The sequence below is a fragment of the Eublepharis macularius genome, chromosome 10 (genome assembly GCF_028583425.1).
Source record: "Eublepharis macularius isolate TG4126 chromosome 10, MPM_Emac_v1.0, whole genome shotgun sequence".
Taxonomy (NCBI): domain Eukaryota; kingdom Metazoa; phylum Chordata; class Lepidosauria; order Squamata; family Eublepharidae; genus Eublepharis; species Eublepharis macularius.
Window position 1 is genome coordinate 87,597,785 of NC_072799.1, and position 144,179 is coordinate 87,741,963.

A 144,179-nucleotide genomic window follows, 5' to 3' on the forward strand; every position below is an offset into this window, starting at 1 on the left:
TATTGCCTGCCCCTGCGACCCTGGCCTTCCTTGGAGGTCTCCCATGCAATCACTAACCAAGGCCGACCCTGCTTAGCTTCTGAGATCTGATCAGGCTCACCTGGGCTTCCAAACCAAGGCTTGCAAAGACTGGGCGTGTGAGGCGAAATCTGGGCCAGAGGCGGGGCCTTCGGGGTTAGCCAGGCCTTCGGGCGGGCAACGGCTCAGCAGCCCGGAGGGCCTCCCCGGCCAGAGGAATCCCAGGGGCGGGCCCGGCGTCCCCAGCCCCTCCTCCCGCCCGAAGAAGAGGCGCTGCGCCGGGGGATTGGTCTGCGTTGAGCGTCCACAGTGCGCCCGACGGAGCGGGCTCTGCTCTGCGCTTGGTGGCGCTTGCAAGGGCGTCGGGCGCCGTTGTCCGGCCGGGCGCTCCCTCCGCTGGCCGGCTGCGACGCGTTGGCGGCGGCGTTGGCCCGTCTGGGTGCTCGTCGCGACCGCGTTTTGCCCGCTGGGCGCGTCTGGAATTGTTGCGCTCGCCGCGAGGAGCGATGGCGCTGGCGGCCGGCCTGAGCCTCCTCTTCTGGTTCGCTGCGGAGCCGCGGCTGGTCTTTTCGGGTAAGGGAGCGCGCGCGCGCGGCTCCGTCGCCGGGGGCTTCGTTCTTCAGCCCCCCGGGAATGCGTCGCAGGAACGTCGAGAGGAATCCTTGTTAGTTGCCGCGGCAGATCGCCTAACGCAGCGACTGTCGCCTTTGGGCGCTGCCTTGGAGCCGAATCGCATCCCGCTGTCAGGCGGGCGAGCCGCGTGGAGGGAAGCGCTTAGGCGGAGGGCGCTTCTCTTCGGGGAAGGGGGAAAGGCTCGACCCCGCGTCCCGTGCAGCGCCTGGCTGGGGTGGAGGAGGAGCGCGGGGGGGATGGGTGCGTCTCGCTTCAGAGGCTGATCCCAAGGGGAGGCAGGGCCCCAGGAGCCCGCGGAGAGGGTTTGAACCCAGAGTTTTCCGGCTTCAAGCCTGGTACTGCCATTATGCGACTCTGGGCTTAAGAGTTCAACCCTTGGGGGCTGCTGCTGTCTCTCCTTCTTGAGTGGGCATGAGACAGAGAAAAATGTTTCTTTTACTTTTTGTTACTTAAAAAAAAAGTAACTTTTTTGCTCGATCTTGGGAATTCCCAACTTTACTCCAGCCCGTATCCCATGTGCCTTTTGTCCATACATGCCCCCTGGCTCCCAGTAGAGTCTTTTTGGTGGCCCAAGGGGACATAAGAAGAGCCCCAGTGAATCAGACCAGTGGTCCACCTAGTCCACCATTCTGGCCCACACAGCGGCCAACCAGTCTCTACGGAAGGCCAGCAATCAAGGCGTTGAGGTTGAAGCCTTCCCTCATTGTTACCGCCTGACCCTGGTATTCAGAGGTTGACTGCCTCTGAATGTGGAGGTTCCCTTTAGTCACCATAGCCACCTCTTCTACCCTTTTTTCATGGCTCAAAAAGCTGGCTGATCCAACCCTAATACATATATAATCCCACCGATGTATATGGGATGCTTCATAAGCCTTATGTACATGGTTTCTGATGGCTGTTATCCATGTAGGACCCGTGTCTTGCCTAAAGTGGCTTTAGAAGTTTGACTCCAGTCATCAGAACGCCCCAGGATTGTTGCTTTATTGATACCAAAACTAGGGCTATATCATAAGGTCATCAAGTCAACACAAAGGGGGAAAATGAGGCCACTGTTTATTTGTGTGCCCAATATTTAGCAGCAATGCACATTTAAAATGGATTGAGGTTATGTGAGCTATAAAAGAAAAAAAGACAAAAACCCTCTTAACCCAACTGAACAAAAACTGATCAGATCTCAACTCTACAACCTTCCAAGTTGCCTGAAGGAAGGAGGTTGTAGGTTCTTATGGCCTTTAATTAATTGTGATGAGATTTGCTCCAATGCCAGAGGGAATCAAGTAGATCCCTGGGACACAGTATATCCATGCTAATGAGGTAGTAGCAGTTGTATGAAAATGACAAATCACTTGAGTTGTCAAGTGTCTGTCTACCGGGGTAGGTAACTCGTTTATAGTTGCTCAGTCGTTACTGTGGAGTTAATGCTGTCTTAAGAGTTGCATCACTGGTAATAATGTCTTGTAAACTGCATGTATGAAATGCAAAATTTCTCATTTCCATGAGGAGAGGATCAAGATATTTTATTTTATTTACTTCATTTATGCCCTGTCTTTCTTTCCAGTGGCAGCCCAAAGCATTGTTCCCTTTCTCTTCATTTTATATTGCCCTTAAATTTCCCATATGCAAGGAAACGCGATCATATGGGAAGAAATTAGGTCCCTTGGTTATTTCATTTCTGATTTTGTGAAATACAGTTTTTCATTTATTATTTACTTTTCTGTATATAGTAGTTTATGTTCCTTTCCTGTAATATTGCTTGTCTAACTCTAACCCTTACTTAGATTATGAGATCCTTTGGGACACAAAGGTGCATTTGGAGCCATTCTTATTACCTGCTTATTTCCTGTTCCTGAACTCATGTGATACGAAGAAATAAATGAGTTTCATTGCCTGCTGTGAGGTTGACTGAGGCTACACTCCTGAGAAATTCCAGGGAGTAAGTCCCATGGAATGAAATGGGACTTACTCCTGAGTAAACCTGGTTCAGATTGTTTCCTGAGATTAGTAGAATTTACTTGGGACACAATACAGTGAAATTGGTAGCCCCTAAATTATATTGGAATGAATGCCCTTAAGCTAGTTGGGAGACTGTTCTAGAGGCATTTAGTCCTGGCTAACTTTTATTGGCTTCTGACCTAATAAATATAATAATCAGGGCTTTTTTTCTGGGAAAAGAGGTGGTGGAACTCAGTGGGTTGCCCTTGGAGAAAATGGTTGCATGGCCAGTGGCCCCGCCCCCTGATCTCCAGACAGAGGGGAGTTGAGATTGCTCTCTGCGCTGTTGCACGGAGGGCCATCTCAACTCCCCTCTGTCTGGAGATCAGGGGGCGGGGCCACTGGCCATGTGACCATTTTCAAGAGGTTCCGGAACTCCGTTCCACCGCGTTCCTGCTGAAAAAAAGCCCTGATAATAATAATAAATATAGTGTTAAGCAATTGTAATGTACCGTGCACTCCTAACCCCCTTCTAAGACAATCGCTTTAGGAAGCGACTCACTCTCAGCCTCGGCATTCACATCGGCAATATGGAACTAATAATACTGACCTACCTTACAGGATTGTTGTAATGATTTCAATTAGGCCCCACATGCAAAGTGCCTTATTGTAACCATTCAAATGTGCTGTGTGTGTTAAAAATTAAAAAAAAAAATCAAGGGGCACCTGGCTGCAGAGGAAAATCTGCGACAGTCCTTTCAGTTTTGTCTAGTGTACTTTATTTTCCATAGATCCAGTTCTGTGTGAAAGCAGAATTTACAAACTGATTGAGGAATGACATTTGAGAGATTTGTATTGATTGGCCCATCTACATTTGGCTCATTTGTATCACAATTTGGTTTGATCATAACTACCAAAGCTGTGTTTCTTTTCTCAGAGAGCCAGCAAAGAGGGAGAGGGTTAAGGTTTCTACAAGTGCCTTCTGTATCTAGAGTTGGCAACTCCATGTTGGGAAATTCCTGGAGATTTGGGGGAGGGGGGTGGAGCCTAGAGAGAGAGGGACCTCAGCGGAGCATCATGTCATACGGTCCACCCTCCAAAGCAGCCATTTTCTCCAGGCAAACTTATCTCTATGGCCTGAAGATCAGTTGTAATTCCGGGAGCTCTCCAGCTACCACCTGGAGGCTGGCAACCGTTTCTGTATCAGACCTTTCAGCAGGTGATCAAGACGCATCTAAAGCTCCCGCTCTCCAGGCTTTCCACCAGGGATGCAAAACTGAATTATTCAAGAGGGCTTTTTTCTTAAACTCTATTGTTTCATGAGGGAAGACACTATATCCTTAATTTTAAGATTATTTAACCAATATAGTCTGGCACATACTGGAAAATCCAGGTGAGCCTGTGGAATAATAGAAGAACAAAACTGATGCTTTTCATTGAAAATATATATCCAGTATTATTTGCTAGCTACTTTCACTTGTTGCAAAGTTCATTTAATAGACAACCTTCCAAGACTGCAAAAATGAGAATATTTAATCATGTTAATAAATCTTGTATAGTCTGTCTGGTTAAAATGATTCAAGAAGTGATATGGATGTGAGTTCGTTTCACACCACTAGCTCCAGAGATCCATCTAGCTTGATCCTAGGCTGGTTGTGTGGGCTTTGGATACTTTCAAGTATAATCTATCAAGTTTAGATCCTCTTTTTTACAAGCAGATAGAAAATAATTGTTCTCTTAAATAGCAGACCCCAGACATGCCAATGGATTCTTTATGTGCTCTCTGGATTTGGTAATGAGATGATAGTCAAGTTTTACTAATCTGTTATTTCTTCTATACATGTTCTCTGTGGTTTTTATCAGTGTTTGGATTTCTTTTAATATTGATAATTGAACGGAGTCCCCAAGTGAATTCCTGATTCTAAAAAATTAGTTGTTTGTTCTCAAGTGTAGGGAAGCCATGTTCTCTGTTCTGGAAGTCTACATATATCTACTTGTAGAAGTAGGATCATAGTCTATAGTTATTCATTGATGATAGAAATGCATTCTGCTCATGCTCAGATACAGTCTTATTTTTATTCCTGGCATTAAAAACTGTCTGAGACAAAGCACTGCTTTTATAAAAGAACCACCCAGTCTTAGATCAGAATATTGTTTAATACTGCCTTCTCTTTTTAAGGAATATTTTCCATGCTACTAATTTCTGTGGAGGGACCTGTAATCATTTGCCCTTTGTGTTGCAAAGAATTCTGGGGTGAATTCTGTGGTGCCTGAACAGTGTGATCTGCCTTGGATCTCAGTGAGAAAGGTGGACTAAAGATAACATAAATATGAGACTGTAGTGTGGCCTCTTGGTCTTTACTGTTGTCCTGGGATATCTGGGAAGGTGTCTGTTTGGTTGTGTATAGAAAAGCAAGACTAGTAATGATGGACAAGCGGTTGTTTAAGGAGGCTCATAAGTTGTTGCCGATCTCCTCATTGCAAACTCCCAAGCCCGTTCAAGGGACACAAGGGCTCTTTGGAACACAATTAATTCTACCCACTTGATGATTTCTGGGACCAGATTAATTTAAGCTCTCAAGCCTGCTACACTCGTCTTGAGTAAGAAAGAAAGCACATTAACAAACATGAGCAACTAAGCTTAAGTCAAGAGACCTAGTGCTTGTATTACTTAGAACAATTCCTAGTACTGAATATGAAATATTGGCAAATTATGGTATTTTTAAAAGTACACTTTTTGGTAACAGGAGTGCTTAAATCATTCCCTAAAGAATGAGATCATCCTATGAAAGCAGGGTCTTTTCATTACAATGTCCCAACATCCTTTAGCTGGACCTTGAAGTTCGCAAGGCAACAAAACAGGAACTCCACCCGAGCTTTTTGAATTGCAGAGCGGAGCTGCTCGCTTATGACCATCTGCCCATTCTTCCTGTTATGACAGAGCTCATGCGTTTCAGTATGATGTGCTTTGCCCTTCACCGTTTAACCCCTTAAATGCACAGATGCGCATGGAAGTCAGACACTTCCATGAACTCCCCTTTGTTGTCATGGATCAGGTACATGTTCCAGAGTCACCATTATGGTTAGTTACACGTGACTTGCTAGAATTGCGTCATGACTGAGCACCACTCGCTCTTTGGCACGTCCAGTGATTGATTCTGTTTTGCAGGCTTGCCAGTTACAGTGGATCCGCCATCACTTAGCATCCAAAAAGCTGTCCTTACCGTAGCTGTAAATGAGACGCTACAAATCACTTGCAGGTAGGTTATATGGATGGCAGAGAATGACTATTTTGTACAAAGTCTGTCTTTCCCAAACACCCTCTCTTCTTCTACACTGTGATTTCTGTGCTTTCAGGGAGCATAACACATAGTGACACACACTAAACAGAGAAACCTTGAATGATCCCGGCGTCCTCCAAACATCCCAGAAGTCACCTAGTCAGGTGTTTAAAGTAAACTTTGAGAAGTCTTAGAAGAAAAGAGAGGAGGACAATACTATCTACGCCCATATGAAATTCACTGGTGCATTACAGCCAATAGAAACAACCATGCTTTGCCTTGCCTGCTCCTTGTATACTTTCAGAATTAAGGAGTCAGAACAGACCCGAAATCCTCTGGTGACCACTTTTCACTGCAAATCAGGACCATCCACCAGCTCACCCACAGATCCACTTACGCAGTCCAGACCACAATGTACCAGAAGCAGAGAGCTTGTATGCTGCAGAAAGATATTTGCCTGGCAAAACGATTCCGCCTGCAGTGAGCAAGACAAGCAGGCCACATAGTTTCTTAGACAGCTCTAAGACAGGTGGGGAATTCTTTTCTGATCCCTAATAGGGCAATCACTCAGAAAATGTCAGCCACACGTTACAGGAGATGTATTGTTGCTGCTCTTGTCTCCTCCTGCATCTCCCCGTTTATGACCAATTAATCAAAATGCAAGTTATTGCACTCAACATTTCTCCAGCCCTCGGAAGTAGCAGTCAGCAAAAAGGAGCAGAACTGAGGCAATGCTGAGCACAATGCTGTCATACCTGGCATCTTATTTAATTAATTGTTACTCGGGTGATGTGTGTTGGTAGTAGCTGAGTGTGAACCTGTACGTGTGCAAACTCATGTACTGGCTCACCTCAAGTCAGATTTACTCTGATTACCACTCAGCTTCCTGTCTTTTCATCTGGCAGCCCCTGTGCCAGATTGGAGTCATTCTACATCGGACTGCACTGTTAACAGCTGGCTGCTGTCTACGTCTGGGGTCCCCAATCTTATTTACCCCATGAGTTCTTTGGGAATTTTGAGGTGGAGGGGCACCAGCACAAAATGTCTGCCTGAGAAGTTCAAAATATTGGGAGCTTCCAAGCGAAACATCTTCCTCTGATGGAGGCGGTGGATTCCCAGCTCTGCACATCCAAAGGTGATGTCTCCTAGGTTGTTCTGAAGAACTTGCTTCAGTGAGGGAAGTCAGAATGGAGGCTTTGTTTGGGGTTGAAGGAAGTGGTCACCCAGAATCATCTCAGCAAACACCTTTGTGCTCATAGGCACCATGCTGGGAATTTAACAGCATTGTCTTGAAGTGACTTCACACATACGGGTTAGCGCTTCATACTGCATTCCTCATATGATGTGCTTCCCTGTGTGAACCAGCCCTTCTGTGAATAACTCTGCAGTATGATTTTGTTTCCTCAAACTTCTTCAATTTCCTGTCTCTAGCGGTGAAAGGGCTTTGGAATGGCATTGGCCTAACAACCAGAGTAGTTCTGAAAACCGATTAGCTGTGACGGACTGCACTGACAACATCTACTGTAAGATGCTCACACTTACAAAAGTAATAAGCAACGATACAGGGGCCTACGAGTGCTTTTACCAAGACAACCACACAATGTCAAGCATTTATGTGTATGTTCAAGGTAAGTGCTTACCTTATTTGGTATGCTATGGATATCTTCCTATTTAATGGGTTGGGAAATTGAAAGTTGAGGCTTAAATGCTATGTCTAGTTTGCTCCGGAGGAAGCCCTGTGGAATACTGTAGGATTAGGCAGCTTGGCAGCATTCCTCCTGGGCACCTTAACTCGAGAGCAAACCTTATTACCTTCAGTGGAATTTACTTCTGAGTAAGCATGCATAAGACTAGACTGAAAGACTGTTCTCTAAAGTGCCTGTGGAGAGCTATTTATTATCTTCTGTGAGAAGAGTCTTTGCTTACAAAGGCATTCTCCATTCTTCAGTGTTCTGAAATGTGCCTTCTAATGGGTGTTTTGGGCTTTGCACATCAAAATAATGGCTTAATGGTTCAGTACTTGGCATCATCAATCAACATGGTGAACTGGATAAAATATTGCGGTGGAAGGATTAGACCAGTGTTGGGGTCAGATCCTTGTTCTGTCCTCTGATCAAATTAATCCCTTTCCTGTTCCAAGTAGCTTATGGGGCGAATTCACACAATTTCTGTTGCTCACTTCATTCTAGAAAACCGCCTGTACCTGCAGCTAGTGGCAGTTGCCACTTCCGACCACTTTTATATACAGTTGCCTAAAAACCTGGAGGGAAAAAAAATCCTGTCCCCTTTTATAGAAGCTTAAAGTATAGAAATGAACAGGTGAAGCTTTTCATGGTATGGATGTAAATACCATCACCTCATACAAAACTTCCCTTTAAGATTCTATAAACAGGACAGCACATTTTTTCTCCAAGTTGTTGGCAACCTTACTTACTCAGAAGGTAAAATAGATATTTGTTAGGAGTTGCCTTGTGCCTGCTGAATGCCCACTTTTCCTACATAAGTGCAGTATCCAAGTAGGGAAATCCTTTTGTGTAAGCATCTCTCAGTAAAGGTTGTATGGAACTGGGTTATTATTCTTAGTGTGTGTATTTGGGCAGGTCATACTGATATTCATACAGGTAATATAGTATACTGTAATGTAAAGTAACATATAAAAATACAGATGATACAACAACATCTACGTTTAGTTCTGCACATGTATCAGGATATGAGTATTTGCCTAGTAGAAAAGGACAACATGGGTAACAAGAAAATAAACAATGGTGCTTTTCTGTATGTGCAGAGAAAGATACTGAGGATAATGTAGGTCTGTGACATGCTAGGTTTTCAAAGTATCCTATCAAGAAAATCTTAGCTATTCCCACAAGTACTTCTGTCCATCTTACTCTCTGCCAGGAAATGGATCCTTCCTTCCTTCTTAGTGCCACTTTGTCATAACACTCTTCTTATTGACATAAAGTTGAATTCAGACTCAATGTCCACTTATGGAAGACGCTTCCATCTGTGGAACAGAGCTTTTCTGCCTCCCCTACTCCTGTTGTAGCTCATTGATCTCCCCAAAATGATATTCCGGGGGAGGGGGAGGGAACATACAGGACTGGTGTGATGGGCAAATTGTGGGTGGAAATTACATTAGCAGTACATTTGCCCACGGGCTTAGACTGGAGTAACTCTGCTTTCACTGTTAATCTGGATTGAATCCACATTCACAAGCTTGGTAAGTTCCATTGTGTTTCACCCTGTGAGTAATAAGCTCTAACCTCTCATGGTGGAGTCACTCTGTTACAACACTTTTAAAAAGTTTTGGCAGTCTAATAGTATTTCTCTTAAAATCTTTTAGATTTTACAGATCTTCTAGATTACAGATCTCCATTTTTGACCTCAATGAGTGATCAACTTGGAGTTGTCTATATAACTGGAAACAAAACTGTGATAATACCGTGTCTTGGGTCTACATCGAACCTCAATGTTTCACTGTATGCGGTAAGTCAATGTAACTTCTTACTTTCTGCTAGTTGCCTCAGCTGTTCTCTCTATCAAACTGGCATTACATTAAAATGAAATGAAAATGATGCTTTTGTAGCACGTTCATTGGGCTAGAAAATGCACTCACTAAAATCTACTGAGATATTTGTCAATGTCTATTAGCTATATATTTATTTATTTTATTCAGCTTATACCCTGCCCTTCCGGCAAGGCGGCTCAGGGCAGCTTACAACAAAAATATACAATCAAAACATCGTAACAGCATAACCAATTTACAGCTAAAATCCAGGTGCTTCTAAGCAATTCCAGACAACTGCAAAACTACTATAAAACCATGGGACTGCCATGATAAAGGCCCAAGGCAGTTGCAGAAGGGGGCATAGCAGTCAGAAAAGGGGACAAAATGCTGGCTCCTAGTCAAAGGCCCGGCAGAACATCTCCGTCATGCAGGAGTGCTAAATGGAACCTGGATGTTTTGAGACTATTTCTGAATACCGCTTGCTCTGGGCAACAATAGTGGAAGACTTTCACTTCCATGACCTGCTTGTGAGTTTTCCAAAGGTAGCTAGTTAGCTACTCTAGGAATCAGGATGCGGCGCTAGACAGGTGTTCGTCTGATCCAGCTGGGCTCTCCTTATATCCTTAAATGTTCTGTAGAACAAGGGGTGAGCCAAATATTTTCTTGGTGGTTACACACGAAATAGTAGGATCCCTTCCTTTGAAAATTTTAAGCAAGTCCAAACATGAGTATCTTGTAATATCCCTGGAACACCTAATATTGTGGACTAGTTTTTGAATGCAGGTACAATCTAGATTTTTAGGTTCCATTTATTTCATAAGGAGAGTAACATATGGATGAAATCAGGAGGACTTAAAATTGCTTCCTGGGGTTTTAATTGTTTTGAGGGAGAGGGGCTTCATTTTTTAAAAAATATTGATGTCTTTTTTCCCATGTAAGACCCCAGGTACAAAACATATATTTGGCTCTTCTATTTTGACTGCAAGCATCGATACATATATAATTTATCAAATATATTTTCAAAGTAGTCTTCCCAGAGTGTAGGAGAGATATGACACATATCTTGATAGCTGCTCCAAGCCGTTATTAACAAGAGTCCAAAAAATAAATAGCATCATGGTTATGAATAGCTGTGGTCACTCTTTTCCAATTAATAGCCTTTGTTTCTTATAGTGAATGCAACATTTAAACTTTTTCTTTCATATCATCAGAATGGCCAATAATCCCTTCTAATTGATGCACCTAAAAGCCCTACGGCTCCTAAGGATTTCTCAAAGCGCCTAGAGGTACTCCATATCAAACCAAAGTTTATTTCCAGTTTGAGGAGCAGGAGCCAGTTGCGGTGATCATTTGACCATTAAATGCTTGAGAAGATAATTTTTTTCTTCGAAATGGCAAATTGTGTTACACATGAAACCTCATTAGTAATTTGATGTATAAGAGTGATGTAGAGATCAGGCTCATAAGCCTGCAAAATCTAAGGCCTTATCGAGCCCCTCTACTATGTTTACAAGACAGAGCATGCAGCATAGGATCACATGCAGGAATGGGAAAGGAGGCTGCCGCTAGGGACTAGATCACTCCCTGTCCGTTTTCACACTGCTTACTGGCCATGGAACATCGTGCCAAGCTCCCGGAATGACAGTGTCTTCCTGGCGCAATTTCACATGAGAAGTTCTCACGCGAAATTGCGCCAGGAAGACGCTGTCGTTCCGGGGGCTTGGTGCAATGTTCCATGGCTGGTAAGCAGTGTGAAAATGGCCCTTATATTCTTCTGAACTTTTTAGCCAATATAAGAGTATAACTGATTGTTGTTTTGGTATTTATACAGAAATATCCAGACAAAATATTTGTTCCTGACGGTAGATCAATTTTCTGGGATGATCAGAAAGGTTTCACTCTTCCCAGTAGCCTGATCAGCGATGTGGGCATGGTCTTCTGCAAAGCTAAGATCGATGATGAAAGCTATCAGTCCATGATGTTCATTGTGGTGGTGATTGGTAAGACATTTCCTGCTGTCTGGGGTATCTTATTGGTCACTGATATATCGGGTTGGTCCTATGACTCCGTTCCGCCAAGTCCTGTCTTACGACTCCCCTTCAACTGAGACTGCCTTCAACAAAGAAAATTGCTTCTGGTTGGAAAATGTCTTCCTCTGTTGGAGGGGAAAGTATTTCTCCATCCCCCAAAAAGCTCATCTCCATTGGAGGGAGTCTTTCTCTGTCGAAGAAAGACTTGGTGGAGGAGAGTTATAGGATCCAACTCACGGTTTCCTATAAGTGAGTGAGGGGTGATATCGATCTGATAATCTACAAGAGCATTGGTTACATTGGCTTTATGGAGACAAAAGCAACATCCTCACCATTCCTTAGACTAGGCTCATATAGAATTGGACAGGGTGTTTGCCTAATAGAGCCTTATCTTGGATAATTTTCTCTGAAGTTAAAATATTAAAGACTTGAACAGGAAACTCTTCACATTTTCATCCAATATATTTATTTAGATATTTATTTAGATATTTATACCACCACTTTTCTCCCCGATGGGTATCCAAATCGTTTTACAGCATAGTTCTCCCCTCCTCCATTTTATCCTCTGAGCTCTGCTTTATGAAGGCTAATGCTGAAACTGATGTTGTTGGTCTTTAAGGTGCTACATGACTCCTGAGTAATGTTGCTGCAACAGACTAACACAGCGACCCCTTTAGAATGACCTTTCCCTTACGTGCAGCTTGATCTGCTTTCGTGGCAAACTATAATTTGTCATGACATTTGAAATACAAATTCTCTTTCTTCCCTGCAAACCAGGTTGCCAGACGGATTTAATCCTGGTTTGGAATCCTGGTTTGTAGAAAGAAGGCAAACCAGTGTGTGGTTTGGATGTTGCTACAAACTGCAGTTTGCTGTACAACTGGAAGTTGTTGTTAGAAGCCTGTGGGCATCTTTGAAATTCTGACACAGAGTGGTGCACTCAACCACAAAATGGCTGCCATGGGAGACAGAGCTAACCATAAAATGTCAAAGAGCGAAGTTATGCATAACTCTGATAGAAACACTTAAACATTTCAGGTTGAGGCTGTTTTTAAAATGAACATACTGTTTAGGAACATTTTCTTGCATATACACAGCTTACCTTCAGTAATTCAGTAAGGATGGTAGCTGTTGCCAAAGCAAATTTTAAAAAATCTGTACAGCCTGTCAGAAGCCCTGCCGGCCACCTGTCCCCACCCACTTTCTAAAAACACTTTGTAGGATGGCCTGGAAAGATGTTGGTGGGGCACCATAGAGCCCAAGGGCATTGAGGACCCCTGTTTTAGAAGATGCAGGAGGGAGAAAAAGGGTGTGCACAAGATTGAGGATCTCCCCTCTGCAGGTTTGGGCACAAAATTAGAAGCCACAGAAGATTGTATCCTTCATTCTTCTGTGGAGACAGAATCCCAACTGACTTGATTGAGAGAATATCTTTCTCCCTTAATGTGTTGAGGGCATTTTTAAAGTGTGTTATTCCTCCCACTGGGTTGGATGCAGTGGTAATTTCCATGGACATAAGGGATTTCCTTCTATGGAATCTGACTTCTCTGTCCCTCCAACTGCTGCCCAAAATTCTTCCCAAAAAACTTCTCCTGTGTGACAGCTGAGTTGTAGGAGTGGGAGGAGGGAATTGGCAAAAATTAACCCTCCTTGTGTTCACAGAAGAAATCCTCCTCTAGATCCAACCCACTCACTCCCTAGGCCAGGTTAGTTGAATTAGGCAGAGTTTTGTTGGTTCCAATGGGAGGAGTTCCCTCTCCCAGATTCAGGACATTGCTGAGCTGAGAAAATAGTCCATAGTGACAAACTATTTATACTGGAAACTGCCAGGAGTGTGGACTACGTCAGAGAAAAAAAGAAGAAGAAAGGAAAGCGGCCTCTTGGGGGAAGGGCATTCCTTATTCCTCACGGGATTGAGGTTGGATTCTTACCTGGACTGTCATTTCCTTTTTTTTGCTTCTTGCTGACTTACAGGACAGAGAAGGCAAATCAAGTCATAATAAACTGATATATATTTTCAAAGAGTTTATTTGCTTTATATTTTATTTTAAAGAGTTAATGAAATGCTAAAAGGTTATTCTTATGTGTGTGTCCTTTTTTATTCCTGGGTGGGCAGGTGGGTAAGGTGTCTAAACCATAAAAACCACCAAGTAGCTTAGATGGGGGGACTCTAGCTGCAACCCTGTCAATCAATCTGACCTATTTTACTACAATTCATCATGTAGTGTTTGGGTTACTTATTTGTGTCTGGTTTTTTCCCTCTCAGGTTATAAAATTCATGATCTCACTATAAGTCCTCCTCACCCACTAGAGCTAGCTGCAGGAGAGAAGCTATCCTTAAATTGTACCGCAAGGACAGAACTGAATGTGGGAATTGAATTTGAGTGGGACTACCCATCAAGCAAAACAAATAAGGTAATTTACCTTTCAAGAAGTATGTGTTTGAAAGAAACATGCCTGTTTTTAAGTTTTCTTTTGAACTTTCAAAAATCCATTTTAGCCCTGTGGCTGACTTCCTGTAGGCATGTCCAGAGAAAAACTTCTCAGGATCTTTAAAGAGAGGGCAGTAGGGTTGAACATAACGTGGGTAGACATCTGGACTCTTATCAGAACTGGTGTGCTACAGTGGTTAAAATGTTGGGCTATGATTCAAGTCTCCATTCAGTCATAAAGCTCACTGGCACTGCAGTTCTTCTGATTTCAGAAGAAGTCATTGGGCTTTGAAAGGCATAACTGCTTAGGATTGCACCGTGAGTTATTTTGGGCCAGTTACTTTCTTAGTCTAACCAACTTCACAAGGTTGTTGTGAGGATAAATTGATAAAACTTTGAGCTCCTTGAAGGAAGAGGAAGATAAAAATGTGACATTGCTAATGACACATACATTTTAGACACAGCACATACGTATGCACATATATTTTCAAATATCAGTGTTTCTTGTTCCAAATTAAGGGACTTGTTGGCCCCTTATGGCAAAATGAGGAATGGAGTTTCATAGTAATAAGACGCATCTCCAATTCTTTTTCTTTGACTTACGTTGTTGCACATGTGGTGATGATGACTGAGGCAAAAGGCATAGTACTTGCGTGGAGTAATAGAGGTGAAAGGGCCCGGACAATCTCCACAGATATATGGATGGACTAAAGAGTTGGCCCTTGCAAACCTGCACATAGCAAAAAAGATCATAAAGGTGTTTTTGATGCCGCCAGAATTTGACAGGACATAGTTGTCAAATGGTTAAAGGCATTGCCAAGTACAAAAAGTGTCTGTAAGCACTATTATCCATAGTACACGTAAAAAATAACTCTTCGAAGAATGGCATTGTAGCCCAGACTGAGGATGAAGAACTAGATGGTTTAGATTGTAACGAAGACTGAAAGCCACTTACCTCAATTAGGACCGAGGGAGATGCAACTATTTCAGCACATGGAATGGGCGGGGGGGGGGGGGAGGGGGGGGGAAAGAGCGCCGTGCTCCAGGCTCAGTCAGGATCTGACAGTTTTGGCATTTTTAAATGACTTTAAAATGGCAGCAGCACCCCCGAAGCAGCCACAATGACGCTGTCACGTCTCATCTGACCCTTAGTAACAATAACTTGAATGTCAAGTTTGCAGCGTAACATGCTCAGATGCCAAATCTGATTGTGTGTAGCTTTCTCTGTGTTACATACTGTGCATTTGCCCATGATTGGACATGTAAGTTTCGGAGGATTGCCCAGTTCTTCAAAAAGCAATGGTGCTCTTCAAGTATGATGTACACCATATGTCAGCTCCAATCTCTTGTTACCCCACACATGGGGTGCACAAGTGCTTAGTGAATAAGATGCACAAGTACTTAGCTCATAGCAGCACACAACTTGGAGCGTCAAGGACAATAATATCCTGTGATGAAGTACTAGTGTGTACCTTGTATGAAGTCAAAACTGTAAATAGCTGAATCTTTTGCCTTGGCTGAGATTTGAATTCTGACTGAAACAAAAGAGAAGTTCATGGTAAATAACCTAAGCAATAAGTGTGCAGTTACAAAGCTGAGCAAGTTGGAGATGTATCCTCACTGGACTCACTGAACTCTTACTTGAATGAACAAAAATTGTTGGCATACATATGAGTTTTGAACAATATTATGTCTTTTTAACTTGGTATGCTAATATTTTCTACATGGCACTGTCACTTTAAATGAACAGGCACCGGTCACTTTTATATATTTTAAAATGTTAAATGTGAAAATGACTTAAAATGGTTCCATAAGCACTCAGCACTTTATCGTAATCAGATGATTACTATAGCAGGTATATATCCTGTGTCCTTAGTTGCTGCTCTTTATTGATTGATTTTATCTTGATTGCCTCGCAGATATTGATAGGAAAACGAAGATATTGGCATACTCTGCGTCTTTAAGATTTGTGACTTTATAAAGATTGCTAATGAAAGTATTACTAAATAAGAGTTTTCAATATGCTTTATTGTGTACAAAGATTTTTTCTTAGTTAGCCATGGTACTACGTGCTTATCGCTTAGGAGATTTGCATTCTGGTGGAAAATGTCTTGCACTCTATACCAACAGAATAGTTAAATGTTTTTCTTGGTTTGCAGATGAGGTAACATTTTCAATGCTTCATGAAAGCCAACACATCTGCAGCGTTTTTAATTGCATCAGTTCCTGCAGAGGAAATAGTTGATTATATTCTATCAACCAGCAGTCTTTGGAACTGTGCAAGGCTGCTGAACTTAGCAGTGGTGTAGATTTTGACTTAGGCGACAGTTTCTGTAAGAAGACGACTTAAAATCAGCGTTGCAGGGGACGATCGTTTCAGAGGATGCTTTGGAGGCTTTTTAAAAAAAACCTCTTTTGTTTGTCTCCACTTTTAAAGCAAAGGATAAATGGCTACACAAACAGTGTTCATGATTAAGCATGATGAGTACCCCATGACAGCAATTTTGTGGTGGTGCCCATTTTCTGTTCCCAAAATCCCCAATGTACTCACATGTTCAACAAGATCAGGCTCCCAGATGTTACACATTAAGGTGTCACAGATTGTTATCATTAAACTTCTCCTATGATTGTATTTGTAGACATAGACCTTTGAAGACATAGTCTCAGTGCTTCCTTAATAAAATGTGGTCCTTTTCTGATCTAGCTGACCGTTTTGCAGCATATTCTTTCAAAAGTTGTCTTCAATGTGTATTGCAAAAATAGAAAAGAGTCCGGTAGCACCTTTAAGACTAACCAACTTCACTGTAGCCTAAGCTTTCGAGAATCACAGGTCTCTTCTTCAGATGCTACTGGACTCTTTTCTATTTTTGCTACTATAGACTAAAACGGCTAACTCCTCTGGATCAATGTATATTGCTTAACCATCTTTGCCAACATGGTACAAAATTGAGTACTTTAGTAATTGCAGCACCAAAACATACTTCTGACATCTTTCACTATGGTGCAGGCTTACCAGGGCCAGCTCTTTGGCACATAATACACATCTATGGAGTAGTTTTGTTCCCTCGTCTAAATTTCTTAACATAATTTTTTCCCCCTCGGTCATCTATTTTTTATTACTTGAAATCGAAAGGCAATGCACTAAAATGTGACTTATAGTTACAAGACAGCACTCCTCATTCTGTAATAAATGTTTTCCTCATTGATTTAGTATGTTTTATCCCTGCCCTTCCTCCCAGGAATTGAGGGTTGTGTAGATGGTTCTCTCTCCTCCTTTAGTTTATCTTTAAAACACAACAACCTGATGAGTTGCATGGTGAATGGGGAATTAACCTGGGAACTCCCAGATACTAGTCTGTTCCAATCTCTGAGCCATACTAGCTCACATCTTGTACAAATCAGTAACTGTAATTTGATACTAAATGGGATACAATTGTATAAAAATTGAAAATCTGCTTGTATTGTAAGAGAAATATATTCATCATGAGTTTACCGCATTGTCTGTTGCTAAATGGTCAAGAGTCCAGATGTCTATCCATTTTTTTTCTCAACCCTGCAACCTTCTAATTAACAATCCTATCAAGTTTTGTTCTCCAGTCATGGAAATGCGCACAGGAAGTTATTTATAACAACTCTGAATTTTGGATTAGCCACCTCAAATGTAAGAACATTGTAGTATTCAGGAAACTACAAGATGCTCAGTCAAGTGCAGAGGAGTTAGCCGTGTTAGTCTGTAGTAGCAAAATCAAAGAGAATCCAGTAGCACCTTTAAGACTAACCAACTTTATTGTAGCATAAGCTTTCGAGAATCACAGTTCTCTTCGTCAGATGCATGACGAAGAGAACTGTGATTCTCGAAAGCTTATGCTACAATAAAGTTGGTTAGTCTTAAAGGTGCTACTGGACTCTCTTTGATTCAGTCAAGTGCAAAGGTCAAGCAGTTGCCAAGGAGGGCAATGCATCTACTAAAATTCCCTCTTTGTTAACCTTTAAAGCAGCATTTAAAAGTGTGCCACAGAATTTTATAGCCTGCAAACACATTTGTGCACCCAGCTGCCTGTGCATGTCAATGTAAGTCATTTGTGGCACATCAGCAGCCAGCCATTTCTCATCCAGTTTACAAAAATTTACCTGGAAGCCATCCTTGCTTGCCCCAGGTGAGTAAGTGGATAGCTGGATATAATTCTATTTTAAAGGTACAGAAGTCCTATTTTCATCTGCATCCAATCAACCTTATAATAATAATAATAATAACATTTGATTTATATACTGCCCTTCAGGACAACTTAACACCCACTCAGAGCACTGTTGTTCACAACAAGCACCCTGAGAGGTGAGTGGGGCTGAGAGAGCTCCGGGAAGCTGTGACTGACCCCCGGTCACCCAGCTGGCTTCAAGGGGTGGAGGGGGAAATCAAACCCAGCTCTCCAGATTAGCGTCCTGCTGCTCTTAACCACTTAACTTCTGAAAATCCTCTTGATTTTTGTGCATGTGTGTGAGGAGGTTTTGAAGGGGCAGTGTTGGAATGAGCTGTTTTGAACTGTATTCTAGAAAAAGCACATTACAGTCAGGGAGCTAAAGACCTCATCGGATAATGAAGTGAAGAAGTTTGTAAGTACTCTCACCATAGAACACGTGACCTTAAATGACAGAGGACGATACACCTGCACCGCTTCTAGCAGTCGCATGACTAAGAGAAGCAGCACTCCCGTCATTGTCCACGGTAAGGGATTCCACTGGATCAACTTCTTGAAAAGACATATTGTAGGCACTGGTAAAAACAAACCATCAGCAAAACTCAAGCAGTTATCAAGCTGAAGTTTAAGAGTTTTTTTTTAAACTTCACATTAAATCTTCATCCAATGATGGTGCCCTTTGGCTGTATGCATAACTGAGATCTAATGGATTCTCATTATAATGTCATTCAAAATTGAAAAACAGCTGCCCACTTCATCAGTGTAACAACAATGGAAAAATACAGTTCTTGTATTTGAGCATGATTGAATTCCCAAAAGTTGGGATCTTGTAATGAACAGCAAACTGTCACAGCACATCAAAACCGAACAATGGGAAGGGTCACTTTAGGGAAGAGTGATGACAACTGATACTTATTTTTTTAGGAATGGGAACCTCTAAATTGAGAAAAAACAAACAAGCTTTAAAGGAACACACTGTTTTGATAATAATGTGAACAAACAGCATGATGGGAGAAAATGGGTTATTGTGTATACTGCGCTCCCCCTAATACCAGTGTAGAGGTGACATTGACATGACGCCATGGGGCATGCTGCCACGTATCTCTAGGAACATGACTGTAACTCTGAGATATGCTATCCTAATGGAGGCAAAAGGCAATGGTGTGGATCCACCAGACCTTTTTCGTGGGTAGATCCATCCGTTGCCTTTTTTCTCCATTTAAAAACCTATGAGCAATAACTAAATATAAATTCACGGAAAAGAATAAATCTTTGTCTAAACTTATTGTTGTCCTTTTTATTTTGACAGAAAAGCCTTTCATTAGTTTGGGCAGGATGCCATCTTTGGTGGAGACAAGGTTGAGTGAACCAGTCAGAATTCCTGTCAAATTCACAGGGTATCCACTTCCAGAAATAAAATGGTAAGAATCAAAGCACTAAAATAATGTAAATCCAGTGATAATGGCTTTGTGGCTCCAAACATCAGTTGTGGATTTAAAAAGCCAGGTTAAAAGTCCCATGCAGTTTCTAAGCTAACAAGACTTTCAATATCAGTTTTTAATGCCTAATCACAAGATTATCATGAGTTGAGAAAGAGGTATGTAGGCTGCTCTGAACATCTTAGAAGAAAGGGCGAATATGAATGAGAAATGACATTTATTCTGTATACGTATATCTAAAGCCTACCAAACGGTTGTTTGTCTTTTTTTTTTAGGTATAAAAATGGAAAAGCCATCACTGGAAATCGTACAATTAAACTTGGTCACTCCTTGACTATTTCTGAAACAAGCGAAAGAGATGCTGGGAACTATACGGTTGTACTAACCAATCCCATTAATAAGGAACAGCAGAGACACACGATTCATCTCGTTGTGAACGGTAACGTTCCCTTTAGTCCTCCTCATTACTCCATAGTGAAACCCCGCCACCATTAGAAGGCCATACTGTGAAGAATGCTATCATTTATTCAGGGCTTTTTTTCTGGGAAAAGAGGTGGTGGAACTCAGTGGGTTGCCCCCAGAGAAAATGGTCACATGGCTGGTGGCCCCGCCCCCTGATCTCCAGACAGAAGGGAGTTGAGATTGCCCTCTGAGCGGCGCGGAGGGCAATCTCAACTCCCCTCTGTCTGGAGATCAGGGGACGGGGCCACCGGCCATGTGACCATTTTCAAGAGGTTCTGGAACTCCGTTCCCCCACGTTCCCCCTGAAAAAAAGCCCTGCATTTATTTATCATTTATCAAGTTAAAATATGCAGTCCAAAAGTTGTTGGGCAGACACAGGCTATCGACAAAAGTGAAACAGCCTCTCCAAGGAGGTGCCAGGCGGATGCTCAGAGCTGCTTTCAGCTCTTGTCAGCTATTTGGGGACATTTTTTAATTGGACTTGGAGGCAGAATGTAGCCTTTCTGTTGCCGACATGGTCACTGTCTTTTATTTTCTTAATGAGAGAGAGGCCGAATTATTTAAGAAAGTGCTGTCTGTTTTGCTGCCTGCTGTCACTGTGTGTCTTGCTGTATTGGACCACTGAGGTCTTTTTGCAGTTCAAACTGTAAATTTATCAAGCCCCCAGTAGCTGGAGATCTGAGTTTAGCTTTAAGGCTCACCAGTTATATATCCCCACTCTAACGCCTTACTCTGTTTGACTCCTGTGCATTGTTCTATTTATTTGTTTGGTTACCCATTTCTTGTTTTGCAAAAGAATTTTGTCTTCTGTTTTCCTTTGTCAATTTTTTGGCCTTCACGTCCTGCTGTGTATTTTGTTTTTTGCCTTTGTGTCCTGCTCTTTTCCTGTCTTCAGCATCCACTCCTGTGTATCACAAGACCTTCCCCTGCTGTCCTTGTGTGCCTCTCCCATCCTTCCTGCTTTCTACCACCTCTCCTGTCCCTCCTCCATTTGGCTGCTCAGGAAATGGCTTTGTCTGCAGCTTCATAAAAGAGCTAGTTTTTAAGAGGAGAGATTCCCCACGGTGCGTTTGGATGTTGACGGTGGCTTTTTAGTAAATGGAAGTGTTGGCTGCCCCAGCATTCAGGGCAATGGCTTGGGATGGCAGAAGGAGTGGAGTGTAAGTTAAAGGACAACTTTCAGACTCTGCCATGACCCTTTGGCAGGCTTATGCCAGTGGTGATCTGCCACTAGCAGAATGCAACTGATCCACAAGGGATAGCGGCACACCGGAAGCTTGTCAAACCCTCTGTTGTTTTTGCAGTCCTAGGCAAATAAACCAGTAACGATCTGCCGTACTGTACGTAGCTGATGGCCTGTGCTTGGCTTGGAGAGTCACAATTCCTACAGGCCCAATCTTGGGTCTGGTTCACGTCTCACTTTTCATTTTGGGCTTATTTTCCACTTGGAGATGGAGAGAGTCCTGTTAAGTTATAATGGGACTGAAGTATAACAATTCCATAACCGGCTACAAGTGTGAGTGTCAGATACAATGAAGGCTGCCTAGACACATTCACAATGTTCTCTGCCACAACAAGCTTACTGTATTGTCAAGTTTTTAGTAGTTGTAACACCTGATATTGGGGTCCTGTTTAAAATGACACAGTTTTGCTTCAAAATCCCACTACAGGTCAAAGAGGTTAATTTATGATACATTAGTAAGTATTTGTCCTCACCATAACTTTCTCCCATAGGAACGAAAGACAGCAGTTTCCCTAAATTTGAAAAAGCAAAGGGATATTATGGGGGTAGTGCCCCCTTGCTTTCTCATCTTTAAGGAAACTTGGCCGATAGTCATTTTGGCCCTGATGACTGTTGGGAATCAAAGGTGCTATAGACTATAAAGCGTAGTTCTAAGTTCTGTATCTTGGGCTGCAGTCCTAAGCACCAGGGCTTTTTTCTGCTGGAATGCGGTGGAACAGAGTTCCGGCACCTCTTGAAAATGGTCACATGGCTGGTGGCCCCGCCCCCTGATCTCCAGACGGAGGGGAGTTTAGATTGCCCTCCATGCCATGAGGCGCAGAGGGCAATCTAAACTCCCCTCTGTCTGGCGATCAGGGGGCGGGGCCACCAGCCATGTGACCATTTTCTCCGAGGGCGATTTAAACTTTAAAAAACTCCCCCCTTGTTCCAGCTGACCCAAAGTGACATCATTGCGCGGTCCCGGGAACGTGTGCGCACTTTGCACATGCACATGTGGTACCAGGGGCACCACTTCCCGCCAGGAGTTGCTCCCTGTGCTGGCAACCCACTGAGTTCCACCACCTCTTTTCCCAGGAAAAAAGCCCTGCTAAGCACACTTTCCTGGGATAAACTCCACTGATTAAAACGAGACTTACTTCCAAGTAGACCTGCTTTAAAATCGCTCTTTTTGGTCACTGTGTTGGAATTGTAGGATGGAATGTGGAGAACTGGTTTTATGGAGAGGAATTACTTCCTGTTAAGAGTACCAAGAGTCAGATTTGCCAGCTGGCTTGCATTTTAAAGGGCATCATCCATTCTCATTTTCATAACCTTTCCATGCCTCTCACACTTGTCTTCCTCACTCGATTATTTTATCATTCGGTAACTATGCTGAGGGTGAGAATAGAAGGCTCTGCATATAGCATAGGGTTGGGGATGGCTGCCTCACTGGATAATTAAAGTCACTGATGATGAAGATGAACAAATAGCCAAGATTTGTGGTCTCAATAGCAAATCTAAGCACTGTTTTAGCATTCATGGCTTCTCTTTGGGAAAAAAAAGCACCTCAATATAACCCAAGAAATGTTTTGGCCAGCAAACAATATCAATACTAAACAAGATTGAAGGAGTTCACTAATGTCATCCTGTTTCTGTAGAAAAGAGCAAGAGTCCAGTAGCACCTATAAGACTAGCAAAATTTGTGGTAGAGTGTCAGCTTTCGTGAGTCACAGGTCACTTCTTCAGAAACAGCCTGAGTCACAGCTCACTTCTTCAGATACAGCCTATATCTGAAGATTCCTGTTTCTGTTCTTTTCCTGCAGTCCTGCCACAAATTGGGGAGAATGCTCTCTTAGCATCAGTGGATTCCTATAAGTATGGCTCCACCCAAGCTTTGACATGCACAGTGTATGCTGTTCCATCAGTGGCCAAGATTCAGTGGTACTGGCAGTTTGAAGAAGAATGTACTTTCAGTCCTCAGTAAGTACAATGTTATTTGGCATTGGCTCATATCGACTGTTTCTCTGACAATTCTAAGAAGGTTCAACTGTTTTGGTATCTTTTTTTTCCTGTTTGGGATCCAACGTATCAAGGATGCCACCTTATCTCTAAGACCAGCTGAAAGTACCCACTTGCAATTTGTGTGCTGTGGAAAAATGCTTTTATTTGTAGGTTTGGACTGTGTCAAAACCTTCACCCCTTAGTTTAAAAAGGGTCTCTTAGCTGAGAATAGGTAGGAGGGGAAAGAAAAATCCAGATGCTTTCTAAGAGCTAAACTACAAGCAACAAATTACACGAGGATGCTCAAGTGAAGGGAGACGCAATGTTAGCCAAGAAGCGTAGTTTGAATTTCACCTCTCTCTCCACAGCCAGCAAAGATCACCCCTCAGAGGGTTTGTTAATTTCACCACTCTACAGAGGCAGCAAAGATGGCTCCTCAGAGGGGGGAGGCAGAGAAGAAATTAACAAACCCTCTGAGGAGTGATCTTTGCCAGCTCTTTAGAGAGAAGTAAAATTCAATCCAAATCGAGTTAGCCTTTATTGACATATAGCAACAATTCAAGTTATCCACTTACAAAAAGAAAAACAAGGTTAAAAGGATACTACATTACAAATACATAAATACATTTGTAGCTTATTTCAGTGATATTGACTCATAAATCCCTCTTCACCCCCACCATCAAAGTTCTCTACTATTTATTTATTTATTTATTTATTTATTTATTTATTTATTTATTTATTTATTTATTTATTTATTTATTTTATCGTATTTATATTCTGCCTGCCCCTCAAGCAGGCTCAGACATCAAAATTATCTCCTGGAATGTGGCCAGCTAGTGGAATAAGGCCAAGGATGCTGAATTTATAAATCACCTAGAATCACAGAGTTGGAAGGGGCCATACAGACCATCTAGTCCAACCCCCTGCCCAGTGCAGGATCAGCCTAAAGCATCTCTGACAAAGATTCATCCAGCCTCCTCTTGAAAACTGCCAGTGAAGGGGAGCTCTCCACCTCCCTAGGCAGCTGATTCCACTTTTGAACTACTCTGACCGTGAAAAAGTTCTTCCTAATATCCAGCCGGTACCTTTGTGCATGTAATTTAAGCCCATTGCTTCGGGTCCTAACCTCTACTGCCAGCTGGAACAGCTCCTTGCCCTCCTCCAAATGACAGCCTTTCAAATATTTAAAGAGAGCAATCATGTCCCCCCTCAATCTCCTTTTCTCCAAACTAAACATTCCCAAGGCCCTCAGCCTTTCCTCGTAGGGCTCAGTCTCCAGACCCCTGATCATCCTCATTGCTCTCTTCTGCACCCTCTCGATTTTGTCCACATCCTTTTTGAAATGAGGCCTCCAGAACTGCGCACAATACTCCAGGTGTGAAATCTTCTCCACGTCACACTGGGTGCTGTATTTGGCATGTATGAAATGAGACTCTGCAAGGACACAAATGGCTGCCCCTGACGAAGTCTTTAAGGATGAAGAACTGAAAGACATTTTGCTGGCTTAAGTTCCAGGCACAGCTTGAGTCTGGGGATTTCAGCCTTTGGATTCTCATTCTCTCTTTACATCATCTGAAAAGGAAAAGAAAATACAATTACTTTCAGATCTTAGTACCAACAATAAGACTTACCTGTGTTACATCTTGCTTTGCCACCACACCCTAGGGTCCTCTTGTTGGGGACTCTTGTTCAAACTTTCTGTAAAAGAAATTGCTGAATTAGATAATACCTGTTTTGATCAATGTGCGTTAATTGTTATAAATATGTTATTTCAGTTTGAATAACACAGTTTGAGTGTATGAAAATTTGACTCTATCAGATTGTTAATTCTTTATACTCCCGGGCGGTTCTCTAACCGCTCCTTTATTGTTATTGCTACCGGGGGAAGCCTTCTGTGATACGGCCTGAATATTTTAAACTTAAGAATCAACTGCATCAGTTTACCAAAAAAAAGTGATATGAATACATTAAGACTCAATGGGATGAATTATATTATGCGTCGACCTTAAAGAATTCAAAAAAATTTTGGGCTATAGTCTCGGGGGCATTTCGTGCTGATGATCCTTCTATGTCTGCCATTTCCTCTTATGTCTGGTTCCAGTATTTCTCAACGTATTCTATCAAGAGCATATTTGTGTTGCTGATCCATCTGAGTCTTCTTTATTTGATTTACCTGACTGGCCACCTGTGGCACCAGAGGAAATCAAAGAATTAATCCTGCAACTGTAATCGGGAAAGGCACCTGGCCCTGACACCATCCCCTCTGAAATTTTAAAATTAGTCCCGAACTGGTGGGCTGCCCCCCTTGCATCTCTGTTTATAATAGTAGATGGAACAGGCATAATCCCTACGGCATGGCTGAACACAATAGTGGTTCCGTTATATAAAAAGGGCAACCATACTAACCCTGCCAATTATAGGCCAATTAGCCTACTCTCCATAATGGGTAAGCTATACACTAAGCACTTACTTATTGGCCAAGCTGAACTTTTGGATGACACAGAAGCGTATTTTAGGCCCTGAACAGCTGGGCTTTTGAGAGGTAAAATTCAAACTACACTTCCTGGCTAACATTGTGTCTCCCTTTACTTGAGCATCCTTGTGTAATTCAACTCATGTAGTTTAGCCCTAAGCCACACCCAGCCTTGGGCTTTAGCCATGAAGGTGTGGCCAGAAGGCTTTCTGCTTGAAGTTTACCCTCCCAGGGTGTGTTTGGCAGGGGGAGGACACAGAGACTTGGAGGCCTAAAATGCCAGGAAGGTTTTTTCAATGGAACCTCCAGGAAAAGCCTCACTGACCTTCCCTGTCAGACTGTGGAATCCCAGTTATCTAGAGTTCGTCTCCCCGCTTCTGCAAGAAGCACAAAGTTTCTTGATTCCAAAAGGTTTATTGAAAGACGATGCTAAGGATACAGTTATCCATATTCCAAGGACTAGGAAAGCCTTGGCTGAACGAAAGCTTTGTTGAGAATGACACACAAAATGAAAGTAACAACACTTCAGACACCCATTCCCAGCCTCCCCCCTTAGTCCTGTCTAGAAGGCCTGGGAAGGCGAGGACATCAAGGTCGGCCGGAACGAGTTGATAAGAATTCTTCGTTCCCATGGATATAGGCGGCCTGGACAGAACCTGGGCCTGGAGGGAGAGAACTAAACAGCTACAGATTATAACATGAGAACATGGCGTAGCTATGGCTTGAGAACTGAACAGCAAACTGACACTCTGACATTCTGCCCCCCTTAAGACCTCTCCCCTCACCCTTCTGCTCCTGCTTTCTCTGGGTACTTTTTATGGAACTTAGCAATCAGTCTAGGAGCATGTACATGAGAAGCTTCTACCCACTCACGAAACCCCTCCTCAAAGTCCTTCCACCTAACCAGGTAAAAAAGCTTATTATGTCTGCGTTTGGAATCCAAGACTTCCTCAATTTCATAGTGAACTTGATCTTCTGTCATGGTTGGGTGTGGCACCAATCTGCTGGGATGCCACTCATCTGTGTGTGGGGGTGTGTGCCTTCTTGAGCAGGCTGATGTGGAAAGTTGGGTAGATTCTTTGGTAATTCTAGTTCCACAGTCACATCATTGATTACTTTCTTTATTGGGAAGAGTCCCAAGTATTTCAGGCCCAACTTTTTACTAGGTTGTTCCGTTCTGAAGTTTTTGGTGGAGACACACACTTTATCTCCGGGGTGTAATATCCATTGTGCCAGACGATGGCGATCTGCATACTTCTTGTAGTCACCTTTTGCCTTATTCAAAGTTTTTTGGATTTCCGCCCACTGCTTTGCCAGGGCGGTCCACCATTCGGTCAAGTCCCCCGAGTGTGTGCAGGGCGGTTGTACTTGAAAGGGGAATGCTACTTCCTCGTAGCCATGAACAATTTTAAATGGAGTCTCTCCTGTGGAGCTGTGTACCACGTTGTTGTAAGAGTACTCGGCAAGATGCAAGAGCTGGGTCCAATTATCCTGTTGGAAATTAATATAGGATCGCAGGAATTGCTCTAACATTTGATTAGTTCTTTCGGACTGTCCATCGCTCTGGGGATGGTGGGCGGAGCTTATTCCTTGCTCAATGCCCGCCACTTGTAAAAGCTCCTGCCAGAAGTTGGCAACAAACTGAACTCCCCGATCCGATATCACCTTGGAAGGAAAAGAATGCAGTCTTGCAATATGTTTCATGAACATACTGGCCAACTTTTTCACTGAAGGAGCATGGAGCATGGAATGAAGTGGGCTTGTTTGGAGAACAGATCCACCACTACTAGGATACAGGTGCATCCCTTAGATGGGGGAAGATCAGTAATAAAGTCCATGGAAACTACTTCCCAGGGTCTGTTGGGAGTTTCTAAGGGTTGTAGTAGTCCCGGGAGCTTCCCCCTTCTGGGTTGCACCATAACACATGTGGATCAGGAAGCTACATATTGAGACACGTCCCTACGGATACTGGGCCACCAAAACTGTCTTTATATCAAATGTAAAGTTTTCAGGTATCCGAAACGGCTGGCGGTCTGGGCATCGTGACATTGTTGAAGCACCACCCGTCTCAAACTAGCCAGGGATGTACAGTCGGTTTCCTTTAAACCACTCTCCAGCTGCCGTTTGTGTCATTTTTCCTGTGGGCGCTTGCTCCCCCTCTTTCTCCACTTCGCTTTTCACTTTTGCTCTCCACCCCTTCTGGTTATCTGGCTGTTTGGTTGCCTGGCTACGAGTAGTAACCACTCCCCCCAACTGAGTGGGGGAAAACACTGTGTCAATAGTCTCCTCCTCCTTGCTCTGATGTTGGGGCATGCATGAAAGGGCATCCGCCAGGAAATTAGACTTGCCCGGTAAGAAATTCAGAGTAAAATCAAATTTAGAAAAGAATTCCACCCAACGGAGTTGTTTAGCATTAAGGCGCCAGGGCGTTCAGAGCGCTTCCAAGTTTTTGTGATCAGTCCAAACCTGAAATGGATGACGCGCTCCCTCCAACGAGTGGCGCCAGGAGTCAAGAGCAATTTTAACAGCAAATGCTTCCTTTCCCCACACACTCCAATTTCGTTCTGCCTCTGTGAATTTCCTGGACAAATATGCACAGGGCCGCACCTGCCCATCTTCCCCTTTCTGCATGAGGACACCCCCAATGGCTGAATCACTGGCATCCACTTGTACTATGAAGGCTTTGTTCTCATCGGGGTGTTGTAGGACCGGTTCGGTAGTAAACCGATCCTTCAGCGTTTCGAACGCTAGCTGACAGCTTGGGCTCCACCGGAGTTGGGCTGAAGGTTTGGTGGCTTGCTCTCCCTTCCCTTTTGTCTTAAGCAGCTCTGTTAGGGGGAGGGCGATCTGGGCAAAGTTTTCAATGAACTGTCTGTAAAAATTAGCAAAGCCTAGGAACGATTGTAATTGTTTGCATGTGGTGGGCGACTGCCACTCTTGCACTGCTTTGACTTTAGCCGGGTCCATATTTAGTCCTTGCCCCGAAATACGGTAGCCTAAATAGTCCAACTCCTCTTTATGAAACTCACATTTGGTTAGCTTGATTGGAAGCTTGTGGCACATCAGGGTGGCCAGGACTTTCCGGACTAATTTTACATGTGCTTCATTTTCTGAATAAATAAGCACGTCATCAAGGTAAACAACAACCCCTTTGTACAAAAATTCATGTAGGACTTCATTTATTATTGACATGTAAACCGAAGGGGCTCCAGATAAGCCAAATGGCATGACCAAGTATTCGAACTAGATGGTTGTTGTGGGTTTTCCGGGCTGTATTGCCGTGGTCTTGGCATTGTAGTTCCTGACGTTTCGCCAGCAGCTGTGGCTGGCATCTTCAGAGGTGTAGCACCAAAAGACAGAGATCTCTCAGTGTCACAGTGTGGAAAAGATGTTGGCAGGTCATTTATATCTACTCAGGAGGGGTGGGGTTGAGCTGAGTCATCCTGTAAGAGTTTCCCAGGGTGTGGAATGCTAATGGAGGGAGGCTTCACTGTATCCTGAGGAGGTTCTTTTGCATATGGATTGGTTGGTGCTTGATGTGCTAATCTTCTCTGCAGAGCTATTGTCGGGTATAGAGTGTTTTGTTAGCCTGGTGTTTTTCAGAACTGGAAACCATGCTCTGTTCATTCTTAAGGTTTCTTCTTTCCTGTTGAAGTTTTGCTTACGCTTGTGAATTTCAATGGCTTCCCTGTGCAGTCTGACAAAGTAGTTGGAAGTGTTGTCCAGTATTTTGGTGTCCTGGATTAAGATACTGTGCCCTGTTTGAGTTAGGCTATGTTCAGCCACTGCTGATTTTTCAGGTTGTCCAAGTCTGCAGTGTCTTTCATGTTCTTTTAGTCTTGTCTGGATGCTACGCTTTGTGGTCCTGATGTAAACTTGTCCCCTAAGGCTCTATCAATTTCACCTGTCCAGTCTAAAACTGTGTAGGATTGCAACCAGGAGACAGTGAGGAATGGAAATGGGCTGAGCCTGCCTCCCAGAGCCAGGCTTGGACCTGGAGAGGTTATAATGGGCTGAAGTTTCCCTTCTGGCATTTCACAGCCCCTTCACACAGCTCCAGTGTATAGCAAACCTTTGCCCTGCTGCCGGCTCTGTCTTTTTAAACTGCCCTTCCCTGCTAACATTGCGTCTCCCGACACATGTTCTTCACGTTTCAGATGTATCGTGTAGAGAGAAACTAATTTGGGCATGGTCAAAGAGAGGGAAAGAGGAAATGTGTTTACCCCTTATTTTGAGTTCCCTTGTTTGCTTTGGTGCTGTGCTTAAAAGTGTGAGTGCGAACATTTATTTTATTTTCTTTAATATTTTTTTTAATTCTTAAATGCTGGTGGCTGTTTTCTGTATCGCATAGACTTCCGCTGCTCAACCATGTTATCTAAAATAGGTGCCACGGGAAGGGGGCAGCCTGTTGGCAATTCCCACTAAGGCCAAATGGTAGCAATGAGCACAAGAGAAAAGGAGGGTTGGGGGGCACCAAGTGGGTGGCATGTGCTGGGTAGAGACTTGGACTGCTGCTGGTGAACTCCAGACACCCCAGAGGGCAAAAAGGGGCAGTGCTCATGGGTCAGTGGGGTTGTTCCACCACATGTGCCAATGTCGGATATTATGCACATGGACCAAGGCATGAATTCCAAAACCATAGGATCGCCCTTCCCTTGGAAATCTGCCCATGTTCAAGACAAATTAATATCTAGAAGCGCTGGGAAGTCTGCTATGTTGAGAAAACCTCTCTGGCATCTTTTTTTGGCTTCAGAGATTTCATTAAGCATTACCCACATGCTGGCTATTTGTATAGTTTTGTATACTGAAAAGTTCCTTTAAAGAAAATAAAAGAAATAAGCTAAGATTGTCAAGATGCTGAATTCTGTCCCCCATACTAGTGTATCTGTTTACTACTTCTCTTGTCAGCTGTTTTGGTGCCTTTTTCATTAAAAAAAAAAGGTCTTTTAACAGCCATCATGATCTCAGATAATCAGGGCTCACAGTTCCAGGATGATGACATAATGATGTCCCATAGCCAATCAGATTTAGCCATGTGATGACTTCACAAAGCCAGTAAAGAGTGAGGGCGATACTTCCTGTTCCAACTCCGTGAGGGTGCTCCTAGCCAAACTGGGATCGTGCTGGCAGTGTGGTGACGCTGCATCATTACCAGTCAGATTTGGCTAGCTGCAATATCACACAGCCAAATTCATTCTGAAACATACTGCCTCTTGCCCTCACTCTGAAAATTCTTGGTCCCATCCCGCCCCCAGTATCTGTGAAAACAAGTACCCGTTTTTGCTCCACACTAGGGCCATTTTCCACACATCTTTTCTCTCGTGCAAAATAGTGCAAAACTCACAAAACAACAGCATCTTCATGGCATGATTTCTGACGTCCTCATGCCACGAAACGGAATCATGACGGGAAATCGCGCCATGAAGATGCCGTGGTTCTGTGAGTTTTGTGTGATTTTGCGCGAAGGGAAAGACGTGTGAAAACGGCCTACGATAATCAGAACCTGTCCTGTCCAGAATGCTTTTTGTGTTGTTTTTATTAGTGTTGCTTACTGAACTGGCTCTTTGGGACAGAGAAACTGAATATTAATTCTAACTTTGGCCTAGAGGAAGAGCAGAGGCAGTATAAATCTATTCATTTCTCCCTTCTTTGGCAACAGGCACAAGTTCCTGGAACTCTGCTGTGACTCTATGTATACAAATCACTTGGGAATTGGTATAGTCACATATGTTGCCACAGACATTAAAATGGCCGATGAGTTCCTCCTGGCCCCCTCCCCAGTGATGGCAAAATTCCCACTGTGTCATAGAAATGTCCAAGTTCATGTTGATTAAAAACAATTCACTGTTTAACTTGGGGCATAATAAATTGTGGAACGCTTTCCTTTAAAAAAAAAAAAGCTCCTCCTTTTATCTAGAAGTAGTGATGGTGCACTGGTGAAAAGGAACCCCTAGTTCTTATTGTGTCCTGCACACACGGTTCTCATGTGCTGCCATCTTGCATACAGTGAAACAGTTGAAGTCAGTGGGATGCAAACTGTCTAACTGGATGTAGGATTTGAGTCTTGGTCAATTGCCCCACTAGAGTAATCATGCTTCAGAAAGATTTTTTTGTTTTGTTTTGTTTTCATTTATGCTCTTGACAGGTCTTGGTATGTTTGCTCTCATTTCCTTAAGGCAATCCTCTGCTGAAGACACAGTGTCTTATTTTTGTAGTAGAGTATCTTGCAGGAAGCATCTTGATTGATGTTAGGGAATGATCGAAACAGTTGCTGACCACGTGCCCCTCCGCTTCCCTTATCTGAGTTTTGCACAAGGCCAGACTTCCTTTTAGGAATGTTTTAAAAAGGAGTCAGCTTTCCTGTTGTTTTAATATACGACTTCTACTATCTTCTTCCTTTGCTGCCTGGTCATTTCCCTACACAAGGCCCTGTGTCCTAGAGAAATACTTGAAGGAGGACCAGTGATTTCTGTGTCACTCTCTGTCTTCCTTTTGAATGAAATTAACCCAAATTGTCACTCTCATGAATGGAGGCTTGTTCCCAGAATAGCTACCATTCCCCCCCCCCCCGCCTCCAGTCCGTATCCTGGCTGGGCTGACCAACTCCGAATAATGAAGGAATTTACCTCTAGGCTCCAGGAATTTCTATTTTTATGTTTCAAAAAGGCTTGGAAGGTTGAATGTAATTGGAGAGTATTTATTCTAGTCGTAGTGCCTTTCAGAGCTTCCCATAGTCTCCAGTCCAATGGTATCAGACCTAATCAAGCTCTCTTGTGATTAGCTTCAACAATGCTACAACTTTGGGTATACACACATGGTTAATGGGGCCCATAATAGATCTGAGCCGTATTATCTGTATTCCTATCTCTGTAGCATGAGCATATGTCTTGCATATTTGTTAAAGCAACCAACAGAGAGAAAGGAAGGGGGGGAGAGAGAGAGAGAGAAAGAGAGAACACATGCTTTCAAGGTGAATTTTCTGTGATTTTTTTTCCCCCTTCTCAGCCAAGCTGGACTGGGAAATAACCCTTATGCCTGTAAGACATGGAAAGATATTACTGACAGAAGAGGTGGAAATCAGATGGAAATGGTAAAAAATCAATTTGTTGCCATCGCTGGGAAAATGAAGGTGAGCTAGTGATTTGAAATGATATCATTTCTGGGAATGACGTCACACCTGTTGGGAGCATACACATGCAGCGTGCATTCCTGGAGTGCCTGCCAGTGGTGGACAACCTCCGGAAGCTTGCCACTTCCCGCCGATTGCTGGGCAATTGACAGGCATGGAGGCAAACCCCTAGGAGTTTGCCCACCACTAGCAGGCACCTGAGAATCCTAGTTGTTGTGAGGATTAATTGGTGGAGAGAGAAACTATGTGAGCTGCGTTGAGTCCCTGCTCGTGAGCAAGGCAGTATCTAAATGAAGTAAAATATTAAAAAATCTCACTGAGTAGTTTTGAAAGTAACAACAAAAAACTTTGGAACTCCTTAAGGTCGTCTAAGTATTCACAGCTCAGTTTAACTTTTAATGTAGCATTAGGGATCAATAATGCATGATACAGCCATGTGGCAAGAAAGAAACAATTAAACTGTCAAGTATTTGCAAACTGAGCCGTGTTTCTGCAGTGGGAGAGAGGAATTCACCCATTCCTTCTGTCCATGGGGGATCCAACTCTATGCATTTAACCATTCTTGGTTATTACGAATCAATCTTATGCAAACTTAGAGGACAGTTAATCCAGTATCAGTGAGACTTACGTCTAGGTAGACATGCTCAGGTTTGATCCATGTGATATAAAGAGAAATAGTCCAATTTTCACTTTCAGTTAGTTTTAAAATCTTCAGCAATATGATTTAGTTTCGCTTTTGTTTCCCAGAGTGGGTAACCAGCAGGTCAAGTAAGCATCAGATTCAAACAGGATACCTAAAACAATGGTGGGTTGTGTTGCTCTGGAATTTACGACAGCCTGGATAGCTACGTGGTAACAAGTCCAGCTGACTTATTGTGTGAGACTCAGTTAAGCCCTTTTTGCGTAAGTGTGGCATGAAATTGCTTGGCTTGTTCTCTTGTAGACTGTAAGCACTCTTGTGATTCAAGCAGCAAATGTGTCCGCTCTGTACAGATGTGTGGCTAGTAACAAAGCTGGAGAAGGCGAGAGAGTAATCTCCTTTCATGTAACCAGTAAGTATGACTCACCAATTGTGTGAATGACCCCTATTAATATGTTTGCCTTTGCTTCAAGTAGGATTCCAGGATCTTTGCAACTATACAGATAAAAGAGGCTTCCTGACTATATATAAACAGCTAGCACATGTGCACTAAAGTTCAAATCAATGCAAAATTTTGGACAGTTCATGCAGTGATTAAAATTATATCCTAAAATAGTCGTAAATTAGGATTTTTTTTATTTTATATAGGATCCTTTTAGTGTTTTAAACTATTATATTGATTTGACTGATTGCCGGAGCAACAATGGATGCCCTTTGAATTATGAACCCTATTTACTCCTGGAGTTACCAAGCTCCAGGTGGGATTGGAGTTCTCCTGGGATTACAATTGATCTCCTGAATTCAGAAATTGGTTTGCCTGGAGGACGTAGCAGCTTTGGAGGATGGATTTATGGTGTACCATACCAGTCATGTCCCACTGAGCTCTCTCCCCAGAAACTAGCCAAAATCTCTAGCAGGAGTTGGCAATTCATTCCATCTTTTATAAAAAGTGAAACATCTTTTAAAATTATGCCCTAAATCCAACAAAATAGTCCCTATGAAGGATTTCTGCAGAAGGAAGGGAAAATCTTCACTGATTCTCCCCTCCTGTTGTAGATTTCCGGTCCCTCCCTCATGCTATTCTTGGTGTCCTGTAGGATTCAGGCCTGGCTTTATGAGTAATCAGGCTCAAACTGTCCACTAAAGCTCATTGAAGACAATTGTGGATTGGGAACAAATTTCTGCTTTTTGATCCTGGTGGGTGTGTATTGCTGGGCTGGAAAAACCCTCTCCAGAATCCTTGGACATTCTGCGCATGTGCCCTGCTGTATGTAAGAGCAGCACTGACAGGTTGAAGTGTGTGTGTGTGTGTGTGTGTGTGTGTGTGTGTGTGTGTGTGTGTGTGTGTGTGTGTGTGTGTGTGTGTGTGTGTGTGTGTGTGTGTGTGTGTGTGTGTGTGTGTGTGTGTGTGTGTGTGTGTGAGAGAGAGGGAGAATACAAACCATTTGCTCCTTTTCTGCTCAAAGGAGAGCCACTTTGGTGTAGTAGTTAAGAATGGCAGGACTCTAATCTAGAGAACTGAGTTTGATTCCCCCTTCCTCCACTTGAAGCCAGCTGGGTGACCTTGGGTCCGTCACACCTTCTAGGAGCTCTCTCAGCCCCATCCACCTCACAGGGTGATTGTTGTGGGGATAATAATAATACACTTTGTAAACCACTCTGAGTAGGCGTTAAGTTGTCCTAAAGGGCGGAATACGAACCTATTATCATTATCATTAGTTAGGAACGTAGTGGTGGAAAACCAAATTCAGTGTGACTGTAATTTTTTCTAATGAAGTATTAATAACATACTGGATATACCAAGAGTTTAACTGGTTTATAAAGTCCCTTGGCATGTTATGTTAATATATATATTTAAAAAGGGAATGATGCTCAGTTCCTTGTAACTTTGAAATGGAACATAAGGATCTGGAGATTGGTCCGGTCCTTTGCAAAGCATAAATCTGAACATCCCAGTATGAAATCCACTGTGAGTAATCACAGCTCTAATGGCGGCCAGTAGAGATGGGCAGGGCTTTTTTTCTGGGGAAAGAGGTGGTGGAACTCAGTGGGTTGCCCTTGGAGAAAATGGTCACATAGCTGGTGGCCCCGCCCCCTGATCTCCAGACAGAGGGGAGTTGAGATTGCCCTCCGCACCGCTTGGCAGTGCAGAGGGCAATCTCAACTCTGCTCTGTCTGGAGATCAGGGGGTGGGGCCACCAGCCATGTGACCATTTTCAAGAGGTTCCGGAACTCCATTCCACCGCATTCCAGCTGAAAAAAAGCCCTGGAGCATGAAATGGGAAAAAAACCAAAATGAGAGTTTCACGTTTTGTCGCTTTCCACGAATCACAAACACAAATATCCACGAAATTGTCCCGTTTTGTGGTTTGTTAGTATTGTGATTTGTCAGAACCTGGGGCACTTCAGTGGCCCCCTTCATACCCAGAGATGCCAAACCCACAGGCACATTTCAGAAGGCTCTCTTCCACCCACCCTCCCAGTTTGGCCAAGATTGCAAAATGTTGACTGGAAGGCGGTCAATGGGAAGGGTGGGAAGTGCTTGACTGAAATGGGTACCAGGACTTGCTAGGTCAGGAGGAGGATGAAAGATTAGCGGCTGCAGGGTGGTGCTGGACCAAGAAGGCAGTGGGCAGAGGGGTGGACTGCAGGCAGGGACAGTCCCAAGAGTTTTGGATGTGGAGGAGCTGGATGTTTCTCCAAAACCCTGCCGTTCATCCTGAGATTCCTCCTCGTTGTCTTCCTCAAAAATTTTGAGGATATCTACTTCCTCTCTCACCATTGGTGAGACCTTTTCTGCCTCCTCCACAGCCTCCTCAGGCAGATCTACAGTAGGAATCTCTGGTGCCTCCAAGACCTCCCCACCCCTGTATTGCTGGGCACTGATGGGCAACCTGGACAAGCTTTGCACTTCTTTCTCCCACGACCACCCATGTCCTCCATTCTACACCTCATAGTGCTGCACACAAAAATAATTTGGAAGCAAAAGAAACAAGAAAACTTTGAGGAGCAGAGGAACCCGGAAAGCTTGGCCCCCGAGCCTAGCAGTGGCTCTGAGACTGGGGTGGGGGGAGAGCCCTAAACCACCACACAGACACCTTGGCAGGAGGGACAGGTGCTCAAATTAAAATTAAAGAAAAGAAAACAAAAGAGAGAGTGCGACCTCTGGCAAGGAACCCAGAAAACTGGGCCCCAGAGCAAGGCAGTGGCCCTGAGACTGGGCTTGTGGGAGAGAGACCCTAAACACCACAGAGACACCTGCCCAGGTGGGAGAGGTGCTCTAAATAAAAGTAAAATGCACAAAACAAGAGTAAGATGCACCAAAGAAGTGCACAATAAGAGAGCGAGCAAACAGAAGTGTGAGGCCCTCAGGCGAGGAACCCACAAAGCTGGGCCCCAGAGCTAGGCAGTGGCCCTGAAACTGGCCTGGGGGGGGCAAACCACGACACAGACACCTGCCCATGCAGGAGAGATGCACAAAATAAAACCAAAGGAAACAAGAGTGTGAGCCCTCAAAAGAGCAATAATTAAGAGTGCGAGCCCTCAAAAGAGAGAGAATTAAGAAGAAACAAAGAATTAAGAAGAAATAAAGACAAGCAAAGAAAAAATAAGGGAGGCCTCAGTCAAGCTAGGCCCCAGAGCCAGGCAAAGGCCTGAGACTAGGGTGGAGTGGGGTGGAGGAAAAAAAGACACCCTCTCCCAAAGACCTTCTCAGCAAGGCCAAGAGCTGAAAATAAAGGCTTTTCAGTCTCTTTTAAAGCAGCAGTAGCCAAAAGCTCAATTCCACTCTCTCACTCCAATCCCAGCAACAGGTCCTCCCTCTCCCTCTGTCTACTGAGACTGAAAAGCACGAGGCAGAGAGCTAATGTAGAGCAGAACAGGAGATCTGTGGCTGGTAGACAGACCTGCCTAACAGGGTTTAGAGGGATGAGATTGGTGTTCCCATGGCTATAGAAGGCCCATCTCCTCAGTTGCCTGGGGAACTAACCCCCTGCTCCTCACTGTATAGGGCAGAATGGAAGCTCTCCAGTTGGCAAGGAGAGCTGCCTATCAAGGTTATGTGGGCTAAGACTGAGGTTTCCAATGGTAACAAAAGGTCTGCAGACATTCCGGGCCTATGTTGCCTAGGGAATCAATGAATTGGCGCCAGCCTGTCTGGCATCATGAATTGTTCATGAATCGAATGAATCGGGCCAAAAAGTCATGCATTTCATGAAAACCCTGGCCCCACAAAACGCATTTTCGCAAAACACGAATTGGCCCAATTCGTCACGAAATTTGATTCATATTTCGATTCGTGCCCATGTCTGGTGGCCAGCGTGTTCTCTCCTGATCACTTCATTTTGTTCACAGGAGGCCTTGAAATCAATCTTCAGCCTCAAAGTCAGCCTACCAAGAAGCACAATGTATCCTTGCTGTGCACGGCTGACAAGCTCACGTTTGAAAACCTGACCTGGTTTAAATTCAGCCCTCAGGCCTCAGTGATGTACTTCGGTGGGCTGCCCCTGCCTGTTTGCAAGAACCTGGATGCTCTTCAGAAATTGAATGCCACCGCTGCAAGAGCCAATGGGGAGAACATTACCACGGAGTTATTCCTCCAAAATATCTCCCTCCAAGATAGTGGGGATTACGTATGCATCGCCCAGGACAAAAAGACCAAAGCGCAGCATTGCCTTATCAAACAACTCACTGTTCAAGGTAATCTCATACCAATATTTATGTTTCTTTGTTCATGTTTATTCAGTTTTTAGCCTGCCCTCCCCACAAACAGGCTCAGGGCGAGTTACAAGTTACAACAATGATACAGTGCGTACAAAAATATAAAGAGAATAAACGTACATAGAATCAAGAATCCATAAATATACAGTATAAAATATAAGTCAACAGTATTCATCCACAATATGGCGCTTGAATACAAATCAAATAAGACACTCAAAGCATTGTGGGGCTGCACAAGTAAATAAAAATCTGCCAAGAACTGAACAGCAGGAAAACAGAGCAGAACCAGAGCAAGGGAGGCCAGTAGGACCACGAGCCATTGCCTCAGCCACAGCCGTATGCCTGGTGGAATATCTCCATTTTACAGGCCCACCGGAACTACGACAGATCCTTGAGGGCCCGAATCTCAATAGGGAGAGAGTTCCACCATACTGGCGCCAGAGCCAAAAAGGCCCTGGCTCTGGTCAAGGCCAAGAGAACATCCTTAGAGCTGAGGATCACCAGCAGAAGTTGATCCGCAAATGTAATGTCCTCTGGGGGACGTATGGAGAGAGGCAGTCCCGAAGCCCAGACAATGATGCACTTATGAAAAGGCTCATATTTACCCAGGGACTTTGTTTTAGATCACATTTCAAGCTCTTAACAGTTGCTTCAGGCATGTGAGTCGGTTGCTTTTTTAAAGCCTACGTTTTAATTTTTCCTCTTTGCAAACAGAACCAGTGGCGCCCACCATTATTGGGACCCCTGAGAATCAAACAGCAGTTATTGGTGAAACGATACAAGTATCTTGCGTAGCGAACGGAATTCCTTCTCCCCTAATCATGTGGTTTAAAAACAATGACTCCCTTATTGAAGATTCAGGTGAGAGTTAATGTTCTGTGCTTTAATTTTTACTTTGCAGAATGGCTTTACATAAAATGCCTCTTTGATTCTGTTATGCATAATCTATTTGCTATCAGAAGCATCTCATACATGAAGTGCCTTGGTTTCTTGTGATTTTTGCAGTGGCTCACTGTATTTTACATGATGTGTACCGAGTTTTGTCTGTGCGTTGGGTATGGAGAAATCTTGCAGGCAGCTTGATTAGATGACTATTGGCTAATTTCACAAAAGAGACTTGCTGGGATTTAAGACTGCGCAGAAGCCACACTTTTTTTATTTGGTAGCCCCGTCTGAATCTCAAGTATTTGGATATTTTAATAAAACACTTACATGCTCAGAATAACTCTCTTCCTTACCACTATTGTATATTCCAAAACTGTGTCTTAGCACTGCAAGCAGATTCAGAGGCTTAATCAAGATTTTATCTGGTTCAGATGAAGCCCTGCATTGAGATCCTTGGTTCTATTGTGTGATGTGAATGGAAGATTTCAAGTGAGATTTATGCCATATGGCATTTTGGCCGTGGTAGGAGCTACTCTGCTCATTATCCTAAATGAAAACATAGACAAGTCAATGTCTTCATTGAAATGCTAAAGGCGAGTCAAATTAACAATGTCATATGTGTTTTCTCTACAAGGCATTGTTCTGAAAAATGGGAACAGAAGCCTCACCATACGAAGGGTGAGGAAGGAGGATGAAGGTCTCTACAGCTGTCATGCTTGCAACATCCTTGGCTGTACAAAAGTGGCATCATATTTTTCAGTGGAGGGTAGGTAGAAATGTGTAATAATTTCACAAAATGTTCCTTTCTACTTTGTATATATGTTATCTATTTTAAAATGTATGTATTACACATTTTACAGTTTTCAGCTAAACATTAGGAAGAACTTTCGGACAGAGTGGTCCCTCAGTAGAACAGGCTTCCTCGGGAGGTGGTGGGCTCTCCTTCTTTGGAAGTTTTTAAGCAGAGGCTAGATGGCCATCTGACAGCAATGCTGATTCTGTGAACCTGGGCAGATCATGAGAGGGAGGGCAGGAAGGGTTGCATCAGTGCTCAGTTCTCATGGCCCCTTCTTACATGCCCAGGGTAAGGCTGATCGCCACCTTGGGGTCAGGCTGCAGTTTTCCCCAGGCCAGTTTGACTAGGGATCCTGACAGAGTTTTGCCATATACTGGGCATGGAGTAAGGGTCACTGTGTGTGTGTGGGGTGGAGTGGGGGAGAGGTAGTTGTGAATTTCTGCATCGTGCAGAAAACATTTGAAATAGTATAAAACAGTTCAATAAACACATACAAAATACATAAAACATACACAACACAAAGACTAGAGCAGAGGGCCAGTAACAGTAAATATTACAAACAAAACAAAGTCTTCGTCTGCTGGTGGAAAACAGCAGTAGAGGGAGACAGACAAATTTCCTTGGGAACGGAGTTCCAAAATTTTGGCTGTTCTAAATTTTGGGCAGTGAGCCTTAATTTTCTCTTAGACGTGGGTTGATATCCACCCACATCTGTTATCTAAGCTCATTACAGAATTTACCCATTTAAGAAACTGGCCATAACTCAGTGGAGGGGCATCTGGTTTCCATGCAGGAGGTCTCAGGTTATTCCTTGGCATCTTTACTTAAAAGATGCTCTTTATATATAACAACAACATCATATATACTGCCCTTCAGGACGACTTAATACCCACTCAGAGTGGGTTTACAAAGTATGTTATTATTATTCCCACAACAAACATGCTGTGAGGTGGGTGGGGCTGAGAGAGCTCCTAGAAGCTGTGACTCGCCCAAGGTCACCCAGCTGGTTTCAAGCAGAGGAGTGGGGAATCAAACTTGGTTCTCCAGATTAGAGTCCCGTGCTCTTAACCACTACACCAAACTGGCTCTCAGATATTTGGATTTGTAGAAACAAGAGAATGTTTCTGGGTCTGTGCAGCTGTATCTAAACCTCCTTTCTGTGGTGCTCTATGCTCTGTTCCTCCTTTATCTAAAGTGCATTCTACAAGTTTGGGCTCCATCCTTTTTGGTGGCTGCCGTATATCTGTGCATTAGCCTCCTGACAATGATTGGTGGGGGGAATCCTACCCTCTGGGCTTTTTTGGTGGACTGTGAAATGGAATTATTACAAACAGCTGCAGGTGCTGCTTGGGTCTGGGCAAAATAGAAATGCTTTTCTGGCTGTGAATAGGATACTCTATACAGGTTGTTTTAATTGCCCTTTAAATATATTTGATATTCATTTTAATTTGTATATGGTTGTCTTGAGTCTTGGTTGGTGAGAAGAAAGGTGGGTTTATAAAAAATTGAAATAAATACAGAACACATCCATCCAAAATACAGGGCACGGCCGTCCAAAATGGAGCCCCTTTAAGTCTTACTGATTTCTGTTGGAGATATAAAAGTACAATGGGGATTATTTGCCTATTTACTTCATCCGCTGGGCATATGGTTGAGGCCAGTATTAGGGCCATCATTGAGCCTCCCATCGCCTTCTCCTATCCAATGACATCCTGTCCATTCGGGTGTCTCCCTCTTTGTATTTATGGGCAGGAATGTGCAATAGGCCATCTGAGTTACGATTTTATGATATGATTTTAATTGTATTTGTATAATTATGTGTTTTATGAATGTTGTACCCTATCCTGAGCCCGCTTGTGGGGAGGGAGGGCTAAATCCCAAATAAAGTAAAGTAAATCTATACCTCACTTTTCCCCCTGTGGGAATCCAAGGTGGCTCATAACATTCTCCACTCCTCCATTTTATCCACACAACAAACTTGTGAGGTAGATTAGGCAGACAGTGTGATTGGCCCAAGGTTACCCAGCAAGTTTCTAATAGTAGAGTATAGATTTGAATCTAGGTTTCTCATATTCTAGTCTGACACTCCAACCACACCAGTATGCTGGCTCTCCAATCTGATTATTGGCTGGTGGAAAAGAGAGGAGGGGTCCCCTTTTACCACTCAACAAAGGCTGTACTGGCCCTACATGGACAAAAGCCATGTGGACAGGAGTTATACCAAGGGAGAGAATTGGATGAAAATGCTGCCTGAATGCAACCCAGGACTGACTGGATGCAGCCCGGGGCTTAGTGTTTAACTTTGGTTGGATGCAGCCCGGGGCTTAGTGTTTAACTTTGGTTGGATCTTGCCCATTTAATGTGGTTCTTGTTTCTAGATTATTCTTGCTGCTGTACCAGTGTGGGTGCCTTGGTTGATTTCATTAACTTTAATAACAAAGATTAACTTGATAATGAATTGACCAGTATTCTGAATACTTACTTTTATTTTATTTTATTAGATTTATACTCCACCTTCCCCACAAATGGGCTCAGGGCATGAAACAGCATGAAAAACAACAATAAATACAAGCTTATGACACATAAAACTATAAAAGGGAATCACAAATAGCAATAATCCAATTTCAGGAATCGTCGACAATTGCATAGGCCACTGAAAAAGGCATAAAAGCTACAGGTTCTGCAAGATCAGCTGTGTCGTGGCACTCAGAGCTGGTTCAACTCAGTTGGACTGCAGTGGGGAATGTGTGCTGAAGTATTGGAGGGTCCAGTCTTCATAGCTATGTTTTCTTTGACACGTTTTTGTCTTAGTTGACTTGCTGCATGTTGGGCTTCTAAAATTTCTCTCTTGAACAAGGAAGCCCTTTCAGTGCTTCACCTGATGACCTACCCAATAGGCTCCCAGTTACTATCAATGAATCATTCAATTGTTTCTTCTTAGGCACTGATGAGAAAACAAAGCTCGAGTTCATTATCCTGGTTGGGACCGCAGTAATTGCCATGTTCTTCTGGTTGCTCCTCGTAATAATCCTCCGGACCGTTAAACGGGTAATGAAATCCTTCTCCTGCAGTCCCATCAGCATCAATCTTGCATGACAAATGAAAACTGACTGGCAGCCTTTTGTTTTGTTCTTTTCATTGTCCTTAAATCAACAGTCGCATTTTTGCCTGTCAGTACCATCACATTCTTTCCTGGAACTTACAGCCTATACAATTTTGTCTTTTAATTGACCAAGCATTGGTGGAGGGGAAGAAAGGTCCTCTTGGGGGGACATTAATAAAGACAGTCATTAACTGTGATTTGTGGGCACATGCCCTATAACACAGCTGGAGGAGCTGCTGGCTTGCATTCCTATGGACAAAAAATGCTCCACACCTCAGCATAGTCTGTTAGTATGGCCAACTGCACATTGCCCAAACAGTAAGGATAATTTTATTTAACTAGTACTGATAATGCTGTTTTCAGGCAAGTGGAGAAGAACTGAAGACTGGCTATCTCTCCATTATCATGGATCCTGATGAAGTCCCCATGGATGAACAATGTGAGCGCCTTACTTACGATGCCAGCAAGTGGGAGTTCCCCAGGGACCGCCTAAACTTAGGTATTTTTTCCCTTTTATGAAGAAATCTCCTGTGGCTTTGGGACTAGGATCTGCTTTTACTGAGCATGTTTAAGAAGATTATTGGATTATTGCACTATTGGATTATTTCACATTAGTGGGTATTGCACTGTTGTTGCCAGGGCTTTTTTTCTGGGAAAAGAGGTGGTGGAACTCAGTGGGTTGCCAGCACAGGGGGCAACTCTGGGTGGGAGGTGGTGCCCCTGGTACCACGTTCCCAGGGCCAATGACGTCACTTTGGGTCAGCTGGAACAAGGGGGGAGTTTTTAAAAGTTTAAATCGCCCTTGGCGAAAATGATCACATGGCTGGTGGCCCTGCCCCTGATCTCCAGACAGAGGGGAGTTTAGATTGCCCTCCGTACTGCTCCAGCGGCACAGAGGGCAATCTAAACTCCCCTCTGTCTGGAAATCGGGGCGGGGCCACTAGCCATGTGACCATTTTCAAGAGGTTCCGGAACTCCATTCCACCACGTTCCCACTGAAAAAAAGGCCCTGGTTGTTGCATTATGGCAGTCTTTGGTGAGTGGATTATCCTGGGTGGACCAGCCAATTCACTTGCGTATGATTGACATAGAGCAATGATATTTCCACATCCAATGATCTGTGGCTGCAATTCAGGTGGCAAGATTCTGCCTTCACTTGATTGCTTCAGCTTCCTTAGAAGTGGCTGCAGTTGAAGGCACATGTAACTTACCGTGGCTGTGACAATCTCACTCTGCTTCTTCATGGCAACCCTTTTCCAAAGGGCTGAATGGCAGCTTCCACCTCCATCCCCCACTGACTGATTGGAGAACAAATGTGTAAAAAGTGCCCTTTTTGTCTGAACACAGGTAAACCACTTGGCCGGGGAGCGTTTGGCCAAGTCATTGAGGCAGATGCCTTTGGAATTGAAAAAACGGCGACCTGCAAAACAGTTGCTGTGAAAATGCTTAAAGGTAAACATTGAGAAGGCAGCTGCAGGCAGTTCTGAACTTTTGGGTCACCACTAAGCTTGTATTCTGAGAAGAATGAAGCACTTATTTGGCAACTAGCTGGTGCTTATTTTTTAATATGTATTGAATTAATTGTAGCTATCAGATTACAGAAACCATGATGTAGGATGGTATTTTATGGCCTGTGTAATTACAACATAGTTAAAAAAATGTGGAACTGACCATGCATATTCTTGGGTTATTGGCCGTTTTCACACTGCTTACTGGCTGCGGAGCATTGCGCCAAGCTCCCGGAACGACAGCATCTTCCTGGCGCAATTTCGCATGAGAACGTCTCATGCAAAATTGCGCCAGGAAGAAAGACGCTGTTGTTCCGGGAGCTTGGCACAATGTTCCGTGGCCAGTAAGCAGTGCGAAAACGGCCAGTAGGAGTTGGCTGTGAATGTGCATAAAGAGTTGTGCACATCCATGCAAAATGGAAAAATGCAGCTATATTGGCCAGTCAGTGGATGCTGGACAATGTGATTCGCTCACAGATCTTTTCAGAATCTCCAGATTAGTGTGAACAATCTACATGTCAATTTAGTACATTTCATGGGTACTGTAAATTCCCATGAAGCCCATTGCCTGTTTATGCATGCCTCAATGTCTAACATCACATGGAGACGAGACAAATTCCCCATTTCTGCAGTTGGGTTGCTTTTCTCTATGCTGTTGAGTCACTCACTGGTGTTTATGTTTAACAACAACAACATTTGATTTATATATCGCCCTTCAGGACAACTTAAGACCCACTCAGAGCGGTTTACAAAGTGTGTTATCCTCATGCCAATCTCCCTGTGAGGTGGGTGGGGCTGAGAGAGCTCTGAGAGAGCTATGACTAGCCCAAGGTCACCCAGCTGGCTTCAAGCGGAGGGGTGGGGAATCAAACCCGGCTCTCCAGATTAGAGTCCTGCTCTCTTAACCACGATACCAAACTGGCTCTCTGTATGCTTCATTGACTTGGCTTCACCTATAGAACATACCCTATTCTTGTTTTACGTATCTGGATGAAATACCAACTTTGCTAACTTTTCGGGTTTACCCCCAAGGAAAGGATCGTGTCATTCAGTCTTTAGTAGCAAAGTAAGGCAAATGGCATACAGCAGGGAGGCTGTTTGGTCCACATTAAGACCACAAGAACTTCTGGTGGCTGTTTCTGTAACGCCAGAATCAAAGAAAGCTTTACAACATGATACAACAGACATAGGCTGAAGTTTTAGAGTAGACTGCTACATCCGCCACCCAAAAGTCTGCAATTTTTTTATACACGAAGCTTCCCTTCCTTGCATTCATATTCACGTGAGAACCCTTCATCTTGCATCATTTCTAGTAAGAAATGTTGAGGGGTCATTGTTTCCTGGTAAATCACTCGTGCTGCATGCAGAAATCTTCAGGTTCAGTCTGTGGCAGTCAAAAAGCTCAAGAAGTGCTGTGACTGGCAATGGCTCTCCTTCTCTGGGAGAGTGATTGTCAGTCACAGCAGAGAGTATTAATGCTGATAGACCAACGATCTGACTTAAGTATAAGCAACCTCATTTGCCCAAGAGGTTTAGCAACAGCACTGAAAAGTCAGAGCCGAGCTACAAGTGACAAATTACACTTGCCTGGCAAGTGAACAGACTCACGTGTATTCCTTCCTGTTCACTTGCCCTCCACTTGCGCTCCACTTGATCACTACGTGAATTTGTCACTTGTAGCTTGGCTCTCACAAAGGCCTTTTGGGATTGTGTATTTTACCTCCACCTCCTAGTTCAGTGGAAGGTGGCAGATTAACCTTTATTGTTACTTTACATGTATATCAAGAATATTTTTTTTCTTTGTTTCTAGAGGGTGCGACCCATAGTGAACACCGAGCGCTGATGTCTGAACTCAAAATCCTCATTCATATTGGTCATCATCTCAACGTGGTTAACTTACTGGGGGCCTGCACAAAACCAGGAGGTAAGTTCTAGAACACATGGAACTCAAGGGCTGTTCCTTGTTTCAGCCCCCAAATTCTGCCGTTACTGGGTTGCAAGCCAGGTAGGCTGGAAAAGCCCTGGAGAGCAGCTCTCAATGAAGGGAAGTGACATAAAAGAGAGAGAACTACTTGGTACAGAGCAAATGGAATAATTAGCATTAACCGTTGCTGGTTGCTGGTTATGTGTATGTGCATGGAGGGGAGGATGGGGAGGCTTCTCCTTTGATGTTTCTTGTGCATCCCTAGAAAAGCTGCCACCAGTAAGGAAGTGCATCTGTTCAACCACATCTACGGGCAATCTGTTCACTATTTTCCAGGTCCAAAACATGGTGTGGCCTCCAGTTTGTCAAGATGATGATTGGTGTTGTGTGTGAGAGGCATATGAAGGCAAAGACAGAAGGAGGGAAAGACTGGAGTTTTTAACAGTTTCCCTACTGGCCAATTTGCCCTTGCAATTTCCCTTCCAAGAGTATTTTTCCTAGCTGAGCTCACTTTCACTTTCACAGCAAGACTGGAATGGGAGGAGGGAGGGTGGAGGCATTAAAAACTTGTGAGCAGAGGATTAAGCAGTCCTCCTGCTCACCGATTCTCCTCGGGAAGTGCCCCCTGAACCCACATTTGCCCTTTGAGATTTAGAGTGGGAACCCCCCTCCCATTACATTATAATGTCTAGTTTGGTCCCTACTAGCAAATGAGTTGAGTGGAGTTTGCATGCATATAAATATATGTGCAAAAGTTGTTGGTGCGTGGTTTAAATAGAGAGGGCAGCAATCAACTCCTGCGCTCTCTAGTGTAGAATGCAATTGAAACAGGGACAGTTTGGGAAGTTAAAATGGCTTTGGGGGAATCGAGATGCGTCAAGCCTGTGCTGCAGGAACCTTATTTGTAGGAGCGCCATTCCCCTGGGGAGGGGGGGGGGCGACTCCCAGTCCCTGTTGCCTGCCTTTGCTCTGGTGAGTAGTGGGGGGAAATGGGGGAGGGTGAGCTGGCATCATATCAGTGCCGCAGCATCAATTCCAGTGCGAACTGAAAAAGTTCTATAAACTATAGTTGGAACCATAGAGATTTTGGTGAATCTCAGAGCACCAAACCAGTATCAGTTCAGGTTCACGATGGAAGTGGCATTGTAGCATTGATGCAATATGGATAAGGTAGGTTTCCTGCCAGGCACTAGCACTGCATTTGTAACGCTACTCGTCTGAGGCCTAGCCAGTATTACAAATGACAAATGTCAGCTTATCCTGCACCACTGGCCATGCAGTAGGAGGCAACGGGTAAAATGGCCAGTCTGCCCTGAGTCTGAACCAGGATAAAAAGTACACAAAAATTCACCAGATTTGCATAGACAGCAGCCTCAAGAATTTTGTCCAAATCTGACTTTCAGCTATCTATCAGAGAGAAACATTCATGAGAGCCACTTTGGTAGTCTTCATGTATGTACATGCTTAGGACTGGCTAAAGCATTGGATGGAAAAGTTAGAGAACTTACAATTAATACAAAACAGAAGGGTAACACTCTCTCCAGGAAACCTAGTAGACTACCCTTCATGGTGAGTTGGGACGTAAGTTCTGTAGGCATAGAACAGGAAGAAAATATTTATTTTTTAAAGTTGTTTGTTCATATGGGTACCGGGTCTGTTTCAAGGTTCTGGTGTTGACCTACAAAGCCCTATGTGGACTGGGCCCAGCATACCTTCGGGACCGCCTCTCCCCATATGTTCCCCGGAGGTCACTTCGATCAGCTAATAAGCAGTTGCTGATGGTCCCTAGCCCAAGGGAGGTCCGTCTGGCCTCTACCAGAGCCAGGGTCTTTTCAGTCCTGGCTCCGACCTGGTGGGACTCTCTGTCTGAGGAAACTAGGGCCCGGCGGGATTTGTTATCTCTCTGCTGGGCCTGTAAGACGGAGATGTTCCGCCAGGCATTTGGTGGGGGCTAGGCTGTCCTCTCGCCGGCCATACCACTGAAGACCGTCCACCACCCAGGCAGGAGCTCATAATTGTGGCGCAGGGCATGATGTAAGAGCAAAGCCCTGCGCCTAAAATGCTGTATTTTAATATTTATATCTGCCAATTTTATTGTATATGGAATTTTATAGTATATGGAATAGTGTTTTAAGGTTTATTTATAATGTTTTTATGGTTTTTAGACTGTGTGTTGCAAGTTGTATGCTGTTACACCACCCTGAGCCCGTCTGATGGGGAGGGTGGTCTAGAAATGCAATAATAATAATAATAATAATAATAATTTATTCCCACAGGCCCACTCATGGTGATTGTAGAATACTGCAAGCATGGAAATCTATCAGTGTATTTAAGAAGCAAGAGGAATGAGTTTGTTCCATACAAGGTGAAGGCTGTGTTAAGTGTAGAAGACTTTTCCTGCTCTTTACTTGAAGTATCTTTTAACATTTCCCCAGAGACATCTGTTGAATGTTTCTAGCGCTGGCACTGGGGTGACTACAGTGGGCATAGGCCTTCTCATTTTATCTTCGCAACCCTCTTCTGAAGTAGGTTGGGCTCAGAGGCAATGACTGGCCCAGGGTCACCCAGGGAACTTCACAACAGAGTGAGGATTTAAAGTCTAGAGCTCTAGCCACAACAATACAACTGTTCTCATTTTAAACAATTTTTATTGGATGGGTTGACATACAATTCATTCATATCTTACAAATACATTTCCCCTTTTGTCCCTAGATGCATCCCAACCCCTCCCCCTCCCCCCTTTTCTGTGCAGACTCCCGACAACACTACGGTCCCGTATTTTCTTATCATTTGTTCTATATTACTTTTCCTTTATCCCTACTAACCAGAGGTAAAATCCTAATTTACCATTACTTCATACAATTCTATAACTATTAATAAGCTATTAAAAAGCCATCAAAACATATTTCTTTTGCTCATATACATTTCTTCAAACCATTCATTTATCATTCCCATTTTTTTTTATCTAAATACATTTATCTTAATATTTTCCCAAATAACACTATAGATTAAAATTAACAATTTAACCTTTCTCTTATTTCCTACAATACAACTGTTCTCAATGCTACTGAACATTTTATCATGAAACTTGACTATAGAACCCACATAGAACCCACAGAACCCACACCATTTTGTAGGTAATTTTACATTTTGCGTTGGACATTATTAAGTGAAAGTGTATATCCCGGCTGGACTTGTAGGTTATGCAACAATCTACAATCTCTGTTAGGATCATCCTGACCTCTGAGCTGAAGTTTTGGGTCTGATCTTATATTACCAGAACTGTGTGGATTGCACTCTCATCCCAGTAAAGTCTGTGATACTTTATCCAGTTCAAGTTAGTCATGACTAAGCTCTGTTTGACAGTAATGGACTTAAGTTCCTCGACGAATTTGTTCCACTTGTTTCAGCAGAATTTAGTCACAGTTGGCTTCAGCTGCATTGAAGCTTGTGTACTCAAAATGGTGTGGGCAAGTTAACGATGTGATTACTTGGGCACGGTGATGCTACCCTCTTCTGATGGCAGCGTGTGGAATTAGCTACATCGCTGGTCTGACTTAGGTGGTTTCCTTCATGCAGGCATTACTGTAACGATTCAAGATTTATCTACCCAAAAGCAGCATCCATATTGCTCCTAGAACTTCCTTTAATTCCATTGCACGACTTGTGTTGATGGTTTAAACGCAAAAGATGAACCAGGTTAACATCCATTCCCCACGAGAATTCCAAAATGAGATTATAGTAATTGGTTTAGATCTCAGGGTTTTGTCTTTCTACTGGAAGAACCTCTTGAATCAGTGGAAGGTGCCAGCGTTGCTGGTCGAGATCTTTTGGATCCTGCCCATTTAGTGATGTGGAATTCTGGTAACAAACTGATATGCTATCTTCATATAATATATGCAGGAGGGGGTAGTCTTATTGCTGTTGTCCCATTTTAAAATTTTTTTGGCTAGACATGCATTCCATGTAAGAATCATCCCATGCTTTCTCTAAACAATAAAGAGCATCCTTTGGCAAATTTATTAAAACTAGAAATTCACAGAGTGTAGAGGGCTTTCAAAAGGAGAACCATGTTGTTGGTCATTAATTCGGTCACAAACGGATCTAGGAGATACTTGTGACATTTGTGAAACCACTTTCTACACAGCAATCACAGTAGCAATGGACAAGGGGTCAGGAAAAATACAGTGTTTTCTCAGGTGTAAAATATTGCCCCTTGAATCCTCAAAAATTTGATATCCCTGCAACTATTGCACAATCGTGAATTAAACTGTGTGGAGTGTGGTCAGCGAATTGAAAGCAAATGTGCAATGGCTTGTGGCTCAGCAGTAGAGCATCTGTGTTGCATGCAGAAGGTCCAATCATGTCTAGTCAAAAGGATCAGGAAACAGGGAATGCGAAAGACCTGAACTGAGACTTTGGAGGGCTGTTGCCAATCAGAGTAGACACGGCTGACTTTGATAGACCAAAATAGTAAAGAGTCCAGTAGCACCTTTAAAACTAACCAACTTCATTGTAGCATAAGCTTTCAAGAACTGACAAAGAGAGCTGAGAGTCTCGAAAGCTGACAATGCATCTGACGAAGAGAGCTGTGGTTCTCGAAAGCTTATGCTACAATAAAGTTGGTTAGTCTTAAAGGTGTTATTAGAATCTTTATTATTTAGTAACTACAGACTAACACGGCAAATTCCTCTGGATCTTTGATAGACCAATGGCCTGACTGACATAAGGCAGCTTCATGTATTCCTGTGTTCAGTAGTTGTATCAAAATGTGACCAGTCACCTCCAGGCTTTGATTGCATCTTCCAATTACATTGCATCTAATATTCACTTCAAAGTGATAGTTTGATTTTTGCACCATGATGCTCGCTACCACAGTTGGTGAATGAAAGTTTCTGTTTCCTTTTTTTTCTTTTTGAAAACTCAATAGACCAAAAATACCAGGTATAGGAATGGAAGAGACAACTGTGTTGGTGAAGTCTCAGCAGATCTGAAGAGACGCCTGGAAAGCATTGCAAGCAGCCAGAGCTCAGCGAGCTCAGGGTTTGGAGAGGAGAGATCCCTCAGTGATGTGGAAGAGGGAGACCGTAAGATTTGTCATGTTCCTTCATTATTTGACAGTGTAGGCCTGTGCAGAGTTGCAATCTTCTAAGAGTCTGTCTACATCTGACACGAGAAGAACGTGCGTCGGGAGATGCAATGTTAGCCAGGAAGGGTAGTTTAAAAAGACAGAGATGGCAGCAGGGCAAAGGCTTTGCTATACACTGGAGCTGTGTAATACAGCTGTGTAAAGGGACTGTGGAATGCCAGAAGGGAAACTTCAGCTCATTATAACCTCTCCAGGTCCAAGCCTGGCTTTGGAAGGCAGCTCCAGCCCATTTCCTTTCCTCACTGTCTCCTGGTTACAGTCCCACACAGTTTTAGACTGGAGAGGTGAAATTGACAGAGCCTTCAGGGAGGCAACAATGAAATTAACAAACCCTCTGAGGAGCGATTTCCGCCAGCTCTGTCTTTTAAAACTACGTTTCCTGGGCAACATTGAGTCTCCCTACCCTTAATGAACACGCACCGAGGTGTCTCATGTAGAGAAACTCTGAGCCTTCCCTTGAACTCTGCATGGGGATTGCACTTTGAGTCATTAGGATTTTAAGAATGAATGAGAATCGAAGGCCCATTCGTTTACTATTGTTCTTTCTTTGTAACTCTTTAGCACTCCCTTTGGTTCAGATGCTTCCAACCCCATTCATTACCCTATATTATTTTAATAATCTTCAAAACAGCCCTATGTGCCAGTCCTCACAAGACAGTTTGTTCCACATGTGAGCTGTCCTAGCAGTTCCCCAAACACATGCTTGCTTAGATGCTCACAGTGCATGATCCAGGTGGACATGGTTGCATCTGGCCGCCATTTTAATGGGCCGTCATCAGGATTCAGAGGAATGCCAGCAGCTCCGTCTACAAGATAGAACTGTTACCAGCTCTAAGCTGTGATCAGTTCACATGCCTGATTCAGTGAGTACTTGGGGAAGTCTAGGACTGCTCAAATACAAAATTTTGAGGTAGATTATAATTATTTGAATGTTGCAAACAGAGAACCAAAGCAGAGACAGAGCACAACCCATTCCTCCAGGTCTAGTTTGAGTACTCTAAACTGGACTCCCAGTGCCTTACACAGACATTGCTTAAGGACAGCAGCCTGTGCACGGGCTTTCTCTGTGGTGGCCCCTACCCTGTGGAACGGCCTGCCTAAGGTCAGGAGAGCCCCCACTCTCCTGGCTTTCTACAAACAATGCAAAACTGAATTATTCAAGAGCTTTTAACACAGATAGGAGGGCTGTATTATAGGTAAGGGGGTCTCAGATACTTCGCTAATGAGTTAGGAACCATAGACTTCACCACTATGTTGTATTGGATTCCTGTCTTTGTATACTTGTATCTGTTTACCCTATGGCATTGTTTATGGAAATGTTCTTGATATTGACTGTACTAACCTCACTCTGTGTAATCCGCCTTGAGTCTCCGGGAGAAAGGCGGGCTATAAAGGACATAAATAAATCAATAAGGGGAGCATTTTGTAAAAACTCAGCAAGGTGACTGAAGCAAGTGAACTGAGTTTCATACTACAGGGAAGCCTGTAGACTCTCCAGAAATGCTGATTAGATATGTCTTGCTGGGAAACAGCTTTCTGATTTATAATACAGTGGTGACTCTTAAGAATTCTTAGAGCTGGGTATCTTAGAGAGGGAAAGTTAGATTTTGAAATCTAAACTCACTGAAATGTTAGCTTCAATAGATTATTGATGAAGATGTTTGTTTAGGCCTGGGAACTTCTGGCCTGGTTTTTGTGGCATTTGCTGAGGTAAATCCCTCATGATCTTCAGTTCAAAGCAGTCCTTAGTAAATGTGGATCTCAGCATGTCTCCTCCAGCTGAGGCAAAATCGTATTCTGTGTTGTTTTTTGAGCAGCATTGCTCTCTTGACCTTTCCTTTTCAAAGAAGGCAAGATGGAAGCTTTCTTGCTTTTCGTCACCGAAAATTCCAGATGAGTAACCATGTTCATCTGGATCAGCAGAATAAAACAGGAGTCCAGCGGCACCTTAAATACTAACATTTATTCCAACATAACCTTTCATGAGTCCAGAGCTCACTTTGTAAGCACAGCTTTGTAAGCACAGCTTTGGAATCTGATTAAGCGAGCACAAAAGCTTATGGAGGAATAAACATTGTTAGTCTGTGAGGTGCTCAGTGATTTTCCTCACTGAGCTGCAGAGAGTAACATGTTACACCCCTGTTGCTTCCATATAACAAAGAAGCAATAAACCAAGGGAGGAAATGAGAGGACAGAATTCTTGTATGTTCAAGTACAAATTTGGATCGGTATCTTACTGCATGCTGTATACAAATCAACTTGTTTACAACCTGCTAATTTCCCCCCTTACAGCAACATCCGACGACCCTCTGAGCCTGGAAGACCTCATCTGCTATAGCTTCCAAGTAGCCAGGGGGATGGAATTCCTGGCCTCACGGAAAGTAAGGAGTTCCCCTCAGGGAAAAGGCTTTTGTCAGACAGCTGCTTGATGGTGTTAGGGATGGTGCTTAATATAAGGAAACAGAAGGGCTGATCTTACCAGCTTTTCCACCAGTGAAAGAAGAAGAGGGTTCATTTTGATTACTGAAAAGGCTGTGGTTTGTGGGACCCATGGAGACAAAAACTGATTCTCTAAGGCTAATACACAAGCTTTCTTATTCTGTGCAGCACACTGCATATGGGAGAGTGCAGTGCAAAGGGGAACTGGCTGAGGTTGAGCAGAAAAGCTAGTAGGATCCAGATCTGTGTATTTGTCGGCCCCTTGCTTGTCCTCACCATTTCCAGAAGCTTGCATTATTGGTGGCCTTAGCAACTTACTTGCCAGTCTTCTTCCAGGCAGCGGCTGTTTCTCTCCCATTTACTGGCTGGCTCTCCTGGAGTGGAGTGCACTAAGATTTAGGCAGCATCTGGAAAGTGGCAAGGTGGCAGTGGGAGCTCCTTTGAAAAATGGGGGGAGGGGAAGTACAAGAGCTCTGGTGCTAGTGGGAGGCCCCCCAGAAGTCATTTTTCTACAACACCTGAAACCATCTCTGTTCTGAGGATTCACTCATTTGAAAGGCCTTTCGTGGAAAAAACATCCGTCCGTGGGAATATTCATAGTCAAGCCATCTTTCCAACAAACATGCTTTCCAAGTGCAAGATGCTGATCGGCCGTGCCACGTTTACAGGGCTGGGGAAGGTCCACACTTGACTCACCTGTACCCCAAATATCCATATCCATGCTGAAGATGGAGCCCGCTCTCCCAAATACTTACTTTTTGCCACTCTAAATTAACAATTATGGTAGCAAGACCGTATATCCTGCTCTTACTGGTTTTTTTTCCAGCGATGTAAAATAAATGTTTTATTTATATTTTATAACATACTGTATTGTTCTCAATATATACTTTACTATGTATTTCTCCATTAAACCTAATACTGTACTACGTGGAAGAGCTTTCTTATAGACAATGTTTGTTCCTTTTTATATATGAAATTTTTAAAAAATAAATAAATAAACAAACAACAACAACAACAATAATAAAGATGGAGCCTGGTTGCCCTCAGAACAGAGGAGTGGGAGTTGCTATCACCTTTCCCCTCCTCCTGTTTGTGGGCGTCTCCCATTCAACCAGGGGAGAAAACCCATTGTGCTCTTCCTCGGCTCCTTTATGAGGAGCTAGGGGTGCTATCTTCTGCTGGGGTCTGGGATAATGCAGTGAGTTCAAGTCCAGCCTGAGAATGGGACACAAAGTGCCAGGAGATTTTGATACAGAATGTCTAAAATGATCCCATCGTATGCCTTTTGAAGCAGAGTAATTTTTTGAGAGAACCTCATTGGAAACGGCACACGTGCATTGACTCTTACTTGAATTCCACTGGGAGATCTTTTAAATAGTTTTAGTTTAAGATGCACCCAGATATGGGTTGCAAAAAAGGTACACAGAGTAAGACAATGTTAGCAAAGCCATGAAAGTAACAGGCGCCTCAGGAGAACTTCAGGAACAGACCTTCTGCTTCATATCTTTGCAGTGTATCCATCGAGACCTGGCGGCTCGCAACATCCTCTTATCAGAGAACAATGTGGTCAAAATTTGTGATTTTGGATTGGCTCGAGATATCTACAAAGACCCTGATTATGTGAGGAAAGGAGATGTAAGTTTTAGCAACTGGCTGAACTCCAAAGACATTTAACTGGAAATCTTATCCCAGCATATATTTAGTTTTTAAAAGAACTTGCGTTTCCCTTTTGTGCCACTATCTAATACATTGAGGGAATATCTTCCCCCTTACTGTCCAGCCTGCCGTTAAAGATCTGCCTCTGAAGCGTCGCTCTCTGTCCTCTTGCTTGCAGAGGTGAAACAGAGAGAAGGCATTTTCTGTGGTGGCACCTCGCCTTCGTGGAATGCCCTCCCCCTTGAGTCAGGTAGACTTGGTGCCTGTCTGACTTTCTCAGATGAAACAGCTGGACCAAAACATTTAAAGGTCTGAGTGAAAAGAAATAAAGGATTCCCTCTTTTTAAACCCTTTTGTTGTCTGCCCCTAACCTGAAGACTGTTTAATGGATTTTTAAAAAATGGCTCAATGGTTGCGTTATGCTTTTTTTATGCACCTGCCTTGTTTGTATTGACTTGTTTTATTTTTATATTGATAATTTATAATATTTTAAATGATTTTGTGGTATTGTTTTTACTTGTAAGCTGCCTCGAGCAGGCCTCTGGGAAGGCTACATATAAATTCCCTTAATAAAGAAATATTGTTGGCTGTTCAACGTTTAGGCCAGGCTACCCCTGAAGTGGATGGCACCAGAAACCATTTTTGATCGAGTGTATACGATTCAAAGTGATGTGTGGTCTTTTGGCGTACTACTGTGGGAGATATTTTCGTTAGGTGAGTCACATTTCTTTGTTTATTGAAATTCTCAACCTTTGTTAGTAAAAGAATATACTTAGCTCCTCTTTTAAAATTATGATGTCAACCAACTTCTCCATGAATTTACTACCATGAATACCATATGCTCACTCATTGTTTTTGTTTGGTTTGCTTTACTCTGTTGCTCCTCAGGGAGAAACTTGATGATAAGACTTAGCTGAAATCGGTGACAAAACTCCCATTGATAACAGTGGATCTGGATTACATACATACGTAGTAAATTGACTCATTTTACTGAACCCACTTTTGCTGGGAAAATAAGCAAATATCTCTGAGCTCTCCCATCCATCTAAACAGTTTAAGCCATTACAGTATGGAGAGAGCCAAATATGAGACAGTCTCTGCTTTAAAAGCTGAAATAAAAATCCAGATATTCCAGACACATTTCTGAATGTTGCTTATGTGAATCAAATTGTGTTTGCATGTCCAGTCTAAGTATTCCTCTGTAAATTTTGTTTATTTTTATAAAAATATCTTGAGTTGAGTATCCAGGTCAGAATTCTTAGCAGAATCTTTATACTTAGCAGAATTTTTGTACTGTAAGCTGCCTCAAGCTTCTTTTGGGTGGAAAGGTGGCTAATAAATATCTTAAATAAATAAATAGCAGCTCACTAAAAAGTACAATTATCATTTCAGGAGCTTCCCCTTACCCCGGTGTAAAGATTGATGAAGAATTCTGTAGAAGACTGAAAGAGGGAACAAGAATGAGGGCTCCAGACTACACAACACCTGAAATGTAAGAACATTTAATGGTGCAAAGTTGTCTGTTGTGAGAATAAAATAACACCTGATGATGAGTGCCCCCTCCATTCTTCTGACAGACGAGCAGTGCAATCCTAAAAAGAGTTACTCCAGTCTAAGCCCATTGAAATCAATGAGCTTAGACTGGAGTAATTCTTCTTAGGATTGCACTGTAAGCAGACTTGGATCCTTCACTGTGCGTAGAGGGGTGTGATTCTGCTTAGGATTGCACTGTTACCTTTCTGCGGCCATCCAGTGGGCTTCAGTACTAATGGAGCAGACCGAAGAGCCGTAGAAAGCCAACAGCACAATTCTAAATGCACTTCCACCCTTCTAAATCCATTAAAGTCAATGCGCTTAGAATGGTGCAACTCTGCCCAGGATTGCACCGTCTGTCTTGGTCTTCTTTTCTTTAGAGGAGGCCAGCACTGTTTTGAATAGTCCAATCATATTGAATAGTCACAGCAGCGACCTTGGAAATAAGCAGAACATGAATGATAGAGGATTGCCATGTTGTGATTATTGCTGTTACCTTGTTTCTTCAGGTATCAGACAATGTTGGATTGCTGGCACGGAGATCCCAAACAAAGACCCACTTTCTCAGACCTGGTGGAACATCTGGGAAATGTATTGCAAGCAAATGTTCATCAGGTACACAAGTGCTCCTAAAAGTAGCTTCTGTTGGTGTAGAATCATCATTTTCACCTCAACGCGCCATGCTCTGTGTTGAGAATGGGAGGCATCTGCAATTATGGAGCTTTGGCCTGTAATCTGCATCATATGACAGAAAGGGATGTGTTGAATTTCTTCTCCCAGTGTATTCTTATTTATACATGCAATTGTTAGTCATTTTTCCACTACCAATATTCAGAATTATTTTCAGCCAAAGAATAAAAACCATATAATGATTAATAATGACAGCAGTGTGCTTATATACCGCCCTTCTGGACAGATTAGTGCCATGCTCAGAGCGGTGAACAAAGTCAGTGTTATTATTATCCCCAGCTGGAGAGCTGGGGCTGAGAAGAGTGATTTACCCAAGGCCATCCGCAGAGTTAATGGCAGTACTGGGAGAAGAACTGGCAGAGTGCCTAGCCACTTATAGCTAAATTAGAAATGCAAGCACATTTTAAAACTAAAAAGCAAAACAATAGGTTGGTGCACTGGTTAAGAGCAGCAGGACTCTAATCTGGAGAGCTGGGTTTGATTCTCCACTCATCTTCTTGAAGCCAGCTGGGGGACCTTGGCCGATTCCAGATGACTAACCTTAAGTCGCTTCATGCCGCCCTCTTCCGGATCGCGACGGGGAAAATGCGAAATATCGCGTTTCCTCGCGCGAGTTTTACGCGTCGTCGCGCAAAACTCGCGCGAGGAAACGCGATATTTCGCATTTTCCCCGTCGCGATCCGGAAGAGGGCGGCATGAAGCGATTTAAGGTTAGTCATCTGGAATCGGCCCTTGAGTCAATCATGGCTCTCTCAGAGCTCTCTCAGTTCCACCCACCTGATTGTTGTGAGGATAATAGCAACACACTTTGTAAACCGCTCTGAGAGGGCATTAAGTTGTCCTGAAGGGCGGTATATAAATCAAATATTGTTATTATTATTAACAAGAGCTTCTCTTTTTATTATGAGTTGATAATATAGATTTCTAATCCTCTAGGAAGATTATAGAGTTAAATGATTTGAAAGAAAAGGAAAAAATAGTGAAATCGTTAAAACAGTAACCAAAATATCTTTTTCTTATTGGGTTTTCTAAACTAATTGAAACTAATTTCTTTGGAATGTAAAATCTACGGAAAGTGAGAAAGGTATCTTTTGAGTGTGGGTTAGACCTAAACCAAGGGATTAGATTCAGAGGTGCCCTCCACTGCCAGAAACAGATTTTCCAGTTATGAAAGGGCTCCTAACTTGAGTGGAAGGGCACATTATGTGAACAGAAGGACTCCTCTGAAGAATAGCGGAAGGGAAAGTTTAGCTCCAGCCACGGTGGACTGATTTACAGCAGAATGTGAAATCATCTTGGCTTTGTTGGCAACGAACATTCTTAGAAGTATTTTATCTGTCTCCAGCCTAAAAATGTTCAGAGATGTTCACTTCCCATGGTGTGCTCACATATTTCCTCTGTCCCACTATTACCTTCAGTTTGGAACAATACAAAATCCTTCAAGCCCTGTTACCAGAACAGGCCACAGGATGAGGAAACACACCATGAGCCACAGTCCCTTTTTCATACCTATCTCACTTATTTGAAAAAATATCATCTGTCCCTACTCATAAACCCTGGAAATGCAACGCTATTTTTGGCTGTATTTTACAGGATGGTAAAGACTATATTGTCCTTCCTCAGTCTGCATTGCTGAACATTGAAGAGGATTCTGGACTCTCGCTGCCCACCTCACCTGTTTCCTGCCCGGAGGAAGAGGAAGTGTGTGATCCCCCGTTCCACGGTGACGACACCTCAGGAATGAGGTTTGCAACACAATGAGCATTCTGTGGGGAGCATTCCGTGGGGAAGGGTGGAATTATTTTCTAGAACGTGTGTGCTCATTATTTATATCTCACTGCATTCACCAAGTAAAGAATTGGACTTCAGCCATACAGCTCCATATTTGAGGATGCAGTCCTACATACTAGGAAAAAGTCTCTCTGAAGCCAATGAGAATTTGCTGATTTATTTGACCATTTAGTGTATTTTGTATTTTACAGCTTGCATTTTTAGCAGTATTGATATCCAAGCCAGTTCACGAAGTTGATATACTGAGGGCCAAGTGAGACATGCAGGTTCTTAAAGAGTTAGGTCTGGACTCTCCAGACTCAGCTCAAGTTTCTGCAGCCACACGGCAATTAAAAAGTAAATGGCTGTTAAAAAATAAAAGAGAGCCCAAATGGCCTCCAAATGCCTCTGCAGGGAAAGGAGGGGCTCCTCTCCCCCCCCCAAATCCACTTCCCCATATCACAATAGCATGGGAGGAGCATCCCCCCCCCCTGTTTTTACTGCTCCATGTGCACAGAATACTCCACATGGAGCAGAAAAAACAGGAAAAACCTTCCCCCCCCCACCCGCTATTTTGACAGGGGGAAATGCCTTGAGGGGGGAGGGAGGGGCCCAGACCCAACTCCTTAAAACCCTGCACGTCTGGTTTGGCCCTGAGACTCTAGCTACAGCTACAGGCAGAAATCAACAGACAGTTCCCGTAGCTACATCTCTATCTGCCTATTAAGCAACCATGAATCAAAGTGCCTCTTTCCATAAAAAGTGGTAACCTTATTAGTGAAAAATCATAATATCTGTAAAGCTGAAGTAATCTGAGCATCTTCTAAATATTCTGCAATCAGAGGGAAGAATCATTCATTCAAAAAATTTTCTTTACAGGATTCTGATTGTCCATATTATATTGTAGCATAAATAAAAACCGAGTGTCCATACTATAAACTGAACTTTAATAGTTCTCATCCGTAAGGAGTAGCAGCTAGGAGAACTAAATATCCTAAACAAAGGATCACCATCCATACAAACCTGTAGTTCCCAGGATACTTATGTTTGTACTCAAGAAATGCATTAGGAGAGGCCAAACTGCATACGTCAGTTAGTAATGTTTACTGTTGTCCCGACTTGGATGCCCCAAGCTAGCTCAGTCTTATCTGATCCCAGAAGCTAAGCAGGGTCAGCCCTGGTTAGTAGTTGGATGGGAAACCACCAAGGAACTCCAGGGTGGTTATGTGGAGACAGGCAACGGCAAGACGCCTCTGTTCACCTCTTACTTTGAAAAACCATCTCTGGTCACCATAATTTGGCTGCAGCTTAATGACACTTTACATACACAATATTTACTATTATGCTATAATAAACCAGATTTAAAAACTGATCATAGAATCATAGAGTTGGAAGGGGCTATACAGACCATTTAGTCCAACCCCCTGCCCAGTGCAGGATCAGCCTAAAGCATCTCTGACAAGTATTCATCCAGCCTCTTCTTGAAAACTGCCAGTGAAGGGGAGCTAACCACCTCCCTAGGCAGCTGATTCCACTTTTGAACTACTCTGACCGTGAAAAAGTTTTTCCTAATATCCAGCCGGTACCTTTGTGCATGTAGTTTTAGCCCATTGCTTCGCGTCCTACCCTGTGCTGCCAACTGGAACAGCTCTTTGCCCTCCTCCAAATGACAGCCTTTCAAATATTTAAAGAGAGCAATCATGTCCCCCCTCAACCTCCTCTTCTCCAAACTAAACATTCCCAAGGCCCTCAGCCTTTCCTCGTAGGGCTCAGTCTCCAGACCCCTGATCATTCTTGTCGCTCTCCTCTGCACCCTCTCGATTTTGTCCACATCCTTTTTGAAGTGAGGCCTCCAGAACTGCACACAATACTCCAGGTGTGGCCTGACCAAGGCAGTATAGAGAGGGGCTATGACCTCCTGCGATTTCGATGCTATGGCCCCTTTGATACAACCCAGGACTGAGGGCCAAGCTACACATGACGAATGACACTTGAACAGCAAGTGTATTTCTCCCTGTTCACTTGCCCTCCACTCAATCCACTTGCCGTTCAAGTGTCATTCGTCATGTGTAGCTTGGCCCTGAATTGGCCTTTTTTGCCACCGCATCACACTGACTGCTCATATTCAGTTTACAGTCCACTCTTAACCCAAGATCCCTTTCACATATACTACTGCCCAGAAGTGTATCCCCCATCCAGTATTTGTGCTTCCCATTTTTGTGGCCCAGATGTAATACTGTGCACTTGTCTTTGTTGAATTGCATCCTATTCACAGCTGCCCACTTCTCCAGAGTATTCAGGTCTTATTGAATTTTAATTCTATCTTCTTGGGTGTTTGCTACCGCTCCCATTTTGGTATCATCAGCAAATTTAATGAGCAGCCCTTCCACTCCTTCATCCAGATCATTGATAAAAATATTGAAAAGTACCGGGCCCAAAACCGAGCCCTGCGACACCCCACTGGACACCTCCCTCCAATCTGATGAAACGCCATTGACCACCACTCTTTGAGTGCAGTCCTCCAACCAGTTCCCTATCCACCGAACTGTCCTATAGTCTACTCCACAGTCTTCCAGTTTGCCCATCAGAATGTCATGGGGGACCTTATCAAAAGCTTTACTGAAATCCAGATAAATCCTGTCAACAGAGTTCCCCCGATCCAGTAAGCTGGTCACTCGATCAAAGAAGGAAACCAGGTTGGTCTGGCAAGATCTGTTAGGAACAAAACCATGCTGACTTCCCCAGATCACTGAGTGGTCCTTCAGATGCTTACAGATTGATCCCTTTAAAATCTGTTCTAATATCTTCCCAGCAACAGAAGTCAGACTGACCGGCCTGTAGTTTCCCAGGTCATCCTTCCTCCTTTTCTTAAAGATTGGGATAATATTCGCTCTTCTCCAATCTTGTGGCACATCTCCAGGAGGCCTTGAAGATGATGGACAGGGGTTCTGCAAGTTCTCTGGAAAGTTCTTTCAGCACTCTTGGGTGCACCCCATCCGGCCCAGGGGATTTGTATTCATCCAGTGCAGCCAGATGCCTCTCCACAGCCTCTCTGTCAATGTCAATTAGCCACTCAGGTGTCCTGCCACATTTTCTACTATCTCTAGATGTGCCTGAGTTCTTCAGGGAGAAAACAGAGGCAAAAAGGTCATTAAGCCTGTCTGCTTTTTCTCTGTCCTGCATCAGAGTTTCTCCATCTACTCCCAACAGCGGTCCAATTGCCTCTTTTACCTTGCGTTTGCTTCTCACATATCTGTAGAAGTTTTTCTTATTGTAGCGAACCCTCCTGGCCAGACCCATCTCGTACTGAGCTTTGGCCTCTCTGATGGCTGATCTGCAGTACCTAGTAACCCTCATATACTCCTCTTTCGAGGTCTGTCCTTCTCTCCATTTCCTGAACATTTCCTTTTTCTCCCTTAGCTTATTCTGGAGCTCTCTGTACATCCACATCGGTTTCTTGGAGCCCTTACCATGTTTCCGTCTTGCTGGGATAGTGAGGGCTTGAGCTTGCAAAAGCTCATGTTTGAGAAGGGGCCACCCTTCACTCGCTCCTTTCCCTTCCAGCACACTCCCCCACGGAATGACTCTCATCAAGCCTCTGAGTTCATCGAAGTTGGCCCTACGAAAATCTAACCTACGAGTCTGGCTATGAACTTCCTTGGCTCCCCACAGCAACTGAAATTCAATAAGGACATGGTCACTTCCCCCTAAGGTCCCCACCACCTTCATCTCATCTACCAATTCTTCCCTGTTGGTTAATATCAAGTCTAGTATGGCCGAACCCCTTGTAGCTTCCTCCACCTTTTGAAAAAGGAAGTTATCGGCCAGGCAGGTCAGGAAATTGCGTGATTCATGACGCTTTGCTGAGCCTGTCTCCCAGCACACATCGGGGAAGTTGAAGTCACCCATAATTACAAGGTTCTGATGTCTGGATACTCTGCCAATCTGTTCAAAGAGGGCAGCATTCATTTCTTCTCGCTGGTCAGGTGGTCTGTAGCAGACTCCAACAATAATACCTTTTGTCCTTCCTCCCCTTATTTCTACCCATATACTTTCCACCGGGCTGTCCGCCCCATTCTCCATAACTTCTTGACAATCAAGCCCTCTCCTCACATACAACGCCACTCCACCTCCTCTTCTAGACTTCTGGTTTTTCTTGAATGACTCGTACCCATCCACTAGCACATTCCAGTCATGGGAATCATCCCACCAAGTCTCAGTAATTCCTACTATATCATAGCCCTCTATTTGCAATAGAAGCTCAAGCTCTTCTTTCTTATTGCCCATACTTTGGGCATTGGTATATAGACACTTGTAGCCTTGTACCTTTGTTTGACCTGTCCTACCCAGGTGGGTCCCCACTGTGTTCACTTCATCATTGAAGTCGCCATGTCGATCGTCCCCTGCCCCTTGCGGCATCAGTTTAAAGCTCTCCTGATGAAGTTCTCCAGGTTCGTTCCAAACGTGATGTTAGGAGAGTTTTTGATTTGATCCTCCAAAATCCTGTGCACATAAAGTGGATCACAAAATCTTAACCCAGGGAAGCTAAGGGAGCAATCCTATTTGGAAGTAAGTCCCCTGTTATTCAATGGAGCTTAATCCCAGGATTTCATTGTAAATCTCCTTATCCATATTGTGGTAGATACTCCCATTTACGCTTCCCAATTTTAAGGAAGGTCTTGCCTTTTTCAGAATTTCTCAGTCTTTTCTATCTTTGATCCAGCTAGAGCCTCCCATTCACACATTCAAAAAACCCTCTGTCAGTTGTCCTCAGCCCTTGAGGATGGTTACTTGGCAGCCATGACTCTGAATGTTTGTGGCGCGATTCGCCACAAACTGGAGTCATGACAGGAAATCGCACCAGGAAGATGCCGTTGTTCCGGGAGTTTTGCGCAATTTTGCGTGGCCGCCAGTAAGACGTGTGAAAACGGCCTTTGAGTGCTGGAGGAATAAGGCTTTCAAATAGCCCTTTTACTGAGGGCCAAATTGCTAGGCAGGAATGGAAGTCCAGTACAGTTGGAGAGAATGTTCCTGCAGGTTTTAGTGATATCTAGGAGTGAGGTTCACTTTGGTGTTCTTGGGAAAACAAAAACCTAGTTGGATTCGAAAGTATTAGAGACACAATGAAGGCACTTTAAACCCCTAGAAGCACAGGTAAGAGGACAGTAGGACACTTGTAGGAGCACTTCAAAGACATTTGTCCTGGTTCTCCATTTCTAGATTTCCCTACAGCTTGCTCTCCAAGTTACTCTTTCCTGTTATTCTGCATTAACGAGGGTGGGAGCCTCTACTGTATCTCTTTTTTGAGGGATCAGAGGTTTTTTTTTTAATCCTGACAAAAAACAAAGAGGAAGCAGCTGCAGGACTTAATAATGTATTTCAAAACCTCCTCAAATCTCCTTGTCCCTTGGTAACCACAGTCTTAAAGAAAGATGTGTAAAATTTCATCGCTTTGGGGGGGATGCATTCATTTCCCCCCCTGAAAGCCAAAACCGTCTTCTGGCATCATGCTATGGCTTTTGTTCAAATGTGCAGCCTATTGATGACAGGGATTCTGGTTTACCTATCAGAGAAGGGGTCTTTGTCACAGGCCACAGCTAGTCTTTCTACAGAACTTGTACAAGGCAGCTCAGTTTGAGATGGTAATTGCCACAACGTAACTCATTTTCCACTTGGGTGACAACTCTTGGCTTTGGGGTCCTCTATGATGAACATATGGTGTGTTGATTGTCGGAGAACTTGAAACTCTTCCAACCTCAGATGATTTGCTTTGGAGAACAGCCTTTGGGGAATGGGGAGTTGTGGAACATACAGGGCCAACTCCAACTGTTTAACGGGAGGAAGGAGGGCTGCGGCTGCGGCTGCGGCTGTCTCCAGTTCAGTTAGGGGTCTCAGAAGCACAGTCCAAAGGAAAAGAACAATGAGTGTACTGCAGGCTTCTTTGTTTGTCATACTTTAAAAACAGTTTGCAAAACAAAATAAAAATGGAAAACATTGCTTAGTTCAGAAAACAACTAGCTGATTTCAGGTTTTTGGTGGTGGTTGGTTTTTTTTTTTTTTTTGTAATAATCAGCTCTTTGTAATAATCTTGGACTCATTTAGGGACAAATATTTTCCAAAGAACTAAGGATAGTTTCATATAAATACTCTTTTCTTTTACTTTAGATCATGCTTGAGGTAAACAAGTTATCCAACAATACTAAGTTTGCGATGGATCCAAAAATTATGCTATTAAATATCTTATCAAGCAATATTACAAAAATGCACAATGAATTATTTAAGTATATGGTGACGGCGGCAAGAGTAATATTCTAAGCAAAATGGAAGGCTGTGAAATGTCCAGTTTTGAACAAATGGAAGAGTAAACTTGAATGCATATGTGACCGTGGCAAAATTAACATCTTTGATACCCATTTGACCAATTTCAGAATTTCAAGAAAAATTGAAAGTTTTTTATGATTATATTGCTGAAAATGAAGATTAAAATTAAATTAAAACAGAATGACAGAAAGGCAGACTTGGGTAATGCATATTATCAGATCTGAAGATAGATGGGAAAGATAAAGATATTTAAGTAGGAGTGAAATATTAAAAAGTAAATTTAAGTTAGTTCTATAATGTATGATTTTTATTATGAAAGATTATAGTTTATGAATTTTATGTTTGATGTAAAATAATTTTAAAAAGTTATCCAACAACAATGCAATTCCAAGCAGTTATGCTAAATCCATTGAAAGTTGTCAGTTTCTGTTCCGTGGATCTTCCCAAAAATATCCGCACAGATCAGGCAGAGACAGATTCAGTAAATGGATTTTTTAAAATTCAGGAATCACAGTACAACCAACGAACATAAGGCAGTTGCCGAGAATGACCGTTTGACTGTGACAGTGCTGACTACATACTCCTTGCCCCTCCCCCTTTCCCTATGGAACGGAACTCTTGGCTTTGACAGCCTTTCAACGCTAGAAAACTAAACTGTAACTATGTAACTTCCCTACCTTCTATAACTGACGGACTAACTTCTGTCAGACATTAAACTGCAACTATGTGACTTCTGCCTTCTAGACCAGACAGGTTAACCCATCTGACAAAAGTTCTTGGGCTTAAAAGGATGTGCCTATGAGTCTCTCTACATGAGACGCCTTGGTGCATGTTGGTCAAGTGTAGGGAGACACAATGTTAGACGGGAAGCATAGTTTAAAAAGACAGAGCCAGCGTAGATCGCTGTTCAGAGAGTTTGTCAGTTTCACCTCTCCAAACCAAAACTGTGTGAAGTCACAACCAGAAGGCAATGGGGAATGGAAATGGGCTGGAGCTGTCTTCCAGAGCCAGGCTTGGACCTGGAGAGGTTATAATGGGCTCCAGTGTAAAGCAAAGCTTTTGCCCTGATGCTGGCTCTGTCTTTTTAAACTACCCTTCCCAGCTAACATTGCATCTCCCAACACGTGTTCTTCACGTGCCAGATGTCTCGTGTAGAGAGACTTTATGTTTAGGATTGTACTGAAAATTGCTTTCCATAAGCTCAAGCCAGGAACCTGCATGCTGTTGTTCAAGATATATTAGCAAAATATGAAAAGCCATGGGTTTATATTATGAAATGATTCTGACAAGTGGGTTACCAAAGGCACGATTTTATCCTTATGGAAGGGGAAATGTCTGGCCAGTTGTGAGGTATAACATTTTCTTGCTGAAAGTTGCCCTATGAAACAGAAGCCTCTTTTGAAGCTCATCCCAGACAACTAGTCTTGAGTGGTAACCTGCTAAGTTCTTAACAATTCCTTTATTCTTTTTATGTCCAAGGTGGGCAGCAAAACAAAGTTTATTGAACATTGGTTCTATGGATGGCTAGTATGCAGCATTTGGACGTATGGGTCATAAAATTTTGCAGCCCTCTATTATGATAATGAATGTCTACAGTAGTTGAATGCCTGCCTTCTTCATCACTCCAATGTTTTTGTTTTTCAGTGAGTACCGCAAAGGAAGCAAAAGAAAGAGTCGCCCTGTGAGTGTAAAAACCTTTGAAGATGTGCCTGTAGAACCAATGGTAAAAGTGGTTCAAGAGGTAAGATACTTGCTTTAGCTGTTTTTTCTCTTCTCATGTTTTGATCTCATCCCATTGATCAATTATGGACATCTCTTTTGGGGCTTTTAAAGGACAATCAGACAGACAGCGGGATGATTCTTGCATCAGAAGAGCTCAAGACCTTAGAAGAGAAGGCTAAACAGTTGATGTTGCCCTTTAGGTAAGCTGGATAACCAAAAATAATGTCCAGTCCAAATGTTTTAGCCATCTGCCACTACGATAACTAAAGCTTATTATTTTAAATATGTATTTATTTAAAATGCATCTCATCTCTCCAAATTTGTCTGAAACAGCTAACTCTAAAAGGTAGGATAAAAATTACAATAAATTCACAAATATTAATGATAAAAATCAAGCTCCAAAGACCAAGAATCCGTCACAATATAACTAATATCATATAACCCTAGCAAAGAAAGAGCAGTTTGTTCTCCAAACTCTCAAGGATATGTTCTGCAAAAAAGGACAGCTTTGCAATTTTGCCAACAGGTAGAAGGGAAGAGGAAAGCTGGACCTTATATGGAAATATCTCTACTGCATCATACGCTAAGTCCCCCAATATGGTGCCTTTGGGTACCATAGCACCCGCCAACACCTTCCCTGGTGTCCAAGGGTTTTTAGAAAGTATGCAGAGCCAGGGGGACTTTCGCCCAGTAGGCATTCTGATTTGTAATTGGAGATATGATTGGCTAAGCAGATTTTTTTAGAAAAATTGCTTTGGCAGCAGCTGCCCTCACAACCCAAGGATCTTCCCTGTGTAACTGAAGATACGCTGTGTATGTATAAGAAAATATTTTTAAATATGTTCATTTTAAAAGGCATCCTGTTAAGTAGAACTTCTGCATGAAATGTGGAAGAATTACTATTAGAGTTATGCATAACCTCACTCCTTGATCTTTTTGTGGTTGGCTCCACCTCTTGTGGCAGCCATTTTGTGCTTGGATTCACCTCCTGTGGCAGCCATTTTGTAACTGTGCCCACCACTCTATGGTGCCCACAGGCTCAAAATAGTCAGGTACCCTTCTCCTACAGTGATAGTTCTCTATTTTTGCACAATTCTCCTCCTTTTTAGGGGAGGAAGATCACATGAATCAGGACTGCATGCGTACAACTCAAGCCATGGGGCCCTCACATCAGACATTATTTTATTTCAGGGGTCCGCAACTTTGCTGAACCTGTGGGCACTTTTGGAATGTTGAGAAAGGGTAGTGAGAACCACCACAAAATCGCTTCCAATAAGGGATGTTGACAAAAGATTGAGAGGTCCCAAGCCAAGCACCTCCTATACAGGAGGCAGCTATTTTTGATGGACACTCCCTGAAGGCCCAAAGGTGATACTTCCTGGGTTCTTCTGAAATATCTTTTGCTGTTTATTTATTTATTTATTTCCATAGACCACATCAGTGTCTGAAGAAAACCTGATAGTATTCATTAACCACCAAGCATATAAATTCTAAGATAAAATTGAGTGTTCCTGATCATCCCAAGGGTGACGATTAGAGATGCGCACAAACTGTGAAAATGGCAGTTCATTGTGGTTCGTGGTTCGTTGTACTTCATGAACCATGAACCAGCATGCAATTGCCCAGTTCGTGAACTGGTTCATTTGGTTTGTGAATACATCACTTCCGGAGCTGCAGAAGGTCTGCAGAAAGCCCATCCCCCCCCTTGCCTAGGAAACTGCTTGATTGGCGCCAGGCTGTCTGCAGTAAAAAAACTGAAAAACGAACCAAACCTAAAAATCATTGCGGTTCATCGCGGTTCATCAGAAATGCCTTCCGATGAACTGCTGGTTTGCAAACCAAAAAAACCCCCGGCCTGGTTTGTAACAAACTTTGGTTTGTATTTCAGTTCATGTCCACCTCTAGTGACGATCATTGTGATTCTAAGCCGTTATACTCTTCTAAGCCCACCAACTCCAGTGGCCTTCACTGTAACTCTGCTTAGGATCACACTCTATATTTCTATGTTGATCTAAAGAGAAATGGGAGTAAATGTTCAGATCAAATGCAAAGTTGGTAATAATCTTTTTTTATTTTTGCAGTGGATTGGTCTCCAGTAAAAGTAACGAATCTGTTATGTCTGAAGCTTCAAACCCTACCAGTGGCTACCAGTCAGGATATCATTCAGATGATATGGACATGACAGTTTACTCTGGTGAAGAAATGGAACTCTTACCTATAAGAGAAGATGCTACTCAGACTTACTGTGTATATGGCCCTGAGGTATCTCCTGTTTAAGAAAGGGGGAAGCAACCCTCTTAAATAAACAACAACAGAACTTCACACTGAACATGGCCTTTTTCTTAAACCAGTGGTATTCGATGCTCACAACATCTACAGTCACAGATTAGAAAAAGTATGTGTTTCTCTACATTTTCCTTGATATGAAGGACACCAAGTGCTCCATGGACAACTGGAACCAAAGTAATTGTTCAAGCTTAAAAAGATCTCTTAATGTCACCTGTTTTTCCACGAGTTTATCTGTTTAAATTGTTTCAATCATTATTTTGAATTATAAACACTGAAATATAAATGAATTGATACATTAACACCTCACACCTGTACAATTGCATGTATGGGGATTTAATGTTCAGCCACAATCCTTTGTATCTTCTGTTTTGACAACAAATGAACTTCTAACTTTACATATGCTCTCCCTGGGAATCGATCTTCAAGAAGTCAGTATCAGTACATAGGTGGCTCACCTTCTAAACTTCATAGTGCGATCCTAAGAACACTTTGCTGGATGTATGATCTACTGAACAGTCCTGAGTGGAATTCTAAGCAGACCTTCTTAGAGTGGCGCTGTAGGCTCAAGGAGAACACTGCTGCAACAGTACTGGTGAATAGGTGACTACTGGCAGAATACAGACAGAGTGACTGTTCTTTCAGAAAGAGGACATCTAAAGAGACTCGTTAGATGAACATTTTGTGTTGAGATGATCTTGGCTTTGTCAATATAAACAATTCACTAAATGATTTAGGAGTTTTACCTTAGGTGTACTACAGGTCATGCTCTTTGTTTCAGTTGACATGCAAGCTTCTTGCTGGGAAAGAAAACAGAAATCCCAAAATATCTGGAATGCAATTAAGCAAAGAATTTACTCAGTAAATCCATGTGGATCAGTAGCACATTACTTAATTAGTTGCTCAGGTTTTAAGTGATGTTTGAATGATAGGAATTGCTTTGTGTGTTTTGGAGGTCCAGAGTTCTAATAACATATTATGTATATTACAAGATTTTTTAAAAAAACAAAACTGTAGAGCAATTTTAACTCAGGTTACTTTTGTATTTTTGTTTTGTTACTCATGTTTTTGTACTATAATATTCAAGTGCTGGGAACCTATGAATTATTAAATAAATGGCAATACAGTATTTATAGTCTGGTTGTGTAGAAAGAAATGTAATATATTAAAATAAATATATATTATATATTATGACAAATGTACTAGGTGCATTTCATTTCTGTTGTGTCCTTCCTGAAAAATTATTCTTTGTTGCTGTAGGGCTGATTCTTTAGTTTTCTGCTCTCTCGCTGAGTGCTGTAAAAACTGAAGGGAAATACACGTATATAAACTGGTGTTGTCCAAATGTCTATAAACCAAGGCACATTTTTGTCTGCAGTACAATTGAAGACATGCCAGTTTGTTGTACTGGTTAAGAGTGGCAGGACTCTAATCTGGAGAATTGGGTTTGATTCCCCACTCCTCTGCTTGAAGCCAGCTGGGTGACCTTGGGCCAGTCACAGCTGTCTCAGAGCTCTCTCAGTCCACAGGGTGGGAATAATAATATACTTTGTAAACTGCTCTGAGTGGGCATTAAGTTGTCCTGAAGGGAAGTATATAAATCGGAAGTTATAGTAATAATAACATTCGATTTATATACTGCCCTTCAAGATGACTTAACACCCACTCAGAGCAGTTTACAAAATATGTTATTATCCCCACAACCAAACACCCTGTGAGGTGGGTGGGGCTGAAAGAGCTCCTAGAAGCCTTGACTAGCCCAAAGTCACCCAGCTGGCTTCAAGTGGAGGAGTGGGGAATCAAACCCTGCTCTCCAGATTAGAGTCCCGTGCTCTTAACCACTACAACCAAATTATTATTATTCGGGTTACACACAACACAATCAATAATAAAGATCTCATGTTGTTGTTATTTTGCCAGTAAAGTTTTCTTTTAGAATTTAAATGACTGAATTACTGTGAATCTCCCACTTTCTCTCTGTGATCCATCGCTCTGGCCGTGCCTTCTTTGAATTGGCTTGTGTCATGAGAGGTATGGGATCATTCAGGTGTTCTTCGCCACTGGACATGAGAACACTTCTGAGTATATCTACTAAGAATCCTATTTAATGTTTACTCCAAGGTAGGGCTTTTTTCCTGGGAAAAGAGGTGGTGGAACTCAGTGGGTTGCCTTCAGAGAAAATGGTCACATGGCTGGTGGCCCCGCCCCCTGATCTCCAGACAGAGGGGAGGGGGCAGGGCCACCAGCCATGTGACCATTTTAAAGAGGTTCTGGAACTCCGTTCCCCTGCGTTCCCCCTGAAAAAAAGCCCTGCTCCAAGGTAAGTGGTCTTAGGATTGCACTGAATTTGCTCCAATCACCCCAGTGGAGACATATCACTATGGTACCTGCCTGCAGTACCAGCTGATTTACAAAGAGGGAGAGGGGAAAAGTCACAGTGCAGAATGGCAATTTCTGGTTGCCCACAATCACTTCTCTTGCAGCGTAACTACTGCTGTGAAGGCAATGAGACATGCTGCATTCTCTTCAGGGAGCCACAATGTGTTCTGGTTCCATGGCATAGGATCTCTGCAAATTTAGAGGCAGGGGTCTCTCTTTCAAACATTGCTATGGGTGAATGGTAGAGTGCCTGCTTTGCCTTGTTGGGTAGCAGCTGCAGACATGAAGCACAGGTGTGTGAGTGCCAGTAAAATGCCTCAAGCCACCACTAGCCTCTGGCTACAGAATTAGACATATGCAGAGAGGGGCCAGGAAAGCTGTACAAAAGGCTATGAAATGCAGGAGGTATTGCTTGTGACATTTCTATGCAGCATTCCATAGTATAAAAGAAATACCCAGTAGCTGTGCTCAGCAGCTGGACCCTGATAACGAATAAAGACTGCTCAAGGCAAACCATTCTATACCTGTAGGAGTGAACAAAGGTGACAGATCTGTTAAGCATCTGGTCAGTGCAATCAAACCTATTGATAAAGTCTAACTTAGCAATTTTGAACTTTCTAACAGTGTGATCCTAAGCAGTTACACCTTTATAACCCCATTGACTTGAATGGATTTAGAAAGATGTAATGCTGCTAAGCAACCACCTTTGAGTCTTGTGTTCAGGATCAAAGTGGGGGAGAAATATTCTAATTAAATACTTTTGAAGTTCCCTGATTGAAGAATGGTATCTTCCAATTTGCACAGCAGGAAGTGATGTCCTGCCACAGGTTTCTAAATGTCATTTTTGGGGCGTCAGAGTTGTGCCCATCTATCCTTTTGTGTGGATACTGGCAGCAGAATGAGGCTTCTATCATTCTGCAGACTTAAGGCTCCAGGTCATACATCTGATGCAGGGGACTCTAGCCTTATGATGACATCTGTTACTCTTCAGGGTCCCACGTTGCTCCAACACCTGCATGCATACACAACTGTATTAGAATCTGGATTTTGTCCTACCTGTTTATCTAGAGAGACATGCTGAACATGGAGGAGCAGGCCAGGCACCCAGAAAGGCAAGGCTAATCTTTGAGACAGTGTTGGGTCTCTTCAAAGAAACAGCATTCCCCCCACCCACCCCGTTCCTCCTTGCAAAAGCACAGACTCCTTTCTATGCATTAGCTATGTTCCAAGTCCCCATCCGTCTCTCCCAATACACCAAAGCAGGGAATTAGCCAACACTCTATGACAGCTCAGGCCATAAATTCCAACAACATGGTAATCACCAGCCATCAGGCTATACAAACATCTCTTCACTTGACACCATGCCTTGGATATATCTGCAGACAGCTGCCTCTCCCAGGTTAGACCACTGGTCTACAAAAGTCAGTCTTACCTCCTCTGACTGGCAGTGAGTCTCCATGGAGACTTTTCAATTCACCTGCTCCGTGATTCTTTTAACAGGAGAAGTGAACCTCACTTCTGTTCTGCAGGGCCTGTAAAACAGAGATGTTCCGCCGGGCCTTTGGTTGAGTGCCAGTGGGTGTCCTTCTTCCATCTAAGACCACCACTTTTTCTGGGGCTGCCCTCAGCCATCGGCTATGCCCATATACGGACTCCCAACATTTGTTTAAATAGCCTGCCTCGTGGACTATTTTAATGACTTGGGGAGGGCGGGGTATAAATAAAATAAATAAATAACCTGGGACCTTCTGTATCCTTTATTGCTCAGTCTCAGCCCCTTGGATCCTGCCAAACATTACTGATGCTCAAAGGATTTCTCTCAGCGGAGTGTGTTTTCCTCACTCCCCCCACCCCCCCCAACCCAAAACATCCCACCAAAGGCTGTTCAGTGCTCCTGGGAACATCAGGAAATAGGTTTCCTTGAGAGGAGTGGTGGGCTCTCTTTCTTTGGAGGTTTTAAAGCAGAGGCTAGATGGCCATCTGACAGCAATGCTGATTCTGTGAAACTAGGCAGGGAGGGCAGGAAGGGTTACATCGGGGCTTGGTCCTCGTGGCCCCTTCTTACATGCCCAGGCCAGTTTGGCTAGGGATCCTGATGGTGTTTTGCCATCTTCTGGGCATGGACCAGGGGTCACTGGGAGTGTGGAGGGGAATTTCCTGCTTTGTGCGGGGGTGTGTGTGTGGACTAGATGACCCTGGAGGTCCCTTCCAACCCTATGATTCTATTATTCTAGGAAGGGAGGAATTAGAGGTCTGCAACAGGACTCCATACCCTAGAGCTAACTGTGGCAATTTTGCAGTCCAGATGTAATAGTCCTGTCCATTTGTATATAGCAGATTCTTTTGATTATTTCCTTGTACATATACAATGCCAAGAATTGTTCAGCAGGGCATGTTTATAAAGGGCACAGTGCTGTGGTTTAATGGCATTGTTCGTGTGTGTGTGTGTGTGTGTGTGTGTGTGCGCGCTTTTATAGAGGAAAGAGGATCGCAGTCAATTCCCCTGTTCATTATATGCATTCATCTGCTCTTACTACATTGTCTTTTGCAATTCCATTTTCCACATGGATTATATCGGATGCTTTTTTGCAGTGTTTCTAATTTTTCTAATCCTAGTCCTATTGCCTTGTTTATCGGATGTCTCATGCTATTTGATTGTATTGTTTTACGCATTGTAATCTGCCTTGAGCCTCCATGAGAAAGACATGCCATAAATAATTATGCAATGGGTTGACTGTGGTGCCTTTTCACAAGACTTAGATATCTAGGAGATTGTCAGATTAACTGCTACAGATTTTATTATGCAATCGGTTTTTACACTGATAACACAACAATTTAGAAGTCATTTGAATGAGAAATTGCACACCTGCTTTTAAAAAGAAATTTGGCTTTGCTGCTGTTTTCATGTGTGTTCCATTTCAGGAACAAGTCAGAAACGTGTTAATCTATTTAGCACTCAGCTTAACTGTTCTTTTCTTAGGCTTTTCTATTGAAAAGCATCTGGCTTTTCAAATATACTGTCAATTCAGTATTCTTGTTATAATTCAAACGGGATCACATCTGGCTCAGCAGATGTTAGATTGTGAAATACTCAGATTGTGACATTTTTGCTAATGTAGACTGGATTTAGGAGGCATGATGCAGTTGTCTCACATCATGGTGTCAGTGCCATTGACATGTAGCAGGACTCAGCCATGGCTAGGTGTGCATCACACAATTTGGCTCAGATTTTGGAAAGCTACCTCTGATGAGGAAATTGAAATTGTCCAAGATTTCCTATCCCTTGGCTCAATCATAAACCAACAGGGAGACTGCAATGAAGAATGAAGAAGACTGAGACTTGGAGGAGCAGCTGTGAGGGAGCTAGAGAAGATCCTTAAAGATAAAGATGTCTCTCTGGGAACCAAGATCAAGATAATCCAAACTATGGTATTCCCCATTGCCATGTATGGATGTGAAAGTTGGATGGTGAAGAAAGCTGACAGGAAGAAAATGGATTCATTTGAAATGTGGTGCTGGAGGAGAGTTTTGCAGATATCTTGGACAGCCAAAAACACCAATAAGTGGGTACTAGATCAAATCAAGCCTGAATTCTCCCTAGAAGCTAAAATGACAAAACTAAGGCTATCATACTTTGGGCACATCATGAGAAGACAAGATTCTCTGGAAGAGTCCGTAATACTGGGAAAAGTGGAAGGCAGCAGGAAAAGAGGAAGACCCAAAACGAGATGGCTGGACTCAATAAATAAAAGAAGCGAAGTCCTCCAGTTTGCAGGGTCTGAGCAAGTCTGTTAATGATAGGATATTTTGGAGGTCTTTTTCATTTATAGGGTCGCCATAGGTTGGAGGCGACTTGATGGCACATAACACACACACACACACACTACAGATGCATAGATAGCAAGTTTTGTTTTGCAATGGGGTAGCAAAACCAAGGCCTGCATGTGATGGCAGATACCCCTCACTCACTTTGAAAAACCACTTAGCTACCCACTGTTGGAAACAGGATGCTGAACTAGATAGAATTTGGCTCTGTCTTGCAGGCTCTTCTTGCTTTCTTATGCGCTTGATACACATAGAAATGGCTGAGGGAGTGATTTGGCCCACGTATGGGCCCAGAGTATAAAATGGGGTAAGGAAAGAAATCTGCTTAAAGTGAGGAATCGTAAGCAGGTCTTCTCAGAAGTAAGACCCATTATAGTGCTAATGCTCTCTTTTGTAAACTTGTATTTACTTTACCCTATGTCGTTGTTTATGGAAATGTCCTGGATACTGATTGTACTAATTTCACACTGTGTAATCTGCCTGGAGTCTCAGTGAGAGAGGCAGACAACAAACAAACAAACAAACAAACAAACAAACAAACAAACAAACAAACAAACAAACAAACAAACAAACAAATTAGTCATTGTGGCTTACTCTCAGAGAAGTGTTCTTAGAAGTCTAGACTATTAGACTGTAGCATCTGATGAGAATTTGTAATAAACTTTGTTATATTGTGTGTGTTTGCCAAAATGGCCAGCAACACTGGAGACGTGCCTAGCTAAAGAAGTCTCTTTAAAGAGTCACTGTTTTGAACAATTCTCTGATTTTACCTTTATGCAAATATGTCTGTGATGGAACTTTCTTGTCCCCTAGTCCCCTCAACCAAGCAAATACAGGCTGTATCTCTTTATTGGCTAATGTGTTGTGAAAGAAAGCAAATTACCATTTACTGTCATAAAAAGGAACGCTTTAGCAATGACTAACTCGATGAAGTTCAGCTTTTGAAACATTGCCTATAATATCTTCTTCTTTTGTGACCACAGAGATAACTCAAGAGATGACCAAGTACCCAGTGGGTTTGCTAGGCGAAATATTTGATTTCAGTCCCACCCTGCCAGACAGATTAAGCCCTGGAAAACGTCTGCAGAACCATTTGGAAAAATAGTAGGAGCCCTGTGAACATATGGTGCTGATAAGCATCTCAGGACGGAGCAGAGATAAGGAGTTTAATGGGATTGTGGGGATCTTGGCTTTTGTTACCATAAAGCTGGGCAATGTAAAGGGTAATCCTTACATAGATATAATTAGCTGTTAACCCTCTCAGGTTCATGAGAAGATATGTTCAGCTAATACATAAATTACAGCCCGGTGGACTTTAATTGGTTTACCAGAAGGCTCTGCATACTTAACTATGCAGAGGAGTTAGCCGTGTTAGTCTGTAGTAGCAAAATCAAAGAGTCCAGTAGCACCTTTAAGACTAACCAACTTTATTGTGGCATAAGCTTTTGAGAATCACAGTTCTTTTCGTCAGATGCATACTTAACTAGGCTGTGACTTAATACATGGTATAAGGCTACTAGAAATAGATTTAGGAAGTTTGAACAATTAAAAGTCAGCCTTCCTTGCTAGGTGTGACTGGCCTGTTTCCTGGGGGGGGGCTGAAATAAATAAATCAGTTATTTCTAGCCTAGTGCAAAGTGCTAGACTTAAGAGTAATATAAACGTCTAAGCAGCTCGACGAGAGGTTGACCAGAATGACGACACGAGAAAGAAACAGTTCTTTTCTAGTTCAGTCTTCTCCTCTCCCTCTCAGTTACCAACAAAGTTTCCCTGCTATTTCTCTGTGAGAACATTTTACATATTTGTGCTATCACGCTGCGTTGCCAAGGAGAAAGACATATCATAGTTTGAGAGGAATCCCAAGATCATAACAGTAGAGTCCAGCAGATAGCCACCTGAGAAGCTTGAGAAACAGTTATAACACTAACAAAGAGCAAATCAAAATACATTAAGGCTCTGTTTACAAATACTGGCATTGAGCAGCCAGCATCAAGCACTGAGCAGTAGAAGCAAAATTGGCATGGCTGGCTGGGCAGAGACATACATGACATGGGGGGCACTTGCATGTCTTTCTGTGTGCATGTGTTATTCTCTTGATAAATAACCTGCTTCTGACTAAGGTGGGAATGCCTCTTGACTCTTCCTCTCTCTCTCTCGCTCTCTCTGTTTCCTTTGCGATTCTTTTTTTTTTTCTGCTTCATGGCTTTCCAATGGGAAGGATGTATTTTTTAGCGCTGCTGCCATGAAGGCCTCATCCATACACCCACATCTAGCCTTGATACTGCATTAGACAGTTGTGGTACACAGCAAGTAAAGCTTTAGACTAGAACTTTCTTTCTCCTGCAAGATATTGCTGTGAATGGAATCTACCACAATAAACTGTAAATTCTACTGTTTTATTGCCTGAAGGATTCACTACTACACATTGGGGAAAACGCTTCAGACTGGGTCACTCTGCTACAAAATGAAAAATAGCTATTTCTAATTTTCCACCCTTCCCAGCCTCCACTCCCAAATCTCCAAGAATCTCCAAAACTGGAGATGGCATTTCTAATCCTGTGGGCAGTTTATCCAAGGCTACCGGGCATGAGCCACATGCTAAGAGCTAATAGACTTACACTTCTGTCCATAGCCAAAATGTACACCTAGAACCTGGAAGAAAAACAACAACACCCAGCTCTGATATTACACGTGTTCCTTCCAGCCTCCCTTCCCTGCTATTTAATTTGTTTTTACATTTTGTATTACATTTATGATATTTATATTTTATTGGATTTTTATTGATTGATTTGTGTTGTTAACAGCTTTGAATGCTGGAAATGTGGGGCACAAATGCTTCACATCAATCAGTCAATTTTTTTAAAAATTCTATAAGCCACATCCTGCTTATATAAAGAAATATGTTTTCATTGAAAACTTGAAAGGAAATAAAAGTGTTAGTTTACTATTCCAACCTTTTTTTTCTGTCTTCATCGCCAAAATTCAAATTTCACCTTGCTAGTGATGAAATTTTTGTTGTTTCCTGACCCAGTTTTCTTCAAACACTATTTTAGCTTAATCATCTTGGCAATCCCTTTCTTGATTTCTGCTGCAAACGTTTTAGAAACGAAGTTTGGGATCCTATGGAGGGTGGGAGAGACAGCTGTTCATTCCATTCCAGTTTTTGTAATTCTGTTGCCTTGGCTACTTTTTTTTAAAAAAGTTCCTTTTACTTAATAACTACAGGAAAGTAAGGGGTTGAATGCTTGCTCCCATCCTACAGTCACTCCATTGACTACCTATCAGTTACTGTGATCAGTTCAAGGTGTTGGTTATTACATAGAAAGCTCTTCACAGCTTTGGTCTGGCATCACTGAATTATTTAAAAAGACTTTTTACTCAGATAGGAGGGCTGTATGGAGGGGGTCTCAGGTCCTTCACTGACTTCACCACTATGTTGCCTTACATATGTACTCTTGTTGCTTTTATCTGTTGCTTTAAATATGTACTACCTGTGCTTCATGTTTAATGTCAGCCCTAGAATTGTTTATGTTCTGTTTCAGCATTTCTTCAACTCTGTATTGGATCCTTGCTAATGCTACGTCTTTGTAAACTGGTATTTATTTACCCTATGGCATTGTTTATGGAAATGTCCTTGATACTGATTCTACTAATCTCATAATGGTCTTGAGTCTCAGTGAAAAAGGCAGACTATAAATGATATAAATAAAAAGACATAAATGACATAAATAAAAAGCCTGCCTGAATTCTTCCTTGGATTTACCTTATCGCCATTCTTTCCCATGCCAGAGCTGGCCAAACTGAATAGAACAAGAAACAACATCCATGTACTACTTTTTATTAGGGCCAACCAAAATGATACAAAATGTGCATGCTTTCTAAGCTCATCAGAAGTTTTCACTAGGCTAGCGGTTAGAAAAATAAAATGAAGGGTGAAAAAAGCAGATTTTCCAAGTCAAGATCTTAAGAACTCTGTCTTATCCTCTTTTAGTGTTAAATGCTGACAGGGTCACAGTTTAATTGCTATAGATGTTAGATTAGAGCATTTGTGTTCTGGGAAGAAGAGGCAAAAAAATTTAACACCCCCCCACCCCCCCGATCTGGACAATCTGATTATTTTCCTCTTTCATTTTTTATGTTTGTAACATCTAGCCTGATGAAGAGTTCTGATGAGCTCAAAAGCTTGCACAGTATTTTGGGTGATTTTAGCTGGGCCTAAAAAAAGTTATCACACAGATATTGTTTCTTCTTCTAGATTTTGCATGGGCCAATATGGCTGCTAACAACTTTTTTCAAACTGAACAGGCCATACTATTAGATCTGAAAAATACAGCCTTTCATTCACATTACAGATTATTTTAATGGGCTTTGTTTCATGGCATGAAATGTAATGCTTTTGGCTATGTGGCAGTCTTCAGGAGATAATTTTACAATAACAGCCCTTTGGGTGCACTTGAATGTTTAGTTTTAAATTACAGTCGCCAAGACTTTTATATATTTTTTTCCTGATAAAACGATTAAACTGCCAGCAACTGTTTAGTGTCACAGCTTGGTTAAGTACTAAACCAGTGTGGCGTAGGCAGATAAGGCAAATGCAATTATGAACACAAAGACCAATCATATTATTAAATCAATGGCCATTTCAACCACCTCTTCCCATTAATACTGTTGTTTCCTTGATGAAGATAATTAGGTTTTATTAGCAATTTGCAGTTCATATTAATTTTATGGATATTGCAGATTGTGTTGCCATTGCCACGGTGATTATATCCCATTCAACCCTGTCTTAAATGTGCAGATTTATGCAGAAACATTCCAGAGAGAAAATCAGCGAAGGCATTCCAGGTTGAACGGCAGGGTTGAAAACTGGTGCATGCATAGGTTTTCTACAGTGCAACATTATGAGACTGTTCTATATTAAAGGGCAATGTACTGCTTTCATAAATGCAGAATGAATGCAACAAAAGTATGCACTGATATATGTATACTTTTTTGAACTACTTTAAATGCTACATGCTGGCAAACATCTATTTCTAGGAGGGAGCAAGAGGTATATGCAGGGCTCATTTTGAGGGGAATGTGCAGGAACGCAGTTCCAGCAGTTCCCCAAAGAGGTCACATGACAGGTGGCCCTGCCCACCTGACTCTCAGCCATTTGGGCCCGTTTCGGCCTGGATTGGGGCCAAAACGGCCTGGATCAGGCCTCTGATGGATCACTCTCTCTCTCAGCATTCTGACCATTTTGGGCCCCTTTTCAGCCCCTTTTTGCCATTTTGGGCCCAATTTCGGCCCTGAATGGCCAGGATTGGATCCAAAACAGCCAGGATAGGTGATGCCAGGGGGTGTGGCATATGCAAATCAATCATGCTAATGACACTTCCAGTGGTGTCAAGGGGCCTGGCATATGCTAATGAGTTATGCTAATGAGTTCCTCCAGCTCTTTTTCTACGAAATGACCCCTGGGTATCTGTAAGAGATGCATCCCCAGAAACATGTTTTACACACGTGTACTACAATTTGGGAGACACATGTACAAATTCTTTGTTGCTAACAGAGCCGCTATGAGAAATAAGATAGTAACTTACACTGCAAGCCTATGTAGAGTTGCTCCAGTCTATGTAGGGATTCCATTCTTCCGTTGGGGTCGGGGATCCCTCACTGCCACCCTTTTCCCCCTCACCACTTATGTTGCCAGTGGGGATGGGGACGTATGGGAGCAGACCTTCTGAGGGCTCTCCTGGGGCAGCATGACAACTTCTCGGGAGTGAAGTCATCGCACTGCCCTGAAAGCGCTCCTGTGCTTCTCAGGAGGTCAATTCGGGCCCCAAATGGGCCAAATCAGTCCCATTTGGGCACCAAATCAGCCTGCTGTGAAGCGCATGTGCATCCCTGCACCTGCATAATGACATCACTTCCTGGAATTGATGTCATTGTGCAGGTGTGTGTGTGTGTGTGTGTGGCGGAACGGACGCTAGCTCTCAGTCTGGGCAACTGAGCCGCCGTCAATGGCCTGCCAGCCCTGCTATCCGCCTCCCACCGTCCCTGGTGGGCATAGCTCACCTTCTTCGTCGCTGCCACCACTCACTGAATTGTACACCGCCTAGCTGAGGGGCAGTGAGACCTCTCTGGCTGAGGTTCCTTACTGGGAAGTGAATTCCCCAATCTTTGGGTGGGCCCTGAAGAATTGGCAGCCCACCAAGGTCTGGCCTGATCTGTTTCTCCTGGGCTCCCTCCCTTCCTGTAGCGTGCCAAGTGGGGGAGCTTACGTAGTCAGAGCACCACAAGGTTCTTTATATTAAAAAAAGTATAATTTATTAACTATATACAGAGCCCTATATACAAAGCAGGTAAAGGCACCACACATAGGGGTAGACCCCCCCCCCCTGTTCAGAACTCATAGGGCAGAAAATCAAACTGAAGAGAACCGCCGCCTGCTTTCCCTACCTCACTGTTCCCTACTCTACCTTAAGGGGCTGGTGGTCTGAGGGAAGGTTCCCCCTTCCTTTCCTTTCTGCTGCCTCCCAGGCCCTCCACACTTAGGGCCCAGGCACCCGGGTTTCACCCAGCAGCAGGAGCCTCTCCTTCTCCAACCAAGAAGGAGACTCCCTTTTATCTCCTTTGTGCTGCCTCCCAGGCCCTCCACACTTAGGGCCCAGGCACCCGGGTTTCACCCCGCAGCAGGAGCCTCTCCTTCTCCAACCAAGAAGGAGACTCCCTTTTATCTCCTTTGTGCTGCCTCCCAGGCCCTCCACACTTAGGGCCCAGGCACCCGGGTTTCACCCCGCAGCAGGAGCCTCTCCTTCTCCAACCAAGAAGGAGACTCCCTTTTATCTCCTTTGTGCTGCCTCCCAGGCCCTCCACACTAAGAGCCAAAACACACGTTAAGAAATACCTAGGTTCAGCAAGTGTTCTCTTACCTCAAGGTTTGCCCGGATCTGTAGGCGTCCTGGAAGCTTAAAGATCTGTAGGCGTCCTGGAAGCTTAAAGTCCTGGAAGCTTAAAGGATCTGTAGGCGTCCTGGAAGCTTAAAGGCGTCCTGGAAGCTTAAAGCTTAAAATACAGGCGCCTGTATTTCCCTTCCCCTTTTGGCTGCTCTGTAAATGCTAAACTTTAAGCTTCCAGGACGCCTACAGATCCCGGCAAACCTTGAGGTAAGAGAACACGTGCTGAACCTATGTATTTCTTAACGTGTGTTTTGGCTCTTAGGGCCCAGGCACCCGGGTTTCACCCCGCAGCAGGAGCCTCCCCTTCTTCTACCAAGAAGGGTGACTCTGTATATTCCCTTTCTGCTGCCTCCCAGGCCCTCCACATTTAGGGCCCAGGCACCCGGGTTTCACCCCGCAGCAGGAGCCTCTCCTTCTCCAACCAAGAAGGTGACTCCCTTTTATTCCCTTTCTGCTGCCTCCCAGGCCCTCCACATTTAGGGTCCAGGCACCCAGGTTTCACCCTGCAGCAGGAGCCTCTCCTTCTCCAACAAAGAAGGTGACTCCCTTTTATTCCCTTTCTGCTGCCTCCCAGGCCCTCCACATTTAGGGTCCAGGCACCTGGGTTTCACCCTGCAGCAGGAGCCTCTCCTTCTCCAACCAAGAAGGTGACTCCCTTTTATTCCCTTTCTGCTGCCTCCCAGGCCCTCCACATTTAGGGTCCAGGCACCCGGGTTTCACCCCGCAGCAGGAGCCTCTCCTTCTCCAACCAAGAAGGTGACTCCCTTTTATTCCCTTTCTGCTGCCTCCCAGGCCCTCCACATTTAGGGCCCAGGCACCTGGGTTTCACCCTGCAGCAGGAGCCTCTCCTTCTTCAACCAAGAAGGAGACTCCCTTTTATTCCCTTTCTGCTGCCTCCCAGGCCCTCCACATTTAGGGCCCAGGCACCCGGGTTTCACCCCGCAGCAGGAGCCTCTCCTTCTCCAACCAAGAAGGAGACTCCCTTTTATTCCCTTTCTGCTGCCTCCCAGGCCCTCCACATTTAGGGCCCAGGCACCCGGGTTTCACCCTGCAGCAGGAGCCTCTCCTTCTCCAACCAAGAAGGAGACTCCCTTTTATTCCCTTTCTGCTGCCTCCCAGGCCCTCCACATTTAGGGCCCAGGCACCTGGGTTTCACCCTGCAGCAGGAGCCTCTCCTTCTTCAACCAAGAAGGAGACTCCCTTTTATTCCCTTTCTGCTGCCTCCCAGGCCCTCCACATTTAGGGCCCAGGCACCCGGGTTTCACCCCGCAGCAGGAGCCTCTCCTTCTCCAACCAAGAAGGAGACTCCCTTTTATTCCCTTTCTGCTGCCTCCCAGGCCCTCCACATTTAGGGCCCAGGCACCTGGGTTTCACCCTGCAGCAGGAGCCTCTCCTTCTCCAACCAAGAAGGAGACTCCCTTTTATTCCCTTTCTGCTGCCTCCCAGGCCCTCCACATTTAGGGCCCAGGCACCTGGGTTTCACCCTGCAGCAGGAGCCTCTCCTTCTTCAACCAAGAAGGAGACTCCCTTTTATTCCCTTTCTGCTGCCTCCCAGGCCCTCCACATTTAGGGCCCAGGCACCCGGGTTTCACCCCGCAGCAGGAGCCTCTCCTTCTCCAACCAAGAAGGAGACTCCCTTTTATTCCCTTTCTGCTGCCTCCCAGGCCCTCCACATTTAGGGCCCAGGCACCCGGGTTTCACCCCGCAGCAGGAGCCTCTCCTTCTCCAACCAAGAAGGAGACTCCCTTTTATTCCCTTTCTGCTGCCTCCCAGGCCCTCCACATTTAGGGCCCAGGCACCCGGGTTTCACCCCGCAGCAGGAGCCTCTCCTTCTCCAACCAAGAAGGAGACTCCCTTTTATTCCCTTTCTGCTGCCTCCCAGGCCCTCCACATTTAGGGCCCAGGCACCCGGGTTTCACCCCGCAGCAGGAGCCTCTCCTTCTCCAACCAAGAAGGAGACTCCCTTTTATTCCCTTTCTGCTGCCTCCCAGGCCCTCCACATTTAGGGCCCAGGCACCCGGGTTTCACCCCGCAGCAGGAGCCTCTCCTTCTCCAACCAAGAAGGAGACTCCCTTTTATTCCCTTTCTGCTGCCTCCCAGGCCCTTCACATTTAGGGCCCAGGCACCCGGGTTTCACCCCGCAGCAGGAGCCTCTCCTTCTCCAACCAAGAAGGAGACTCCCTTTTATTCCCTTTCTGCTGCCTCCCAGGCCCTCCACATTTAGGGCCCAGGCACCCGGGTTTCACCCCGCAGCAGGAGCCTCTCCTTCTCCAACCAAGAAGGAGACTCCCTTTTATTCCCTTTCTGCTGCCTCCCAGGCCCTCCACATTTAGGGCCCAGGCACCCGGGTCTCACCCAGCAGCAGGAGCCTCTCCTTCTTCAACCAAGAAGGAGACTCCCTTTTATTCCCTTTCTGCTGCCTCCCAGGCCCGCCACATTTAGGGCCTAGGCACCCGGGTCTCACCCCGCAGCAGGAGCCTCTCCTTCTTCAACCAAGAAGGAGACTCCCTTTTATTCCCTTTCTGCTGCCTCCCAGGCCCTCCACACTTAGGGCCCAGGCACCCGGGTTTCACCCCGCAGCAGGAGCCTCTCCTTCTCCAACCAAGAAGGAGACTCCCTTTTATTCCCTTTCTGCTGCCTCCCAGGCCCTCCACATTTAGGGCCCAGGCACCCGGGTTTCACCCCGCAGCAGGAGCCTCTCCTTCTCCAACCAAGAAGGAGACTCCCTTTTATTCCCTTTCTGCTGCCTCCCAGGCCCTCCACACTTAGGGCCCAGGCACCCGGGTTTCACCCCGCAGCAGGAGCCTCTCCTTCTCCAACCAAGAAGGAGACTCCCTTTTATTCCCTTTCTGCTGCCTCCCAGGCCCTCCACATTTAGGGCCCAGGCACCCGGGTTTCACCCCGCAGCAGGAGCCTCTCCTTCTCCAACCAAGAAGGAGACTCCCTTTTATTCCCTTTCTGCTGCCTCCCAGGCCCTCCACACTTAGGGCCCAGGCACCCGGGTCTCACCCCGCAGCAGGAGCCTCTCCTTCTCCAACCAAGAAGGAGACTCCCTTTTATTCCCTTTCTGCTGCCTCCCAGGCCCTCCACATTTAGGGCCCAGGCACCCGGGTTTCACCCCGCAGCAGGAGCCTCTCCTTCTCCAACCAAGAAGGAGACTCCCTTTTATTCCCTTTCTGCTGCCTCCCAGGCCCTCCACATTTAGGGCCCAGGCACCCGGGTTTCACCCCGCAGCAGGAGCCTCTCCTTCTCCAACCAAGAAGGAGACTCCCTTTTATTCCCTTTCTGCTGCCTCCCAGGCCCTCCACATTTAGGGCCTAGGCACCCGGGTTTCACCCCGCAGCAGGAGCCTCTCCTTCTCCAACCAAGAAGGCGACTCCCTTTTATTCCCTTTCTGCTGCCTCCCAGGCCCTCCACACTTAGGGCCCAGGCACCCGGGTTTCACCCCGCAGCAGGAGCCTCTCCTTCTCCAACCAAGAAGGAGACTCCCTTTTATTCCCTTTCTGCTGCCTCCCAGGCCCTCCACATTTAGGGCCCAGGCACCCGGGTTTCACCCCGCAGCAGGAGCCTCTCCTTCTCCAACCAAGAAGGAGACTCCCTTTTATTCCCTTTCTGCTGCCTCCCAGGCCCTCCACACTTAGGGCCCAGGCACCCGGGTCTCACCCCGCAGCAGGAGCCTCTCCTTCTCCAACCAAGAAGGAGACTCCCTTTTATTCCCTTTCTGCTGCCTCCCAGGCCCTCCACATTTAGGGCCCAGGCACCCGGGTTTCACCCCGCAGCAGGAGCCTCTCCTTCTCCAACCAAGAAGGAGACTCCCTTTTATTCCCTTTCTGCTGCCTCCCAGGCCCTCCACATTTAGGGCCCAGGCACCCGGGTTTCACCCCGCAGCAGGAGCCTCTCCTTCTCCAACCAAGAAGGAGACTCCCTTTTATTCCCTTTCTGCTGCCTCCCAGGCCCTCCACATTTAGGGCCTAGGCACCCGGGTTTCACCCCGCAGCAGGAGCCTCTCCTTCTCCAACCAAGAAGGAGACTCCCTTTTATTCCCTTTCTGCTGCCTCCCAGGCCCTCCACATTTAGGGCCCAGGCACCCGGGTCTCACCCAGCAGCAGGAGCCTCTCCTTCTTCAACCAAGAAGGAGACTCCCTTTTATTCCCTTTCTGCTGCCTCCCAGGCCCGCCACATTTAGGGCCTAGGCACCCGGGTCTCACCCCGCAGCAGGAGCCTCTCCTTCTTCAACCAAGAAGGAGACTCCCTTTTATTCCCTTTCTGCTGCCTCCCAGGCCCTCCACATTTAGGGCCCAGGCACCCGGGTTTCACCCTGCAGCAGGAGCCTCTCCTTCTCCAACCAAGAAGGAGACTCCCTTTTATTCCCTTTCTGCTGCCTCCCAGGCCCTCCACATTTAGGGCCCAGGCACCCGGGTTTCACCCCGCAGCAGGAGCCTCTCCTTCTCCAACCAAGAAGGAGACTCCCTTTTATTCCCTTTCTGCTGCCTCCCAGGCCCTCCACACTTAGGGCCCAGGCACCCGGGTTTCACCCCGCAGCAGGAGCCTCTCCTTCTCCAACCAAGAAGGCGACTCCCTTTTATTCCCTTTCTGCTGCCTCCCAGGCCCTCCACATTTAGGGCCCAGGCACCCGGGTTTCACCCCGCAGCAGGAGCCTCTCCTTCTCCAACCAAGAAGGTGACTCTTTTCCCTCAGGATCGGCTGAGTCTCTCTATTCAGGCTCCACCCCTTATTTTCCCCGCACTTTCTTGGCCCGGGGCAGCTGGGAGTTGTAGTCCAGGAAGAAGGGTGTCCCACACCAAGACTCCTGCAGGCCTCTCCCTGGCCCCACAGCACATCAAAGCTCATAGGGAACATTCCCCCCTCACCCTCTGATTCTCACAGTGAATACCTTCAGTTACCTAAATACCTAAAACCTGAATACCTAAAACTGAATACCTAAAACCTTCAGTTCTGTATTTCTGGACATCCATGGATTCTGCAGAAGTTTATCAAGGATTCTTCCATGAGAAGATCAACCACATCACACAATTTTCTCCAATAGACATCTTAGTGCAATCTAAAATGTATTCCAGAATCCTCTGCATTGCATAGATGTTCCATAAAAGATGTGAAGAACTGTGAAAAGGATTCCCTGAAGTAGTACAAATGGAAGTCACTAAGCCAGAGTTGTTCATCATTTCCAGTCATTTAGTTGTGAGTAAACAATGCAAACTTAACATTTCAGATCTTCAGCAAGGACATCAGTAAGTTTCATCCAGTGAAGCTATGCAAAAGGAAATGGACTCCGGATCCAGAAACCCCTCTGCTTCCCATATCTTCTAAACAGGTTGGAAAGAATGCAGCAGTGCTAGCTATAGATATCGAGTACAATTTAACTGATTTGGTAAAGCTGTCTATTGTTTTCAATGTAGAGACAATTTAACAATCATTGTTATTGCTGTTATAATTTCCTTGGGAATTAGAGGAGTCCTACAGTTGGACAGGGACAAAGAGGCCGGCTTGACCAAGCCTCTGTTCATTGTAGGAAATCCAGAGCTAGAACAGGGATTCCCAAGCTGTTTGGAATAATTTGGTTTACCTGGTCCCTCCAACATCTCTGCAAGGCCCAGAAGACCCTGAGCTGCAACTCTAGGACTCCTCTAATTCCCAAAGAAATCTCTGCGCCAGTATGTTTCAAGGAGCCATCCCAATGATAACTGCAATTTCAAGGGAAGGCTTGTATACCTGAAACACCGTCACAGATCAGACAAGAGAGACTGACTTACATCACCTCAGCCAAAATGCAGTATTTTCCCATGGAAACAATTCACACATCCAGCTCTTAGAAATGTGGTATTTATCAAGCAGTGCACATGGATTCTACATATTAAAGGTACCACTCTTTTGTGTGTTCGTGTGTTTGTGTGTGATCGAATCCCAAGAGGCATTTGCTGTGGAAAAAAAATAACAATGCAGATTAGAAAACAATACCGCAAATGCACTTGCCTCAAAACAGATCTGCACTTCCTTATCCAGTTAAAGGAAGCAAACAAGCAAGGCAAAGAAGGTGAACCGAGGAAGCAGAGGAAAAGAGTTCTATTATTTATAAAAAGCAGAAGTTCACACGGAAACCCAGTAACAACATCAAACCTTCCAAGGCTATTTCAAGAGACAAAGCAGCTTGCTAAATTTCACGTAGCAGGTTTATTCTGGTACGTCTGTAATATTATATAAGATCTTAAGACTTCATTTTTTAAAAGGATCGTTAGCTTTGTTGCTAATGACAACAACTTAAGTGGTTTACAGAATGAGGAAATTATTTTTTTATTTACTTCATTTACACCCTGCCTTTTCCCACAGTGAGGGCCCAAAGTGGTTTATATTGGTCTCCTCTCCTCTGTTTTCCCTCACAACAAACCCTGCGAAGTAGGTTGGGCTGAGAGTTTGTGACTGGCCCAAGGATACCCAGTGAGCTTATCGTGGCTTATCATGGGGAACTCATCATGGGTGGCCCGGATCCTGGCCTGTCATTCTGACTGCTACACCACACGGGCTTTCTGTTACATCAACAGAAAATCTAAAGATGTATTTTCATTCAAAATGGAGGTTTTCATGAAGTGAGATAGAAGAATTTCACACATGCACACTTTGAAAGCAAATATGGATACTAGGTCAAATCAATCCTGATTCCTCCCGAGATGCTAAAATGACAAAACTGAGGCTATTGTACTTTGGTCACATCATGAGAAGACAAAATTCTCTGGAACGGTCTGTAATGCTGGGGAAAGTGGAAGGCAGGCGGAAAAGAGGAAGACCCAAAACGAGATGGCTGGACTCAATAAAAGAAGCCACGTCCGCCAGTTTGCAAGATCTAAGCAAGTCTGTTAATGATAGGACGTTTGGGAGGTCTTTCCTTCCTAGGGTCGCCATAGGTCGGAGGCGACTTGACAGCACATCACACACACACACAAAACGTGATTAAATATTTTTTTGGTAATTGGTAGAGGTTAAATAGAGGTTAAACATATGTTTAGGGGAAGATACACAGAAAAGGAGTAATATGGGGAAGAAAATAATAGATTCAAATATGAGATGTTATTCCATTTGAGATGAGATCATAAAATAAAATAAAAACACAAGTTGGTAAATTGAGTTTAAGGAGGAAAAAGGTCATAGAAAATGATAGTACTCTGGTGAAATTATTCCTTGCCCTTTGGGAACTGGTTGGTTTTATAGACTAAGTGCTGCACTAGGTGATGTTCTGTGTTCCGTGGGCCAGTTAGTGATGGTTTGGATAACTGGGGAAGAAGATCAGTTGATACTTGGAATGGCCAGCAAAACAATGTTTGTGGGTATAGATTATGAATTAATAGAATACGTTAAGCTTAAGAAAAGTATACATTCACAGCGGACATTTATTCCACTTTCATCTGGTTACCATTTTTTGCATTTCAGAAATCTGTAACAAAGTAAATGGGTTGCATCACATGGAGGATTTTCAAGGATGGTCAGGATTTTTGTCCACAGAGCACAACTTTTTCACCTCCCCCTTCCATAGCAGCACCAAATGCCCCTTGAAGCGCTTCGACTTAGGGATAGGAGACACTTCCATCCAGAACAACGTCAGTGGAGTTAAAGGACTGCAGAAGGTGAGGGGAGAATCACTCCCCCCCCTTCTCCCTGGGGAAGTCCATGGGATCCAAACCATTATGTGTTGATTTAATAGTATGCAAACTTTGGAGCTTAACCAAAGCTCTTCTGTTGGCCCTGTTGTTGCTAGACTCTGCATATTACCCTATATCCAAATATTACCAAGGCAAATTTGCAGAGCTCATTGGGAGCAGACTCTTGATGTACTGACTGCCCATGCTTTCACTAGGCATGGAGGTTTTTTTTAAAAAAAAAAAAACAGAGCATATAGGATTTTGCCCCTAACTCTCAATTTCTAACAAGAATGTTTTCTTTCCTTTACCAACTACATAATTATTCCAGGGAAAACAAGATTGTAGAAGAGACCTGTCATGCTCTGCCTATAGAGATTTGTTCTACTTAAGAGGAGGCTTTTGCTGTTGGTTACACCCATTTGTCATCTTCTGAAATAATAAGAAGCTCCACACAAATCCCTTGGCAGTAACCCTGAGTTTATTTGTGGGACTTTAGCCTCTGCATGTTGAGAGCCTCAAGAGACACTCTTTCTCCTCGGGATCCTGATTCGTGGACTCTGCCTGTTTGTTTTGAAAATAAAACTGATCATGAAGTCCCAAGAAAGGAGAGTCATGTGTTTTAATCACATTATTGTGTAAGTTACTTGATATTTACAGCCCAAAGGAGTGTGCTTGTCAGAGTTAATTGAGGTCAGCTTTGAACATGTTCCATTAGTTTCTGGTTGCTGTTTGCTAAGGTTGCCAGCTTTTAAACTGGCCTCTGAAACTCTTCCTTAACTGCAAATTCCTTAACATGCAAATAGTAGCAAGTGGCAGTGGGTCTTTCCATGCAGAGAAAAAGCTTCCCTCCCTGGCTTAGTTCCACCTTTCCGCCCCAAAATGGGTTTTAAAGTAGGATTGCTAACTCCAGGTTCGGAAATTCCAGCAGATTTTCAGGGGAGAACATGGGGATTGGGGAGGGAAGGGAGCGTGGCAGAGTATAACGCAGTCTAACCTCCAAAGCAGCCATTTTCTCCAGGGGAACGGCTCTCTATGGCCTGGAGATTAATTGGAATTCTGACCTCCCCTCCAAAACCGCTTTTGTTTTGGACTGTTTGGAGGCTGTCCTGAGAAAGGTAAGTGCTTGTGGGAACTGCATATGGAGGATGAGTTTTTGGAGAGACTCAGCAAAACACAGACCTAAAGTGGGAGAAAGGCAGGAATGACAGGCTGTGTGGAAATGGGCTTTATAACACTGAAAACATGGAACTCTTTGTGTATCTGTTTATTTATAGGTTTACATACTGCTTTTCTTTTCCCTCCTCCATAGGAGTCCAAAATGAGGTTCAACACCATTGTCTCCTCCTTTACTTTATCCTCACACCAACAACTCTGTGAGGTAGGTTAGACTGAGAGTGTGTGACTGGCCCAACATCACCCAGCAAGCTTCCACTGCAGCTTGAGACTCAGTGAGAAAGGCGGACTATAAATGACGTAAATAATAAATAAATAAATAAAACCACAGTGGGAAAGCATTGGAAACAGATGAGCTGCCAGATAATAGAGAAGATGTTCTCTGAATCCTGTCTTCGGGTACAAGAGTTCAGAAGGGAAGGGAGCGTGGCAGAGTATAACGCAGTCTAACCTCCAAAGCAGCCATTTTCTGTAGGGGAACGGCTCTCTATGGCCTGGAGATGAATGGGAATTCTGGGAGATTTCCAGGGCCCACCTGGCAGCATTCAGTCTGTCAGCCTTCCACTGAACTCAGTTAGGCACCAGTTAAGTTCTTCACTTATATATTGCCTTGTTGATTAAAATGTATGTCCTATAAGGAAGTGCAGTGAAATGGGTGTATTACACGCTAGCAAGTCCACAGAGCAAACAGAGGAGTGAATTTGGTGAAGGCAATCTTTATACTGCGCTGGAATTGCAAAGTTTGTGACAGTCCGGACTCCATGGAGCATCTTTGAAAAAGGAAAAAGAAATAAACAGATACTGACTATATACTTATCTTGGACTTACCCGGGACATTTGCTGGAAATAACTGTATCCACTATATCCATTGTGTACTATATTTTATTGAGGGTTATAAATGTGACGATTGTATTTTGATTAATTGCTCAAACTTTTGTATTGGTTTACCTCTTGAGCACCCTTAGGCACCTGCACTTTAAGAATATTGAGTGATTTGGAACTAAAAATTTATATTAATATTTATATATTTACTCTTCATTAGTTTTCTCTTTGAGTCTGTTTTGTCTATAACGAAGATAGCCTTTTGTTTGAGTTGTGCCCACCTGGAGGACGGCAACTCTACTGTTAAAGTAACACAAGCAGGCCAGAGCAGAGTTCCCCCTCCCCGCTAAGTTGGCAGTCCTCCCTGCAGCCTTCTTTAGTTCAGCATTCTGTGCATAAGGAATGGAAGATGTACCTTGTAGTTTATTTCCTCGCATCCTGTATGATATAGTCAGAAAAGATATGGGAGAGCCAAGTTGACATTGAGGTACTAGAGAACAGCAGTCCTCTACCTATGGATCAAACCGGTTGTGGAATGCCACCTGGATGGTCATGACATGAGCTACCACAGAGCCACCATTTTGGTTGCCTTTTGGAGTGGGCTGTGTTTTGTATGCATAGGTGGAGAGCAAGTAGGGTCGCTAATAGAAATGGGCACGAACCGCATTATGAACTTCAAAACCCCACGAAATTGGCGATTGCGTGATCCAGTGGTTCATGATTGTCCACAGCAAATGAACCAGCATTCGGGAGACACCTGGCTCGGTGCGCTTGGCTGCGCTTCAGGAAGCCAGACAGTCAGGAGTCAGCAATCAATTCCCCTGGCAACGGAGCTGGGGGAATGCCTGAACTCTGTCTGCGCTCCTTCTATCACCCTGGAAACCCGAATGGAAGCCCAGCTTACCTTGATTGGCAGATCTTCCTTCCAACCACAGAGCTGCAAAGCGGTTACAAGTTGGGAGAAGACACCCAGGGGAGGGACGGGGAAGGGGGTGTTCTGTAGCCACGGGCACTCCAATCTCATCCCTGCAAACCCTGATAGGCAGCTCTGACAGCCAAACACAGACCTCCTGCGTTGCTCAATGGGACCTGTGCTTATAAATAGCCATGGGCTCCCAGGCTGGGTTTCACTTTCAGCGAGTAGTGGAGTGGGACAGAGCTCTTGCTTGCCACTTACTAGCCTTTGGGGAGAGAGACTGAGAGTATAATTGAGCTTGGATTTTTGTGGGAGTTTCCTGGGGGCCTTGGATTGGAGAGGGTATAACTCCAAGATCCCTTTTGCAATCTTGTCCAAACTTGGGTGATGGCTGTAGGAGAGCTTGCAAAACATTCCCTGGGAATATGGGCTCTCTAAGTGTCACGGGGGCCATTCTGCACCCAATGAACCGCGAACCGGTTCAGCAACGGAAAATGTTCATTGCAGTTCGCAATCTCGGGATCATCGTCGGCACCGAACCACGAACCACTGGTTAGTTAAATTTTTTTGGTTCGTGCCCATGTCTAGTTGCTAGTCATCCCTGCCTTTTGTTTCCTGTCACTGCTTGGAGTGGCAGTGGGAGAAATTTTTTTAAAAATGGGCACTAGGCCAATGGTATGATGTCACTTCCCGGTTTCCCCAGAGTTACTACGAGGGAAAAACTGCCTCTTCCCCATGTCCCCCTCCCCCTGGTCTCCTGCTGGTCACCAGGATAAGCCTGGCAGCCCTAAACAAGTGCTCCATTCTTATTGCCTCATTTTCTATACAGACTAAGGGCAAAAAAAGATGTTCCATTTTTGGGTCTGTTTTGTCTGGGTCCCCTACACAGCCGCTGTAAGGGATGTCATTTTAGGGAGCCCTTTCTCCTTTTCCTGTCATGTGACTCTGATGTCACAGGCTTGTTGTAGTGGGTTCCATGCTGCTGCTTGGATACTGAAAGTGGCTCCCAGATCTGGAATAGCTGAAGACCACTTATTTAGAAGATGACAAGATAGAAAAACTGAACATCTACTGAAGAGAATATGTAACATCTATGAGCTAATTTGTTTAGCCCAGTAGAGCAGAGTCAGTAGCTACAGGCAGGCAGTTGAGGAAGAAGCCAGTTGCTAGAGAGCTTGATAATAATTAATGTGCTCTTATCACCATGAGTAGGGGATGTAATTCCCTGTGAAGAGGACAGAAGCCGGGGTTCCAGTTGCTTCAAATTGGAAGGATTGTGGCAAAGGACTCTATCATTTGGTGGGATCCGAAAAGTTGAACTGTTCACCTTGAGTAGTTTTCAAAGACATTGTTGGTTAAAAGTTTCTGTATGGTTGCAGTTTTTGAGTTTGTTAAAAATAGTTGTGTTGTATTAATTGTTAAAGGGTTTAATTTTTTTTTCTTAACTTACATATATGTGATAGTTTGCTTCCTAAGGCCCATAGAACCCATGCAAAGAGAGGTTACATGTACATATTCCAGGCACCAAGGAAATGGCTTTGCTGGATAAACCCAGAATGAGTTGGTTCAAAAAGATCTGGCATGTTCCTTAAAGAGATAATTAAAAATTTACAAATTTGTAGAAAAAAGAACCATGATAGTTTTTAAAAATGTGGTCATAGATCCAGAGGAGTTAGCCGTGTTAGTCTGTAGTAGCAAAATCGAAGAGTCCAGTAGTACCTTTAAGACTAACCAACTTTATTGTAGCATAAGCTTTCAAGAATCACAGTTGTCTTTGTCAGATGCGAGCATCTGTGATTCTCGAAAGCTTATGCCACAGTAAAGTTGGTTAGTCTTAAAGGTGCTACTGGACTCTTTTCGATTTTAAAAATGTGCGTATCCTACAACTCAAAGATATTGCCTAGTATAATTCATCTACTTTTATTAGACATGCATGTTTTAAATTTGATCAGTGGAATTCTGTGCCACTATGTTGATGTATATAATTGTATTTTAACTGTATAAATTGGATGTTTTTAGAATTGTTAATTATAACAACTGTTTTATATATTTTAACCTGTATGTATTTTGTAATCTGCCCTGAGCCTGCTAGAAATGTGGGGAGGGTGGAATAAAAATAAAAAACAAACAAACAAACGTTATCTCTACTGCTGTTGCTGAATGCTAAAACAACATTTAACTACTTGAATAATGGATAGCTCCACCCCCAGCTAACTTGGAATAGCGATGTTTAAATCAGATCAGTAGGGAGGGTATTCACTGGATTCCCTATATTAATCCCATTTTAATCTGACTGACTTCTCTGTTGGCCTCTTCACTCCTAACGTGCCTCTCTTTAGAATCAATCCAGACTTCAGAAGGATTTAGATCTAATTCTGATTGCATTTGCAAGGAGGGGAAGCCATGAAATCCAATATTTGAACCCTATCATTGCAGACTCTGTCCCCTACATCACTGCATAGATTCCTTCTTGCCCTGGAGAGTGATCGACTTCAGCGTAACAAATGAGCCTATGTACTCTTACTAATCACTTTAAAGACCATCCAGAAATGCACCAAAGGAACAATATCCTAGAAGTTTTGCCAAAGATTCCTAAGAGGATGCTGCACCAGTACAATTCTGCACTTGTTTGGGACTCGGTTCTTGTTGCCGATCCTGAATCTGGAAATCGCATCCTTGCAGTCCACTCCACTACTTTGACCCAAAGGCCTAGTCCCCAGAAAAGAAAGTCAGCTTAGTTGGAATTACTCTTTAAAAACATTGATTTTGCTGCATTTGCCATCCCTGGTTTGCAACTGTTGTATTTTTCATGAATCTTAAGGCATCGTTAAAGTAACTTTAGAAGCGACCTTTGTGCTACATCCAAGTCCTGGTTTTTCCAGCCATTTTTATTGTGTAGATACTTAAGAAAAATAACATATTGTGACCTGCAACCATCTGCCTGTGTACTAATAATATTTTCTAAGAAAATATTTTGACCTAGCAAAGGTGGTCACTAATGGCAACAGATGGATGATTCTCTTACATAATTAAGCTTAAACTTTCAAGAGCAGTTCCTTTAACCTTAACTTGTTGAAAGACCTTATGAAAAAAGAGATCACCATTTGTCTTTAAAGTTACACTCCTGTTGGCTGGAGTTACTTTAAAGATCATCTTTCGGTAGGTAAACAAGCATTGGATATGAATCACTTTAGCCAGTGTTTATACAGACTAAAGTGTTAGGAACCATAGTTTACGTATAGATCAGTTCTGTTTCATGGGATATAAGCCCGTAGTTCCATAAACTAACAAGTTACTAAGAACTGAGTACTTTAAGCCACCAACTAACTTGGTGGTAATAGGAGGAGTTACATAGCATCACAAACTCTAGGGAATCTGAAATGGTGAGTTGTACATATTGTTTTAGTTTTCTAGACATATAACATGAGCCTGAGTTTCTACATTTTAGCTATCGGTAACTTGAACTAACATCAAGCAATCAAGAATGACCCTCAATTAGCATCCTACTGTGGGTGAGTTCCCATTGTTAAAGTTCTCCATACGTACAACTATGTCGAGAAAATGTTGGTAGGAATAAGCAGTCAGGCACAGATCCTCTGGAGATTTATCTGAATTTCTATAAGGGTGAGATGGGTCGGTGACAATGTCTCCCAGAACTCCTGGCTCCCTGCACTCCGAAGCGGTTTAAACACCCAAATCCCAAAGAGGCTTGTTGGTTTGGGATTCGGGTTGTTCCAGATTGTTTTCCTGCTTCCCGAAGCAGGAAACCCGAATCTTTTTGGGGTGCACACCCTTAATTCCTAATCCTAAAGCTTCCTCTTTACTTGGCTTTACTTAACAGTGGGAGGTGGAATGACATCAAGGGCTCCATTCCAGGCAATAACCAAAGCCCTGGATACCGCTGATACATCTTTCAGACCCTAGACTTCAGGGATGTCATTGCAAGATCTCAGAGCCTGGAGTCCAGTGGCCCAGTTTGGCTCCACTTCAAACAGGATCTAGACATCAGGCAATGTGGAAGCCTGTCTGCAAAGAGTTTGCAGCCTTCACAGTAGGGTTACCAACCTCCAAGTGAAGCTTGGATATTTCCCAGAGTCACAACTGATCTCCACAGACTACAGAGATCAATTCCCCTGGAGAAAAAGGTTGCTTTGGAGTGTGGACTCTATGACAAATCCCCAAACTCCACCCTTCCCAGGACCTCCTCCCCAAACCTCCAGGAATTTCCAGCTCAGAGTTGGCAACCCTACTTTACAGGTTAAGTTTAGATTGAAGATTGGCTTTGGTCTGTAGTAGAACAGCAAGTTTTGAGTCCAGTAGCACCCTAGATAACAAAACATTTTTTAGGTGTAGGCTTTCGTGAGTCAAAATTCGAATATTTTGGCAGACTCATCAGTGTGAACATGGCATTCCAGGGAGTGAACTGTGACCATCTACACTAGAGGTCTCCAACCTTTTTGATGTTGTGGCACCTTGAAATTTTGAGAGAGGATGATGAGCTCCACCCCAAAATGGCTGCCATGGGAAATCGAGCAAAATCCAAAATGGCTGCCACAAGACAAGGAGTCAAATGGCATACGTTCCTCATCACATCTCCAGGGAAGTAGGAAAGCCTGAAGGGGAGTTGAACCACACACCGACTAAGGAAAGCCCAGGTCTCCTGATCCTCTAGTGGCTGCTAGGTATTGCAGCCATGGAACCCCCTTTCATTTGAATGAGGGAGGCCCAAACAAGCCCTGCCTTACAGTGCTCCCACTAGGGTTGCCAGCCTCCAAGTGGTGGCTGGAGATTTCCCGGAATTACAACTGATCTCCAGGTGACAGAGATCAGTTCCCCTGGAGAAAATAGCTACTTTGGAAGGCATGATACCTTGCTGAAGTCCCTCCCCTCCCCAAACCCCACCCTCTTCAGGCTCCCCCCCTCACATCTCCAGGAATTTCCCAACCTGGAGCTGGCAACCCTAGCTCCTAACCACTTTCTGAAAAGCTCAATGGGTGCCAAAAGAAGTACTGGCATGGTGCCCATGGGCTCCACATTGGAAAACCCTGATCTACATAACTTAAGCAGAACCTATAGGCATGGAAATGGTTGCTGTCTTAACTGTGCAAACTCTCAGCTTGGCTCACAATAATAATTTCTGCCCACAAAGTTGCACTCACTGGCACCCTCACTGGCACCCTCTCCTGACGGCCTGCCATCCTACCAGCTCTCCAGGCAGGTGTCCTGCGGCCTCAGATGGGCAGGGAAGGGGGTTGCACCACCTTGTTCCTTCTCCTGCCCTGGGAGTAGCAGCATGCTCCAGCTGTCTCTCCCTACAAAATCCTCCTTTGCCTTCACAGGAACCTGAATTTAAAGGCCTCCCCTTGCCCCACCTCCCTGGCTCTGCCCCCAATCGCCACCCCGCCTCCCTGACTGGCCCTGCTCCCAGCCTATCTGATAGGAGGGCTGGGTAGATGCTGCTGTCTCCTGGCCCCACCCACTCCGTCCCCACCTAGGGTGGGGCATTTGGTCTGCTCTCTGCCTGGCTTGCCCCTGCTGCTTCTGGACCCTCCCCAGTGGTTCCCCTGGCAGCTTGGGGCCTGTGCCTGCCTGGCTTGTGCTGATGGCACCCTCCTGTGAGCCTGGATGAAGTGGAGCCATCTGGGCAACTGCAGGAGACTGGTGAGTCTGCTGAGTGGTTGCAGGCTGTTCCCTAGAGTTGTGCCTGGGCATCGGCTGCAACTGGCCTAAGGGTGAGAGAGGCCTGGAGGCCTATAGGGGCTCCTGCAACTGAGATACTGCCAGAGGCTGTGCTGCAGGGCCTAAAGGGGGTGCCTGCTGCTGCAGGGCTGGTGGTGAGGGTGGACAAAAGGCGGGCGTTGCCGGACAGTTGCTTTCCCTGCACTTCCAGTCTCATGGAGAACTTAGCATGCTTTGGCCATGTGTCACAACCCGTTTTTTATGCTTCTGCCATCTTGTGTCCTTTGCCAATCCACTCTTTAAGCTTTGGGGGGAAACCTGAACTCTGGCTCCGTTCAGTACGATATCTACCAAGAGCCTGTGCACTTTTTGCTTTGTCAGAACGAAGCACCTGCCTTAATTGCATTCTTGGATTTCATTTCACTCTGGTGCATGGCATCAAAGCTATTTTTAATTAGTTGTCCTACTTTATTATAAAAGAGAACTGAACTCAAGCAAAAAAGAAAAAAAAGGAACTCGGCCTAGGCAGAGATTTTGACAATAATTAATTACGTATACGATAACTGTAATATTTCTCCATTCAGTAATCTTCTTGTCATGTGAAGCAAGTCACCATGAGAGAGGGAAATGTATAAATCAATTGTAAGCCACAATTTAAAAGTCTGAATAACAAAATTTCTTCAGCTTAAAATATTTACTTTCTAACAACAACAACAACATTCGATTTATATACCGCTCTTCAGGACAACTTAACACCCACTCAGCGGTTTACAAAGTATGTTATTATTATCCCCACAACAATCACTCTGTGAGTGGATGGGGGCCGGGTTGCCAGGTCCAGGTTGGGAAATTCCTGGAGATTTGGGGGACAGGGCCTGGAAAAGGCAAGGTTAGAAGGGGAAGTGGCCTCAGTGGGGTATAATGCCACAAAGTTCACCCTTCAAAGCAGCCATTTTCTCCAGGGCAACTGATCTCTGTTGCCTGGAGATCAGTTTTAATTCTGGGAGAACTCCAGCTGCCACCTGGAGGTTGGTAACCCTGGCTGTGACTGACTCAAGGCCATCCAGCTGGTTTCAAGCAAAGGAGTGGGGAATCAAACCTGGTTCTCCAGATTAGAGTTCTGCCGCTCTTAACCACTTCACCAAACTAAGCTTCCCAGCACATCATTTTACTTAGAGCCAAGCTACATGTGACGCCTGACGCAGGTTGGACACTTGTCAGCTTACCTCAAGTTTTGATGGGAAATGTAGGCATCCTGGTCTTGCAGCCTGGCTCTCCATTTAATAGAAGTTTACAGACCCCCCACCCACACCCAGCAGAGGGGAAGCGGGGCGCCCGGCGAGAGCACGATGCCTGCACTCCCCTCCCGACTGCATGTTCTCCCTCCCCATAGACTGCCGCTCTGTAAACTTCAATTAAATGGAGAGCCAAGCTGCAAGACCAAGATGCCTACATTTCCCATCAAAACTTGGCTCTTAGAAAAAGTGTCAGCCCTGACAATCCTGTTTGTGTAATGGGTGGAGCATCAGATCAGGATTTGGGAGACCCCAGTTCAAATCCCCCCTCTTCCAAGGAAGCTTGCTGAGTGACTTTGGACCAGTCACACTTTCAGCCTAGCCTCATTCACAGAGTTGTTGTGAGGATAAAATAGAGCAGGGGGGGGGGGACAAAGTTGCAAGCCATTTTGGGTCTCTGTGGGGTAGTAAACAGGGTATAAGACCATAGAAATAAAATAAACTGGGGTCCTTCTGGCCTTCAAACTCCAGCCCCCCCCCCTCAGTACATTATTCCTCATTCCCAACTCAGAATAACTGCATCTTCTTTTCTCTTTATACCTTCTCCCTGTGGTCTAATTATAGATTGAAAGCCCCTTTTTAAAAAGAAACCATGTGGTGCAGTGGGATCCTGGGAGACCTGGATTCAAATTCCCACGCAACAACCATAAAGTGCACTGGATGGCCTTGGACCAGAAGTCACTCCCTCTAAACTTAACCTACTTCACAGGTTTGTTATGAAAATACTCTGGAAAGTGAGGGATCAAGTATAAAAACCCCCATGTATGCAGATAACAAAGTGCTATTCAGTCTACCACCCCAATTCATTGGGAAACCAGAAGTCTGAGAGGCCAAAGCTACAAGATGGGCTTTATTGATTGCATTTTTAAAATTTCTATTAATCTTCTCTTAATCTCATCTGGGCTGCCAGCTAGTCTCCACAAGGAAATGAAGTCTGTCAGCCCATCCTTCCTGCTTTGGGCAAACAGATGAGGCTGTGGGAGCTCTCAAGCTGGATCTTCCCAGGGCCCTTGAAAGCTACATTTCAGCGCTGTGGAGCTCTGTTTGGGGTTGCCACTACACAGAGTTGATGTAATATTTTCACTCCTGCACAATTTTGCCCATTGAACCTGCCCCCCCATCCCTGCTACCAATTATTTAGGAAGGAAACCAGGAGGGTGCCTTGTTTTTTTCTGGCAAGGCTCATCCCAGTATTAGAACACTGAAGCTTCTGAGGTGCCTGTTATGTAAGTAGGTGTCAGATGGATCTTGGCCAAAGCTGTATGTATTGGTTTCATAAACTCTGTAGACACTTCATAGAGAAGATGCAGTAAGTAGAGTCTTGTGGTTAGACAGACAGACAATCTTCATTTGGTGAAAGAAGAGATAATACTGATTGTATTAACCTCATACTGTGTAATCCGCCTTGAGTCTCAGTGAGAAAGGCGGACTATAAATGACGTAAATAATAAATAAATAAATAAAACCACAGTGGGAAAGCATTGGAAACAGATGAGCTGCCAGATAATAGAGAAGATGTTCTCTGAATCCTGTCTTCGGGTACAAGAGTTCAGAAGGGAAGGGAGCGTGGCAGAGTATAACGCAGTCTAACCTCCAAAGCAGCCATTTTCTCCAGGGGAACTGCTCTCTATGGCCTGGAGATGAATGGGAATTCTGGGAGATTTCCAGGGCCCACCTGGCAGCATTCAGTCTGTCAGCCTTCCACTGAACTCAGTTAGGCACCAGTTAAGTTCTTCACTTATATATTGCCCTGTTGATTAAAATGTATGTCCCATAAGGAAGTGCAGTGAAATGGGTGTATTACACGCTAGCCACAGAGCAAACGGAGGAGTGAATTTGGTGAAGGCAATCTTTATACTGCGCTGGAATTGCAAAGTTTGTGACAGTCCGGACTCCATGGAGCATCTTTGAAAAAGGAAAAAGAAATAAACAGATATTGACTATATACTTATCTTGGACTTACCTGGGACATTTGCTGGAAATAATTGTATCAACTATATCCATTGTGCACTATATTTTATTCTCTGAAGATGTTATCTGAATCCTGTCTTTGGGTACAAGAGTTCAGAAGTGAGATGTATTTATTTCATTTTTACCTCACCTTTCCCCCCAGTGGAGACCCAGATCAATTTATATAATTCCCTTCTCCTCTGTTTTATCTCCGTAACAACTCTGTGTGGTAGGTTAGTCTTATTATCTGTTGCTTTGAATATGTACTACTTGTATGTACTGCTTGTACTTCATGTTGTCTAATGTCAATCCTAGAACTGATTATGTTCTGTTTCAGCAATCCTTCAACCCTGTATTGGATCCTTGCTAATGCTATGTCTCTGAAAACGTGTATTAATCTACCGTATGACATTGTTTATGGAAACATCCTTGAAACTGTATGGAAATGCCTACCCTTGTCCTTGCTACTGATTGTACTGATTTTACACTATGTAATCTGCCTTGGGTCTCAGTGAGAAAGGCAGACTATACATACATACATACATACATACATACATACAGACAGACAGACAGACAGACAGACAGACAGACAGACAGACAGAGGGCTTTTTTTCAGGGGGAACGCGGGGGAACGGAGTTCTGGAACCTCTTGAAAATGATCACATGGCTGGTGGCCCCACCCCCTGATCTCCAGACAGAGGGGAGTTGAGATTGCCTTCCGCGCCGCTGCCTTGCCGATTCCCTCAACAGGTTTTCTCTACTACCAAAGACTTTTGCCTTAGACCCCCTCAGTTTAATTGGTTGTATACGAAAGTTTGTTATATAGTTTGACAGAACTGTCAGCATGTGAGGCTGGTTGTTAGGGGTGGGGGGAGAGTTCTTTCTTGCTTAAACAAATGTAGAATTTATTAATAAGTACATAAGCATGATAGTTGCAAAGTTTTATAAGCATATTAGTTTCAGAATAATTCTTAAGCTTGATGATTTTATAAATAATTATATCTTCTTAAATATATGTTTACAGACTCAGTCACATAGAGTAATTATCACACAGGTCTTCACTAGCAGAATAAACTCTCTTCTCATCCTCTCAGATCCACTCTTTCAGTCACTCGGGCCTTTCCTCACAGCTTGTCTGACCTAGATAGGTAATCTCTCTCAGATATATACAGACTTCCCCAGGCACAGACACAGTTTGCATGACTTAGACAGAATTAGGCCCTCAGGCTTCCACATAGTTTGTCTGGAATCCTTTCTCTGAGATCTGACTTTACAGTTATTGATTGGGAATGATTGGGAATGAAAAATGGAAGGAAGCCAGTTAAGAACTATATAGAAGTTTTATTTCACTGAAAAGGTATCATGGGAAGTCCCTGTAACCACTGGGACATCTTTTCTCTTGAGCTTAGTGAGAATGACTTACTAGATACCAGCAGGGTGAGAGTCTCAGGAGATCAACCTTAACTCTTTGGTTATGGAGACACCTAGTGTTTGTGAGGAAAAAATATACTCTAATTCTACAGCAAGGAATATCTATCTGGCATGTGTACAGGTTAATTATATTGATTTCTTCTGTGTAAATGCATCTTTTTAGAACACAGGGACTTTTTGTTGTATATTTTATGTATTTGCATATTAAAGCTTCTCTGTTTGTTTTTCATGGATAGAGTTCTATTTCTATCCTCTCCCAAGAACCACTTTGCAACAACCTGGGAAGGCAAGTAAGGTAATACAGCTTTATGTTGGGTATTAAAGTTTAGAAACTGCTTCATTTAAGTTCCTTCCAAGACTTCTTCAGTGCCCTTCTTCATACCACTCTGGCACACTGGAAACCAAGGTTATGTGGAGGAAACGCCATGCAGTTCCATCCCCTAGAAGCATCGCCTTATTTCCTGGAAGGGCTGATGTTGGAGCTGGACTGGTGTAGGAAGCCCTGTGGCAGCTTCTACTGAGGTAATACCTGATGGAGCCCAGGTTGAGCTGAGTACCTCAGCTTTTAGAAAAGATGGACTGCAGGAGAATCTCCTTCCCCGATGGGTGGCCTTGGGACAGAGATGCTTTCTGTACAGGGATATTTTGCTTCAAAATAGGATTGGGAGGGGACATGTGATTCCAGTTTATTCTTATGTGTGCAAAGTGCCCTCAAGTTGTAGCCAACTTGTGGGAATCCCATTGGGTTTTCAAGGCAAGAGACTTCAGAGGTGGTTGGCCATTGCCTGCCTCTGGCAACCCTGGACTTCCTTGCTGGACTCCCATCCAAGTACTAACCGGCTCTGACAAGATCTGCTAGCCTGGGCCATCCAGTTCAGGGCATGGCCCTTAAAAATAGATGGGCATTTCTAATGGAATGTAGGCCAACCAACTCTTCCCCTAGTCTTGCTTTTGCACCTTTAACAGCCCAACAGGCAGCAATTTAGCAAATGACTTGTTTAACAGCATCCCCAACAGCACAACATGTGATGTTGGGATTTATGTTAAGATCCTCCGGTGTGCAATTTTGCAGCAAAATGTACATGCAGAGTGAGGCTGGGATATTGATAAGGGCCACAGTGCTAGGGAAGGGTGGTTTCACTCTTTATCCCTTGCCAAATCTCCAGTTGGAAATCCCTCTCTATCCACTTGCTTTAGGTCCCAGTAGGGAGTGAAAACAGATCACCTGTAATGTGCCTGTCTCTCTCCTCTAGTAGGATCAGGCTGCTGATGCTCAGATGGAAGATTCTCATGGCCAGCGATGGCAAATGATGGCTAGAGAGGGAGCATGGCCAATGGGAGAGTAGGAAGAAAGGGTGGCTGAAAGGCAGGTGAGTGACTCAGGCAAGCATCTGAAACAAAATGAGGGAAAGAGATGTTCTCCGAAAAGGTGTTTTGTGTGTGCGCGCATTCACAGTTTTGAGCATGCACAGAGAAACAATGAGACACTGTCTTGGAAACAGTGAAGGGAAATGTGAGAACAAGCAAAGAAAGAAACACAATGACAAGGGAAGCATGGACAAAGATTAGGGTAGAGTTGACAAGCAAAGAAAAAAGAGGATCTTCTTAACATGTTGCCACTAGGGATGTGCGTTTCGGCTTTCTGAATGCCGAAAGAAAGCCGAAACAAAAGTGTTTCGGCTTCTTTCGGGTTAGCCGAAACGTTTCGGAGAAAGCCGAAACGTTTCGGCTTAGCCGAAAGAAAAAAAGCCAAAACGTTTCGTCTTCTTTCGGCTTTCTTTCGGCTTTTCAATGGGAAAATGCCTCCGTCTTCCCGGACGTCTGGGGGAGGCATTTTCCCACCGAATCAGCCCAAAATTGGTGGGGACCTTCCTCTAACCCCTCTCTAACCCCCCCCCCCAAGTTTCAGACCGATTGTTATGGCCCCCCAAAGCAGGTCCCCCTATCCTCTCATAAGAAAGCGAAGGAGCAGCATATTGTTAGCATGCTGCTGCTCATCTTCTTCATTATTTCCTATGGGGAAAAAATGAAGAAGCAGGCTTCCTTTGCCAGGGGTGGCATTTTGCATGCAAAATGCCCCCCAACCCTCTGGGGCCCTTCTCCCACCCTTCCTCCCACCCCCCACCAAGGCTCAGCCTGCTCCCACTTGGGGGGGCATTTCATGGCCTCCCCAAGTAGGTGCTCTGCTCTCATCTCTACCACTGACAGCTGGGGGAGGCTTGTCTTGCCAGGGGTGGCATTTTGCATGCAAAATGCCCCCCAGCCTGATAGAAGTGTACTACACAAAATAATACAACCCACTTCACCGTTTTTGACAGCAGTTGTGTTTGTGTGATTCTCTGATGTGAAGTGAGTTGTGTTATTTTTATGTAGTACACTGCTTTCATGCCCTGTTGCGCCTTCCTACTGTGTAACCTAAAGCAGTTATGGAAATAAAGTGCTTTTGACAGCAATATTTTGGGGTGATTCTCTGATGTTAAGTGAGTTGTGTTATTTTTGTGTAAGATACTGCTGCCATGCCCTTTGGTGTGCCCCCCTGCTGTGTAACCTAAAGCTGTTCAAGAAATAAAGTGTTTTTGACAGGAATCATGTTTTGTGATTCTCTGATGTTAAGTGAGTTGTGTTAATTTTTCTGTGTGGGGGACTGCTGGTGTAATGTGTCATAATGCTTTGCCTACTTGTACTTTAAAAGGGAGAAAATAATTTTAAAAAAACTTTATTTTGTGTTGTTCGTGTTTTATTCTTTGTTGTGCAGTTGGTTCCCATCATAGGGAACAATGGGGCTGGCTGGCCAGCCATCTCTGTAGGTGGTGGGGGAATTTGAGGGAGGGTGTCTGTGGTTCAGGTGCTCTTTCACAGGGACCAGCTGGCACTCAGAAGTGTGCCCACCATTGTGGCACCCCTGGGCTGTGCAGAATTGCCCAGGGAAAGAGAGTTTAGAAGTTCCCAGCATAGAGAACAAAGGGAGAGGGCTGGCCTTTGCCAGCCTGTTCCTGGGGTTATGGGTGTGGGGCAGGTGGGGGTGGATTTGGGTCTGTGAGGGGCTAATGTGGGGATTTGGGTCTGTGTGTGGCAGCTGGGGGGGAATTGGGTTTGTGTGGGGCTGTAAGGGGTGGACTTTAGGGGCTGAGAGGACCTACTTGGGGAGGCCATGAAAGGGCCCCCCCAAGTGGGAGCAGGCTGAGCCTTGCTGGGGGGGTGGGAGGAGGGGTGGGAGAAGGGCCCCTGAGGGCTGGGGGGCATTTTGCATGCAAAATGCCACCCCTGGCAAGACAAGCCTCCCCCAGCTGTCAGTGGTAGAGAAAAGAGCACCTACTTGGGGAGGCCATGAAATGGCCCCCCCAAGTGGGAGCAGTCTGAGCCTTGGTGGGGGGTGGGAGGAAGGGTGGGAGAAGGGCCCCAGAGGGTTGGGGGGCATTTTGCATGCAAAATGCCACCCCTGGCAAGACAAGCCTCCCCCAGCTGTCAGTGGTAGAGATGAGAGCAGAGCACCTACTTGGGGAGGCCATGAAATGCCCCCCCAAGTGGGAGCAGGCTGAGCCTTGGTGGGGGGTGGGAGGAAGGGTGGGAGAAGGGCCCCTGAGGGTAAGGGGGCATTTTGCATGCAAAATGCCACCCCTGGCAAAGGAAGCCTGCTTCTTCATTTTTTCCCCATAGGAAATAATGAAGAAGATGAGCAGCAGCATGCTAACAATATGCTGCTCCTTCGCTTTCTTATGGGAGGATAGGGGGACCTGGTTTGGGGGGCCATAACATGGCCCCCCAAAGTCCAATCGGTCTGAAACTTGGGGGTTTTTAGAGAGGGGTTAGAGGAAGGTCCCCACCAATTTTGGGCTGATTCGGTGGGAAAATGCCTCCCCCAGACGTCCAGGAAGACGGAGGCATTTTCCCATTGAAAAAGCCGAAAGCCGAAAGAAAGCCGAAACAAAGCCGAAAGCCGAAACGGCTGGCCGTTTCGGCTTTCGGCTTATTCGAAAGAGATTCTTCTTTCGGCTTTCGGCTTTAGCCAAAATTTTTTGGCTTGCACGCCCCTAGTTGCCACATTTCGAGACATATCCTGTACGTGCCATCTAGGATTTGTGAGACAAGGTATCCAGTCTTCCATATGCGTCTAATCAGGGCTTTTCTTCAGCCAGCGGCACAGACGTAAATCTAAACTCCCCTCTGTCTGGAGATCAGGGGGCGGGGCCACCGGTCATTGTGCAGTCCTGAGTTCCAACACTGAGTTCCACCACCTCTTTTCCCAGAAAAAAAGCCCTGCATCTAATGTTCCCCTGCAATATGTAGCTGTTATCTGGAAGAGAAATAGTTTGGCCCTAGCTGTACCTGAACTCCTATATTATGGAATACTTTCTAGGTGGGTGATGGGGAAGCTTGTTGGGCCTCAACAAGGTGGGACTTCAGCTTAACCAACAATGCTACCTAGAACACCCCCACCCCTTTGTAAATACTCATTCTAAAGGGAGATCAGTAGAAGTGGGCAGCTGGGGAGGTTTGCTGAACTTCTCGCGTAAGAACCTCTGAGAAAGCTTCCCTTGAAGCCCATATGGGTCCCTGAAAAACAAACCCAGGGCCAAGCTACACATTTGGGTTTTTAAGGCATTGGGACCAGGTTCCCTACAGCCATACAGCAGCTGTGGGGAATGGCTATTAAAAACATGAAGGTGAGCTCAAATGGGCTTGCAATAATGCTGCAGGGGGGAGGAGGGGCTCCTGCCCCCTTCCTGAGCAGTTTTCTACACAGAAACAGAGTGGGGAAGGGAGTTATTTCCCTAATTTTGCTTCTTCAGATGCACAAAATACTCCATATAGAGCAACAAAAATGGGGAAATAAGTCCCAGCACTGTTTCTGTGCAGGAGAACAACAGGAGGAAGGCAGAAGCCCTTCCTCTCCCCCTGGTGGTGTTTGTGCCTGTTTGAGTTCTCCTGTATATTTAAAAAGCCACAGCTGCTGTGTGGCTGCGGGGAACCTGGGCCAGCTTGTTAAAAACCTGAGCTTGTAGTTTAACTCAGTTCTTTATGGTGGATCAGTAATTCTCAATATTTACTATGCAGTCTGTCCACTGGAGGGCTCTGTTTGCTATGCAACACGTAAGAGGGATTTGCAAGCCTACACAGCATGCAGTGAAGTTCCTGATGCTCAGTATAAGCTCAACAGGAAATCTTCTTTGCCAAAAGCTGCCTACCTGATGCTGATCTGACTCATTCTTCCTCTCCTTCTTTGGATCAGCTTTGCTTCCTCCTCTCCAGTCTTCAAATCCATCTATGTGGCTCTTCTGTTTTCTCTGCTAAATTACATTGTCTTACATCCTACTCTTCACCCAGAAAGTTCAGAATAGCTGAGCTATACACCTTCCCGTGGTCTCCCCCCCAGGCACTGATCAGGTCTACATGGCTTAGCTTGAACAACGCAAAAGAATCAGGTGCTTCCAGACCGTACACACAGTGCCTCCTTGTGTATGTTATGCACAGCCACCATGATAAGTCTTAGGAAGGTGCAGTCAGATGTTAACAAATGCAAAACCTGATACAATAATGCCCCAATAATTAATTTTGTTATAATCACCAAGTGCCACCTCATGTGTTACTAAGTCCTTGTGGCCTTACAAGAACTTTCATTCAGACATGCTTCTGGGAAGTCTGTCTCCCGGCATATGCATGCCTGATTGGGGCTGGGAGTATAGCACATGGGGGTTTTCCTTTGTGCCATTTTCCTGACCTAAAATGGATCCAGGGAGGCCCTGTTTGCCCTGTTGGGGAAACTTACCTGCAGCCATTAGTACGGGTAAGCTCCCCAGCAGTGTCTTCCTGGGGCTGTTTCAGGTCAGGAAAATTACATAAAAGGAAATTACATTAAAAGGGTCAGGTAATAATTTTCCCCAGGCCAGTTTGCCTAGGGATCCTGATGGTGTTTTGTCCTCTTTTGGGCATGGAGTAAGGGTCACTGTGTGGGGATGGTGGGGGTGGTATTTGTGAATGTCCTCCATTGTGCAGGGGTTGGACTAGATAACCCTAGAGGTCCCTTTCAACCCTATGATTCTATGAAATCTTATGTGCACCATGGCCCCAATCCAAATCAGGTCTGTGTGAGTCTGGGAATTAAATTCAAAGCATGAGGCTACCAGCACACATCTGACTGAAAAACCTCATGGTGACCCCAAGGAATGTTGCAAAATGTGAATCAGCTCTAACATGAACTAAAAATGATTGCCACCATGGGTACTATGTTATGAGAGGTGTGAGGCTCCTCCCTCACTGGCACCCCCACCTGACTGTCTGCCATCCTGCCAGCTCCCCAGGCAGGTGTCTTACAGCTTCAGATATGCAGGGAAGGGGGTTGCACCACCTTGTTCCTTCCCCTGCCCTGGGAATGACAGCACACTCCAGCTGCCTTTCCCTAAAATTCCTCTTCAGCCCTCACAGGACCTGCCTTTAAGAGGATGACCTTTGCCCCCCCCCCACTCCCCGGGTCTTCTCCCAGTTCTCACCCAGCCTTCCTGAGTGGCCCTTCTCCCAGCCTATCCAATGGGAGGGCTGGGTAGACTCTGCAGTCTCCTGGTTCCACCCACTCCATCCCAGCCCAGGGCGGGGTATTTGTTCTGTTCTCTGATTGGCTCACCCCTGCTGCTTTGGAAGCTTCTCCAGTGGCTCCCCTGGCAGCTTGGGGCCTGTACTTGCCCGACTCATGCTGCCAGCAATTTCCTCTGGGCCTGGCTGAGGCTAAGCTGCCTGGGCAAATGCAGGAGAAGGGAAAGTCAGCTGGGTGGCTGGTGCTGTTGCCAAGGTTGTGCTGGGCTTTGGCTGCAGCTGTCCCAATGGTGAAGGTGGCCTGGGGTTCTGTAGAGGCCCCTGCATCTGATGTGCTGACAGAGGTGGAGCTGCAGAGCCTAAGGACAGTGTCTGGTGCTGCAGGGCTAGGCTGGTGGTGGTGGAACAGGAGGACGGTTTTGCCGGACAAGAGGTTCAGACTTGCCTATTATGCTGTCACTTGGTTGTCTAGTTTAAGGGGGGGGGAGAGAAATACATGGAATATTTTCCAGTTAGCAAAGTCACACACTAGTCTTGCCACTGAAAAAGATATCACAGATAGGTCTCCCCCCCCCCCACCCCCCCGGGAAAGTAAGGACTGCATGAGAACACTTTTTGGTTTTAATTCAAATAAGTGGGTACTAGATCAAATCAAGCCTGAATTCTCCCTAGAAGCTAAAATGACAAGACTAAGGCTATCATACTTTGGTCACATCATGAGAAGACAAGATTCTCTGGAAATGCTAGGAAAAGTGGAAGGCAGTAGGAAAAGGGGAAGACCTAAAATGAAATGGCTTGACTCAATAAAAGAAGTGACGTCCTCCAATTTGCAAGATCTGAGCAAGTCTGTAAATGACAGGACATTTTTGAGGGCTTTCATTCATAGGGTCGCTGTAGGTCAGAGGCGACTTGACAGCACATCACACACACATATGAGCCCTCTTTGTCAATGCATGCTGTAGCTGAGAAAGTTCACAGCAGGAACATATTACCCTCCTGAAAAATCAAGACTTTGCCTTTCAGACAATGTCAACAGCTAATGCATATGAATCAAGGTGATAATAATCCTAAGCCATGTGGCAAGGAAAGTTCATTCATTTTACTACGCTGTGATTGTTCCAAAATAAGTACCAGTAATCAGAACGCTGCTTCACTCTGAATTAATAGGGGTGATCATCAGCCAGGCGGAGGCTTTTCCTGTTCTTTCCCAAGAATTCTGTGCAGTTCTTCCTGTGGCAAATTTAGGGCCCAACTCTCCTTTATTTTAAAATACAATTAAAAGAGCTGAGCTAAAAAAGGAGGGGGAGGAGTTATAAAAATTTCAGCAGACCGATTGTGGGGGGGAGGCTTACAAAACAGGTCTGAAAGATCGTCCGAATGAGAGTATCTGCTTTCACTCAGAATTGACGTATTGACTAGAGATGGGCATGAACTAGGAAAATTCTGAACTGTGCGGTTTGTGGTTCGTCGTGTTTCACGAACCATGAACCATGAACTTTCAAGAACTTGCCCCAGTTCGCGAACTGGTTCATTTGGTTCATGAAAACGTCACTTCTGAGTCAACAGAAGGTCTACAGAGAGCCTATCCCTCCCGTTGCCTAGGAAACTGATTGATCGGCGCCAGGCTGACTGCAGTGACAAACTGAAATAAGAACCAAACAAACCATGCTAACAGAAATGAGCTCCCACGAATCGCTGGTTCGCAAACCACAAACTGGCCTGGTTCGTGCTGGTGCAGCCCTGAGCAAGACATTCCTACTTGAATTCTTTAGCATCCATGAAATGTATCTCTCTAATGGGGGTGACTACAGGGCTTAATTTAAGCCAGATCTGTCCAAGTCCTAGAACTGGGTTTCATTGCCACTGCTTGATTTCTTGGACCTAGACAGCCAGTATGGTGTAGTGGCTAGAATGATGGACTAGGAACTGGGCAACACAGGTTCAGTGCCCCACTCTGCCATGGAAACTTGCTTGGTGACCTTAGGCCAGTCACATACTCTTAGCCTAATCTAATTTTGGCATTGCAGAAGAAAAAAACATGAGGCTGAAGGCTATTGCCTGTCTAAAAAAAGAGAGTGTTGAAAGAATCCCATTTCTAAATCTAAAAGATTTAATCAGCATGTTTAATGACAGATAATAGTTAAGGAAATGGATCACCTGCCCCGTATAGACCCAAGCTACATGAGACAAATTACACACATACATGAATGCACTTACATTCCCCATTACTTTCCTGTTCACTAGCAAACCGCAGTCACGCTGCACTCGATCCCATGTTCGGGCTGGCACGGGTTTCTTCTGCATTCCTCCCAGATGAGGGTTGGCATCCCATGATGCACCTTCTCTTTGTGCATGCTCAAACCTTCCTCTGTAACTTTTCTGTGAGAGAGCATTGTTTACTCCATCGAACGTATCAGGAACATGAGGCTGAAGGCTATTGCCTGCCCAAAAAAAGAATGAGACTGTTGAAAGAGTCCCATTTCTAAATCTAAAAGATTTAATTGGTATGACAGAGCATAGTTGTGGGAAAGAATCACCTGCCTTCCCCCCTCCCCCGAAAATCATTGAATGATGGTACAAATTAAGCTCCCTTCTTATGAGCCAGACTATTGATCTCTTAAGGTCCGTATTGTCTACTCCAGCGGTGGTGGCTGTCCAGGATCTTATATCACCTGTAACCCGATTCCTTTAACTGAGGGTGCCTGGGCCTGGACCTGGGACCTCCTGCATGCAAAGAAGTTGAACTAAGCCACAGCCCCTCCCTCTACATTACAGATTCTATGAATGACAATGAAGCTATAGAAATATGATTTGGCTCCTTGCAACAGACAAACGTCGGTTCACTGCTGGTGTGCTTTCAAGGGCAGTCTCCCTCATTGTGGTGGCAGAAAAGATTTTGGAGAATGAAATGAAAGCTTAAGTGGATATGATGATTGCTTCACCTCCAGTGGCAAATTAAAGATTGCAATATATCCAAGGGGGAAGTGATGAAGATTTATCACTGCAGATTCTTGTACAAGTTGTGACTGCCCAATGGCCAAAAACTAAAGATAAGTTGTGACTGGACAATCAGAGAGGACTAGGATGGTAGACATGAACTGACAGTGATAGATGGAGAGACCTTTATGGGGAGCAACATGCCAGTGTGTAGTAGCCTTTATGGAAGAATGCTGCAGAAAATCCATGAGAGTCACCTAAGTACTACTGAGAGCATGAAAAATGAGTTCTAGGCATGGTGTATTGGCACAGGATTAGTCAGGATATACTAAATACAGCAGAAATGTGTTTCACCTGCCTAAAATTACAAGCCTCATTGTCAACCAAGGACACCTTGTCCACACGCAACTCCCCATAGAACTCACCGGAAGATAGGCAAGGATTTATTCACATGGTATTCCAAAGATTATTGAACAATCACAGACTTTTGTTCTTTCTACCAACCTAAAAGGAACATTTGCACAATGCAGAATTCCAGAGGAAGTTTTCTGTGGCAATGCCACAGAGTCCTCCTATGTTCAGGCAACTTGCCAAAGACTGCGATTTGCAGCAAGACATGTAAGTACATAGGCCTGGCCTAGATAGCCCAGGTGAGCCTGATCTCATCAGATCTCAGAAGCTAAGCAGGGTCAGCCTTGGTTAGTATTTGGATGGGAAACCTTCAATGAAACTAGGGTTGCAGATGTAGGCAATGGCAAACTACTTCTTGGTGGGTTGCCATAAGTCAGCTATGACTTGAGGGCACTCTCCTCCACTCTGCCATGTAAGGACATACTTATGTGTGGTCAAGTTGCAAGTGACTTATGACAATCCAGCAAGGGGCTTTCAAGGCAAGTGAGAAGCAGAGGTGGTTGGCCATCGCCTTCCTCTGCAGAGTCTTCTTTGGCAGTCCCCCATCCAAAGACCAATCCTGCCAGCTTCTGAGATCTGCTGAGAGTCAGCTATGCCAGGCTGCCTTCCCTCCCTATGTACACCACGTGTAGCCCAGATTTCCTCCATTAAAAGGACTTGCAGAAAGGGCTGTTAAAAATTTGACAAGATAGTGATGGTGATTTGTATAAATCACTTCTGTAAAACCATTTATAGAAGTACACCGTTACAGAATTATTAGTCTCCTGCAAGATTTTTAAAGGGAAATCCCACTAGAGCTCATCCGATCTTAATGGATTATTTGGTAGTAGAAAGTGCTGTCAAGTCACTGGCAACTCATGGTGACCCCCATAGGGTTTTGAAGGCAGGAGACCAACAGAGGTAGTTTGACATTGCCTGCCTCTACATAGCAACCCCAGGCTTCCTTAGTGGTCTCCGATCCAATTACTAACCAGGGCTAAACCTGTTTAGCTTCCAAGATCTGATGAGACTGGGCTAGTCTGGGCCATCAAGATCAGGGAATAGATTTTTTTTACTAGACTAAGAAGGACAGTCTTACGAGCTTGAAGGGAATTCAGAAAGTATTTTAAAAAATATTACTTTGACAAGCAATCTCATGTCCTTCCAGAACTTCAACCACAGGACTGAATTTGTATGAGATGTTTCCCCACTTGCTAGTGGGGAATCAAAAAGGGGCAGCTGTGGACCTGTCATCTTCAAGGTTTTTTTGTGATCCAGACCACCGACTGAAATGTGTTGTGTCTTAACTGTTGTGATGTAAGAACTATTCCAGAGTGTTCCCTGGGAGATCTCAAAAGGTTTTGGTTCCAGCTTCAGTCAACTATCATATGTGCTCAAGAGGAATATGATTATGAACAGGACGCCCATTATGAAGTCCATAATGAAGGACATCATTATGGAGCAATATTGAGGCTTGGACCAAGAGGCCAAAACATTTAGAATGACTTGTAGGGATGTATTAATAATCCACCAGTACAATGTAACTCATGGTACTCTCTGGGGAATATAACTTTTCTATAAGGTAACACATATTCATTAGGTTGTTTAAGCATACACAATTTCATTTTTTTTCACTCATTATTACTCTATAAGGAGGAAGATGTAGTGATAGAAATATAATGTAGAGATACTCAATTAGGCTGGTTAACTTAGAAGGGGGTAACTCTGTTTAGGGCAACTTTGAGAGCTAAACTACATGAGATGTTCGACACACGTTGGGTTCCCACAAGTTTACCTGGGAAGTGTAGGCAGGTCCCGCCTACTGCTGCTAGCTGCCTGTAAGCTTCAGGCTTGGCTCTTTTCAGGCTCTACTCACTGACTCTTTCCCTCCCGTCCTTCTGGCCCTGCTGCTGCTGCTGCTGCTCTGACATGCTCCCCTCCCCTGAGCTCCTGGAGGAAAACCGCTCTGCTCAAGTTTTCCTCTGGGAGCTTGTGGGCGGGGCTCGACTTCTTTTCCCAGGTAAACTTGCGGGAACCTGACACGTGTCAGGCATCTTGTGTAGTTTAGTGCTCAGTCTCAGTTTCTAGTCTCAGAAACATTAGATGAAGGTTGCCAACTTCTTGCTGTGCTTTTGATCAGCAGTTTGATCTGCAAACAATCTCTGACTATGAGGCTTATTTTTGTGTCCTGAAAAAGAATCACCTATAGATTTCTGCAGGGCAAGTTGTTGTTTTAGGGTTCATAGGTCAACCTGACCTTGAAGGAACATGTAAAGTAAGAATACAGAAGCACCCCTGAGCATGTACAGAGTATTTCAACACTAAATAATCACAGCCAACCTACCCTTTATCTGAGCTTAGGGCACAAGCATTCTCAGCGATGACCTCTAAAAAACAGTCTACCAACAACGCAATCCTATGTAGAATTACTCCAGAGTTACTCCCATTGATTTACCAGTTAAAAAGCTCCATATCCATCAGATGTGATACTACAATAACTGTGCTCTGCTATAACCACCTTACATATAATTGATACGACTGCTTTGAGTGTCAGGAAATCGAGGTCAGGAATGAAGAGTGACTTGAGCACATGCAGAGCGCTTTTTCCTCACTGTTGTCTAGCCACAATCAGCTCATTCAGATCTGAGATTAGGGAAATCTCTTTCAGAACAGAGCCTGGGATGCCAAGCACCTTAGAATTCTCTTGGATTTGAAAAATTCAGTGTGGGTGAGAGGGTTGCCAGTCAGTAAATCACCGATTAGCTCATTAAAGTCATTAGCAGACGCTTCAGCTTTAAGGGCATATGCATATAATTATATGCTATTTATATTCTTGCTATTTCCTTTTGATGCTCTTTGGGGGATATTAGGAAAAGGTTTAGAGTCTCTGCCACCCCATGTTCCACTACTGGGCTCTACATTTCTAATCAGAAAAAGCTCTATGCCTTTAAATCACTAAACAGAAAGTAATAAATAAGCAAGACTTTCCCCCTCACTGTATCTCCAGGCCAGGGAAAGCTTTATCTGCTGAATTCTTACCTGCCACAGGAACCTTGCACAAAAAGGTTTGTGACCCTAACAGGCAGCGTCTAAGACAGAGAACACAGTTGGTATTAAACAAAAGAGATTTTCCTCCATACGAGTAACCACTAGAGAGGTCTGATTGTCTGCTTTGGTGGGCAATCTAAACTCCCCTCTGTCTGGAGATCAGGGGGCGGGGCCACAAGCCATGTGACCATTTTCACTGTGGGCAATTTAAAAACTTCCCCTTGTTCCAGCTGACCCAAAATGACATCATTGGTCCTGGGAGCATGCATGCACTTTGCACGCGCACATGTGATACCAGGGGCACCACCTCCCGCCAAGAGTTGCCCCCTGTACTGGCAACCCACTGAGTTCCACCTCTTCTTTTCTCAGAAAAAAAGCCCTGCTTATAAGCATCATATGCTGCCACCCAAATTCTTTCCAATATATAGTTCTTAGAGACCCAGAAGTAGCTGTTCTTCTTTCTCTCTGGGCACGTTAAATGCGCCCAAGTGAAATGAAGAAAAGCTTACTTCTTTGTGGGGTGTGTGTCTGTTGATACTATGAATGAAATACAAATCTTGGGGAAAATTTCAAAATTTGTACCGTTTTGGAATATTTTCAGCAGATCACATGGATTATGTCTTCTTGGTGCCCCCTCCCATATTAAAAAACGTAAATCATAAATATTTCATGTATATTTTGTACATTTTTCATCCTTCCCCTGAGAAGCTCAGGGTAGCTCGCATGCTGCCCATGTCATCTTTACAACAGCTCCATTATGTAGGCCAGATTGGAAGTGACTGGCTGGCTCCAGGTCACCTGGGGAGCTCCCCGGAAATTCCCCGGGTCCTACTACCATGCTGCAGTTTTTTCCCCTGGTCACTCTTATACTGTAGTTGTTGCTTTGAAAGATTTGATATGCTGTGGCCAGCTTTTGACATTATCAAATATAGACAATATTTGACAGGATATGGCAGTCAGTATCTAACAACTAGTTTACAACAATCTAAATTCCCCTCTGTCTGGAGATCAGGGGGTGGGGCCACCAGCCATGTGACCATTTTCGCTGCGGGAAATTTAAAAACTTCCCCTCCAGCAGCGTGGAGGGCAATCTCAACTCCCCTCTGTCTGGAGATCAGGGGGCGGGGCCACCAGCCATGTGACCATTTTCAAGAGGTTCCGGAACGCCAATCCACTGCATTCCAGCTGAAAAAAAGCCCTGCTTATGAGACAGAAAAAGTGCGTGCGGTAACATTTTTTCTTTTCTTCACAAAGGCACCAGGAACTCTGGTGGCCACAATCCAACAGTGATTATTAAGCTTAAGGAAAGTAATCCATTTTAGTGCACTTAATTCTGAGATGGAATTATATAGTATCACATCTTTTGGAATTGGCTTGTAAAAAAATGCAGGCTGAAAATGTCCCCAGTAGCCTCTGCCCATCAGCTACCTCTAGAGTCATGATGATTGATTTCAATTGGAGCAGTGTTTATTTGCTTTCTTTAAAAAAGTACTTATCAGATCAGCAATACTTAAGTGTCATGTGTATTGATCCAATAATGAGTCGAAGGGTGAGAGGCTCCCAGCAGGAGGACCTCGGGCTGTGCCAAGTGGTTTAGGCAAGGTTCTGCCACAAGGAGGCAGTCTTGACCAGTGTGAAAGGAACAGCCACAAAGAGGACAGGAGGACTCCTGCATTTGTGAGATGTTTCTGTAGCTCATAAAACAGACTCCATGTGGTTTATTTATTTTCTCTTGCAGTTGCTTGGTGCGGCAGGAGGTACAAGTGCTTCCTGGCAACCCTATCAGAGGTTTACTGCCCCCTATAACTTTGGTGCATCTTGAAATGTATATTGCACCATCTACTCCAATCCTAAGCAGGTCTCCTCAGAACCCTACTCAGTCTATTCAGTGGAGCTTATTCCCAGGAAAGTATTTGTTAGGATTGCTCCAAAGTCTTCCATTTCACAACTTTGCAAACTGCTGACTTGGTAGAAAAGAGCAAGAGTCTAATAGCACTTATAAGACTAACAAAATTTGTGGCTGGGTGTGAGCTTTCGTGAGTCACAGCTCACTTCTTCAGATACAGCTAGAATGTGAGCCCATCTGTCCTTATATCTTGTAGAGTGGAGTGATTGCAGAAGCCAAATGATAATAGCTGGTGAATGACAAAGGCAGGCGGGATTGGATAGGGTGGGGTATGCAGAGGGGCAGTTGGTGTGGAGAAATCAGCATTGGTAATGAGATAAGAAGCCTATGTCTTGATTCAGTCCAGGTGGTTGCATTGTTTTGAGCTTCCTTATTAGTTGCAATTCAGCAGTCTTTCTTGCTAATCTCTCTTTAAAATTTCTCTGCAGGACAACTGCTACTTTTAAGTCAGCAACTGGCTTGGGTCTTCATTGTTATGCCTGAAACATCTTTTCCTTTCCCCCTTCAGCCTTTTATGTATTGAACATCCAGTCTGAGGAAGCATTTTTCCGGAATTTGAAAGCTTTGTCACAACATGGTGATATTTTTGCATTACACTGAAAAAAATGAAAGCCATCAGAGAGATTTCATACTTTGCATATTATACCTCTCTGGGATTTGTATGAAATGCCATGGCTAACTGCTAATTGTAGATGTGTGTGTGCGCGCGCTGTGTATCACAATAAATTTCATGAACTCCATCATCAACAGGAGCATCCCCCACACTCCGATAAGAATATCACAGTATATGACTAAGCATGCCCTGATCTGGATAGCCCAGGAAAACCTGATCTTGGAAGCTAAGCAGGGTCAGCCTTGGTTAAGGATTAGATGGGAGACCTCCAACAAAGACCAGGGTGGCAGAGGCAGGCAATGGCCAACCACCTCTGTTAGTCTCTTGCCAGTGGTCACCATAAATCAGCTCTAACTTGAGGGCAAGGTTTCATTCATTCGCTTGACCTGGATAAGGCCAGGTGAGCCTGATCTCATCAGGGAAGCTAATCAGGGTCGGCCTGGGTTAGTAATTGGATGAGAGACTGTCAAAGAAGACCAGGCTTGCAGAGGCAGGCAATGGCAAACTGCCTCTGTTAGTCTCTTGCCGTAAAAACTCCCCCAGGGGTTGCCATAAGTCAACTATGACTTGAGGGCAGGATTTCATTTCATTTCCCCTGAGCCCAGGTGAGCCTGATCTCATCAGATCTCAGAAGCTAAGCAGGGTCAGCCTTGGTTAGTACTTGGATAGGAGACCTCCAACAAAGACCAGGGTGGCAGAGGCAGGCAATGGCCAACCACCTCTGTTAGTCTCTTGCCAGTGGTCACCATAAGTCAGCTCTAACTTGAGGGCAAGGTTTCATTCATTCGCTTGACCTGGATAAGGCCAGGTGAGCCTGAACTCATCAGGGAAGCTAATCAGGGTCGGCCTGGGTTAGTAATTGGATGAGAGACTGTCAAAGAAGACCAGGCTTGCAGAGGCAGGCAATGGCAAACTGCCTCTGTTAGTCTCTTGCCGTAAAAACTCCACCAGGGGTTGCCATAAGTCAACTATGACTTGAGGGCAGGATTTCATTTCATTTCCCCTGAGCCCAGGTGAGCCTGATCTCATCAGATCTCAGAAGCTAAGCAGGGTCAGCCTTGGTTAGTACTCGGATAGGAGACCTCCAACAAAGATCAGGGCTGCAGAGGCAGACAACGGCAAACCACTTCTGTTAGTCTCTTGCCATGAAAACCCCACCCAGGATCGCCATAAGTCAGCTATGACTTGAGGGCAAGATTTCATGGTTAAGTGCAAGAAATCATAGCCTTCATTATTTTATACAAACTCATGAAGAATAACTAATTTACTTTTGTTTTTAGAGATATTACTTAACCATTAAACAAATTGAATTTTTTAAAGGGGGGGGGGGCGGGGACTCAGTGGTATTCATGAGGAAAAACGCCTTTGCTCTCCACCTGCAAATGAAGTAAGTTTTCCCTCTCGTCTACATAATCGTGTCCGTTGGACCTAGTCATTGTTTCAGACTGAGAAAGGCTCAGTTAACATGCTGATGTCTCCTGATTAAAAAGGGGGAGGGGCAAGTTGGGTAAATAAATAAATCCACATACAAATGATCCCTCTCAGAAAACACCAGCTGCACAGGAAAAGGAAAACTGTTAGCCATCTCTCAGTGATGTGTTGTGTGGATCCATTGATGCCTCTTAAGTAACCAGATTGTGGCTGCGAGTGACGGCAATCTGACCCTTTACAGGAAAGAACTAGCAGGGAAACAAAGGCAGCAAAACAATGGTGTGAATTTCACCCCCTCTTCTTCATACTGGCAACATCTGGTCTCCCGAAGTTTCATTCATACATTTATTTATTTTTTTGGCTCACAGCCTGCCAAAAGATGACCAACCTGCCAATGTTCATGAAATAAATGGGAGTGGGGGAAACGGCATTCAACTTGGTCTCCCCCTCTTGAAGAAGTGACTGAGCACGGGGAGATTTTTATGCAGAGAATGGGCGTGTCAGAATCTGAATCAGCTGCAAATTAACCAGGAGGAAGAAAACCCAGCCTGGCTTGTTCTTGCACCTTTGGGCTACAGAAATTAGCAGGTGGGATTTGCAGAGTAATCCTTTGGTTTAGCACCTGGTAATGATCAAACTGTTAAAAGTACAGGAGCAGGGCTGATTAAACTTGAATGAACTCTGTTCCATTATTGGTTTGTGGGTTGGTGCTGGTTTGGATCTAATCCATTTGGGTTTTTCTCATTGTTGTGAATTTTGGCCATGTTGCACACACTCAAGACAGGTGTTGGCTGCACATGTGCAGATGCATGCTGTTCTTTGCAAAGGGCGTTGGGGAAACAAGGCTGTGGAGCAGCTGTTTTTACAGTTAACACCGCCAACATTGCACAGAACATAGTCCTCCCTCCCAAATCATCATCAACACACTGAGTTTGAGCACGAACACCTTCGGGGCTTGGTGTTTATGAACCCCAAAGGACGCTTGGGGAAAGGCATCAAGGTGAGTGTGGGGTGGCTGCACATGCACACACTGTTCTTTCGGAGGTGAGTTGGGGAAACGAGACTCTATTTGTGCTTAACCAAAAAACGCATCATTACCAACCGTTAGTGCCTCTTTCTAGTCCAAAAACCCATTGATCCAACAAGTTTCTTCTCGAGTACAAACCACACACAACAATAGACCCTGAAGAGGGTGAGTGTCAACAGGTGCACACAATGGCAGGAAAAACTGGCTGGCAAAGTGTCAGCGGTGGGTTGGCAGGAGAGTGCTCCATTGCCAAACGGTGCAGTGCAATGAATTTTTTTTAAAAAGCTTGCTTTATGATAGCGCTAATAAATTACCTTTGCTTCCTGTTGCTACCTGTTGATGCCATAGATGGGACTGAATAGAGACTATGAATGGTTATCACATTATCACAGGTAACAGATTTCCTTTACAGAGGCGTGGTCTGGGGGAGCCCAGCGCGCCAGAGAATGCACGGCCGCCTTTCTTCGGGTCAACTGTTTGCCAATTTGGATTATGAAAATGTACCTCTGATGTGATGTGAAACACGCTCCTGATGAAGTGGGCACGAAATCTGATGTTTGTAGCCGGCCCCAGATTGAGCGTGAGGAAGGGCTTGTTCCTTACCTGCACATCTATTTTCATCTGAAGGAAGAGGATAATACACTGAAGAAATGCTATCTGAGAAATTGGAGAAATATACTATCTGAGAAATTGGAGAAATATATTTAAAAGAACTGTCGCGTCTTCATGATTTTCGGTTGTACCTGACATAGTCTGTTGTTGTAGTACCTATTGTGATTGTAGAGTTTAATGTATTATATTGTATATTAAGTGTTGTTTCGTAGTTGGATGAGAATGAATTGTAAAGTATTTATTGAATGGTTATAGTAGCACTTGCACTTGCACTTTAAAGAATTTTTCACTTGATTAAATAATTGGTGTGAACCGTAAGTTTTGTTAGTTACCCGTGGGGTTTTCCCTCCCAGTGCAATTTGCATAGTGATTACGGGTACAGCCATTACTGCCAGCATCTAGGAAAAACTGGCTGGCAAAGTGTCAGCGGTGGGTTGGCAGGAGAGTGCTCCATTGCCAAACGGTGCAGTGCAATGAATTTTTTTTAAAAAGCTTGCTTTATGATAGCGCTAATAAATTACCTTTGCTTCCTGTTGCTACCTGTTGATGCCATAGATGGGACTGAATAGAGACTATGAATGGTTATCACATTATCACAGGTAACAGATTTCCTTTACAGAGGCGTGGTCTGGGGGAGCCCAGTGACGCCTGGTGTGGGCTTTCGGGGACCACAGTTCTCTTTGTCAGATGCATCTGGCAGGGAGAGCTGTGGTTATCGAAGGCTTATACTACATAGGAATTGGACGCTTTTACTGCTGCAAACTAACACGGCAAACTGACTCCACACCAAAAGGAGATGTTTACATTTACTAGCAAAGGAATGTTTTGGTTGCCTCCCCACTAATTGCATCCTGTCCCCTTCTGATATATGTCTCCTTCTCTCCCCTATCTCCCCTCCTCTTCTGTATTTGACCAGTTTAGATCATGTATCTGACGAAGAGAATTTGATTCTCGAAAGCTTATGCTACAATAAAATTGGTTAGTCTTAAAGGTGCTACTGGACTCTTTTTGATTTTGTTGATGCCATGTTTCTCTGTGCTGTGTAGTTTTGTTCCCACAACGAGGGGTAAATAATTCTTTGAGATTCAGGAGGAGCTGCCCGCCTGAGTCAATGTGGGTAGATCTGAACAAGCTTTGTCCTCATTTCTGATCTGAACTCTGGAACCAAAAAGCCCGGAAAGAGCATTGTAGGGCTCTTTCCAAGCTTCAAATTTAAGAGAGAAATGTTCCTATAAAGGCCTCAATCTCAGCATCAGATTTCTTGTCACAGAGAATCTGCTGTCACAGGGAAGAGACTTGCTGGGACTGGGACTGACCTCAAGGCCCTCTGCTGTTGAGTGCATGTTTTTCTTTAAAAGTTATTGTCTTTTTGACCAGAGTAGACCATGCAGATTCCATTACCATGATCCTTTGCCTTTGGCCCTTGATTTATCTTGACTTACAGGGCCATACCCAAAATTTGATAGAGCACTGGCAGAGAAATGTTGGGGGAACACTGCAGGGCCGGATCTACGGGGGGCGGGCAGGGGGGGTAGTCTGTCCCCGGCGCCGCCAGGGAGGGGGCGCCAGGAGCAGCTCCCAGCTGCCGGAGCACACAGGTGGCAGTGCGGCAGCCTTGCAACCCCCGCGCTGCCTTTTGCCTGCCCTGCAGGGCAGGGGGTGTGCGGCAAGCCGGCCGCCCCCTGTCCTGCAGGGAGGCGAATGCCGCGGGCAGCCCTTGCAGCCCCCCGCGCTGCTTGTGCCTGCCCTGGAGGGCAGGGGGTTCCCGGCAAGCTGGCCGCTCCCTGTCCTGTGGGGCAGGCGAAAGCAGTGCGGGGGGCTGCCAGGCCGCCCGCATCATTCGCCTGCGGGGAGGCGAATGGCACGGGCGGCCTCGCAGCCCCCCGCGCTGCTTTCGCCTGCTCTGGAGGGCAGGGGGTGTGCGGCAAGCCGGCTGCCCCCTGTCCTGCAGGGAGGTGAATGCCGTGGGCAGCCTCGCAGCTCCCTGCGCTGCTTTCGCCTGCCCTGGAGGGCAGGGGGTGCATGGCAAGCCGGCTGCCCCTTGTCCTGCGGAGCAGGCGAAAGCAGCGTGGGGGGCTGCAAGGCCGCCCGCGCCATTTGCCTGCGGGGAGGCGAATGGGGCGGGCGGCTTCTCAGCCCCACACACTGCCTCCATCCACCCTGCGTGATGATGTCAGTAAAGTGACGTCATCATGCAGCGCGGGGAGCACGCGTGCCCTGCGCACATGAACGAGGCAGTAAGCCAAGGGTTGCCCCGGGCGTGGGCAACCCTGGATCCGGCACTGGAACACTGCCTTGCCGTCAACATGGGAGTTGGTTTTATATTTCTCGCATATCTTCCTACACCGGTGATTCCTCTCCTTTCTAAAACAGTCCACCACAGTGGGATTGGGAGTGGTGGAGGGGGATGTTTGCTTTTTGTTAATGAGATGTTGAAGGAACGAAGGACAACCCTCTTTTTCCCCCTCTATTTTTTACCAATAAAGATAAGAGACTGAGAGACTGGGAGGTCTCCCAAACTCCGTTTTCGAAATAAAACGGTTAAACCCAGAGAGTTAATCTGAAGCTAAAGCCACAATCTCAATCAAGAGAGTGAAGGGAGCCCAGTCTTTAACCAGACCAGTCCACGTGTAATACTGATCTGGAAAGACTTCAGTGTCCACATGCAACTGTGCAGTGTACAACCCTGCTATCTCTGCTCATTTAACACTGGGTTAACAGTTTTAATCAGAGCCCAGAAAAGATGAAGAAGTTTTTGCTGGGTGAGATGAAACATCTCTTGGGGCTCCTTGACCTGTTAATTTAGGTTGACTTCTACAGTCAGAGCTGGCTTGCAATGGCACCTAAGCAAAGGATGGCCGCAGAAGGGCACTGAATGGGCAACCTGGTCTGCACATATCTAGGTCCTCCTCTCCTTTAATAATAGTTTATTATTTCCAATTTTCACCTTAATCTGCAAGGCAAAGTGAAGCTTGACAAAAAACAAAAAATGAACCAGATTGGTCCTCCCACATACAATATTGATCTGGAATGATTTGGGTGTGCTAAGACTGTGCACGGACCGGCTGCTAAGGCCCTTCTTTCCAGTTCTTTAATTCAAGGTTGTTTTCAATCAGAAAAGCCCAGAAAAGAATGCAAGTCTTTCTGGACAGGGTGAAGTTCCTCCTAGTGCTTTGACCCATTATCTTTGAGGACTTCTTTAGTCAAGTCACATGATGGCATCTATGCAAAGGATAGCAGCAGAAGGCCACTGAATGGGCTTTGGGAAACCCGGTCCACACATGCCTGGATCTGCCTCAGTGCAGTTCTCCTTTAATTGATTATTATTTCCCATTTTCACCCTAATCTGCAAAACAAGCCTTTGTGGCAGCCGGGGACTGCCTCCCTCCTCAGACCTGCGGGAGTAAGCCTCAACGGACATTGGTTGCTTGCTGGCCTTTCCTTGCATCGTGCATAAAAGCACACGGAAATGGAACTGGTGATGGCGATGGTGCCGTGCCATCTACTGCTCCCCTTCCTAGCATAAAGTAAGCCTTTTTGCGAGCCACTCAATGCCAATGCCATTGCCCAGGAAGCACTGAAGAAAAAATGCACTCATGCACAACGCACACATTCCCCTTCCCACTCATCAAGTTATGCTATACTAGAGCTCAGTCTCTACCCTTCAGATCCAATTGGTTGGTTGCCAGGAAGGAAAACAGTTACAGATGTTGCCGCCTGCTGCTGCGAGCCCAATGCCTGCCTGCTTAGTCAAGCGTTCTGTTCTACACAGTGGCCAACCAGAGGCCCCACAAACAGGGCATAGATGCCAGGGCTTTATCCTGATTTTCCCTCCTAGTACTAGTATCAAGAGATTTACTTCCCCTGAATGTGGAGGTTCCCTTTACTCTCTGGGTACACAACCAGGGCTTTTTTTTCTGGGAAAAGAGGTGGTGGAACTCAGTGGGTTGCCAGCACAGGACCACACAATGACATCACTGTGGGTCATCTGGAACAAGGGGGGGAGTTTTTAAGTTTAAATCGCCCTCGGTGAAAATGGTCGGCTCTCTGCCTGGAGATCAGGGGGCGGGGCCACCAACCATGTGACCATTTTCAAGAGGTGCCGGAGCTCCGTTCCACCACGTTCCAGCTGAAAAAAAGCCCTGTACACAACTGACATAGTATTTAAGCAAATGGTAAGGCCAAGAAGGTCAAATTGCAAACCTCATTTCAGTAATGAAGTGTGTAGCCTTAGGTAAGCTGCTCTTTCTCAGTCTCATCCCCATATCTATAATATAGGGATGCTATTGTACTACCTAACAAAATGGTTCAAAGGTTTTCTAACATATAAACATTCTGAGTGCTTACAGGAAGCCTTGTGTAAATACCAAGTCCAGGGCCATCGTCACACGGGCATCTCTTCCGTTAAATTTACAGCATATAGCGTCCTACCTTTTATCGGCACAGTAACGTTTCTTTGGGTCACCTAACGGCTCTTCGCGCCACCAGCTGTCCACACCGAAGCACTCTGTTCTGTTCTCTCTAACCGCGCAGAAGCAGCTCCTCCCCCCCTTTTTTATTATTCTGGCGTTTAATTCCGCTATAACGGAATAACAGCATATAAACATTCCGTTAGAGCAAAACATTACGACCCTTTTGTTTTTCCAACTTTGAAATTATATAAATAGCCCTTTGCCCGCAGAAAACTCCCTGTCTGACGTGATCCCCGTCGCTGAAGACTCTGCCATGGCGATTGAGTCATTTTTACTTCAGCAGAAAGTTTGCATTGTGTTATGTCGTTATGGCGTTATAAGGACATAATAAAATTTAAAAAAGGGGAGTCGCAGGAAGAAATGGATTCTGGGATTGAAGGGAGGGCATAGGACGTTGCGAGGCGAAATACATCGATGTGAGGCATTCACACTGAGGCACAAAATAGCGCGAGTATCAAGCACAAAGCAGAAGAGAGAAAATCGCTACAGTGTTGGAATAAGGTGGGTGTTTGCCGGGAAATAGCGCCATTTTAGCGCTAAATAAAAGCCCGTGTGACGACGGCCCAGGATCCAAGGAACCAATCACATAAGTAATTAACAACAACAACAACATTTGATTTACTGCCCTTCAGGACAACTTAATGCCCACTCAAAGTGGTTTACAAAGTGTGTCATCATTATCCCCACCACAACAATCACCCTGTGAAGTGGGTGGGGCTGAGAGAGTTCTGAGAGAGCTGTGACTGACCCAAGGACACCCAGCTGGCTTCAAGCAGAGGAGAGGGGAATCAAACCCGGCTCTCCAGATTAGAGTCCTGTACTCTTAACCACTACACCAAACTGGCTCTCTCTGGGTGGCCAGGGAATAGTGATGTCCTGTTACTCAAGCAGAGGGTCACGATGATGATGCCTGGCCTCTCACTTTGGGAATGAGGGACTTTTCAAATGCAGTGTGTGTGTTATGTGTCCATTTGGGCATTTCTATACTCATGGGAGCATTTGAAGAAATGCTTTGGGTTCCAGCATAAGTCCTATCCTTATTGTTTCATCGTTCACTCTACTTTGTTTCTTAGCAATCTGCATGTTACCCAAAGTAAAATAAAAGCTTGGGAACAAATAAAGGATCATGGCCGGGTCACCTACTCAATCTCTCACACTCTCTGCAGTTATAAAGGGGGGGTTTGAAGGGGAAACTCTCTTTATGGTGAAGAAGGGGGGCGGTAGGTGGGTTGTGATCTACTTTTGAATGTAACAGAACACTTCCTCTTGTGCATGTTAATAACAACAACAATAATAGATGATTTATATACTGCCTTTCAGGACAACTTAATGCCCACTTAGAGCCAAAACACACGTTAAGAAAAACCTAGGTTCAGCACGTGTTCTCTTACCTCAAGGTTTGCCGGGATCTGTAGGAGTCCTGGAAGCTTAAAGATCTGTAGGGGTCCTGGAAGCTTAAAGTCCTGGAAGCTTAAAGGATCTGTAAGCGTCCTGGAAGCTTAAAGGCGTCCTGGAAGCTTAAAGCTTAAAATACAGGCGCCTGTATTTCCCTTTCCCTTTTTGCTGCTCTGTAAATGCTAAACTTTAAGCTTCCAGGACGCCTACAGATCCCAGCAAACCTTGAGGTAAGAGAACACGTGCTGAACCTAGGTTTTTCTTAACGTGTGTTTTGGCTCTCAGAGTGCTTTACAACGTGTGTTATTATTATCCTCACAACAATCACCCTGTGAGGTGGGTGGAGCTGAGAGAGCTCTGAGAGATCACCCAAGATCACCCAGCTGGCTTCAAGCAGAGGAGTGGGGATTAGAATCCCACCGCTCTTAACTGCTACACAAATCTGTTGGTGTCCCTGGAGTGAGAGGAAGGTCTCTCATTGCTTTGCCCCCAAGGTGACTATGAGAAGGAGTAATTTGGGCTTCAAATCCAATTCTACCTTCTTTCAGTTCCTATGACCATAAGGCAAAAATTGAGTGGAAGGAGAAATTTGGGACTCATGTTGTAGCCTGTCCAGGTGTTTGGGTAGGTGGGAACACTCTCAAGTGATCACTCACTCCGTCCTTCCTGTTACTGGTGTGCCAAGGAATGTCCATCTCCTGTGGATTCACTTTACTGATAGGAGCTATGAAGTGATCTGCAGCAACCTTTCCTGTCCATCTGATAAATAAGCTTGAAATATTGCTAGCACTCTCCATCACAAGTTGATGTAATAAAGATAGTCGGAACCTATGATATGTCTCTGATTTCTTTCAGATCAATATAACACTACCTTTTTTTGCTGATCTACATCCTTTTCTTAAGCATTTGTAACTTCTGATTAAGAAAACTGGAAAAAATGTGAAATTTGGTTCATTGAGGGTACCTGAGCATTCCTGCAGTAGAAAATTATATTAAATTTACACCAACTTAAACTGTCATGACTTCCACCAAAGAATCTTGGAAACTGTAGTTTAGAAGGGTGACTGAGAATTCTCTGTTAAAAATTCCCGTCCTCTCTCGTAGAATGACAGTTTCCTGGAGAGAGGAAAATACTAGTAAACCAGTTTAAATCAGTAGAGATAAAACACTCTATCTCCATGAAATGGAAACTTTAAATTTTGAGGATGTGTTGTGAACTCAGCATTGTGAATCTAGAGCCTTGTAAAATCTGGCATCCCTGTTCCTTCGATCAGATGTAGGCAGGGGCACCAGCTGATTTCCCAAAGAAAGCCTGATTCATTTTTTCATAGACAATGTAACAAAGCCTGAAAATGCATCCATATTTGGATTTTTTAAACAAATCCTTTGACTGAAAACTTTTAAAAAAGCTATTACGCTACTGAGGATTTTAAAAAGTACACACTTGTTATTATAAAGTGTTTATCACCACAGATGTCAGTGAATGGATGACATGTTTATTTTAAAGATTTCAGACTGCACTTTTCCCCAGTTGTTACTTCTCCTGCTCAGTTGCTTCCGTTTTTCCGTTGGCACATGGAAAAGGATTAAAAGGATTTTTTTTAGCTGTTTCCTTGCTGTGGGTTAACCCCTAGCTAACACTGGTTAGGAAAACTGATGGGAAAATTAATTTGACAGCTCATAGAATATAAAAACCAATTGGCTGCCAATGTATTTTACTTTATTTGGCTTTAATAGGGCATTTTGGTTAAGCAGGCAACCTTAAGAGTGTTGAATTTCAGAGTGCTTTTTATAAAGATATCCTGTCTGTCTGTAGAAGCCCTCAAACAATCTCAAACCCAATGATCTGCTGCCATGGGCTGGGCCAGCACAAGCAAAGTTGTCAAAGTCTACTCCAAGGTTGGCACATGAGTCCCAAGCCAGAGGTGAGTCCAAAGCTACAGGAGCAAGGCAAGGTTCAAGGGAGAAGTCACAGAAGTGGCAAGAATGCAGCATGTTGCTTCCACACCTGGCAGTTCTTCTAGACTGGCCTTTATAGCCAGGAGTGGTTTGCAGCCAGCTGCTTGGGACTTGATACTACTCATGGTCACTATCCACAAGCAGCTGGCATTGGCCCAGGAGGTAAGCACTGTGCTGTCTCTCCTGCAGTTCCACTCTCTGCCTTCGTCTACGGTGCTCTGTGGCTGTGGGCGAACCTGGGGGTGGTGGTGGTGGAAGCCCCTAGCTGGGCTTCACCTGTGGTGTTGGGGCTGGAGGATGCTGGTGGCTTTGCCTCAGCTGCTGGCTGTGGACTCTGATAAGCCAGTAGCTGCCAGTAGCCTGGAGAGGGCCTGGTTTGGGGATGGGAGGGATCTCAGCAGGATACAATACCAAAGAGTTTATCCTCCAGAGTAGCCATTTTCTCCAGAAGAACTGACTAGAAATGGGCACAAACAGGGAAAATGGCAGTTTGTTGTGGTTTGTGATTTGTCGCATTTCACAAACCATGAACTATGAATCAGCATGAAATTGCCCGTTTTGTGAACCAGTTTGTTAGGTTTGGGAATATGTCACTTCTGGGGCAGCAGAAAGTCTGCAGAAAGCCCCCTCCCCATTGTTTATGAAACTGATTGATTGGTGCCAGGCTGTCTGCAGTGATGAACTGAAAAAAGAACCAAACGAAGTGGCCTAAAAATCATCGCAGTTCACTGAGGTTCATTAGAATGCCTTCCAACAAAGCGCTGGTTCGTGAACCAAAAACTGGCCCAGTTCATGACAAACTTTGGTTTGTATTTTGGTTTGTGCCCGCCTCTAGAACTGACTTCTATGGCCTGGAGATCAGTTGAAATTCTGGGAGATCTCCAGCTACCACCTGGAGGCTGGGAACCCTACCAAGAAGGCGCACCTATCACTCTCACTGCCGATCTTCAGGAGGTCGCTGAAGATGTTTTTATTTATGACTGCTTTTTAAATTAACTTTGTTTTGTGTTTATTGGCAGTCCTAAACTGTTTTAAACTTTGTCTTATTCATTTTATGACAATTATATTATTTATATTGTAAGTTGCCTTGAGTTCTGCAAGGCTGAATCATGACTAATAAATGTTTTTTTAAAAAATAAATTAAATAAAGATGGTGGTCATACTATCAGAAATTAGTTGCCATTCATTTCAGCCTAAGTCTTACAGAAATTAACATGACTGAAGTTGCAAGTATTTGGTAAATAGGAGAAAAATAAACAACAATATTCCTGTCTCACATTGTCTTTCTCTGACAGTTAAGAAAAAATAATCCCATTCTACTCTTTGGATCTGGGGCTACTCCCTTCTAAATCCATCATAATTTTCACATCTGGGTTCCATCTATGTTTGCCAGGTCTTAAAATTTAACCCAACCTTTCAAAGTCCTTCTTAAAGTTTCTATGGGAAGGAGTAAAATCTCAGGGTGAGAATGCAGAAGAGATATGGTGATTTTCTCCAGGGACCACCCATAATGCCATAAATGAACTTGGGGGTTTTACTTATTAAGGGAGGAGCAGTGGTAATTTGGGACAGAGCGGATTACATTGTGGAGGCTTACAGACAGCTCAACAATATAGCTCACTATATGAGGAGTACAGGGAACCCCATAGAAATGATTAAGAAAGAAATTTTAGACATTTAGATTCGGTTTCGTTTTCTCAGCCATGCCGGACGCTCCTCTCGGCTGGTCCGGGAGGAAACGACCGGGCACCCTGACCGGGCGGCTGATCTGCAAGGATTAGCCCCCAGGACTCCCAGGGAGGGAGCCAGGGTCCGGGACTCTGCGGGAAGAACCCCCCAAAATCAATGCGGGGGGGGGGAATTGCCCGTTTGTCCCTATGGAGGCCGGCAGACGTGTGCGGCGCCCCGAGTGCCGCCGGGCAACGAGAAACGGCAAATAAAAGAAACAGGCGGAAGCCTGTAAACAAGCGAATCCCTTCTGTTCTACAAGCGTTCGTGAAGGAGAGGTTGATCTGAAGAAGACTCGCTCTTCCCCTTCGGTGAGTTCCAGAATTTTGTTGGCGCCCCCCCCCCCCAAAATGGCAGCAAAGAAGCAAAGTCCCGCTCTCGGTAAGTCAATCTCGGCTACCTTGAAGGGAGAGTCGCTCGAAGAGTTGGTGCGCAGGGCGGTGGTGGAAGCCATAAAACCCTTTGTTGACAAGCTGAACGAAACTGATCAAAGGGTGGGCTTAATTGAAAGCGAAGTGAAAACCATTAAGGAAGTAGCGGGGGGGCAGAGAAGTCTGCTCTGGAAAGTCACTTGTGAAGGCTACAAAAAAGGAGCTGAAGTTGGTTGAGAACCAGCTGATCGGGCTACAGATGGAACGAACGCAGACAATTTGGCGTCTCCAAAATGTGAAAGAGGAGGAAAATGAGGATCTGTGGGATGTGGTCTCGGAACTATTGGCGATACCCGCGAGGACGACTAAAGAAGAGGTTAAAAGCGCCATTTTGGAGGTCCGTCGGGCTTCTTCAAAATATGCAACAAAGCGACAGTTGCCTCGTGAGATCATTATTGACTTTTCATTTAAAAAGATTCGGGACACCATCCTATATAACTCATACAATGCGGATTTGGACTTTATGGGTTTGAAAGTCAAGATTTTGAAGGACGTTCCATTTCTAGTCCGGAAAAGACGTTTTAAGTATAAAAAGTTTGCAGCTCTTCTGAGGGACCATGGAATAAAGTACAAATGGTTATTCCCGGAAGGAATATGGTTTAGATATAAAGATCAGGCCTATAAGATACAATCAGAAGATCAACTAAAGGATTTTGAGGATAAAAACCCTGAATTCTGCTGCACCGAGAACGAAGAAAAGGAGAAGCCGGAGGGGGGGGGGAGGAGGAGGAGAGCACCGCAACAGCAGTTGCACAGAGAGAATTGCGTCCGGGACCTAGAAGGGGGAGGAAAGTTTAATCAGAATTTGAAATGCCTATTCTCTGTATGATTAACCACTCCATCATTATCCTATGGAGCTATTTTTGTATTATGACAGTATGAAGGGAAAACATTGAAGTGTAGTGTTTAGTGTTTAGTGTTTGTAGGTCATCCCCCCCCTTTTCTTTTTCCATCCCCTTTGTCCCTTCCCTTTCCCCTTTCCTTGTGATAGTCCTGTGTAGTGCTGTGTAGCGTTTTGTAGTTTGAAAAATAAAAATTTATATAAAAAAAAAAGAAAGAAAGAAATTTTAGACATTTTGGAGGAGGTCCTTGCAGAAGGTTATATAGCTAAATTCACATATGATTACCTCCGGACATCAGAGGAAAGAGTGCTACAATTTTATCTCTTACCTAAGATTCACAAGGGCTCCCTTCCAGTCCCAGGACGACCTATAGTTTCAGGTTGTGTCTCTGTGACCCCTGGCCCAATATTTAGATACCTTTCTTAAACCCTTTGTGCAGAACACAAGCTCATATTTAAAAGACACTATGGATATTCTAAATCATATCAGTAACGTACAATTACAGACAGAAGAGTTGTTTTTTGTTACCTTGGATGTGGTCTCTTTAATATTCCACAAGATGAAGCCCTGAATGTCTTATGGGAGGTATTGAATAAGAGCAGGGCTTTTTTTCACTGGGAATGTGGTGGAACGGAGTTCCGGCACCTCTTGAAAATGGTCACATGGCCGGTGGCCCCGCCCCCTGATCTCCAGACAGAGGGGAGTTTAGATTGCCCTCCACGCTGCTCCAGCACTCAACACTCCAGCACTCAACAAGCACTCAACTTTAAAAAACTCCCCCCTTGTTCCAGCTGACCCAAAGTGATGTCATTGTGTGGTCCGTTCCACCACTGAGTTCCACCCCCTCTTTCCCCAGAAAAAAAGCCCTGGATAAGATAAACCTGAGATCCAATCCTCCCACCTCCTTTCTGTGTCATTTAGCTGAGTTATGTTTGAAGAAAAACTTTTTCCAGTTCCAAGATGAATTTTTCTGGCAACTCTCTGGCACAGCTATGGGCTGCAAATGTTCACCAGAACTGGCCAATCTATTCGTGGATAGATTAGAAAACAAATACATTTTCTTAGAGGGAAATGCTTACAGACAATATATCATTTTTTATAAAAGATTCCTTGATGATATCTTTTTAATTTGGAATGGAACTAAAGAGACGTTGGTGGAATTTGGTTTTTTTCATGAGTAACATCCATAGTACAATAAAGTTTGAAATGTCTTTTGACAACTCTAAAGTGCATTTCTTGGATGTAGAGATCAGAAGGATTGGCAACATTCTGCAGACAGATGTCTATAGAAAACCTACAGATGCCAACTCATATTTAGCAAGAGACAGCTTCCACCCAGGTCATTTAAAAAGGAACCTCCCATATTCTCAGCTGTTAAGATTGAGGAGGAATTGTAGCACAGAGGCTGGTTTCCAAAGACAAGCTAGAATTCTGATGAACCAGTTTTCTGATAGAGGCTATTCAGCTAGAATCCTCAAACAAGCTTATCGTAGGGCCCAGAATACATGGGGAGTAGCTTTGCTACTCACCCCAAAAACCAAGAAAGGGAACCTAGACAGGATGGTTATCCCTTTAACATACAATTGTACGTACACATCAGTTCAGGCCATCATAGAAAGACATTGGCATCTTCTGTCCAATATTTCTAGATACAAAGATCCCCCCTTGATCACAGTGAAAAGAGCACAAAACCTCCTGGACATTAGTCAAGAGTAAACTACCGGAGGTGAAGGACAGCAGCTGTGGAAGTGGGAGGATAGCAACAAAAAGGTTTTTTTTCCTTGTTGACACTGTGCTGTGGCTCTGTGCCTAAAAAACTTTTCATAATTTATCAAACACTAGGCGGTTTGTAATTAATTCTTTCAGCAACTGCAATTCCAAGGGAGTTATCTATGTTATTCAGTGTCCCTGTAACTTAATGTATGTAGGTATGACTACTAGACCAGTTAAAGTCTGTATTTGTGAGCATAAGAGCTGTATCAGATTAAAGAAACTGAATGCCCCACTTGTTAACCTCGATCTCACTGCCGGCCACACGGAGAAGCAGCTGCGATTTTGGGTTGTGGAAGTTATACAGAACACATCTTCAGGCTCTCACAAACTCCTGCAGAAAAGAGAAGCATTTTGGATTCACCACCTCCAGACGTTGATGCCTTGGGAAGTTAATGAAGAAGTGGACTGGACTTGCTGTGCTTGAGATGGATTTGACTCGATTTGGACAATGGCCCTAAGTGAATATGTGCCGTGTCTCTGCCACTCCAATGTTCTCTTTCTTCTCTCTCTCTCCCCCCACCCCGCCTTTGAGAGCATATCTTCTTATCACACGGGAGACATTGCATCACCCTTCTACCTTTTCATATAGCTGAACTTTCTTAGGTTAAAGTGCCATTCTATCTTTACTGCAGATGTATGTAACACGCCCTTATACATTGGAAACCAAGCCTCAGGTTGGTTTGTGACTGGGGTTTGGAGAACCTGGGGGGATAATTAAGAGCTGGTTATGGAATAATTATCTAATTTGGTACATTTTTTCTATAGAGTACAACAATAAATGAAAAGCATTGTGTGAATGCAGTCCTGGGTCTACTGAAATAATTGCATTTTATCACACAATACTAGAGGTAAATTTTGATTTAGTATTTTACCTAAAATCATTCAAGCACTTAATAATAGACTATATTATATTAAGACATTTTCTCCTCCCCCCTTCTTCTTTTGTTACAGCTCTAGATAAAACACCGCAAGCATTTCATGATTGGTTTCTATATGTGTGGGTGTGTTTGATTATAAATTGTTTACAATTGACCACTGAGGAAGGCCTTAGGACCAAAACGTGTCTGGTTTTTTTTTACTGTACCTTGGTCTATTTGTGTTGGTCATTGCACTGTACCATCAACTGAGATGTTTTAGCAAGTTTTAGCATATACATGCAGCCTGCCACTCAGGCCTTATGTTTTAAACTTGTTTTTAATCTGCGTTTGTGCACATTTATAATAATCAGAGAAACTATGAACTGGAGAAGGGAAAAAGGTCCCAGAGCTGGCCTTCCTCGGCAGCGTACACCAAAGTGAGAAGCGTGGCACTCCCAGCTCAGTAGGCCCATACTGGCTCTGGCTCATAGTAAAGGTCCCTGCTGCTTATCTCTAGCACCAGCCATATGAATGTTCACAAATTCTGGTGACACTTGTAACTGTTTCACTGAATATGTTTCAACAGTATAACTGGAACAGGCCCTTTCCCTCCTTCACTGTACTGTACAATTCCTGGCAAAACTAAGAGCTGACGCAATTCCCTCTAAAACCATTTGGGAGTCTTTCCAAGACATTCAGTAGGACTTGGACTGGACCTGAAGTGGATGATTATCACTGGGCACCAAAGAGGAGTTTTGTGTGCCAAGCCTAGAAAGGCTCGAAAATGAATACCTGATGTCAGCCTTGGAGAACAATTCTGCTGTAATGCTGCATACCCCTCAAGGAATAGCCTCTTCCCACAGTGGTAAGGGAATGCCAGTGCACTTAAGAGTATGAAATTACATTTGTGTTCAGACATGAAAGTGAGCTGTAAGTGCCTCCCACAGTGAACTAAAGTGGTCGAACAAACGGAATTAGCAGATGCCATTTATCACAATAGAACTCTGGGGAATCCTGACAGCAATTGGGTTCTCAGCAACACAAACAAATGGCATAGAAGGGCACCATCTAGTGCTATCTGTACCCCTTCCTTAGAATCTGTGAAGCTGCCTTCGGTGTGCTAATTATGAGATTTTATTCATGCCTAAATTCTTGGGAAACTGTTGGGATTGTCTTTTTTAAAAGGAGGCATAGATCCCAAACAGGAGAAATAATCAAGATGAGTAGCTGTGTTCGTGTGTAGAAGTAGAAAAGAGCAAGAGTCCAGTAGCACCTATAAGACTAACAAAAATTGTGGTAGGGTATGAACTTTCATGAGTCACAGCCAGAGCTTTTTTTCAGCAGGAACGCAGTGGAACGGAGTTCTGGAACCTCTTGAAAATGGTCACATGGCTGGTGGCCCCGCCCCCTGATCTCCAGATAGAGGGGAGTTGAGATTGCCCTCCGCACTGCTCAGTGGCGCGGAGGGCAATCTAAACTCCCCTCTGTCTGGAGATCAGAGGGCGGGGCCACCAGCCATGTGACCATTTTCTCCGAGGGCAACCCACTGAGTTCCACCACCTCTTTTCTCTGAAAAAAAGCCCTGCAGCTCATTTCTTTAGATACAGCTCACTTCTTCAGGAGAAATAATGAATTTAACAAGACAGCAACTCAATCCTTCTCTGATAGTACACATTCTTTAAAATTACCCTTCATTATTTACAACTGATTTACTGGATGTGTTGAATGTTTCATCATAACATGAATCTACTATGATACCAAGGGGCAAACTCGTTAGTAGGGGTGAGCATTTTGAAAATTACCATTCCGATTTTTCATCTGTGACTATCAAATGAATGTTAATCATGATTGGGGAGTTTTCTGATGGGGCGCTGCCGGGTCAGACTCAAAATTTGTTAGTTTTCTTTTGTTCTCATGGTTTTTGTGGCCATTCTTTTCAATGGGAAGGGGAAGGTGGACCAATTGGAGGCTCTGGGGCAACCGTTTTTGCACTCAATGGCACCAAAATATCACAGAATACAGTCCTCTCTCTGAATGATTGACTGATCAAGTTTCTAGCACACATAAACATGAGATTCAGTGTTAACGGACCTCAAAGTAGGTGAGTGTTGGCTGTGCAAGACCAGGATTTGAATCCAGTGGCACCTTAGAGACCAACAAGACTTTCAGAGTGTAAGCTTTCAAGAGTCAGACACAATTAGCCTGTTAGTGGTGGACTGGCGCCCAAGCAGGAGAGAAGCACCACCAGCTTGTGCTAGCCAGCAACATTCGGAAAAGAAATCCTGCTTTGTTTACTTTTTTGTTGTTGAGGTCTCTTTAAGTTTACTCTCATTTGTATAACTAACATGACCCTTCGCTGTTCTGAGGGAGGCAAAACTCCTCCCTTCCCACTCCCTGCTGATACCTCTTTGTGCACAGAGACACTGCTTGAGCTTCTTTCCTTTCTGGGCATAAAGGCGCACAGAAAGGGCCCTTTCTGCGAAGTGACAGCTCTGCCTTAAATTATCACATTGGAAGGAATAAATGCAGTTGGTTTCCTGCAGAAAAAAATTGACACACACACACCCCTCTAAAACCCTAGAAGCACTTGCATGCTGCTGTGATGAGGCAGCACAATCGAAACACTCAAAATAAAAAAAAACCCACAGAGTATTTGGAGGAGTTTCTGTGACTGCCAAGCAGCCCAGCCCAGTGTCTTTGTTCTGGAGAGAGGGAAGTAAGGCTCGAAAACAGGGTTGCCCCCCGCCATGATTTTTAAGGCTCAGGATTTTTATTCCACACCTCCTACTTGTCAGTGAGGCATTTGGCATATCCTGAAACTGACCTATGGCGAACACTGCTTTTCTGCCAGAACTTAAATGCAACATATGAAGCTGACTTATATTGGCGCAGAACAATGGTCCATCTAGCTTAGTATCATCTCTGCTGATTGGCAGACATTTCCAGGGTGTCAAATAGAGAATGGTCTTTCCCTATTTAAGAACTTTTAACTGGAAATGTCAAAGATTTTCTATATGCAAAGTTCCCATTTGACCTGTGAGCTATAACCTCTTCTTAAGCAGCTTGAAACATCTATTTAACAGGCAGGCATCCACAGGTCATGTTTCCCCCCTTATTACAATGCAATGCTGAGAAAAGCCATGCCTGATTTACTACTACTTGTTATGGCTCAAGACAAAGGAACACTTTAGAAAACGATCTTACAATTCGTTGTAGCTCTGCATTTCTATGATTTTGTGAAAATGAACACAGTAATAAGGATCAAGGGATTTCCCCCCAGCAACAAACATTTCCTGCTATGTGCAGGTTGGGCCTATGCAGGCAATCCAAGTAGCTGCTTGAGGTTGCAATCGTTTAAAGAATGACAAAAAAGCAGAACGTAGTTCAAGATCAGGGTCCTATAATCTCGATGTTGCATAGAAGATGCTGTAGCACAATTCAAATGGTGCATCACTAATGAGGGCTCATCATCCTCTGCAACATGGCAAGGGGCACCAAGGTGTGCTTTTTGGAGTAAGTAGTTGTTGCTTTTGCTTGGAGGCAAAATGTCTTGGTCCAATTCTGAATGTGTTTTTCATCATATTCACAGACAGCTGTTGAGGAGGGTGGTAGGGGATAGCAACCGGCCATTTTCCATTGTCTTGCCTTTGAAGACTGTTAGAAGAATTATTTGCAAACAGTTCCAGATGGCTAACCATGAGGGTGGCAACATACTTAACGGAAAGGGTAGCAGGAAGAGGGATTATGTCAACAAGAGAAAAAGATTCAGGAAGAAAACATTCAAGTGCTAAGAATGTAATATAGTCAAAGGAAACTTTTCCTTATGTTATCTATAAACATCGTTCTGTGTGTTTAGACAATAGATATCTTCCTGGCCCCAGTCATAGTTGCACAATCATTACTGTGATGAATGCCTCTGCAATGGAGCATCCCCGGGGGGGGGGGGAATTCTCTGCTTTTCATCGTTATTCTCCTGCACTTGCCTTTTCCTCTACCACCACCAGTGGGCTTTTGCCAGCTTAAAAAAATGAGTAGTAGCTATTAGGGGTGTGCAATTCGGGTTTCCAGTTCAGGTAAAATATTCTAATCAGACCCAACTTGCAAAGATTCGGGATTTCTGAATCAGGCCCAGCACACTGGGCTCGATTTGGAAAACCTGAATCAATGCTTCCCAAAGCAATACGTATTGTTTTGGGAAGCTTTGGGTCAAGGGTTTAAATGCCCCTTTCCCTGCCCCTCTGAAGAGACAGGGAAAGGGCATTTCCCTCCCCCCTTGGATCAGCTATGTGGAGGGGAAATCCCCACAAAGCAGATGATCCAAGCCAGCAGGGGTTTAAATGCCCTGTTCCCTTGCAAAGCGGCAGGGAAAGGGAAATTTAAACCCCCGAATCAGCTGTTTGGTGGGGAAATCCCCTCCAAGCAGCTGATCCAAAGGGGGAGGGAAATGCCCTTTCCCTGTCACTGCAAAGCTGTGGGCAAAGGAGCATCCCTCCCCTTGGATCAGCTGCCTGGCCAGGCAGCTGATCAAAGTGGGGAAGAGGAATGCCCTTTCCTTGCCACTTGGCAGTGACAGGGAAAGGGCATTTAAATGCTCCTTTCCCTGTCGCTGCAAAGCAGCAGGTAAAGGACAATCTCTCCCCTTAGATCAGCTGCCTGGCCATGCTGGCTTTTTCACTCAAGAGGAGGGAGGAAGAAAGAGCTCCCTCTTCCTCCTTCCTATTGGATGAAATAGCCAGCCTCAATACTTCCAAAGCTCAGAGCAGCTCTGAAAAGCCCTGCTCTGAGCTTTGAAAAACTGAGCTTTGAAAACCTCCAAGCCAGGTGAAATAGCCAGCTTGGAGTTTTTCAAAGCTCAGAGCAGGGCTTTTCAGCACACCTCTGAGCTTTGAAAGTATTGAGGCTGGCTATTTCATCCAATGGGAGGGAGGAAGAGGGAACTCCCACCCATTGGGTGAAATAGCCAGCTTGGAGTTTTTCAAAGCTCAGAGCAGGGCTTTTCAGCGCTGCTTTGAGCTTTGAACGTTTTCAGCCTGGCTTTTTCACCCAATGGCTTTTTGACCCATCAGGTGAAAAAGCCGACAACTCCTGCTTTGATCTTCTGTATGCTTCAAATTTTTACGGAGCATACTGAAGCAGCTGAAATGCCCTAATCCCGAAGTGGCTTGCTGCTTCGGGTTTAGGGGTATTCCAGATTGTTTTCCCGCTTTGGGTAAACCCGAAGTGCGAAACCCGAATCTTTTCCCCATGCACACCCCTGGTAGCTATATCACTGTAGTGTTTAAACCAACTGATGATTTTTTTAAAAGCAGACTAAAAAAACTTGCCAGCGGCAGTGAGAGAGAATGGTGGGCACAATGGGTTGGTGGGTGGCAAATTCCTTTCATGCAGTGACTAAAGCTGCCCTGAGTACCATCTTCCCATAGTGAGTCAGGGAAAACCTGGAACAATGTCTCCCTCCAAATCCACTGCAGTTGGGAGTCAAGGTGGAGTTAAACGTGCATGTGGAGGCAACCTTTAACGTTTCCTGACTTGGTATTTAAAATATGGTACTCTCACAGGGTTACCAACCTCCAGGTGGGGCCTGGAGTTTAGGAATTATATCTGATCTCTAGATTCCAGAGATTAGGGTTGTTTTCACACATCCTTATTTTAGAGCCACAGTATCACAATTGTTCCACTGTACTCACAGCTGCACACACATCCTCATAATCCGCCTGTGAAAAACCTGTCATCCTCCTGTCATCATTGTACTTTCTCCAAGAACACAGATTTCCCATTTATTCTGCATTTTTAGCACTTTTTTCTCATGCATGAGAATGCTTAGAAACGCTTCTCCAGAGACCCCTCATCCTTTCTTGGTTTCTGATCCCTAGGAAGAAATTTTCCCACCCATGACCAGGAATCCTGCAAGCCTCTGTGGACTCCTGGTGACAGTTATGTCTAATTTTTTTAAAGGATACCTTTGTTGTGCTGTTGCTGACTTTTAAAAACCAAGGACCTTAAATGTTTAATGTTAAAGTTGTGCTTTGTAAATTACAGAACACCCCTAGACTGTTGGATTTAAAAAATTTTTTTTTATAATGACAGCGCAATTTTGCAAATCCATTGAAAAAAATGCAAACTGGGTTTTGAACAGGAACATAACGGCTGGCAGTGGTTTGCTGAGCATGTGCGTGCCATTTTGAGATCACTGACTCCCAAGGCTCTCCCCACCAATGACCCTGGATCCACCAATGTCTTTCGAAGTAAATTGGCGGGCAAAATATACAGCCTATCACAGGCTACCATTAGGGATAGGAGGTTCAGTCTTGCATATAGAAACAGCTATGTAGTGCAAATCTGGGTTCCTGTTTTTTTTTAAAGAGGCAAAATGGGTGGGAGAATGCTTTCATCAGCTGTGACATGAACTCATCCACCACCCAAAATAGCGCTTTTTCTCTGGCGTGTGAACTTCTGGAAGTGCGATGCAACCACACAAGTCAAGGCAATATGAACAGTGTGTCATAGTAGCAGGATCGCAATTAATGGCCTCATAGCACAAAAAAGCAGGAAATTAAGGACATGTGAAAATGGCCTTGGTCTTGTGGAGGAAATGACAGCTTTGGAAGGTGGACTCTATGGCATCATATCCCGGTTCAGCTCCTTCCTCTTCTCAAACTCTTCCCTCCTCAGGCACTGCCCCATGTGGTGATGGTGGTGATACCCTGATCTGGATCGCCCAGGTGAGCCTGATCTCATCAGATCTCAGAAACTAAGGAGGGTCAGCTTTGGTAAGTAAATGGATGGGAGACCTCCACAAAGACCAGGGCTGCAGAGGCAGGCAATGGCAAACTACCTCTGTCAGTCTCTTGCCATGAAAACCCCACCAGGGGTTGACATAGGTCAGCTATGACTTGAGGGCACTCTCTGCCATACCTTCCTAGGCCAGAGTTGAAAACCCTATTCTCTCACCACCCTTCTTCAACTTTATGGGCAGAATTTAATGCCCTCCTAAAATGAAGAAGAAACCAAAAGTTGATATAAATTATTTATTTATTTAGAATATTTCTCTGCCATCTTTTCAGAGTCCTACTTGAGGTAGTTTACAATTAAACTTCAGCTGCCCAATTAAGTTGCCTAAGTTGAAGATATAGGTACATCAGGGAGGGGAGAAGAAAATTCACTTTTTTAGCACACATAACTTCATGGATTTATTATCTGTTAACAGTTTTAAAAAACATATGAAAGAATATTCACCGTAGCAAAAACAATGTGGAAGTCGTGAAAATTGCACATAATGAAATGGAAATGTGAAAGTTTTCTTTTTGGCTGGTGGAATGTTTTCTTTTAAAATATGCAATAGATTCAAAGAAACAGATCCTGGGGGAATACCTCAAGGCCAGGCAATCCGGAAGCACAAGGCATAACATTGAAAAGGAAGCGAATAACTGCTTTCCATTCAGAAAAGTGTTGCTGGGTTTTTCTGCTTGACAGTACAAGGTACTCTGAAGTTTCTGTATCATCTGAAGGCATAGAAGAGGGGGTTTTGCCACTGTGAACAGAAAATGACAACAAAGGGAAGGACCCATGGATGATGCCTTTCCTGGGGTGCAATCTCTCTGAAACTTGGGGGGTCTTCAGAGGACAGTGAGGACTATGTCCCCTGCAAATTTGGGGGGTATTGGACATTGGGAAGGTCAGTTTGTAACCCCTCAAAGTAGCTGCCTTCCAACAGGCAGTTCCGTTTTTGCCACTGACAACAGAAAATGACAACAAAGGTAATGACCCATGGATCGTGCCTTTCCCGGGGTGCAATCTCTCTGAACCTTGAGGGGTCTTTGGAGGACAGTGAGGACTATGTCCCCTGCAAATTTGGTGGGTATTGGACATTGGGAAGATCAATTTGTAACCCCTCAAAGTAGCTTCCACCAGAGAGTCCCGTTTTTGCCACTGTGAAGAGAAAATGACAACAAAGGGAATGACCCATGGATCATGCCTTTCCCGGGGTGCAATCTCTCTGAAACTTGTGGGGGGGGGGTCTTCAGAGGACAGTGAGGACTATGTCCCCTGAAAATTTGGTGGGTATTGGACATTGGGAAGGTCAGTTTGTGGGGTGTTTAAAGGGCCCTGCTTCTTGTACATGGCAGGAAAGGGCCCTTTATCAGCTGGCAGGTGGCAGGGCGGAATTCCCCTTGCCACCTGCCAGCTGATAGTTTAAAGGGATCTTTAACAGGCCACGAACAACGAACAATGAACATGTTTGTGAACAGGGTCATGTTCATCACTGTTCG

General features: G+C 44.4%; 1 protein-coding gene across 2 annotated transcripts; it reads left to right on the forward strand.

Annotated features, from left to right (window-relative positions):
- The first annotated feature begins 391 nt into the window (after nucleotides 1–391).
- On the forward strand, nucleotides 392–71,044 carry KDR (kinase insert domain receptor). 2 transcript variants are annotated; one of them, XM_054990298.1, is made up of 30 exons: nucleotides 392–591; nucleotides 5,753–5,843; nucleotides 7,296–7,492; nucleotides 9,208–9,350; nucleotides 11,204–11,372; nucleotides 13,669–13,817; nucleotides 18,386–18,557; nucleotides 19,340–19,451; nucleotides 19,745–19,908; nucleotides 22,977–23,133; nucleotides 32,633–32,756; nucleotides 33,700–33,808; nucleotides 37,750–38,094; nucleotides 38,830–38,976; nucleotides 39,635–39,766; nucleotides 42,738–42,844; nucleotides 43,263–43,398; nucleotides 44,247–44,351; nucleotides 46,218–46,331; nucleotides 48,608–48,696; nucleotides 51,262–51,418; nucleotides 53,773–53,861; nucleotides 55,432–55,554; nucleotides 56,178–56,289; nucleotides 56,968–57,067; nucleotides 57,618–57,723; nucleotides 59,392–59,543; nucleotides 67,534–67,630; nucleotides 67,723–67,811; nucleotides 69,693–71,044. In XM_054990298.1, the coding sequence occupies exons 1-30, from the start codon at nucleotides 525–527 to the stop codon at nucleotides 69,886–69,888; spliced, it is 4,050 nt and encodes a 1,349-aa protein (XP_054846273.1). In that variant the 5' UTR covers nucleotides 392–524; the 3' UTR covers nucleotides 69,889–71,044. The 2 variants fall into 2 exon arrangements, with proteins under 2 accessions (XP_054846273.1, XP_054846274.1); XM_054990299.1 differs by lacking the exons at nucleotides 56,178–56,289; nucleotides 56,968–57,067; nucleotides 57,618–57,723; ... (2 more) ...; nucleotides 67,723–67,811; nucleotides 69,693–71,044 and adding an exon at nucleotides 55,754–55,822.
- The last annotated feature ends 73,135 nt before the right edge of the window (nucleotides 71,045–144,179 follow it).

Coding starts and splice junctions, on each gene's coding strand:
- KDR (XM_054990298.1), top strand. CDS start 525: ATGGCGCTGGCGGCCGGCCTGAGCCTCCTCTTCTGGTTCGCTGCGGAG. Junction 38,095..38,829: donor CAAACAACTCACTGTTCAAG/GTAATCTCATAC, acceptor CTTTGCAAACAG/AACCAGTGGCGCCCACCATT. Junction 53,862..55,431: donor AATTCCTGGCCTCACGGAAA/GTAAGGAGTTCC, acceptor ATATCTTTGCAG/TGTATCCATCGAGACCTGGC.